Source organism: Labeo rohita, chromosome 4, assembly GCF_022985175.1.
Source record: "Labeo rohita strain BAU-BD-2019 chromosome 4, IGBB_LRoh.1.0, whole genome shotgun sequence".
NCBI lineage: Eukaryota > Metazoa > Chordata > Actinopteri > Cypriniformes > Cyprinidae > Labeo > Labeo rohita.
This window is the reverse complement of record NC_066872.1, coordinates 46,052,155-46,162,726: the sequence shown is the minus strand read 5'-3', so window position 1 is coordinate 46,162,726 and position 110,572 is coordinate 46,052,155. Positions and strand designations below refer to the sequence as shown.

Below are 110,572 nucleotides of genomic sequence, written 5' to 3'. Positions count from 1 at the left end.
TTTAAATGCATTTGCTCTTTAAAGCACTTATAAACAACGTTTAAAAGAGTTTTACAACATCAAAAAACAAAGATCGTTTTGAACGTTCTCAAAATGTTTTTTAAAAGTTACATAAATGTTAGGACAGAACGTTCCTAAAGTAATGTTCTCAAAACCTTATTCATAATTAATATAGGCCTACATTCTTACAATGTTGAGTAAAAACATTCTTAGAATAACATTCTCAGAATTCTTCTGATGTTATTTGTACGTGATGAAGGTTCTAAGAAACATTTTCCGTAACCTTTAAATAACGTTCTACTCACAACAAGAAAACTGGACATTTAAATGTTCTTAGGATATTACAAATAAGCACTCAATGTTATTTTGGGTTATATTAATAAAGTTCTTTGTTGTGAGAAACATTGTCGCAACCTTTAAATAACATTATAACCATGACATTACAAACATGTTAAAACAATGTTTCCACAACGTTTTTATCCTACCGTACATTTTGTTACCTGCAACCAGTGGGTGGTTTTCTAAAGAACTGCAGTTGAAAGCGTAAATCAAAACCTGCAAAACGCTTGTGGTTCCAGTGGAAAAGTTTTTATATCCTAAGGATAATAATCAAGATATTTAGACCAAACCCATGGATGCATCAGTTCTCCTCATCCATTATTAAAACAAAAGCCGAAAGACTCACAGCCGGTCTTCAGAGCTGAAAGAATCTGCTCACCGGAATGAATCATATCAGATGGATCTGATGCTGAAGTTCTCGCGGTTAAGAAAAAGAAAGCTCAAACGTCTGCGCTAATTATTTACCTGAACGTCACGCCCACACCTTTAACGCTCAAGCACAGACCTGTTCAGACGAATTTACACTCTACAAACCCATTCTGACCAGTCAAGTGTGTAAACAATGAGAAACGTGCCAGCTTACCATGATCCAGCGGGTCAGGACCTCAGCACAAGAGCCTCAGCCGATCCTGAAGAACATTATGGAGACAGGAGAGACAGAATATCTATAAAACACCTCTAAAGAAATCTCACCTAATTTACATGTTGAGAAACCAGAAGTTGAAATCATGTCACCTGTGTGAGTCCATTTTTCGTGCTGTTAGAGGAACAGGTGGATCAGTCTGAGGCCAGAGAACACGACAGGTATGACGACTGTTGTGCAACAGCTGCGGTCTGACACACAAACACACACACACACACACTACATTATTAATGCATGCAAGGTCTCCACACCCACAGTTAGACTTTGGCGTCGACAGCACAAAGTGCTTCAATGAGCAAATGAAAAGAATCTCACAGCGTTCACACGCGTCTGTGGGAACATGATTTGACTTGATGTGTTTATAGACTGACAGACGGGTTAATGTTCAATAGAGTTATGGAGGTTTTTGGGTCATCATACTCTCCAATGGCTGCTTTCAATTCACCTACAAGAGGAATGTATTAAACAAGCAAACCAATGAAAGAAAAGTTGGTCCAACAAATGTACTTGCAACAACACTACCAACACAGCCTGGTCCTAGTCAGGAAATGGAGTTTTGCAGAGGTTAATGAGTCAGTATCTGAGGACTGATAATGAGATGTGTTATACATTTTTGACCATATTTTTGATTGTATTTTATCTTGTGTGTGTCTTTGTGTTTGTTATGTTGGCCATTTCACGTGTATTATGCTGTTACTTGTTTCTGCTGGGCCGTATAAATGCGTCTCAGCGAAACAGATGTAAATGTGCGTTTATGTTTGCATATTCCAGCGCTATATGTAAATAAGTCCTTTCCCGTTATGATTCTAAAACTGTCTGAATATTTCCGATAATAAATGCCATTTTCACCAGTGTTTGAGTTTCGCGGTTGTTCATCCACTGCTTCACCTGTAAACTGCGCGCAAGGTTGCCAGGTTTAACAAACAAAACAAAAACGCCATTCCGGGGGGTACAATACACGTCTTTTGGAAGGGTTCCCACTGTAGAATTCGCATTCCAGGCGCTAAATATCACATTTTTAAGGTCGCTTTAACCCGCGGACATGAAAAACAATCCAGTTTTAAAGTAGCCCAATTCCGCGGGAAAACCGCGGACTTGGCAACACTGACCGCACGGCTCCCAAATTTCCGTTTCAGTGACAAGTGTAATACAAAACAAAGAACGCCAATACATTGTACAACAGTCTAGATATATACACCTTTATATAACAGTATTAATTGTAGAAAGTTATCAAAACATTTTTAACGTTTTGAGAACAGAAAAGCGAACGCAGGTGGATGAACGTTTGCTGCTGCTATGGCGACTGTATGATTTAAATCTGTTGCCGTCTGTGACGTCACTCTTGTGTCTGGTTTACAGCAGAGCTGGGAAATGTACATTTAACCCTTTCCTCGACACATCGCATTCAAGAGGGGAAAAATCTAATGACTTGTTTCCGTGGTTTGACTCAGCTGTGTTTCCCGCGCGTTTGCGGCCGCACTGTCGCGCTCAGCATTCTGGGAGCGTTTCGTAACGCCTGTCGTGACTCACTTTAACCGCACATATTCGGTTCCTGCTGTCTGAAATGCGATCCAGATGGCAGGGCAGAGTCTCCGTGTGCCACGGGCACCAGCACACACAAACTCTGGGCCGCTTTCACAGGCAGATCGTCTCACTCGGCCTAATGTGAGCTGAAGTTCGTTTAAGTGAAGCGTTTGTTCACATTCGAGCAATCAGATGAAACGCGTTCTGTGTCCTGTCAGAGCAGCACTAGTTCAGCCGCCACATTTAGCTTCTAGTAAAACTGTGGTTTTATGCTTGGCTGTGTGCTGAGTCACTGATGTTTCCAGAGTTTCTGGGCTTCACATCACACACACACACACACACAGAGCTGTAGTTCACTGGAAACTGCAGCTTTAGACGCGCGAGCGCCACCTGCTGGCGGAAGAACCGCATCACGGTCCCTCGTTAAAAAACAGGTTCCGGGGGATAAAATACATGGTTTTTTTTGTCGGGGTTCTCCTAGTAAATTCATATTGCAGGTACTAAATATGACGTTATTGGGGTCGTTTCAACCTGCGGCTGTTAATACAGTGTTAAAGTAGCTCAATTCCACAGGAAAACCGCGGACTTGGCAACGCCGATGGTAATCAGCAAGAAATGTTTTCATTCTTAATTGTAACACATTTGAAGATAAACACTGCCTTATATTTTAAACATATCTGCATGGCAAACAGTGTCTTTCTGCTGCAAATGTGGGTGCAGTTTCTCATGGTGCTTGTCAAAATTAAAATGGACATATTACATTAAAAACTCTATTTATAACAAAAACATGAGTTGTCATGGTTTTGGAAAAAAACGTATATATTAACTGAAACCATGACTATTTCATGTTTTTTAATTAATTTAAAGTAAACAACTCAACCCTGTCACAAATTTACAACTCTGTAACAATGAAATATATATATATATATTTGTGACAGGGTTCAGGTTTTTCACTCAAAACGTAAACCATATATGGCAGCAATAAAATAAGTACACTGTATACGGATTAAAATAAAATGTTTTTTCCAATTTCCACCTTTATGTGACTGAGTTGAGCTGTTAAGCTTGACAATACACTCCCTGACAATAATACGGCTCAAAAATATGAATAAAAAATATGATACTACTAACCATTTTTGCACCGTGATTAAAGAAGGGCTCAGAATGGTTAGTGTGACAGGGTTGAGTTCAGACTGAGGGACATAACTTTGAAGTTATAACAAGTAAATGCTCACATCATTGCCAAAAATCTTGGAAACTCTGCACATTTTGTAAATATTTTTGTAAGTACGCACTTGACAAAATGCTTGGTATAAGATAAATATAAGACGTTATTTTATGCTAAAAAAATCAAAATGCATTAATTATTTTTATTCATCATAATGGGCATACCAGTATAAAAGCTTCTAACAATTCATTTTGGTGAAGCACCACTTTAGAAACTCTGGGGGACTGAAATATTACCGAATCCCAGGAATGTCCAGTGTGTGTGTGTGTGTGTTTATGGGATGTAACCTTTCAATCCAGCAGTCCCTCACTATCCTGCTCTGTTTCCATAGTAACACAGTACAGTTATCAGTACAGTAATGCACACTATTAGTCGACCGTAGACGTGTGTGTTTTATTCTGAAGATGATGTTCATTGTTTAATAAATGCGTAGTGATCATGAACTTTCTCTGAGCCTCACGACTCCTTATTCAGAGCTGAACTTAACAAGCTCCATCATTTTTTCTCCGTCTGTTTTTCTGGGCTGCTTTTATTTCCATCACAAAGAAAACCTGAAGCGAAATCTTAAAGCTTGAGCTGCAATATTTTTGAGGCGCACACACACACTCTCTCCCACACACAATTAAACCGGCTTCAAGAGCGATTTGAATGTTCTTTTCTGTTATAACACATTATTCTCATCTCCATGGAAACAACCTTTCCCCTCTTTCCTCGGCTATGAGTGACGTGTCCTCGCCGCCTGTGTCATTACGCTCAAATCGGCTTCATTATAGACCTGTGAGAGCCGCGGGACGCCGCAATGAATCTCTCATTTGGTCTCTTAACTCTGGAAAGCTCTTCGCTTCGCTTACCCAGAATGCTCTGCGCTAACGCCTGTGTGTTTGTGGGTCACTAGAGGCGTTAATCGCGGTGTTTACTCCTTCTGATGAAAAACAAGACGTCTCTCATCTCTGAGGGAACAGCGTCCGTCAGCAACATGCTGATGTGTTCAGCCTCTCTTTGCTTGGTTTAGAGTTCAAATACACGCTTTTAGTGAAAAAAAAAAAACACAAAAAAATTGGCATTTAAACCGCTGTTACTGATTTATGCACATGCAAAATTTAAAAATAATGACTTTCCAAACACTCGCTGTACTGTCTAAAATATTGTCCATATTACAAAGGTTGCATTGGCTATAAAATAACAAGGGGTCGTTCACACACAACGCGTTTTTTCATCCCAACATGCTACTTTTCTATGTAAACACGCAGTAGAACAACCTGTTTGACCACCGACAATGGCAGTTCCAAAACAGTGGACCAATCAGAAGAGGCTGGAGGCGGGGCAAACGTTGCAAGCTTTTGTTTACAGTAGAGAGTTGGCATGGCAACCGTTTTATTTGACATCAATAAGTTCTTCGCTGTCTGGTTTGCGCGACCATGCGTCACATACATTTTTGACTAGAGTTTTCAACTTATTTTTCAACTAGTGCGGAAGACTATTAGCATCAACTTTGTATGTAATTAATTGTATATAAATAATTCGCTTTTAGTGTGCATACACCTTTACACTAATAAACTAATAAACCTTTCTGAATAAAAACAAATAAATAAATAGTAGGATGTGTGTTTATATATGTTGCTTATAAAAGCTTTTTATTCTGTCTGAAAAAAAGTAAAAACATTCTGTGACATTTTGTGACTTTAATGATTGTTAACTGAAATATATTAATTAAAAAAAAAAAAACTTTGGATTCTCATCTTTCCTCATGAGGAGCAGCATCTGTCAGCAACTTACTGATGTTTTCAGGCTCCGTTTGCTTGGTTTAGAGTTCAAATACACGCTTTTAGCAAGCATTGACTAAATATTTGTGCAAAAATACAGCACTGTGGCATTTAAACTGTTGTTAGTGATTTATGCACATGCAAAATGCAAAAATAATGACTTTCCAAACACTGTCCTGTCTAAAATAGTGTCCATATTACAAAGGCTGCACCAGCTATGAAATAACAAAGGGCCTTTCACACAGAATGTTTTTTTTTCATCCCAATGTGCTAATTTTCCATTGCTTTTCTACTTAAACACATGCTAGAACAACCTGTTTGACCGTTGTGTTCGCGGGTTAACATGAGCACCGCATTTTTAAAACAAGTTAAAGTTAAAAGTGTCAAGTTAAAGGAACTTCAGCTTTTACAGGCAGCGCTGCTCATCAATGTCAGTTCCAAAACAGTGAACCAATCAGAAGAGGCTGGAGGCGGGGCAAACACTGCCAGCTTTTGTTTACAGTAGTGAGTTGGCTTGGCATGGCGCTGTGCTTTTTTTGCACTGTGTCTTGCGTTTTAAACGCAAAGTGTGTGAACGCCTCCTTAGTGTGACTTATCTCACAGTTCTGACTTTAGTTCTCACAATTCAAAATATTTCAGAGTTAATATCTTGCGTTTCTGAGTTGTTGTTAGAACTGCGAGAACAAAAATGAATTGTGAGAAAGTCACAATTAAACAAGCTTCCTCACACTAGTAAACACCTCGCTGAATCAAACAAATCAATAGTAGGTTCTGTGTATGTTGTCTACAAAATATTTTTATTCTGTCCAAAAAAAAAGTGACAAAAAACTAAAGTGACATTTTTGTTATTTAAAATGATTGTTAACTGAAATATTTTAAAAACTTTAGATGTCAAGAAAACATTTGATGTTTTCATTTAGATCAAATGATGTACTAAAATGACTAAAACTATAACTGAAATAAAATTAACAAAAATATATAAACATTTTTAAAAATACAAAAAAAGACAATTGTTAAAAATGTAACAAAATGAAAAAATATACACTCATTCAAATTATTAATAAAAACTATATTATTTCAATAATATTATAATACTTGTAAACACACACAGATACGCTAATAAATCAAAGAAACCTGTTCTGAAATAAATAAAACCATAATAAATAAGTCCATAATACCATATAGTAAAAGATTGTTTACGTACACTAATGTGATCACTAATGTAATCTACTGTACATAATTAAACAGTTTATTGAAATATTATAGGCACATATAAATAAGAGCTATACATCTTCATTAATTTGCATTTCTTGAAAATCGGTAGCTCGTTAAAAGTCAGTCACTGTCCATGTAAAAAACGAGTCCGTGTGTTAGTGTCTGATGACATCATAGGAAGGGTGGGCGGGATCTAAGCTCTTCAGCGTAGCCGATTGGCTGTCTGCGATGATCGGCGGCTCACACAGCAGAAAGTCGTCGTTGCCGACGCTGGAGTTCTGCTCGGAGCTCACGAAGTTCGGAATGTTGAAGTCGGACAGGAAGTGCTCGTCTTCGTCTCCTCTCTCATCCTCTGCCGCCCCCTGGAGGCGGAGCCCGGAGGACCGCCCACAACGCCTCCCTTGGCCAATCGCAGCGTCTCTGACAGCCTCCTCGCGGATGTAGAAGTGAAATAGGGAACGCGATTCGTCCGGCAGCGGCGGGAGAGAAAACGCCTGAGAGTCGCTGACCTCCAGCACACAGTCACCTAGACCATGATGCTTTTCACTGGGATCAGGGATCCTGCGGACAAACACAGACAGACTGAGGCTTTGTGCTCGTCTACATGACAAACTATTAAACAATCTCACTGCATTTTCATACATTTTACTTTTATTTCTACTATATTTAAAAGTAAAATGTATGTTTTAACAAAAAATAAATAAAAAATAAAAAAATACTAAAACGTAAATGCAAAATAAAAAAAAAGACAAACACTTGATTAAATAAACATTTTCTAATTTTTATATGTTATATGATTGAATGTAATAATTTATATAAAAAAAATTATATATGGGAAATATTACTTTATCTGTAAGTCTGTATCAAAACTTGATTTCCAACTAACTTCCTGAGTGACTGATTTATGCCATTTTGGCATTAAATTTAAATTTTTATTTAATTTAAATTAAAATCTATATTTTAATTTATGTTCTTTAATGTAAATCTATATTAATAAATGCAATATGGTAATATTTAAAATATCACAAAATACATTTTCATATTTTTTAAACTAATTTTACTCTTATATACACTGTAAAAAGTTTTTGAAGTTAAAACAAATTACAGTATGTCTTACAAAAAAATACTATTTCAAAATATAATATATCAATTTTTGTAAATTTTAAATGAGCAATTTTTATGAGTAAATATTGTTTTTACACCATATTTCTTTCAGTGTATTAGATGATGTATTCCTTTATAAATAATCGTCCTATGTGCCTGATCTGTCGGTGAACAGCACATTTGAATAAGTAATTAAATCAAGGCTGATTTGCTGTAATTTATGCAGCAGCTGAAGTGTTTCTGCTCATTTGAATATGTGATTAGATTCACTCTAATCAGCCGTGGACTCGTCGAGACTCCCTGTTGCTATGGAGACGCACGTGAACATTAATCTACAATAACAAATCTGAACAAAGCAGCATGTTGTGTGTTATTCAGTGTGTGTGTGTGTGTGTGTGTGTGTGTGTATTATGGACGGTCTGTGAGTGCGGTGTAATAACTGCTCCAGTATTGTGTGGGATTTTATTTTTAGTCCCAAAAGACTGACACTCTCTGACTGATGAGATCACTTTAATATCTCATAATGCTTTCAATATCTGTACTAATTTCACATCAATTTATGAAACCATTGTATGAAATTTATAAGAACATACAATGTAAGCATTAACAGAATTAACCTCAATTCCTTTGAATTGCTCAAAATCAGTCCAGATGAATGAAGGGTACATATTTATTTTTAGCAAAACAACATCAATGTTACTCTGAAAAGCTTTCAAAGCCACAAACCTTTACTTTCAGATGAGAAGTGATCAGTTTTTCATGCTGCGGTGGTTCACCAGTAGGTGACATTCATTTTCATCAACAAAATTCAGTTCCAAAAGTGTGTGAGATATGAGGAAAATGTGAAATATATTTAAAAAAACATTTTTGACACTAATATAACTTGACACAGATAAATTAACAAAAAGTAATTTTTCATACTAATGATGCTCCATACATAGCTGTGTCAACATGATATAACCATTTACAATGTTCAGATCTTTTAAAAAACAACTGTGTATATTGAGGCTCTTAAAGCATTTGTAAAGTTTGTTCCCTTACCAAAAACTATTTTGAGACATTTTTATGCATCTGTTCCAGGTCAAAACAGACATGAATGTGTTCTGAGGGTTAAAATCTCATGTAAAAGTTTCAGAAAAGATGTGAACAGTCAAAAAGTCAGAGATCTCGACAGTGCTCAAAATCAAAATCCAACAATGCTATCCCCATATAATTCAAATGTGTGTGTTTTTTACTCACTCTGGATGTGGAGCTCCTGTTTTTGTCAGCAGCGTCAAAACGAAGAACATAAAGATGACGAACACGGCCAGTCCGACCCAGAAACCAATCACGATTGAGTCTGACAAAACAAAACCAGCGTTTAGAACACAATCACACACACACACACATCTGTGTCTGAACAGTAAATGAATGATACTCACATCGGTTTGCTTTCAGTCCCTCAAAGGACACGGGCTCCTCATCATCATAATACTCATAATGCCATTCGTAATCGCTGCGGGACTGACTCCGGTTTGAATATTCACTCATGTTTTTCACAAGTGTGTTTCACGAGTCCGAACGCATGATGATGAGTGAGCGGATCACGCAAAACGCAGCGTTAAACAGAGACTCCAGTAAGAATGAAGCTGAGGAGCAGCCTGGAGCGTCTTCACCGCACGCACTCGCTTTGTGTCTCTTTCTGTTCGTACGGCACGTAATTCATGAAATCATAAACACCCACCTTCAGTGAGAGAGAGAGAGAGAACTGTCATGACCACAGCAAGAGATGAGAGAACAGACTTTTGCTTTTTAGTGTTTTCTTTAATAAAATGAAATGGCAAAGACCTGTAATTTATATAGAAATAATACATTAATTAATTAATTAATAAATTAATTAATCTAAATATTTAAAATGTGAAGTTTTACTGATTAGATAAAGTATATTAAAAAGTATATTTAAAAGAAAATACTATTTTATTTAGGTTTTTCTTTCTGCATTTAAACAATATTTAAAAAATAAAATTACATAAAATCATATATTATTTATTTACTATAAGATATACAATAATACATAATTAATAAATAATAAATGTAATTAAAATAATTAAATATATATATATATATATATATATATATATATATATATATTTTTTTTTTTTTTTTGTATGGTGCAATTGTTTGTATGGTGCAGTTAAAATAGTAGCAGTATAATGTCGTTATTGGTTGATTTTTATGTGAACCAGATGATCAGAAAAGTTTTCATTTTGAATTGCAACACTGTAAAAACAAACAACAACAACAACAACAACATTAATTTACAAGTTAAACTTGGTCTTAATAAACTAATAAGCTATCATATCTATGTTTTTTGAATGTGCTTTTTGTGTGGAGAAGGTAAGCAAAAGCACCATGAGACGGCGTCCTCCTGCCCGTCCAGACAGAGCAGATCCACACGCGGCTCTTTGATCTGGGTTTAATGCTCATCTAATGTGCTGAATGGAGATATTTTGCAGATTATTCACGTTGCTCTCATCATGCAGTGAAAACACTGAGCCGTGCAGCTCCCAGAAGGTCAAAGTGCACCATCTAAATGCGTCTTCTGAAGACAAAGTGTGTGATGTGAGGAACGGCCCTAATGCAATGCTTTCACCGAAAGGAAAAGAGCATCAGAGAACTGCAGAAGGACATGAAATGAGGTCCAGCAGAACGATGCATCTTCCTTCATAAATACATTAGATTTAATATCCTGAGTCACAGAGAATATGAGGCTTCAGCAGGAGGATTGTTATAGAAGAGAAACTCTTCATGACTCATCTTCAATCTGTGACCTTGATTTAGGCTCCTCTCGCTCCGAGCACAGAAACAAACCGCTGATGGAAAATACAGAGAAGATTCTCTGAAGGAATCAAATATAGAGACGGTTCAAGGTACAGGAGCACAATGTGAAACCAGCACTGCCTTCAGTCTTATGAGTGTGTGTGTGTCCTTGAAGAGACAGTTCACACAAAAACAACAATTCTATCATCATCTAATGTTCCTGTATGAAGAATAGCCATTGACTACAGTAGTTTTTTTCCATACTATGGCAGCGGTCAACTGCTCAGTTACAAACATTCTTCAAAATGTGTTCAGCTGAAGAAAGAAACTTGAGGTGAGTAAATGATGACAAAACTTCTGGGTGAATCATTACTTTAAACCACACACACATACACACACACACACACACACACACACACACACACACACGTTTGATAAGAACTGAACATATAATATCCAGTGCAGATGTTTCCACAGAAACACCATTTGCATGTTCAAAATGTCCCAGCTTTAGTTAGGAAAATGTTATTTTTGTATGATGTCAGGTTTTTTTTAAACATTTAAAAACCTTTTTGTTCTTGGTTACATTTTATCATTTTGAAACATTTTGGGAATGTTACTTTTGAATGTTCTCTGAACATTCTGAAACAAGTAACATTTAAAAAACGGTAGATGAAAGTCCAAATAAAACATTTCAGAAAAGTTCCATAAACAATGTATAGATCATGTTTTGTGTTAATGTTTTATGCAACACACAAGTCTGATTGCTGACTCAAAATGAAATGCTGTGAATGTGTTAATTTACTGACTGTAGATGTTTCAAAATATTTATGGCACTAAATAACACTGATGTTCTATGCTGCCATCATGTGTGTGTGTGTTAGGCTGTGATTTTGTCCTGTAGAATAAGAGATTCCGAACATGCACACTTATTTCAGTGTCTGAGTGTCCTCTAGTGGACTGAAAGCATATTTCTATATATTTATTTATTTATTGACTTGATGAGTGAATGTAATGTGACGAATTATGGCCAACTAAAAGTGTAAAAATAAGTTTTTCTGCGTGGATTTTAAACGAATAACCGGACTGACTCGAATCTGCGTTTGTTAAAAAATCAGTTGCATCTAAAATAACAACAAATCATTAACGTATGGGTTAATTCAGGAAGAAATGTCTTTTAAGGTAACAATCGCTGGTTTTCACAGTGCAGGTGAAAGCAAACACGCCTCATCATCTCCGCAGTCACGTCGCTTTTGTTCTCTTGTAGCTTAAAGTGTATAAACGTTTAGTTTCTGTCCTTTCTGTCCTCACAGAGGTGTGTGTGTGTGTGTGTGTGTGTGTGTGTGTGGAGCTGATCTCTGCTCTATAATGTGCCTCAGTAAATCACTCTCACCTGCTGCACGCGTCACGGGCAGAGCCAAGCGTCTTGTATCTGTAAGAGTTTATTTTGGTCGTTTGTCTCCAGCTGAAAATAAAGTTCATGAACTCGCGCCCTCATGCGCACGCGTCACAGCGGGAGCGCGCGCCACAAATCGGCACGCGTCATGTTTGCGTCTGAGAGCAAATGGTCTGGATTTCGCTTTACACCTCTAGATCACACCTGATTCAATCAGCCCATCTAATTATCACCAACCGAAATGAATCAACACTACCTTGACCTGAGATGGGATATGACACTGTCGTCATTTTTAAAGCGCTGCTTGCCATCTCTGCTAACATTTATTAAAAGTTATGAAAATGTCATTTCTGGATATGCATTTCCTGGTTACGGCAAAGTTAAGAGAACGTTCCACTTGGTTATTTTTCAAACATTATGGGAATGTTACTTTTGGACGTTCTCTGAAACGTTAGGTGAACGTTCAACAAACATCAAACATAACATTAAATAAACACGTAGGCCTATTCCCTTACTAATTAAACTCTGTTTATGAATACGTGCTTAATATAAATGCTTCTCAAAGTTTTTTTTTATTATTATTGAACATACACAGGCCTAAAGATAAATACACACACTTACAGCTTAAAACAGATTATAACAACTATATATATATATTTATATGTATGTATTAACAATATACAAAAATCCTAAAAATAACCAAAAATAAAACATTAAGCCAGGGGTAACATATAAATTAAAAAAAAAAAAGAAAAGATAAATAAATAAATAAAAAATAAATTAACATTATTGTGAGAGTTATAAAAACCAAACAAGACATCCTCAAACACCAAAGAAAAATGGTCTAAAATAGAAACACGTACAAATATACAGAATTTCTTCCAAAAGGTAGCTACATGGACACAAAAAAGATGATTTTTTTCACACAAAAAGGAGCAGAGGGGATCTGTCTCAGGAAACATTTTTATGCTTCTCCGTTACTGTAACAATACGTTACTGCACGCAGTGACGCAATGACGTACGATTATATTTGACTGTTTAAACTGTAAAAATATAGAGTCTGATGTGTGGCATAACAAAAAAAACCGTAAAAGTATAGAGTACTTATTATTTATTAATTATATTTAGTAAATAACGTATAAATACAAAGAACCGTCCCTTTGCAAAGATATATTTCACACTTTACAAATAAACAAGTAAATGAATAAATAAGAAAGAACCATATGAATTAAAGAATTCTGGTATAAACACACATGTAATGGAATTTATGTCAAATTACATGTGCTAATAACTCGTGTTTGTCTAGTGTTGAATAGAAGCAGCATTAGTTAATCAGAACACAAAATAATGTGACTTCTGTCAGTGCTGCGTGACTTTTCAGTGCGTAAATAAAACAGATAAACGCGTACGTGGAATGAGAGCTGAGCACAAAGCAAGTTTTAATTGTGTTTTTTTCACCAAATGTGTGAACTGTCCATGTGTTCGCGGGAGTGTGAGCTCACACCTCCTCGGTCGCGCGTGTCAGACGCGAGGCGCGAACGCACCGTTTGGCACGAGCGCGCACGCGGGTATATAAAGGCTCCAGAGTCGAATCTGAGCATCATTCCGATCGGAAATACCAGCACGGACATACTCTTCAGCTTCTCTTTGCACGGACACTATGGACAAACTCAGTTTCACGCACGGATTAAACTCTGAGACAAACGCGACGCGACACTGGAGACCCTGGATCCATAAAAGCGCTCACGGGCGCAAAACCAACGCTTTTAAGGTACTTTAATGATCTCTGTGAAATCTTATTGAGGTATAACTCTGAGCAAAACAAATGATATTAAATGATTCTCTCTGTACTCAACAGCCTTATGAAAGACCGTCAGCTGAGGAGCAACACTTGAAAGTCCCTGTGATCACACACCCTGTCAAGTAAGTCAACACCAATGTGTTCTAAAACGTTTTTTTCTTGGTTATATGAACGTTGAGGGAACATTCCATTCAATCATTTTGCGTACTTTATTGGAATGTTACTTTTGAATGTTCTCTGAATGTTCTGAAACAAGTGGTAACATTTAGAGTCCACCTGAAACATTCTGTTAACAATGTTACGAATGTTGCATTTCAAGAACATCTAGATAACACTGAATAAATGTTCTATTAATGTTACAGGAAGAACGTTTGTTCATAACTTTGAGAGAATGTTTCTGTGATCTCTCAACTCACACTGTTCCTCTTTGTTTCTGCAGGTTGTTCTGGCCCAAATCTCGCTGTTTCGATTATCTGTACCAGGACGCCGAGATCCTCCTGCGCAATTATCCGGTTCAGGCCACGATCTGCCTGTACGAGGACTCGGACGGCGACGACGATGATGACGAAGACAGTGACGAAGAGCCTGAGAAAGAGCTCAACTGAAGACCTTCATCACTTTATTTATAGACTCTGAATTCTGATTCACTTTATTTAGTCACTGCATGTAAATAGTTGTGAATATGTATATAAAACTGGAAGTTTGAATGTAAATCTATTTTATTTTTTAGTATTTATGATAAATTATTCTACACGCCGACTGTAACTTATTTCCTATAAATAAATATTTGAACATTTTTAAATTCTGGTTTTGCTCTTTCTTTGAATCATGAGGTTGTGGAAATGAAGCAACGTACCAAGTTTGAGTGTTCATAGAAAGTAATATTGTAAAACATGTAAACAGTATTACAGATGTGAGTGTCTAACTTTTCCCAGCTGTTCTCTGAATGTTCAAAATGTGAAGGGAACATTCCATTTTAAAATTCTGAAACGCAGTGTTCAAATCCTAACATTTAAAAAATAGATGAATGTCCAACTAAAACACTGCTGGAAAAAAAAGTTCCATTAGTGTTTCTGTGCTAACATTAACAGAATGTTATTAAAGAGCAGATAACATTAGATGAACAGTCTAAAAATGTTATTGGAAGAATGTCTGTCCATAGATTTGTTCTGAGAATGTTTCCTGTGAGCTGCACCTGTGCTTTTTAATATTTCAGTATGTTAAAAACCAACAAATCTTATCAGTATTTTCTAACTGGACTCTAATGGCTGAAGTTTTCTATCGTTCATATAAAGACCGCACTGGATGAAAATGAGGCTGTGAGGAATTGACAATCACAACTTTCAGAACATTTGTCATGTTGTTAATCAACAGTGAACACACTGTAATTCAGCCTCATTTGACGCCTGTCTGAAATTATAAGCGTGCTGCCCAACATGATTGGGGTGTGTTAACACACACAGGATGTCCTGAAGAGTGTGTGTGTGTTTGGGTTTAGTGGGTCGTGACCTGTACAGGCGTCAGATGGAGTGTTAATGTCTGAACGTGTCACTGTTTTACTGCTGCTTTCCCAGACACACCGACTCCTCTCACACACTCACATCAGAACAAAATATAACGTGCATTATGGCAAAAATATAACTTTGCATTTCTATGTGCATACGTTCCAAGGTCTCGTATCGATACTCTGTGTGAAAATCTGTTCAAATGTAATTGATTGCTGTGATCAAAGTGTAATTTTCAGCAAGTCTTCAGTGTCACATGATCCTTCAGAAATCATTCTAACATGCTGATTTGCTGCTTTAAGAAACACCAGCTGTGCTGCACAATATTTTTGTGATACATTTTATTTTCCAGGATTCACAGATGAATAGAAAGTTCAAAAGAACAGCATTTATTTCAAATAGAAATCTTTAGTAACATTATAAATGTCTTAACTGGCACTTCTGATCAATTAAATGCAGCCCTGGTGAATAAAAGCATTCATTTCTTTCTAAAAACAAATCCTACTGCTGGGGTCAGTAAGATTTGTTTTTAGAAAGAAATGAATACTTTTATTCATCAGTATGGTCTTTATATGAACGACAGAAAACTTCAGCCATATTTGAACAGTAGTGAATATAGTGTACAGTTAAACACACATTCAATTATGAAAATATTACAACAGCATTGTGATTCCTGCAGTTTTTGTTATTTGTAAATATTTATGATCATGGGAAAGCAGGACGTGTGAAGTGTGTGTGTGCGCTGAAGTGTCATAATGGGAATATGTTGGAGTGTGTGTGAGAGAGAGAGAGTGTGTATTGAGGTGTTGTGTTGGGAATATGTTGGAGTGTGTGAAGGTGTTAATTCAGGCTGTTATTGTGTCCATTAAGGATGTGTGTAGATTGACACCGTGACTGAGGTTTGACCGGGTCGAGCTGCTCATCTCATTCTGCTGTCTTATATGTCTGTTTTATAGAGCCTATAACAATTGATATCGTTTTTTGGAACTAATTAAGTTAAACATCAGACTGAGTGAGTCGCCGTGTTCTTCTGGATGAAGGCCGTACATCTGATCTCAGATGTGAGAATATTATTCAACAGGTTTTGAAATGATAAAGTGTTCAGTGTTATTTATATAGTATTACAGTTTTGTTGATATTCTTAAATTAATTTTATATATACATATATATTTTTTGAGTTTTCTTTTTCATTTCTGTTTTTTCAATTTTAATTTTATGAATTTTGTTTAATTTACATGTTGTTATTTTTAAATATCACTGTTTCAGTAATATCACTCATTTATTTGTAGTTTTATTCCATTTTCAGTTGTTAGTCATTTTAATGTTTTCTTTTAGCTTTTTGTCTAATATTTATATATATTTTTAAATTTATTTTTTGTTGTCAACAAAGATTATTGTAGTACATTTTACATGTATTAATTGCCATTTCTGTCGTTTTTTTTAAAAAAATTATTTCCAGTGTATGATTCACGTCTTAATAAATATTATCAATGTAATACGCAGCTGTGAGTTTTAGAGTGAAAATTTAGAAAATAATTAGAATATAATGTTTTTGCTGACTGTTGTGAATCTGTGTGTTTATGAACTTTTGACCAGCCCTTGTTCAGACTCTGAAGGTGAGGGTGTGAGGAGTGTGTGTGTGTGTTTGGAGAGTGTGTGATTTAACACTATTAGTGATATAGTGTGACTGTGGGAACTCGAGAGTCATGAGTTTGTGATCGGTTATGAGCTCTATTTCATTATGCTCAGATCCAGAGGACGGTCGCTCACATGATCTGTGTGTAATAACTGATAAACCTCAGATCTGTGTGTCGGTCGCAGGTCGTGTGAGAGTGTGTGAGCTCCTCAGAGGTGTGATGATGTGAAGATGAGAGACGAGTGAACGCCAGTGAAACCTGACTGACCGCGTTCCCACAGCAGAGTGTGATGTGTGTGTGTGTGTGTGTGTGTGTGTGTGTGTAGACTGAACCTGTATGCAGTGTGTGATCTGCCACTAGAGGGAACATTTGCATGAAAATGTGCAATATGATTCTAGTATTTGGTAAATTTATATATTTATATAGAATTTTTATTCATCAGATCACAGCCGTTTTTTTGTAACTTATTTGTAAATATATACTATAAAAATGATACGTAATTTAATAATGATTTAAGATTTTAATTTTGTTATATTATATTATATTTTAATAATATGCTTATTTTATCATTTTGAGTCTAATTTGAGGATGATTTTTGTTCACATTCAGCATTATTCCTCCAGTCTTCAGTGTCGTATGATCCTTCAGAAATCATTCTAATATTAGATTCTGATTATTGTCAGTGTTAATAACAGCTTATGTTTTTAGACCCAGTGATAGTTGTTGTTGTGGGCAGCAGAGGGCGCTGTTTCACCGCGGCTGTGATTTGTTTGTCATGGAAAAATTCAGTCAGATTCATTTTCATGCAATAATTCCCTCCACACTTAAGGATGTTCCATATTGATCGCAGCATTAGTAATTCTGTTTTAATCCGTCATATTTAAATAAACAAAAGGCACACATTCCTTCTCGTCACGTGTGTTTGTTTGTTTGTTTACAGGCGCGTCTGTTGCGCTCCAGCAGGATCAACACACATCAGCAGAGGATCTTCATAACGACTAATAATTCCTCTGTAATTGTGCTTATGCTAATGAAGACGTGAATGTGATGTAGAAGCGTCAAGTTATGCAAATAGTTTAATTTCTGATTGGTTTTCTCATGTTTGCAGTCGGATTCAGCGCCATGTAAATGTAAATCACACACTGTAGATTTCTGTTGTTTTTACTACAGACTAAACCATATTCAAACATCTGCTAAAATATTATCCATTTAGAATCATTTTAACCATTGAGGAAGTGACTTTGTCATATTTAGCTACACTTCTGAGGACTGTTTTGTCCTGCCAGCTATCTGAAGCATTTAAATATATACAAACGTACATAAAAAACAACAACAAAAAAACCTTCTTAAGAATGGCGCGATCTGTAACGCTGACGTGCGAGACTCCCGGTGTCAATCACGGTTACCTGCCAAAAAAAAAAAAAAAAAAAAAAAAAAAGCTCAAATAATTTCACAGTTTACCGCACTTTGGTATTCTTAGTTATTTACCGAGGCAAATGAACCGGAAGTCTCGCACATTCACAGTAAACAACTAACCTCTGCGTTGCAAAATAAGGTGGATGCTTAAAATCAAACATTAAAATGGATTAATATACATAAACAACTGTGATTAGATCATATTAATGTCTTTAGTATTTTATTTTATTTTACTTTTTATAAGTTGATAATGCCATTTATTTTTCCACACTACTAACTAGCACTATTACCCAGCTAGCAGGGTCAAGTTTCTGGCAAGGTTCTCTCTTTTTTTTTAAGTTATCTGGTCTTTAATAATTTTATCACAACTTTAACACAAAAACCTCATTGATACACATACATGTTTTTTTTTTTCATGAAATATTTTAGTTGGATGTTCATCTAACATTTTTTAAACATTACTGCTTGTTTCAGAAAACATTCAAAAGTAAAGTTCACTTAACCTTTGCATAACCAAAATAAATGTCTCAAATGTTTAAAATTCTTCAGGGAACATTCAGAAATAATGTTTTTATGTTAATAAAACACTCTTAGAATATTTTGTTAAGTGGCTATATGGTTAATTGTATTTTTAATTAAATTAATACATATATATTTTCCCATCAGTCTAAAGTAAAGCTGCATAAACGCACGAGATCTGCGTGAGTGGATCACACATCAGTCTTTCTGTCTGACGGCTGAACTTTCACAGGGCTGCGGAGGGTTAATGGTCTGTTTCAAAACGGCCACTTAACGAGGAATCAGAAACGCCCATCAGCAGCTCCCCCACAACACTACAGCATGACAAGCTAATCTGTGTGTGTGTGTGTGTGTGTGTGTGTGTGTGTGTGTGTTCGGTTCCTCACCATCTGAACTGCAGCTGTAGGTTGAAGCTTCCAGAAAACTCAAAAAGCTCATAAATCAAACAGGCCAGGGGGGCAGCAACACACACACACACACACACACTGGATTATCTGTTAAGGTGAGGATAAAGCATGAGGTTGGTGTTCACAGACACACAGGCATGGAGATGAAGTTAATGTTCATCAGATGCATCGTTCTGCTCCGCGCTCATGGAATGTCTCAATTAGATATTGAGCAGTTGGATTCACAAACATCACTTCCTGACACACACACACACACACACACGTCTGGTTTATTATCTTTGTGGGGACTCTCCATAGGTGGTCCCCACAATGTCAAAAATTTCAGGTTTTACTATCCTTGTGGGGACCAAATGTAGCAAAAACAAGTACACACACACACTTCTGCATCACTGTGTGTGTGACAAGAGACAAACCTGTTTCAAAAGAAATAACAAATAAAGTCAGAGAACTTTTCATGAATATATACAGAACAAAAACCACACTGACTCTGATGTTTAATAATACTAACATTTGTTTGACCCGTGTGCATCAATAAAAAAAAGTTACACATAGGTTCATAGTGGACAAAAATGTCTGTGTCAAAAACCTGTCATAAAAATTTGGAACTTTGGAGCACAGACTTAAGTTCAGACTTAAGGTCTCATTTTAAAGAAGACCCATGGCAGATTATTGTTGAAGTAGAAAAGGTTTAAAAAGTGAAACCAAAAAAAAAAAAATAGAGGTTTAAGTTGATGAAAATGCTTTATGAACAATATTTTTTATACAATACATATTTAATGAAACATACTTGCTAGAAAATCAAAGCCATAAATTGAAACAAGTCGTGTTCCAATTTTGAGGTTGATATCTCAAAAGATAAGCTTTCAGGATTTTGTTAGGGCGCAGTACCACATTTTCCCCATTAGGTGGCAGCAAAACTCCACTGGTGCACACACTGGTTGGATTTGTGATTTGCAGTTTTTCTCTCTGAAATATTACAAGCACACACACACTTTTTTTGTGACACACATACAAACCACACTCTGACATCCATAACAACACACCCACACTATTATAGCTGCATTATTTATCCAGTTGACTCTATAATATGCAGAAACAAAAAACAGGAATAAAGCGAGTATTTGCTTTATTAGCCAAAAATGGCAAAATAAAAAAAAAAAAAAAAGGTAAAAAGGTTTAATTTTGAAGCCTTGCCAACAGAATGAGAGTCTAGTAACAAAAATTGCATCATTTTACAGTTAAATGGCACTTGTGATTAAAAATGTATTTTAATGGGTAGATTTTTGTCATTAAGGTCCTAAGAGGAACTATTTTTTTGTTCCTAGTGCAAAATAGATTTATTAAAGGGAATGGGGGTAAACAGTAGAATTCCAATAAAAATACACACATGTGCCAAAATGTATGCAGCCGGCAATAACACAGGCACAATGATCAAACAAAACAAAACAAAACAAAACTGAAAAGGACAAAAATGTTCAAGGTTAATTGTATTTCATTGTACTGTATAATTGTATTAGGAGAAAATCACAGGCTTTGGTGTTTATATGTTCTGACTGTGGTGGATCTTGTTGAAGACTAGTTTATTAAACTTGTCGTGTTATGTTCTAATATGTGACCCTGGATCACAAAACCAGATTTGTACATCATATGAAAGCTGAATAAATAAGCTTTCCATTGATGTATGGTTTGTTAGTATAGGGCAATATTTGGCCGAGATACAACTATTTAAATATCAGGAATCTGGGGGTGCAAAAAAATCAAAATATTGAGAAAATGGCCTTTAAAGTTCTTCAAATAATGTTCTTAACAATGTACATGACTAATCAAAAATTAAGTTTTCATACATTTACAGTAGGAATTTTACAAAATATCTTCTTGGAACATGATCTTTATTAAATTTCCTGATGCTTTTTCCCATAAAAGAAAAATCAATAATTTTGACCCATACAATGTATTTTTGGCTATTGCTACAAATAAACCCCAGCGACTTAAGACTGGTTTTGTGGTCCAGGGTCGCATATTAATATTTATATTAAACAACACAATATATAACTCTAATTTATATAACTATCTTATTTATTAGAATTTAAGGCAAATTGGAGGTTATTTTTACTGTAAGAATCTTTTTTTTTTTTTTTGTACAAACATTCTTTTCACAAAACCAAATTGTCCTTAAGTTTTATCTTCAGAACAAAAGAAAAAGAACATATTTGGAAGAACAAAATATTCTCACAAACATTCTTTAGTTAGAAAATGACATTTTTCTTAAAGGGACAGTTCACCCCAAAATGAAAAATTTTTAATTATTCACTTACCCTCATGCTGAGTTTCTTTCTTCTGCTGAACATGAAAGATATTTTGAAGAATGTTGGAAGTAAACAGTAGCCACTGTCTTCTGTAGTATGAAAAAAACACTATGAAAGTCAACGGCTACCGTTACTAATATTCTTCAAATCATCTTTGTGTGTTCGGGATACTAAATGATGACAGAAATGTCATTTTTGACTGAACTGTCCCCTTTGTTTTGTATATACAGCCCTGCGTTGCAGCAGCACTATTACATCTGTGTGTGTGTGTGTGTGTGTGTGTGTACTTGTTTTTGCTACATTGTGGGGACCAAATGTCCCCACAAGGATAGTAAAACCTGAAATTTTTGACATTGTGGGGACCGGCCTGCGGTCCCCACAATGTTAAAAAATTATTAAAAATAGTAAATGATGTTTGTCTGAAAGTGTAACGATGTAAACATGTTTTCTGTGAGGGCTAGGTTTAGGGTTAGGGTTGGGTTAGGGGTTAGACAATATCGTTTGGTCAGTATAAAATCTATAGAAGTCTATGGAAAGTCCCCACAATTCACAAAAACAAACATGTGTGTGTGTGTGTGTGTGTGAGTGTGTGTCGTGCATCTGTTGCTCACAGCGCTGCAGCGTTTAATGCAGAATCCTGCACATGGTGAAACATCTCAGATGGGACTCATGAATTCATGAGAGTTTAAGAAGCCACGACTGACTACACACACACACACACACACACGCTTTCTCTCTGTGTCTCTCACACACACACACACAGGAGGCCCATCTGCTTGAGTGACCTGTAGTAATTAGTTATTAATCTTCCCATGAGACGGAGCTGAGCTGGAATACATTAGCACGCTTACTGACACACAACAACACACGCGGCGAGATGGGAACACACCGGGGGTTATGGGTAGACAGACAGCGACAAAGTAGCAGGACATGTCATGGACGGAGCGAGCCGATTGGATACTGACTGTGATGATGTAATGTAGAAAGTCTTTACTAAATACGTGAGGTTTGACAATACAAAACACATGGCCATGTTGCTAGGGTGTTGCTGTGTAGTTGCTGGGTGACTGTTGCTGAGTATCACTGTTAGGGTGGGGTTAGTGGTTGCTAGGGTGTTGCTATGCAGTTAACAAAGCGTTGTGATTTGTTTACTGTCCTTTTAAGAAATCAGACTATGAATTGACTGTGTGTGTGTGTGTGTGTGTGTGGAGGTTTGGATCTGTAATGCATGTCAACGCCTCAGAGGCCCAAACACACACACACACACACAGTCAATCATTCTCCAATATGTTTAACATCTGGATGTGACGTCAGATGACTGTAATTTCTGACACTCACCTCACATGATCGCTGACAGAAACGCCATCATGACTTTATCCTGGAGAACTAGCACATCCTTCAGTTGAAAATACACATTTTATGCATGTAAAAATGCAACTGGTCACATCTGCACACATGCAAAAATCTAAGCACAGACCTTTTCATATAAAATGTTATACAAGACAATCAATCACATCCAAAGCTCTTCTCAGACCAAAATGACTTCAAATACTTCTAAACACTCCCAAATACGTTTTTGCATTTATTAAATCGATTGAATACAAAATTTCTTTTCCGTTTCAGTCGACGGCATTGATCATTTCATGGATGATGAAAAGTATTTACCTCAAATGGCAAGAAATTATATTCTGCACAAAGAAAATGAAGCTGATTATTTAAATCAAATTCTCATTATTGTTATTCAACTGGATATTTTCTTTCAGTTTTTTCAACCAATGCAACTATTATGCAAAACATAATTGCATCAAAATAATGAGATTCAATAGTCAATAAAACCAAATAAAACCAAAATCGATTTTACATCAAAATAATGAGAACTGGGTTGAATTGACATGAAAATAATGTCATGCACTAATGCAAACAAAAAAAACCTTCATTTTCTACATGCATTCATATTTTAGCTCTTTTTTTTTCCTGATTACTGTAAACAATAGATTTTTTAAAATTAAAGTCAGTACAACCAATGCAACTTAAAAAGTCTTATTAATTAACATAATATACAGACAGAATTATCCTCATGCATTCTTCAGTATTCTCTCTGAAATACTATTTTTTTCAATTTAAAAGCAACAAATTAAAGATGTTACAACTAATGTAATTATGATGTAAATACTGCAAAATATAAATGATTTTGCATTCAAATAATGAAAACTGGGGTGAAGTGGCATGAAAATGTCACAGTGCCACAAAAAACTTCATTTTCTTCATGCATTCTTCATTTTTCCTTTTTCAAGATCTTGTTTTTGTAAGTAAATAATAGATTTTATTTCAATATGTAAATCTGTAAATAATGCAAAATCGTATTGATTTTTAAAACTTGCATTAAAATAATGAGAACTGGGGTGAAGTGACATGATAATAATGCCACAGTGCAAACCAAAAAGTGTCTTCATGCATTCTTCATTTTTCTTCTACTGTAAATCACATTTTCTTTTCAATTCAAATCCACAAATTAAAAGCAGTACAACTAATGCTGTACAAAAACCTCAAAATTTGCATCAAAGTAAAGGTTGTTAAATAATGCCACGGTCTCTTCTTCATGCAAAATATAATTTCTTCCCCTGTTGATGTTGTGATCTGACCTACACGTGTTGTTGATCACGTCTGTATAAACAACGTTGTCATTTTTCTTCTCGTTTCCATGTTTGCATGATTTTTTCCATCTTTACAGACTCATAAAGCAGCGGGTGTTTTTCCGGTCAGCTGCCGTTGGTGATAATGACCGATGTGCCGTTGTGCGCGGCGCTGGTCTGAAAGTGCACGTGTGCGCTCACGTCATAATGAGCGGGAAACCCGCGCAGGTTTTCGGGGCCGTTAAGCGGCTCCAGGCTGCATCCGGCGAGGGGGCGCAGCGAGCGCGTGTGCCCGTCCGCAGCCTCTCTGTCCGGGGTGGAGAACAGCAGCGGGCTGCCCTGAGCCTGGAGGTGCGGAGAGACAGACGGCGGCCGACAGGACAGTCTGTCCGACCCGGGACTGCTCAGACCAGAAAGTGAGGCCGGACTCCCATCCTTGTCGTCCCGGCGCAGGACGAGGCGGTCCGAGGCGACGCGGGTCCCTGGCGGCCCGCGGCAGACGGAGGAGAAGTAATCGCTCATGCGGCCGTCCTCCACTTTGATCGGCTCCTGTCTGGCTCCCATCAGGCTTTCGGACTCCCGCGGGCTCGTGTGAAACGCCCTGTTGTCATGGCTACTGTCTCCCGAATCGCCCGACGAGCCAGGAGAGCCGTCCGCGCGCTCGTCCTCCCAATGAGCTGCCAATGAGATTTAATTTAACAGCGTTACGCGTGTGCTCAAACTCCCTCAGGACTCATTATGAACTTCTTTGTTTGTGTGTATCTTCAGATGTTTATTTACAGATGTTTTTTATTCTATTACGTCAGATTTTAAAGGTGTGTTCAGTAATTGTTTACAATCAAAGAATAGTACTTTGACGTTTTTACTGACTTCATCTAGCGATTAACCTCTGACCTACATGACATCAGCCACAAAACAATTAAAAAAAATTAATTTTAAAAAGAAAGTAAGTTGTTTTGAAGAAAGACTACGATTTTCACAACAAGAATGTATTAAAGTGCACTAGTAAAATTTGTTGTTGTTGTTTTTTAAAGAAATGAATACTTTTACTCATTAATATCTATTAAAATGATCAAAAGAATGATCCAGCAAGTTAATTATATATACAATTAATAAAAACTGACAAAAGCTGCTTAACTTCAACTAAAATTAAAAATAGAAAATAGAAAAAGAACTGGTTAAAAATATTAGTAAAAACAAACAAAAATCAGTATATTAGAATGATTTCTGAAGGATCATGTGACACTGAAGACTGGAGTAATGATGCTGAAAATTCAGCTGCGCATCACAGAAATAAATTACATTTAAACAGATGTTCAGATAGAAAATAGCTGTTTTAAATTCTAATAATATTTAACAATTTTTACTGTATTTTTGATCAAATAAATGCAGCCTTGCTGAGCAGAAGCAACTCTTTCAGAAGCATTAACAAATCTTAATAATTCCAAATTTATGAATGGTTGTGTATCACAGTCAAATCAGAATATTGGCATGATTCCTGACGTATCACGTGACTCACCGTGAGTGTGATGGTACGTTCTGCCGTCAAATTCACCTCCGTTGTGCTGAGTTGCTTTAGTGAGCGGCGGGACGGGTCGCGTGGCGTCCCACCACCCCTCTCTCCCGCTGACGCCCAGGACGTAGCGGCCGCTCTGATCGCACAGAGCCGCGCGTGTGTGTGTTTGAGCACACGTGTGCATCACGTCACCCTGAGAGAGAGCGTAACACAGCGAGCCGCACGCCGCTTCAGACGCGTCACTGTGATCCAGGCGCTGTGGGGAGGCGGAGTCTGTCAGAGGGCTGCCGCCCCATTGGCTGTCACGGTCGGAATCTGAGCGCTCGGGCTGGAAGGACGAGAACTGCTGAAAAAAAAGAAAAGAAAAAACAGAACAGGAAGTGAGGAGAGAAACCCTCAAAAACACACTCAAGAAAAATACAGCAGATTCTACATAGATAATTTATTTTTTATTATTATTATTTTTTTGTCTTGTCTTTTTTTTTTTAGTTGATTCTAAAAATTAAAGATGAAGACGTTCGTGGAATTTCATTCCTCGTTATTTTTTTTCTGTAATATTTGTTTATTTATTTTAATTATTTGTCTGGACTCCAAAATCACACATTTTGTCTATAAAAAAAAAAAATAAATAAAGTGATTTATCAGAGTTGTTGTAACTTTTAGGGAGTTTCAGTAACACATGTTATACTGTAAACGTGCATTGAAAAAACATAGTAATAATATTGCAAAACTTATTTTATTTAAAGTCAGCATTTCTTATTTTCATTTAGTTTACCTTAATGTAACTAAAAGAATAACTAAAACTAACTATAACAACAAAATAACAAAATTGACATTAAAGCAGAAATTATACAATTAATATTTTTTTTTATTTTATTTAAAATATTAACAAAAAGTAATAGTATCTCAATGATACTATTTTTTTTAAACAAAATTAATACTTCTATTCAGCAAAGACACATTTGATGAAGTGGCAGTAACTACACTAGTTCACATGAACTAACTATGAAAAACATCTAATGAATTCATTAATCTCAATTAAAATTCATTTCACCGTTTACTAATACATGAATTCAAATCAAATGTTGCATCTGTTAATGTATGTAAAGGACTTGAAATCAAGCTGAACAAACAGTTCGCTTTGATCGCAGGAATAAATTACATTTTAACGTTTACTACAAAACAAATGTAATAATATTTCATAATATCAATGTTTTTACTGTATTTTTAGGCAAATAACTGCAGCCTTGGTGAGCATAATTGGAATGATATAGTGTGTATAATTATTAATTAATTAATTAATTAATAATGAACCAGTAAAGACAATGTGGTGAGTGAAAACTGTGAAAGTAATATATAATATGTACTGCAGTGATCTGAGAGCAGTGGTGTGAGCAGAAGCGTCTGTGAGTGATTCAGGTGCAGGTGTGTGCGTCACCTGTGAATACGGAGAAACCAGGATCTTCCTCCTGCTGTTTGACGCTGGGGTTTTGTCGTCCGGCTCGTGGTGGTTTGCGTACGGGAACGCAGGTTTGATGGGGTTCAGCTGGTCCAGAGACAACGCCATGCCTTTATACTCCGTGTCCCTACACACACACACACATCATCATTATTACAGTAAATATGTTGTATGAGCACCACATTCACTGCTGTAGCAGATCGTCATAAATCATTATGCAGCACATACACACGTCTAGAAAATCCATAGTGTTTAGTGGAGGAAAAAAAACTTGGTGTATGGATTAGGATGATCAACATACACATCACATATTTTTTGTGTTTACACATGATATATCATGCTGATTTTTAGCTTGGTTTGATAAAGCAAATCTACTGATCTACTATTTAAACTGCTGCTACGGTATCTCCTCCTACAGTGTTAAAGACACCACACTTGGGTCAGACCTTCAGACTGCTCTCACTCAGGTTGCTGTATCTTTTCTAACTTGTAATTTACAGTTTTCAATCAAAACTATGAAAAGTCCCACAGACTTTCATTGAGGGGGTCAATTACTTCTGTAAATACATTTAGCCATTTTCTCACACACACTTTTGGGACTGAATTCTGTTGTTAAATCTGAATATGCACCTACAGACAGACAAAAGATGCAAGTGAGAAGTGTTTATGTCAGTTTGATGTTGTTTTGTTAGAAATATGTAGGTTTCTTAAATGTGCAATGATTTTGATCAATCACGAGTTATAAACTCAAATTAATTGTATTAAATTCTGTTCTTTCCATACTGGACATTATCCATTTAAATGTTCTTATAAGTTTTGCATAATTTTCTACTGAAATAAAATTTAGTAAAAAAAAACCCAAAATGTTCACATCCCACTGGTTTTGCAGGATTTCATGTAAAATGTGAAACATCAAAGACTTTCTTAATTTTTTTTAAATTAATGAAAAGGGGTAAATTGTTTATCTAGAAAAAAAAAACACACATTTAAAACATTTTTGCACACTCACTCGAGTTACTGATCAGATACAGTGTGGTTTTAGTTGACAGATATGAAGTTGTGACCCGTGAGTGCGTAAGGTGTGTTTTAATGCGACAGGAGTGTTAATCAGTTTGTACAGCGCTCGCCGCCGTTAAACCCGAGTCGTGTGACACAAAGGAAAGCTTGTGAAATGTGTCTGTGTGATTTCACAGCTGTGGTTTCGTGTTCGTCTCCTCCGACCCGCAGACGTCTGTCCTCCGTCTGAACTACTGAACTCACCGAGACACAGCGCAAACAGCCTTTATCCTGCTCTTATCATGAAAATCACACCTGAAACGCCCGAACGCTGTACGCCTAGTGTTATGAGCCGCAGGTATTCATCATTTCTGACAGCGGTGAGATTGTGCTGAATATTTACTGTGTTTCAGACGACCTCAGTTTGACACAGCACTGTAAACCAAAGACTTCAAACAAACATAACAGTAAAGACTTGTCTGGAAATTCAGCTTTGCATCAAAGGTATATATTACATTTTAAAATAGATTTAAATAAAAACAGCTATTTTAAGTTGTAAATATATTTTAAAATTTTACTGTATTTTTGATTAAATGTAGGCTTGATGAGCAGAAGAATTAAAATAATGTAAAAAATCTTATGACCCAAACTTTTGAGTGCACATACTCTGGAAATTCAGCTACACATCACAGAAATAAATTACATTTTGCAATGTATTTAAATAAAAAACAGCTATTTTAAATTGTAAATATAATTTACAATTTTTTACAGTATTTTTGATTAAATTAATGTAGGCGTAATGAGCAGAAGAATAAAAATAATTGTAAAAAAACCTTACAACCCAAACTTTCAGTGTATGTATATATAGCCTGAAAATGCCGCTTTACATCTCAGGAATAAATTACATTTTAAAATATATTAATATCCAAACAGTTTTTTTAAACTGTAATAATATTTAATGTTTTTATTGTCTGTTGCTGTTTCATCTCTGAACATCTCTGTTCTTTATTCCCCGGTGTGTGTGCGTGAGAGCCGACGCTGGTGCGACTCACGTGAGGACGTAGTTGACGCTGACGATGCAGTGCGGACGAGACGAGCGGCTGTTGTGAACGATGGTGGCGTAACTCTGCACCCAAACCCAGCCGCCGTGTTTGGACAGGAAGCGGTAATATTTAGTGGTCACCTGACCTTTGACCAACACTGCAGAGACACACACACACATATTAACCATCAAACTGATTTTAATGGACTCACATTAGATATATATAACATTTGTAAAAGTCAGAAAAGGTGGAACATTAAAAACATAACTTATGACTTTTTGTGGCACAAAGAAAGTTGAATTATTGAGAACATCTGGACTCACGCAGGTGATGAGCGCAGCGCAGGTGAAAACTGTCACAGCTGTGCACATGGTGATACAGGGTCTTCTCAATCAGGTCCTGTGGTTCATATCCTGTCAGCTCTGAAACCCTTAGAGGCACAGAACAGGCCGAATCAGTGAAACTCACAATAACAGAAGTCATTAATCCGTTATGTATCTGTATATTATATACCTGGAGTCGAGGAAGATGAGCTTCATATCCAGACTGGCTCTGAACATGAACATGTTGCTGTGCAGCTTGATCTCGGTGACGGCGCTGGGCGGTAACGTGTGTCCCACCGCCACCAGACCCACGTTCTGATAGCAGCCGTCCAGCGGAGACGCCTCCAGACTCAGCGGCCGGATCTTCAGATAGCCGCTGCAGTGGATGACCTGCGGGGTCAAAGGTCACGCTCCGTTAGTGTCTGTGTGTGTGTGTGTGTGTGTGTCAGCTGACGCGGCGTCAGTCTGTGTGTCCGTACCTTATATCCTCCGCTCGTCAGTCCGGCGTTACGCTTGGCCAAAACACACTTCATTCTCAAGAAGAACGAGCGCTCCACTTCATACTCTGCAAAATACAACATCGCATTCATACGCATGATATTAATGTTAATTTAGTCACATTCTTGCCATATTAACCTGGTGTTTCGCTTCTCATACACTGAAAAAAAGACAAAATTTGCTAGTAAATTTCACAAATAATCAGAAAGAAAAGTGAAATTTTGAAACAGAAAAACTAAAATAATTCCTGTAAAGACAAAAAATAGTTTATGTAAAAGATATTTCAATTATATAATTTTATTCTTTACACGTATGAATTTTAAATCTTAATTTAAGATTTTTTTGTGCCTAAAACAGTTCTAGTTGTGTTTTTACTCTATAATAATATACATAATTCTTGTACAACTACTTCAAAATAATATTTGTATCTATAAAATCTCTTTAATAATCTTTAATATTATATTGTATAATAGTTCAAAATGTAATTTAAGACTTTTTGTACCCATTTTAATTGAAAATTTCTCTTACAATGTACAACTAAATTGAAAATACTTAGTGTAAAAAAATGTGTATATTTTGTATCTTTGTAAGATTTTACACTTTGACTTGGAAAAACAAAAAAAAAATTACTCCAATAAAAAACAACAAAATTTTTTACTGTGTGTGTGTGTTTGTATTTTGTGTCATAATTCTTAATTTAAGTTATTTAAATTAGATGGTTGATTTATTTACATTTTAATTTATTTTTATTTTTATTTATGTTTTTTGTTGCCAAAACAATCCTAATTACATTTTTAATGTTGCACCCTTTTAATTTACAACTTGTAAAAATTATTTTTTCAGTGTGTGTTTGTTGTTGTTTTTGTGTGTTGTATATATATATTATAATTATACAATATATTATAATTTTATTCTTTATATTTATATATTTTCCATCTTAATTTAAGATTTTTTTAAGACAGTCCTAATTACGTTTTTACTGTATAATAATATACATAATTCTTGTACAACATACTTCAAAATAATCTCTGTATCTATAAAAACTCTTTATAATCTTTCATATTATATTGTATGTAAAAAAATATATTTTATACATATATTTTTTTATCTTTGTAAGACTTTACACTTTGACTTGGAAAAAAAACAACAAAAAAACAAACAGTTTTACTGTGTGTTTGTGTGTATATGTGCAGTAATTTAATTTTTATTTTATTTAAATTTAGATAGTTGACTTATTTACATTTTAATTTATTTAATTTCATTTTTAATTTGCACCCCTTAATTTACAACTTGTAAAAATCATTTTTTTCAGTCTACATTAGAAATGCATGTGCGTGTGTGTTTGTTGTTGGCGTTCAGACGTCTCACCGTGGATGAAGTGCGAGTGGTACGAGGGTTGAGGCGTCAGAACGGCAGCCATCTCGTCGTGATCGGCCGGATGCACGTACTCATAAATACTGTTCCCGGTCAATTCTACCTGTGTGAAAGCACGTCTGTGACTCCACTGGAGCAGAAGAGCACAGAAAGCACATGAGAAGTTAGTTAGTTCTTCACCTGTGAAAGGCCCAGATGAACCGACGCCGTCTCCGAAATGTACATGATCTTCCCGTCGGCCGCCACCACGAATATAAAGCCGTCTAACGTCTGCAGATCAGAGAATATCAGACGGATCACGACAGACACCGGCGAAAGACAAGAACATCTGGAAAGAAACTTTGTTAAACATGTTCAAATGACATAAAAAAGCACATGTGTGGAAATGAGACATTATCTGTAGTATTTCTGAATGAGTACAAGCCAATAATGAGAATAATAAAGTCTTCATATTACCTGGAGCATCTTGCTGATTATTACCTGCAGTAAATGAGATCCGAGCTCATGGTTTGTGTTTTCTATCGATCGACTTCGACCCCAAACCTCACCCAAACCTACAGCAACACACACACACAGTTATAAAACAGCCTTTTATTGAATGGCTAACACTTCATTACTTCAAGGTTCATTAGTTAACATGAACTAAGAACGAACAATACTTCTACAGCATTTATTAATGTTAATTTCAGCATTTACTAATGCATTATTAAAATCACAAGTTGTGTTTGTTAACATTAGTTAATACATTGTGAACTAATATGAACAATTCTATTTTTATGAACTAACATGAGTAAAGATTAGTGAATAGCGTAATGTATTGTTCATTCTTGTTACATTCACTAAAGTTAACAAATGACATCTTATTGTAAAGTGTTCCCATCAAATGTTTATTTTTGGTTACATTATTTAACTACAGTGTAATTATATATTTAGGTACTGAGTAATATTAGTTAACTACATGTACTTGCTAGGGTTGCAATTAGGCTTTGGCTTAGGGTTACTTGCATGTAATTATGCATAATTTATTGTTATCATAATAGTAAGTACATGTAACGTGTAACAAGGACACCTTAAAATATATTGTTACCATATTTTTTTCTAAAATAGAATTATAATAATAGTACTAATCATTATAATAAATAATAATAATGTTTTGTGTTTTATATTATATACAACTTGTACACACTTGTATAATATAATAATCTAAAATACAATAATAAAATAGGATAAAATTGATATCTCTTTATTATTATTATTATTATTGTTTATAATAGCATAGTATGATTGTTTTTACTATAAACTATAATTGTATATTGTGTATATATACATTGATAAGCATTATTATAATTTTAACATTCACTTAGTGTGGACCTTTCTCACATTTCCGGGTTTCTCGTAGCGGAAGTCGTCATAGTTGGGTAAAATCCGAGAGCAGTGAATGGGAGAAGACCACAAATACAAAAAACATTTTTTTTGCATTCCCATTTGCTTAAATAGCAAAAGGAAAAACTCCACGTAGCGTTAACTATTTTTTTGTAACTTGATGAAAAGGTGAGATAATACAAAGTATAGTGTTATAAATGTACATATATTTTTTAAAAAATCAAAACACGAAAAACTTTCAAGGATTTATGATTATGACCGCTGAAACGCGTCATCACAGCCTTGTGAAAAGGGTCCATTGTCAATGTTGATTTATCACGTATTGACTTGTGTGTGTGTGTGTGTGTGTGTGTGTGTGAGAGAGAGAGAGAGAGAGAGAGCTCGTATCGAGTCATCATATCGATGTAGTGAGTGAATCTAAGCTCGTGAACAAACAGTTCGGTCCGGAAAGCAAATCACGGACATCCACCACAAACACACGTGATCTGCGTGACTGACATCAGAACATGCACGCGCTTCACAAGCGCTGCGACATTCTTACATCTCACACAAACACACGGGCTTGAAAAAACATTTCTTACATTTTTATAAAACAGTCGAATGAAAGGCACTGTTCAATTTATAAGCCGAATAAACAGACCCTGGAGGCTATATATCCCACATACAGGCCTACACACACACACACACACACACACAGCTGGACTCTCGCCCGGGATCTGAATTGATCCATTAGTGAAATTGTTCGCACATTGAGGTGATTCGATTCATATGGCGACTGTAACGACCGAATGTAAACAATTCTTTTGTTTGGTTTTAATTTGCATTAAACATGCGAAATATACAAAGTTATAATATTTTATATAATCCTTCTAGAATTATTAGCTAGAGTATAATACCTTATTAGCCTACTGTATATTATTTTGCTACTACTGATAGTTATTATTATTAGGCATATTAGAAAAATATTATTATAGTGATACAATGCATTTTTCTGCTTTAGTGGATTTGTTTTTTTCTTATGAATAAATGATAAATATGAAAGCTAGGTGAAAAGGCAACGTTTAAATATTGTTTTAATTAAGCACAAAATAAATAATATGCAGGCAGGAAACAAAATGAAGTGTGATTTTATTTATACGAGTCGTCAAAGGTTATTTCATTTAAATATTCTTCTTATTAACCTATCTGACTTTCTCTGATCAAACGCGTATTCTCCACAGGTTTGGGCAAATGTAAACATTATGGTATGATGAACACCGATTTCTGCTAAAAAAACCCACAATTTTTGTTCATCACAATATTTCACGTTCACACTTTCCTCGGCATCGCTGTAACTAAAGGCTTAATTAATGAAAATCATGTTTCTCGCAGACTGTTCAGCCCGTTCAAAGAAGAGGAAGAACAGCAGCCGCTCGAGCAGCAATTAGAAATTCATCTGATCTTAAGTGCCTCGCGCTCGCGGTGCCCAGACAGCCGGTCTGCACGCGCTCCCGGTGTAATGAGCGCGGCGGGTGCGCAGTCACGCGCGTGACCGGGAGAGAGCGACCCTCAGAGCAACTCGATCCCGCAGCACGTTCCTCTCACAAAAAAATACAGAGCTACTGCCTTCTCTATCTGTCTATCTATATATCTATCATCTATCTGTCTGTCTCTATCTGTATTTAGGCCTTGAATCTCACACTCTTAAAAATAATGATTCAATTAGATTCCAAACCGTGATTCAGAGTCAAATGTCATATGAGAATCTCTTTAGGATGTGTGTGTTTTTTTCTCTGGCTTTAAACAGCCCCAAGAAAATCAATATACTGAAGCGGTGTCAGAAATTACGATTAAAGGAAGCCTTAATTTGTTTTTTATTCTAACCATCTAAAACACGCTGCATTTTCTCCATGTAGGCCAATGTCAAACAATTCAAGGGAATCATCTAGAATCTGAACAATTATTTGAATTGTTAGCTGTAAAAAAATATAAATGCAAAATCCCGTAACAATCAAGAACAGAATGTGAAATATAATTGTTCTGTCGCGTTCAGTGTTTTTAAGTCACGCTGATTTGCAGCGCTGTTTTTATAATATATATCGTTTAAATGCAGCTTTAGATTTAAATACGATTTATCAGACAGAAAATGTATAATTGCGTGGTAGGCTATAAATCATTTTTGTTTCTCAGTAAATGCAGACCTGCAGGTCAGTAGCCTATTAAGCACATAAATATACTAGAATACAATATAACGTTTAGAAAACTCACTGTCTGTGACCCTGGAGCACAAAACCAGTCTTCAGTAGCACGGGTGTATTTGTAGCAATAGCCAAAATACATTGTATTGGTAAAAACGATCGATTTATCTTTTAGCATATGCCAAAAATCATTAGAATATTAAATAAAGATCATGTTCCATGACCGTAAATATATCAAACTAGTAATATGCATTGCTAAGAACTTCGTTTGGACAACTTTAAAGGTGATTTTCTCAATATTTTGATTATTTTTTTGCACCCTCAGATTCCAGATTTTCAAATAGTTGTATCTCAGACAAAAATTGCCCTATCCTGACAAACCACACATCATACATTTATTGAGCTTTCACATGATGTTTAAATTTCAATTTCCAAAAATTGACCCGGATGGCTTTCCCTTTGTATGTCGGTCAATGATAGACCCAAATATTACTACGGCTCAACTGCGGCGAAAAATGGTTCCTTTAGAACCTAAAGCCCATCAGAAACTTATTACTATTACACTATAACACTGTTTTTGCAACTTTTGTTCTCTTAAAAGGCTATTCCAACCCGATTTAGCCCATAAAAAATAGTTTGCTGGTATTCATGTATTTAGTTTGATCGACTGAAGTTTTAGAGCCAGTTTATTTTCATGTTCCCATTTTTATCATTAAGCGTGACGCATCAGCAAGCCTGTTTAAAAAGTGCCAGAGTGTTAATAGAAGCATCTGACCTTGCGGGAACACCAGTCGCATCTTCAGGTAGCTGCTGGTCAGCCGGATGATGGACGCTTTGTCCAGTTGAGACGTGATGGCGGACGGTAACGGCAACATTTTGGCGAGCTCGTAAAACTCGCTGTTCTCCTTCTCCCGTCGCGTCCTCGCCGCCGTCTTTGATTTCTCCTTCATCGTGCCGTTAATCGAGTTCAAATCCCTTTAGAGTCTCAATAAATCCAGCGAGAGAGAAGCGGAGCTCACCGGACAGGTGTAGAAGAGACGCGTGGACGCGCATCTGACCCGCGCAGGCCGCAGACAGCAGGACGCTGCCAATCAAAATACAGCAAAACTTCATCAATCTGCGCTTCACCTGCTCTAAAAAATTCAATAGCACTCTTAATTCGTTTATTATTAGTCTACTTAAAAATACATAGCGACGCGGCACATGTGTTACTGTGCCAAAACTAACATTTAGGCTACTTCACATGTCCTAGATTTCTATTATGAAAATTAAAAATTAAATTTATTTTTAAAATTAAATTATAACATAAAAAATTAAACATTAAATTATACTCACCACGTTTTGTTCAGGATCAGCAGTTCCAGAATATTCGTACGCCAAACATTATTCTATTCTATTCTATTCTATTCTATTCTATTCTATTCTATTCTATTCTACTCTGCTGGCTGGAATCACACGTGAGCACATCATCAGGTAGCGGGTGTGTGTGTGTGTGTGTGTGTGTGTGTGTCTGAAACGGTCCCGTGTTGTCCGGTCTTTCCGTCACTCCCGCGCTCATTGGTCAGAGAGTCTCGTGGAAACCGGGGCTCATTGGGAGGATCTGAGCTCCTGAAGGGGTGTGTGTGTGTGTGTGTGTGTGGAGAGGATCTGCACAAAGGAAACTTCCTGTAACAAGTTAATGTAAATGTCCGTTGGCAACAAATTAAAGCCTTTAACACACCAATTCATCATCGCATCCACTTTATTTTGAAACACGGAAGGTATTTTCTTTGAATGTGGGAGACTTCCGTTTCATTAGCCGCTATCCGTAAATAACTAAGAATAACAAACTGCTTGCCCTACAAACTAGTGTGTTTATGATTACGACAGTAAATTTGAATTATATGATAGCAAATATCAGTTTGCAAGACTGTTTTGTAATGGGCTGTTTTGCACAGGTATAAAAATTGGGAGAGCACTACACCGGAAGTCTCGCACATCCAAGTTACTCAATGTGTATAAATAGCATTTAAAAAAATGTAATAGACTTTTTAATAAACCATAAATATTTCATATACATATGATGTTTATGTATATACTACAGTTTCTCAGTTTAGATACAGATAGCAACATTTATTACTACTTTATTTTTTCTAGCGTAATGAAAAGGACATCAGCCCCAAGATATAAATATTCGATATTCACAGAGCATCGTGTGCACTTTTACTAGTTTTTCATATATTGTTCTGATTTGAGCGCAGAATGCAACCTGTACAATACAATCAGAATAAATAATTCACAACTTATAATCAGGAGAAGAAAGGGTTTCTTAAAATAAGGAAAATATAAAAGGAGATTGTGGACTTAACACGCTGTTTTTTGTTTAAGGCTGGAGAAATGAATCCTGAGAGAGAGAGAGAGAAATCACCCGCAGCAGCTCCTGATCACGCGCGCGCTGACACACTTTAACCTCGCAGGAACTATTTATCACCAACAAAAGCCTTTCACTTTCACATGAAAACATCAGGCTTTTCTATCATTTTCTCCCCCCTTTTTTGGACGTGCATGACAAAATTCCTCTCAGAGCTGTTTTCACATGCTGGAAATGATTGGGATATTTTTGGAAAGTATGATCTGACAAACACCTGGACGTGAAGAAATAATAAATAAATAAAAATGAAATAAACAGACATGTATTAACAACTGCACTTGTAGCATTTATAAATACTACGCTACTTTTATTATCATTACTAATTGTCATAATTGCTATAATTGTTTTATGTAGGCATATAAAACTAACTATAGTTAATTCAAATGACCGCTTGATGATAAATTATAGTCTATTAATAAGTATAATAACTGTGAAAGTGTGTAGGTAATGTATGGTTCTGTAAAACGTTCTTATATAAAATCCGACAATGCAATGATTTTGTAATAATAATAATTGGCGGTAATTGTAGCTAAATGTTTGTTGTGGCTGTGGTTCGTTTATTAGAGGTGTTTGGCACACATTACGTTCGTGTTCGAAAAGAGAGATTTTGAAGATGTGGAAACAGCTCATAATCTGTCGATCATATTAATCATCACATTAATCTGTGTGTGTTTGATGGGAGCGCGGTCGCGCATACGCTCGTGTCATTAGCAGGCCGAGAACGCGCACCCCCCAGAACGCGCCCCACACACAGCGGTTAATACAGAAACATGTGCGTCCGTTCATTTAAAGGTACATATGATCCATTCAGGAGCATTTCTGCTGATTTCAGAGCAGTGATTAAGAGTGAACTCATAGAAAGTCGATCGGAGATGTTTTCGATATGTGTGTGATTAAGCCACAGCAAAACTGTGAAACGTGGCTAGCACAGAGTTCCCATCTATCCTGGTTTTTGGGCAGCTGCGAAATCTCCTTTACTCTGATGGTCAGTCTATCCACTTTATTCGGCAACGCGATAGTATTTTCTGTGAGTGTGCAAGACTTCCGCTTATTCATAAATAAAAATAAGTAGCCTATAGTGCCGTGAAAGGTAAAACAGTTCACAATACAAACCAGTTTGTTTATAATTCCGACAACACATTAAAGTAATATAAGAAATACCAGTTTACAAGCAGCATAATGAGCTGTATTATTTTAATCGCTAAACGTAAACCGATGACACCGGAAGTCTCGCACATTCAAGTTACAAACGGCCGCGCCCAATTTTACTTGTAAAAATAATATGTGACCGGGGCTAGTTGTCACATGAGGATGTTTTCTCAAAGTCTGTGTCTCAGTGAACGTCAGGTTTTCAGTCAAAAGTCCAATTACACAGATGCGTTTTCTCAAACAAAGTTTGTATGTATTTCTATAATCCTTGTAAATTAAAATATTTTTGTAAGATTGTCCAACCTAAAATCTTAACATCAATTGTGTAGTATTTTGTCTATTTGTAACACTACTTATACATTGTTCATTGACATTTTTAAATGTTTTAGTTAGACGTTTCTATTATGGTTTTTAAATTACTTGTTTCAGAATGTTCATGTAACACCTTAAAAGTAACGTTCCCTTAATATTTGCCTAATAAAATAGGCCATTCCCTTAATGTTTTCTCTAATGTTTACATAAACAAGAAAAAAAAAAATAACATTTTAGATGTTGAGAATGTTAAATGTTACCAAAATGCTCTTAGAACATATTTTTGTGGTAAATAATCAATACTATGCTCTGCACTTGTAGACTCCCATTGTGACAATTTACTCTGTGTATTGTGACAACTTGCCCCACCTCAGTGAAGTAAAAAATCAGTCCAATTTTCTCTCTTTTATCTGTGACATTAGTTTCTATCTGTAGTGACCTTCAAATTTAAACTTTTTACTGCTCGAAAAAAAGAAAAAAAAAAAAGAAAAAGTGTGACAATTAGCCCCGGTCTCCTGACAGCATCACAGGCAGGAACTGTGATGTTCAAAATGAAGTCGCTCAGGCTGCAGATCTCACCGTAACCATGGTAACACACACTGACCATTAATGTGCTCGTCGCTGACCGGACCCCGAACCACAGACGGATCCAGAGAGAGAGAGAGAGAGAGAGATTTATACAAAAATAAGAGGCAATGAAACGAGCGTCCCGTTTCCCGTGAGCTGGATTTCAGAGGCTCCGAGAGTGAAACGAGAGCCGCGCACACGATTAAAGAGAAACTCGACATCAAGGCCGATCTGGCAGACAGAAAGCGAACGTGAAACGTTACTGATATGAAAAGCTGGATTTGGTCTCTCCAAAGATCTGAAGGAGCACAGTTTTTCAGGAGTTCCTCCAGGATAAAATCAGTTTCATTTGAGAGCTATAGATTTATAGCTGTAAAACTACTGAATGTGTTTAATGCAATATACATTTACAAATGATTCCTACAGTGTTGGCTTCTCTTCACGGTTTGTTTCATTGTGATGAGAATCTGCTGTCGAGACGTACGGCTCAGATTCAGTGTTAGAAAGCATGAAGGATCTCAGGCTCACTGGTGACTCTGGTTTTTGTTATTTATTCATCGTTGAGTGTTGAGAGATGTTATGTTGTGTAAGTTAAGTGTGTTTGAATTGGCAGCTGTTAATGTGTTTATGATCTCTGGAGTTTGTGATTGGTTCATTTCAGAATCTGGAGGTGCTGTCAATCACAGCACTGGGGTTGTGTGATTGGATGTTTGGAGAATGTGGGTGGAGTTCCGGGTGTTTTCTGGAGTGTTTGTGGCACGGGTCCATCATACTTGTGTTCATGAGGTTTTTTTTTTTTTTTTTAGAGTATATGTTCCTAAATTGCATGAGGTTTTTCTTCCAACTAGACATTCATTTGCATTCCTAGCCACCATGACAAAATCCAGACTGTTTTTAAACATGAATGGCATACAGTCTTGTTTTAAAAATCACAAAATGAAAAAATAATTAAATAAATAAATAATTTAACATTATATATATTAGCAACAATTTATAAGAGATTTTTTTTATAATTGGAAGGAATAAAAAGAAGGTAGAAAAAAAAATAGAATAGATAGAGAAAGTCTTTTTGATGTTGATCAAAAATCCAGTAATATGGCGATTATTAGCATTTAAAATGATGGTTTTCAATTTTTAATATACTTTAAAATATAATTTATTCCTGTGATTAAAGCTAAATTTGGAAATACTGAAAAATATAAATATTTTGTAAGAATATACATTTTTTAAACTTTTTTTTAAGCAATTTTTAACCTTTTTTTAACAAAGAATTCTGAAAAATAAAACATATATGTATGACACTTCCCACAAAAATATTGTGCAGCACAACTGTTTTTAACACTGATAATTATAAATGTTTGCTAAGCAAATATTAGAATGATTTCTGAAGGATCATGTGACACTGAAGACTGGAGTAATGATGCTGAAAATTCAGCTTTGATCACAGAAACAAATTACATTTGAACATAGATTCACATAGAAAAGAGCTATTTTAAATTGCAATATTTTTTCACTGTTTTTACTGTATTTTTTATCAAATAAATGCAGCTTCGGTGACCAGAAGAGACGTCTTTCACAAACATTTAAACTCTTACTGATCCCGAAATTTTGAATGACAGAGTATGTGATTTAGTGATGGACTTCATGAAGACTAACAGCTCATTTTCTCTTTTCCCCTACTGTGTTTTTCTGGATGTTTGTTTTAGCTGTAAATGATGCAGATGATCTTAGAAGACGCTCTGGGTTATTTTCAGTATAACGTCTATCAATCTGTGCAGTGCTGTTCATTATTACTGAAGGTAATTTTGACTCTCAATGTGTACAAATCTGTTCGGCCAATTAAATCACGGTCAACCGCACTATTCTAAATTGTATTATTAACATTACATGAATCTCAATCAAAGTGGAATGTAAAACACATTTATGGATTATAGCATGATTATCACGAGCTGAAGTTTGTGAGAGAAGCGTCTGCAGGCCTCCAGAATGTAGAGTCTGTTCCTCAGGTGTGTGTGTGTGTGTGTGTGTGTGTGTCTCTCCATTAGAGAGTCTGAGGGTGTGAATTGAAATCATCCTGAGCGCGTTTATCAGGAGGTCATCACAGGGCATGCGCCGCAGGAAGTCACAGCACACAGCCATTTCCTGTTTGAGCCCCAGATGATTGGTGATGCGGAGCGAGCGGCCCGGCATAGAGGAGACTCATTAACAGAGAGACGAGATGATGCTGGCAGCACAGACTGAAAAAAACACCCCCAAAAAACGAGAATTTCCTCCCTCAAAAGACACATAAGAGACAGATAAAGCCTGCTCATGAGAACAAAGGCCAGCAGAGACAGAAATATTCACAGATCAGTGATTATAACTCAATCTCAGACGTTTCTGATGTTCAGTGCTTGTGAATAATGATGATGATGATGATGATAAGTGTGAATTATAGAGCAGCGGCGCCCTCTAGCGACAGCACAAATCTCATTTGTTATTATATAGAAACGAAAAAAAAAAAAAATATATATATATATATATTTTTTTTTTTTAATTGTTAAATGATTTATATACTATTGCTAAAATGAATAATTATTGCAAATATTGAGTCTGATTATTAGGATTTTTGGTCTGTTTTTAATACAGTTCACCAAAAAACACTATGAAAGCAGTTAATGACCAATGTAAACCGCAAGCGATTCAAAGCAACATTATATATATTATAACAAAACTATGACTTTACAAAAACACATTACAAAAATAAAATAAATATGAGAAGACCTAATAAATAAAACGGCATAATTCTAATTTAACAGTATTTAATATTTTATTTTTCACAAACTGATTACACTGTATACAGCAATTACAACATTTTAACACTTTAACTTGTAACAAATATTTTGTTACATTTGTACTTGTGCTACTTTGTCCTACTCTTCCTGTGCTTGATTAGGCTCATTATTTAGCTCATTTTAAGCACAAAGTATGTGTTTTCTGCAAACATAACTTATGTTTTTCGTAAGTTTTCATAAGGCCCTCAGTGTTGGGTAAAGTTACTTTTAAAAGTAATTCATTACAATATTGTGTTACTCCCTAAAAAAGTAACAAGTTATGTGACTTAGTTACTTTTTATGGAAAGCAATGTGTTGTGTTACTTTTGCGTTACTTTTTAAATCTGGGCAGGACCTGCTTGTTTGTTTTGAATATAAAAGTGATATTTTTGGCAAACATAACATCCCTTTCAGACCAAAAGTAAAATGAATAAGCAAATTAAAGTAAATTCACATCTGTACAGTACGTACAGCACTCTTCAGCAATAAAAAAACAATGAAGCACAAATGTTAGTATATCTAAAGTTAAGTGCATTTGACTCACGTTTCAATTCATTTTGATGAATACCGAATCTGTTTTTGTGCGAATGTGATGAATTAATCCAGTCTAGAACTACAGTAACATCATGTTCACACAACACCTCAGCGCTTACTCCCGATTTCTCTCAACATGGCAACACAAGAGCTGTCAGTCAATACATGGGAAAACCAACCACACTTGTGGTCACAAACGTCTTGTAATTCATCTGTAGATCCACCAGAGGGAGCCACAAGCACTTCTTTATTCATTCTAATAATCTTTGCACTGCTGCTGTGTGTTTGAGACAGACACAGATGAAGACAGAGGCTCTTCTGGTTAGTTATAGTCTAATTAAAAGCTCATTATTTCCTGATGACTATGCTGCAGTTTCACGCATTCGTGTGCGATCTTCAGCTGTAGTTTGTGGTTTTTTTCATGTTCAGCCACATGATGTGCCAATGTGTGTTTTGGGCAAACAGGAGGAGACCGGAGCCGGAGCCAGAGCCGTTGCTCGGTCGCAGTGTCTGTCAGCGGTAACGGATGAGTTCTGAGCTCATTACGCCGCTGTCTGCCGCGCTACACGCTCCGAGAGCCGGCCGGAGATGAGAGCGGCCATCGCGACAGAAACACATCCATCAACATCACACGTGTCCATTTATAACTGACACACACAACACTGACGGAGCAATACTGACACACACACACACAGTTTAACCCTTGCAGATGCTGACCTTCTTCTACACACTTTATTTCATGAGCATGACAGTGCAACAAACCATAACAAAATTTTGGTTTGATTAATGGTCAAATAATTGCATAGTTATGAATATTAATGCATTAAAATACAATAATTACATTTTTTTTGCATTAATTGAGTCATGTATGGAAGCTTATTTTTTTTAAAAATAAAATAAAATAAATCAAAATAAAATTTAACATTTTATCCCACATTTCTGACTTTCCCCTCAAAATTCTGTTTTTATATCACAATTCTGAGGGGGGAAAAAATGGACAAAAAAATGTATTTTGGGGTGGTAAAAAAAAACCCACAACTGTCTGAAGAAACTGAATTCTGCAAGAAACTTTAATTTGGAAGAAAACTGAATTGCAGACTTGCAATTGTGAGAAAAATGCTCAGAATTGTGAGTTAAAAAGTTACAACTTCATTTTTTTTTTTTTTTTATTCCATGCCGGAAACAAACTTCCATAGTTCCGATGGCTTCTAATGAAATTTCTCATGAAAACAAACTTCATATTTGTAGCATAAGCACAAATCTTTTAGTTGATTACTTAAAAATACAAAAATGATTGTAACAAAAACTGTATACTCTTCTAAAACATGTTATTAATTTACTTTTTATATACTTTATTATGTCTTTCAATTAAAAAACACATTTAATACAATTATTCGAGTGAATTTTCCCTTTGAAGACATGAGGTTATTCCTAACTTTTCCATCTACTTTCTCTTCCATTCACCACTGACACATTAACAAAAATAAATAAATAAATAATAAAAAATAACAATAAAAATTACATACGTAGACACTTTTACATATGAAAAATAGGGATTTTTTTTTTTTTAATAAATACAGAACACAGTCACATTTTTATCAAATCTCTTATGATCCTTAATTCCTAGTAATTCACTTTTAAGATTGTTTTATGGTGCATTTATGACACTTTTTGGTTCTTTCAGATGTTGACAGCCTCTGGTTTTGTCTATTCGACGAAAGGAAAAGAGCAGCATGAACATTCAGCTAAACATCTTCTTTTGTGCTCCACAGATGAAAGTAATAATGTATTTCTGTTTAGTGGTGGACTATTCCTTAAATACATGTACAACAGTAGGACTGAGCTGTGAGCGTCACCGGAGAGAAGCTGTTTGAGATAAAAGCATCTGCTCATCTGTGGTACTCCAGGCCGTCACGAGAGGCGTCAGACAGTCCGGCGAGGGACTGAGAAACGGCAAACAGAAGAACGGATCTCCGGAGAGCGCGGCAGACATGAAGACCTGCGAAATCTCATTATCTGAGCATCACCGACACACCTTGAACTAAACGCCTGAAGAGCACCTTCACGATCAGAGCGGCGGCGCTCGGGGATTCCTCGCCTTCGTTAAGGCCGAAACCGCAGGAGTGAATTTAAATCAATGAGCGCGGCGCCCGGGGACGATTCGAACAGAGCCGAGAGCGCGCGCTTCCGCCGAGAAAACGCTTCTGGTAATTAGGCTGCGAGCGTCTCTGCGGGAAAGCTGTCATTAGAATGACAACGAGGAAAATACTTCATCTAATTATAGGATCCAGAGCAGAGGCTGCCCGCTGTCACCAAACCCCATCCGGCATCACAACCACTGTTTACAGCACTTCTGTCCATTGCTTCAGACCGACTGCTTTAGGAATCACTCAGATCACATTCTCTCGTCGTTCACTCACTCCAGTGCTGTCAAACACGTAGCAGCTCAAAGGAGATGTTTAGCAGGATGTTCCAGCAGCACTTTTACATCTAATGAGCCTCAAAAGATCAAAAACACCAGCTAACAAGGAACGTTCTGGCAAGGTTCTCTCAAAGTTATGAACAAACGTTCTTCCAGTAACATTAACAGGTCTTTAATAATGTAAGCACGATAATGTCGTACATCGTTCATAGGACGTTTCTCTGAAACTGTTTACTTGAAGATTCGTAAAAGAAAACCATAATGTTTGCCAAATAATCAAATGGAACTTAACGTTTTCTTCAATGTTCACAAAGCATTTAAAAAACTTAACATTTTTATAACTTAAGCTGAATGTTTTTACAACGTTTTTGTTAGCAGAGTTGAACATTTAATAATGTCCTCAAAATGTCGTACAAAAAACGTTATTTGTATACAGTGTTGGGGGTAACGCAAGTTACGTAATCAGATTACTTTTTTCAAGTAACTTGTAAAGTAATGCATTACTTTTTAATTAAGTTACTTATTCAAATTAGTAACGCCAAATGTTTTACGCCAGTTACTTTGTTTTGTTTTACTAACGTTTTTGCTGCTGACCTTTGTTGATCCAATTCAATCATACTAATATGTAAAAATTACTTTTCATCAACTTATAAATTTGTGCTACTTTTTTTTTTTTTTTTTTGCTAAGGAGTGTTGAACTTTCTTCTGCTGTGTTGTACTGTACAGATGTAAATTTACTTTTCCTTCAGCCTGAGGCTGAGGCTTTTACACTTGCTAAAACAGATGTTTTTTTTATATTAAAACCCTGCCCAGATTTTAAAAGTAACGCAAAAGTAATGTAACGCATTACTTTCCATAAAAAGTATCCAAGTAACGCAAGTAGTTCGTTTTTTAGGGAGTAATGTAATATTGTAATGTATTACTTTTAAAGGTAACGTTCCCCAACACTGTACATTGTTCATGAAACATTCTTTCCTGAAATGTTTCAGTTGGTTGTTCATGTAACATTTTTTAAATGTTACTACTTGTTTCAGAATGTTCAGAGAACATACAAATGTAACATTCACAGAATGTTTCAAAGTGATAAAATGGAATGTTCCCCATAATGCTGTCTTTAAAGTTCTCATAATAAAATTATTTCTAATCATTTTAAAAACTGGAATGCTTAGAGAACATTCAGAAATAACGTTTTCAGAGATATTTCAAGATATTTTTTGTTTGTTGGATGTTTGTCTTTTAAATGTTTCGGGAGCATTCGAAGAACATTTAAATGTAACACTCCTGTAATGTTTACAAAATGATCAAATAGAATGTTCCCTTAATGTTTACATAATCAACAAAAACGTTTTTCAAACATTTAAAACCCAGACATTCAGAACATTTACATAACTTAATGAAAACAGCAAAACCCTTCTTGGAACTTTACTGCTGCTGGACAGTAGATTATATGACTTGTGCACTACATACTGACGTCATAACAGACGGGATTTCAGTCATTATTCACTGATTTCTCTGTCATTGAATCATTAGGGTTCAAGAATAGCGAGTCGACCTGTTGCGTGGGGTTTTAAATCATTTGCCATCACGTCTTTATTTCAGCCTGACGTTTGTGGTCACTATAAAGTCACGCGGGTTTGAATCACGAGCGCGAGTAAATGACAGGATTTCGTGTATTTATGTGAATTACTGATGTGCCGTAAGACGCCGCAGCAAACAAACAGGCGATCGGCGGCGGAGGAAGCCGCAGCGTTCGCTCTCCTGCGTACAGATCATTGTTTTCTGGCTCTGATTGGGTGTCGCGCTGCCGGGGTTTCCGTGGTAACAGCTGTCCATTTGTGGAGTCTCGTCACAGGGTTCCGGCGGCCAGATTTGATTGATTGCTTGTCAAGATGTGAAATGGATGTTGAGTGGAGGAACACCTGCAAAAATCACCAACTGTCTCTCTGTCTCTGTCTGTCTGTCGCAATGATTCGGAAACACGGCATGTTTGTGTAGGCCAGAGAGAGAGATGCTCACTATAATAGATCACATAAACCGTAAAAGCAGCACTCAATTAAACACAGTATTTGCTTTAATATGCAAGTGAGTTGATCTATTTCAGAGCTTCTGGCAATCTCTCAATTGCAATTCCATTTTAACACTGAATATAATTAGAAATGAATTCAGAATTGATTGATCATCTGTCAGTGTTGTTTTGACCGATTATTTGGTCAGACATGAGAAAGACAATATTTATGTTGATTATTCATATTTGTATGCACAGGAGAACTTTGTTTGAAAATTTCAAACAAACACGAACACGAACAAACAGACGTGAACTTGTTCCTAACTTCGTTCTAATGTTAATAAACCTGGAGTACTCAAAGCTGATGTAAACACAGAATTCTGATCCTAACCCTGCCATATAAACCCATACTTTTGCAATTCAAACAGAACTTTGCAATATACACTCATCATTTTGCAATAGAAATTTAGAATTTTTCTGCTATAAACAATTTTGCAATATAAATGTAGAATTTTGCGATGTAAACTCATAAGTTTGCAATATAAACTTAAAATTTTGTGATATAACCTCAGAATTGAATTGAAAAGATATAAACTTTTTTTTTCATTCCATGGTGCAAACTGGCTTCCATGGATCCTAAATTGTTTTGTGAATCAATATATTTTGAATATTTGAATTTCAATAAATTTTGAATAAAGTTAGAAATGAATTGTTTGTGAACACATTCATATGCAGATTCCTACACAGATCAGATCCAGAGTTATACAACGCTGTACTGCAAATGCAAAATATTTCCATATTTCCTGAAAGATAAGCAGACGCTGCTCATCAATGCGTATTGTTGCACACTGCAGCACATACTACTTCCAAAAAAATCTAAATGTACAGAATGTACTTGAGAATATGTCGTAAGCGCCGCACTAATGTTCCATTCAGTGTGGACAGTGAGTCATCTGACCTTTGACCTCTGGTTAGAGGTCAGCAGATGAGATTTCCGTGCAGTATGCATCGGTTTTGCGTGTCTTAATCTGCACTGTGTGTGTGAGATCATGCGTGTGTGTGTGTGGAGAAAAATAGCACATATAGAGCTGAATATTCAAAGTCAGCAGCTTTACAGAGAGAGAGAGATACAGATAAACGAATAGAGCGCAGGATGATGAATGACTGTAGGTCTGCTTGTCATCTCTGTCCTGAAGTCAAGGGCTGAGCGAGTGTGTGTGTGTGTGTGTGTGATATATCAGCTCCGCTGTGGGCACAGGCACATTTTAACACTAATGAATGACAGCACAGGGCCATCGCTGCCAATGAAATGGAGTCACGCTCTTCAAGGGCCAAATAATTAGAGGCTGTGCCATCAGCGGCGCCGCGTCCTTCTATCATATACACTGCATTCACCCAACGATTCAGACTCACACATTCACCACCAGCAACTGAAAACACTGCTGCTGCAATCAGCTGCTGAAATACAGACACGCAACATGAATGTAACACAAACTCAATTACATTACCACTGGATGCATACTTAGTGCACATCAGGGTTATTAGAGCTAACTAAAACCAAAGCTATTAAAAAAGGCCATGTTAGGGTTAGGGTTAAACTTGGAAAATTATTTTAATTTAACATTTCACATTTAGTTTTACTTGGATTAAAATAACTACAAAAAACTATACAGACATATTTTTGTAAAAAAATAAAAACTAATAAAAACGACAAAAAACAACCAAATTTTAAATAAAACTTAAGACAGATAATATAAAAAAAAATCTCAATATTTTGAGAAGTGTAATTGAAATTTGAGATAAATACACTAAAAAATACAAACTGTAAAGTCAGGATTGTGAGACCAAAAATTTAAATTCTTACTTTTCTCACAGTTCTGAATGTTCTTACAATTTACACTTGTGAGCTAAAAATAAAGCTGTTAGAATGATGTAAAGAAATATTTGTAACCTTTAATAAATGTTATAATCACAACAAGAAAAATGTAACATTTTTAAGTCCTTAGAATATTAGAAATAAAAGTTTAAACAATGTTATATTTTGGGTGAAAATAAATGTAGAACGTTGTCAGAAACATTTCTGTAACCTTTAAATAATATTCTAATCATGATAAAAAAACTGGACATTTTAAAATTTTAGAAACAATGTTCGCACAACATTTTTATAATGTTTATAATGTCACCTGGGATGCATTACAACAATATCGATTATTAGTATGCATGAGCTCATTACGATGCATGCTTCATTTGTGCGTCCAATAAAATGTGTTATTTTGAATTTTTATTTCAGATTTGTGTAAAATATTGTAATTACGACACGCAGCTCATGTATCAGACTGTACGTGCAAGGTCAGGTGGAGTTCATTGCATTGTGGGACACAGTGTGCTCTGTTCAAACAGATGATTTGCATACTCTGTGCACTACATACTGCACACTTGTATTTGAGATGCAGCAGAACCGGAGTCTCTCACTCAGCCGGTTTAATTCACAGCGACTTGTTCTTCTGTTCTCGTCTTATCGACGACTTACACAATCGCAGCACGAGCGTCTTTATATTCAGATATTCTCTCTCTCGCAGTAATGAATTATACGCTGGTGTCAGTATGAATTGCGAGCGCTTACAGCGAGAGGCTGATAGTGTTGTTCTGTGTTAAGCAGGTCATCGTGAGACGCTGTTTCTTCCCCCTGCTGTGTTCTGAGCTCCTCTTCCTGAGTTATTATCTCATGCTCTGCATTCATACACACTCCTCACACACATATGCGGTCATACAGCACACGTGTGCCCTTGAGCCGTCCGTAGCGCAGAGAAATGAGAAATGTGTTCCTTGTGAAGGTGGAACTGTTAAATTGACCAGAAAATCATGAGGAAGAAACCATGTTTGTAGTCTTTGTTTTATACCATACTGAATACTAGAGACAGCAGACTGCAAATGAGATCTCACAGTCAACTACATTTGAAACAATTAAAAAAACAAACAAACAAATAAATACATAATGCATATAAACAACAAATAAAACAAATTCATAGAAGGTTCAAAAAAACCTAAATTCATAACTTTATAATATAAAAACTAGTTTATTATTTAAATGAAAAAAAAAAATATATATATATATATATATGCATAGATTGTTGTGATATAAACAGAATTTTGCAATATAAACTTAAAATTTTCTGATACAAACATTATTTTGTAATATAAACAGAACTATATATAATATATTGTTATATATATATGTGTGTGTTTATAAACTTAAAGATTTAATTATTTAAAAAAATATTCACCAGAAAAAAATAAACAGACACGCAGAGTTTGTAATCTTTATAGCCTTAAATTCATAACTTTATAAAATATATTTAAACTCAATATATTCTTTTTCTTTCATTTTAGAAAAACTAAAATAAAAACGTAAAGTAAATCCACACTCACTACATTAAAACTTAAACTCATATATTTATTATATAAAACATATCATTAATCGAAAACAGGAAACAACAATCTTGACGATAAAAAAATTCCAGCTGGTTAAACGTAATGAAAGTTCACCTGTTGCCTTCAAAATGTGAGTAAACTCAACTAAACATAAGTTAACTCAACTCGAAGATAACTTTTGTTTCAACTCACAAATAGTCAAGACAATGGATTACTTCACTCTAACAAATGCTGGGTTAATAACTGTTTAACTCAACCTTCTGGGTAGTTTTATTTAATTCAACTATTGTTTAAAAATTACTATATGACTAAACCTATATCTTAAAATGAACCCAAAATAGGTTGTACATTTTTTTGATTATTTATTCAACTTATTATTTATATCAACACATTAACAAATCTTGAATAAAATAATAAACCTATTTTGGGTTGATTTTAAGCAAGAAATACAGTATTTAAGCAACAGCTGAGTTAAATAAAACTACCCAGAAGGTTGGGTTAAACAGAAGGTTGTTTTTAATGCAGCATTTTTAGTGTAAGTTTAATTTTTAAAAACATATTAAACTTGAGTTCAAAGCACAAAACTTGTCCAGACAACTTGAGTTAAAGAGAAGAAATAAGTTCAAATAACATAATGGTGCTGTTTTACAGCGATACATATTCAATAAATATAGTGTTTAAATCACTGTAGATAAGACTGCCATCCATTAGGCCCACATTACATTACATTACATTACATTACATTACACGTGTGAAATGGTCACTAGCAAGGTTGCTTTCTAAAAACAAGTTTGTTGTTTTGTGTGCATGTTGGTCATGTTTGTCAGTGAATGAATCATCTGTCAAATCAATAAACACAAATGAGAATCTAATAAGAGAGCACAGGCCGCTCGTTTCCTAGATCACCGTTTTGTTCCAGTCAGCGCCGCAAACCGCCATTTCTTCCAGATTTCTCAGAGCTCGTCAAACGTCTTTGAAATTTCCCCGAGTGAATGAAGGTACTCACTTGTGATAATTAATCCTCGCGCGGAACCGCAGCGAAATTCTCCTCCATTTTGGGCCTCAGATACAATGCGGAGAGCTTTCCTCTCACAAAAGGGTTTATGAAAATCGTAATTACTGCAATAAGCCCTCGGGGAGCTCGGCGGGCTCTTTTCTCTGTGGTTTTGAGCGTGTGAGTACGGCAGATATGGCATTTTCATTAAGTCGTGTAACACGAGAGCGGGAAGAAGCGTGAATGTGCACTTTACATTGAGAGTTTTGATTGTTCTAGCGCGTTTATTATTACGCGCCTTTATTGCGGCCTGTTCGCCGACGCTCAGAAACCAGCTTGTAAACACATTCTGCGAGTGAGAAACACAGAAAGAGACCGAATACAGAGGGTTGTGAAGCGCCTCGGTCTCGCTCGCTGCCAACTCGCTTTGCTAACAAGCTGTTAGCGGTTTGCCGTCCAAGCTGTTGTGATCGTTCTCACTCTCGGCATGGTGCCTCCCGCAGGAACGCTTCATTGCTCAGAGCTTGCTCTTTCGGAGATCACACAGATCTCAGGTACAGATCTGAATGAATAAATCGCTCGCGTGTTTCCACCGAGGGCCCGTAGCTCATCTGCGCTAGGCCGCGAGTTCAGTTTAGTTGCTGCGTTGCTCGGCAACATCGAAGTTAATGAAGCGCTTTCGGCCGAAGAACTGTTTACTCTGATTACCGTTATTAATAATGTACCTATTTGTTGAACTGTTTGTTCCTGTTGCCACGGGAGAAAGAAAAGAGATTTTAAATAGAGCAGTGAATGTTTTCGGCACTTTGATGTTTTCTCATCTGTACGATATTCAAGTTTTATGACCACTGATCTGACTGAATTAAGTGTGGATCAAAACAAGAGTTTTTCTAACACTGGTGCTGATGAGTAAGTTGCAGAAAGCGGACAATAACTAAGAAAATGAAGAGCTATGAAAGAAAAGCCTTCTTGTTGGGGACAATGATATTAGAAGCCTGCTGAAAAACAAACAACAGGAACCTCTACAGCACTTGTAATGGCTATAATGGGAATTGTAATGGTCCTTTGTGGGTCTCTATTGGTAATTTGTTGCCTTCTATTGGTATAACCACTAAATCCTAATGGAATATGGATAGTGAAACACACTACTGGGCAGGGTTGCCAGGTCTATGTAACAAAACCAGTCTAATCACCAATCAGAAAACAGACCAAAACGGGCCCAATGACTCTATCCAAATATTAAAATCAACATAAACCACCTCCCACATGTTGTACAATCAATGTTATACACACTATGTCACATCTTTTAAGGAGCCTAATTCTTAATATCAAGATATTAAAGAGATCTGTGATTTTTTGTTGCCACTTTGAAGTTTTATGACTACTGATCTGATCGAATTAAATGTGGATCAAAACAAGAGTTTTTCTAACACTGGTGTTGATGAGTAAGATACAGAAAGCCAACTATAACTAAGAAATTGAGAGCTATGAAAGAAAAACTTTTTTGTTGGGGACAATGATATTAATGAAGCCCGCTGAAAAACAAACAACAGGAACCTCTATAGCATTTGTAATGGCTATAATGGGAACTGTAATGGTCCCTTGTGGGTCTCTACTGATAATTTGTTGCCTTCTATTAGCATACATGCTAAAACCACTAAATCCTAATGGGATAATACGGCCTGAAACACACTAGTGGACAGGGTTGCCAGGTCTATATAACAAAACCAGTCCAAAAGCAAATCAAAAACAAGCCCAATGACCCTGTCCAAATATCAAAACCTCAAACCTAAATCACATATTTTACAGTCACTGCTACAGGACAGTGTGACCATACTACTGCGTGCGACTATGAAAAAATATTTCGGAGCATCAGTTCGACTGATCCCATCAGCATATCTGTGTTTGCACTGAGGCTTCAACGTGTTTTTGCAATGTTGAGTAATGAATCACAGACATCTCTCACCAATCCTTTCATAAACAAAGTGTAGAGAGAGTGTAAATAAGAGATTGATTGCGCAGTGTAGAGAGCTTCGTTCATTTGTAATGAAACTTTGTGAGATGAGTGACAGCTTTGAATGATATTTAAGGGAGTTTATAAATGTGATACTGATTTAAAACAACAGTTAAATAAACAAGCAGTTAATATTAAGTACTTACATCGTCTGACTATAACACTATTGCCTGATTTTGCTCTATTTCGTCATCAAAAGAGTTTGAAACAAGTTACAACTGAGCTGCAATGCATCTCCATTCAAACACAGCACTGTTTCCTTTATAAATGTACATGCCTTTTTAAAACGAATCTAGTGAGTCAATGATTCAATTTCCCATTCATAAAGAGTCACTTGCTTTATTCCTGAATGAATCAGCCGTTCGAACGAATCAAATGAATGAATGATTCAGTAATTAAATGGCAGATTTAGTTTCATTTTTAAAATGTGTCTTTTCAGTTATTTAAATCATTTAATATTGCTGTATTAAAAATGTTATACTTAAAACATTAATCTCAACATGAATTTATGAATTTGATTGCACGCATGCCACCTCTGAGCCTCATTAAACATATGAAAATACACCTACAAGACACTTTTGTGTTGTCCTGTGCCACCTCTGTAGAACTAATTAATTTTGTTGATACTGATTTCATTTGTTTGGTTACTTATTCTTATTCTACTTGTTCTTCTTCTGTTGTTTTTAACAGGAATTTTAAAAAGCTTATAAAATATCTTTATTTTTTTAAAGATAACACGCTTTTAATGAAGTTAGAAAAATGTCATTACAAAGGTAAAAGCAAATTCCCCTGTAAATCACTTCAAGAAGTCAAATATCACCTCGTAATAGGAAGGATAATTTTTGATCAGACTTTTAGATTATTGACTAGAAGGTGCTCCTGAAATTTTGACTGTGCTCCTAAATTTTTTAAGTTAGGAGCACACGTGCTTCTAAAAAGAAAAGTAAGTGTATATTTTACATTTTTTAACCTTGAGGGAGAATAATCAACCTGTAGCAACAGTTTACAAGGAGCCTAATTCTGCAGGATAACTGTGAACTTGGCAACACTGCTACTGGAAACCATTTGGTAATTGCTTTAATGGTTAACAGTTGAAGTTTTTTAATGTTTGTAATGGTGTTTGTAATGAAAATTTCTAATGGTTTTGATCTAAACTGGTAATTGCAACTTTTTATCTCACAACTCCTACCTTGCAACTGCGAGTTTACATCTGAGTTTATTATTGTTTGTTCCTGTTGCCACAGAAGAAACAATCAAGATATTAAAGAGATCTGTGATTTTTTTTTTGCCACTTCGATGTCGACTTCCTTGATGTATTTTTCTCAACTGTACAATCTTCTCACAGCTTCATGACCACCGCTAGACAAACTTGTTTTGATCCATATTTAATTCAGTCGGATCCGAGTCGTTTGATGCTAAAAGCAGAACTGAAGCTCTTAATTGGTGAATTATGGCCATTGGCTCAAAGGGAAGCAGCTGAAACCTGTCTGTTTTCTCGTCGTACGCTCGCTCTGGGTGGCGCAGGTGTGCGATCGCAGCTCCGTGGCTGTTTTTTTGCTGTTAAATGAATCATTTCCTCCAGAGAACAGAAGTCTTAGATGTCCACACATGAGATGTTCACATCTGTTGGTGCACTCAAGTGTCTGATACTAGATCTGCGCCAAAACCACCTAGACAGCATTTTAAGGCATCATAGTTACACTCGTGATTACTGAAAGCTGTTATGATTTGGTTAAATCCAAGCGTGCATCATATATATCCTTCTTGGAGAAGGCAATGCACCAGAAAGCTGAGTGAAATGCTGATACTTCAACGTTAACAAACTGATTACTTCACCCAATATGTGTGTCATTTTCTGTGTATTAGAGTATTGTCTGGTGGTATGTGGTGTACGGCGTCTGCAGGTTTTATGTCGTGTTTGCTCCTGTTACAGTATGTAAATGGCTGTTTGAGCAGGATGCTAACGAGAGCTTCGTTAAAGGACGGACGCGCTGAGAATGGTGTTTGTGTGTCATTCTCTCGCTCGCACCGCATTAGTGTCCTGTTACCATGGTATCCGCATCACTGTCATCACACTGAGAAACACAGAGAACAAGAGCAGGACAGTGAAGAAGTCGAGTGAAATCCCGCGGGAACGCAAATCACACCACAGACCTCTTTAATCTCAGTTACTTCTTCAAGATGGCAATGTGATTGCAAATGAATCAAATGGAGACCACTGCTGAAGTCTCCTTTCAAAGGCAAAAAGTCAGATCTCAATATGAACTCAAACATTTCAGATTAAATTTTGCTCCAAGCAAATAATCTGCAATAATTCTTAGCTCTATACTGGTGCTGTATAACAACTATTGACTCACCTATTTCTTCTCATATATCAGCTGAGATAAAGTGGATGCTTAAATGAACCCTAATATAGAAATCGAGATGACTGAGCTATTAAAGCAAAACTTTTTGTATAGTGACATTAGAGACTGAACAAGTGACTGACTGAATGTGTGAACAAAACAGTGAAATGAATAATTCAACGACGCATTCATAAAGAGAGTCATTTGTATCGTTCCCAAATGAATCAGTGTAGCTTAATGAATCAGCTAAATGAATGATTTAAAAACTCATCCATAAAGAAAGTAATTTGCATCACTGCCAAATGTATTAGTGTAGCTGAGTGAATCGGTTGATTTAATAATTCAATGATTCATTCATAAAGACAGTAATTTATATCATTTCTAAATGAATAAATTTAGCTAAATTAATCAGTTGAATGGATGATTCAATAACTCCAGAAAGAAAGTAATTTGTAACATTCCAAAATGAATCAGTGTAGCTTAATGAATCAGTTGAGTGAATGATTCAAGGACTCATCCATAAAAAAAAAGTCATTCGTATTGTTCCAAAATGAATCAGTGTAGCTGAATTAATTGATTGTTTGAATGATTCTATGACTAATTCATAAAGACTGTCACCTGAATGGATCCAGAATGAATCAGTGCAGCTAAATGAATCAGTTGAATGCATGATTCAATCACTCATTTATAAACAAAGTCATTTCTATCATGAATTGATGCAGCTAAATGAATCAGCTGAATGAATTCTGTGAGTCACTCATAAAGGTTTGTTGTCAGCTACTGTTGTAATGATGTAACCTGCAGAAAGAGTCACTGCAAAATCCTTCTACTCATGTTTTATACATATATGGTGGTGTGTGTGTCTGTGTATGTGTGTGTGTGTTATCCCGTTCAGTCGGTCCATAACACCCTCTCTGCCTATTTCCATAATTATGCTAATGCCACAGATGGCGTGCGTCTGAGACAGTCAATTTCTCTGTTTACAGCAGCATTCGTGTGTGTGTGTGTGTGTGTGTTTGCAGTTATGTGAGTGACAAACTTCATCATCTGCATCTTCACACTGTCAATCCCTCAGGGACCTCCTGTAGATCAGTGTGTGTATGCGTGTGTGTGTGTGTGTGTGTTTGAGCCCCTTTTGACACAGATCATTTTAGCTTTACCTCAGTCTCACTCACTATATCCAGAACCCTGGAGAAACCTGTCCTTCTGTGTGTGTGTGTCTCACAAGCGCTCTGTTGATCTCAGCGTGTCTCTCAGTGAATCAAAAGCCTCTTTCAGTGTCTCTGTCTCCAGCTCTGAGTGTAAAACGCCCAACACGTCCTCATCACGCTGCCGAGGGACAAACCTTGAGATGATTTAGTCTAGTGAACTGCTGAATCTCATGTGGAAATGTCTAGGTCATGTTTCACTTCAAAATCCACAGAGAAAATCAGGAAATTATATTTTCCCTAAAAAAAAATGACGTCTTTTTTATTGCTTAAACATCAAATGAAAGACATTCCTGTCTGAAAAACTGACACAGAAATTATAGATCATTTTTTTACAGTTACATTACATTACATTACATTACAGTAATGACAATGAGATTGCAAAATATATTCATGGTCCTAAAATGTATTCTTATCATGCCAAATATATTTTTATTATGTAATTAATTAATATAATAATTAATAAAAATAATATATTATTTACAAATTTAATTAAATCTTGTATGTATGTAATTATCAAAAATGATTTTTCAGTTCTAAATAAAAAAAAATATTACTGAAGTATGTTTTACAAAAAATAGTAAAAAAATAGTCTACTTCAAATTTTCACGTTTCATTCAATGTGCCATGTCTTTGTAATTACATGTGAAATTTACTAGCAATTTCTGAGTGAAATTTGTTTCCACACCCATTTGTTCAGTGTATAATTACTTTTTAAAAATAATTTTCATTTTAATATTTTTTTATCATTTTAATAATTAATAATGAATTAAAATATATTAAATAATAATATTGTTTGAAAATATAAAAATGCCTGAACCCGTAAACATTACATTACAATAATGACAACAAGATTGAAAAATATTTTCATTATGCAAAATATACTTTTTTTTCTATAATTAATTAATACAATAATTAATAAATATAATAAATGATATTAATTTTTTTTTTTATACAATTATAAAAAAAAAGTTCCAAAGTTAAAAAAATTTACTGGAGTACGTTTTACAAAAAAAAAAAAAAAGGTATTTCAGTCATTCTACTTTTTTTTCTGCTTTATTCAATGTGCCATGTCTTTGTAATTAATTGTGAAATTTACGAACAATTTCTCAGTGAGATTTATATCTAAACCCACTTGTTCACTGTAGAATGAATAATGAATTAAAAATAATAATATTAATCTTACTTTAAATTATAAAAATATAATTTCTAAGCAAAAGCTCTTTACTCCTGTTTTTTTTCCAGGAGGACTGAACCTGTATGAGTTCATGGCGTCATTCTAGTGACTGACATGACATGAAAAAATCATGAACAATAGATGGCTGAGGTCATGCGATGATAAATAAATAAAGCTGAAGCCGAGTCCGATGGAGCGGTGTGTCTCTGTCCGTGGTGCTGAACGGCAGCTGCGACCCGCGCTCAGTTCACATCTCATTCACTCGCTGTTTTCGAACGGAATCTGCTCTGTATTACCATGGTACACGTCCAAACAAATCGTCCAAACAGTCCTGAGACTACTTGTTGGCACTTTTGTTGAGTGCAGCGATATTCTGGGTCAGTCTGACGCGTTCGATCAGGTGCGTGACGCGCTCGTCTGAATGAACGCGCCCCCTCCCGCCCGCCCGCCCGCCCGCGCGCAGACTCCCAGTCTCCGTGAGATGCCCGTTAGATTCGGTGCGGCAGTGCAGTATCGCGCTCGCGCTCGCTGATGGTATCGCGGCTCCGGTTCGACCCCACTCATGCGCGGATTTCCCGCTCGTCTCCACGCGCACACACACGGACCCGTGAACCGGAGAGTCGCGCGCGGACCGCGGACGGTCATGCCGTGATGGTGTCACGCGCACGGACGCGTCAGCCGTGTTTGTGAAGCCGGAGATGAGGATGATGATGAGGATGATGATGATGGTGGTGGTGGTGAGGAGCGGAGCTCTCCTCCGGTTACCGGGGCTCGTGATCAGACTGACGGTGCTGATGTTCGTCGCCGGTTCGAGCGGGATGCCGCACGTGCTCAGATTCGGTGAGAGCTGATCGATTATTTATTGAGTCACCGCGACTGATTCATTGACTGATTCATTCATGTGTGTGTGTGTGTGTGTGTGTGTGTGTGTGTGAGAGAGAGAGAGATATCACAGCATCTGACATCAGGCCTCGCCGAATCACATCTGTGTGTGAAGATCGATAATCACCCGGTCTGATGTTGTCAAACACGTCAGACTGGGGTTATGATCTCAAAAGAGTCAAATACTCTACAAAATTACCATAAATATTAAGCACGGACTGATCTATTGTGCATTTTGAGATCATTAGCACTTTATTTAACGCCAGACACTTCACAATCCAGATTTGTTGTGCTTTCTTTAGTGACTTTTGTCTACATAAATATTGTCGGAAAATACAAAGTCATACCACAGTATTTTGATTACGACTTTTTTAAAAAGAAAATACAGTAATAATTCATACAATAACACAGTAATAATATATACAACAATAACTTAAAAGAAAATTATATTAAGTATAATTGATTATATAAAAAATAATGAATTACAATAAATAATAAGAAGAAATTAAATGGGTTTAAAATTGCATTTAGAACAAATTAAAAAAGCATTATATTAGAAGTTTGTTCAATAATACAGTAATATTTATACAATAATAATCTTAAAATAAATATTTAAAAAATTAAATGTAATAATACTTAGAAATTAATTATGCATGTAAATAAAAAATACAAAATAAATAAGAATTTAAATAATAAAGGTAAGATTTAAATCTATAACAAATGTATTAAGTAAAGCAAATTAGTGTTTAATACAAGAACAGTAATTTATACAACATCAACTTATCAGAAATTAAATTTGCATATAAGTGTAATAATAGAACTAGAAATCTGCATTTAAATACATTAAAAATAAATGAAAGGAACGCATTTAATTAATAATAAATGTAAAATTTAAATAAACGTAAATGTAATACGTTTAAAAAAATGAATTCAGTTGGCATTTGAAAATTAATAGAAATTCATTTTGCAACTTAGATGGAAACTAGCTAATGAAAAAAATTGTTTTATAATGCCATTTCTGTAAGGACAAAAGAATATTTCAATGCAAAATACAGTTTCATGGCATGTTATATACAGACAGAAATAGTTTGTAATGGTAAAGACAGCACATTTAGGCTCTTTACAGTGACATATGAACAAATATGCATGCATTGAGTTTATTTAATGAAAAATGTGGGAAAACAGACCTTGATTATTCGAAACTAGATTATGACCGTGTTTTCATTCTTGCATAAGCAGTGTGAATCTATCGGACATGTGCACGACAAAACCACCCCAAATTGCTGTGTTATGATATCTGTGCAATATGTCCAGAAGTAAACACAGTGAAAGTGTGTGACGCCTGAAACGCAGTGTTTGGTTAGCGAAGGCCTTCACGGGTCAGTCTCACGTGATGAACGGCTGTGTTTATGAAGTCTGCGTGATCTCAGTGGTTCTGTGATCCTCATAAACGACTCGCTGGCTCGTCTTCATCAGTCTTCGGTGTCACAGGCCTTCATTAACGTGTGTGTGTTGCTGAAGCCACAGGCGGACGGTCAGACTCGCACACATGCGGCCTGTGTGTGTGTGTGTTTAAGAGTCGGCGCGCGTCCGCTCTGCTATGAGCCTCTGCGTGTGTGAAGAGCATCTTTGTTCATCCGCGAGCCTCATACACACATCAGACGGACGCTCGCTTACTGTCACATCCTCGTTTACTCAATCTGACACACGTCAGCACGTGTGAACGTTACTCATTACTCTCTTAACTGATGCTGTTATCATGGAGTTTATTACAAATGAAGCAGTTGGAGGAGTGAGTTAGTGCTTTACATAAAGATTCAGCTCAAGGATGTGATTCAATCTTAACAAGTGGCTTTAAGGAGTTAATGAATCACACCTGCACTGTGTTCATATCTGAGAAGGGTTTGTGATCACACAGCTAGTAGACGTTTGTCTGAAAGAATCATGACACTTCTCAAACTGTCCTTATGTGTTCAGAAAAAAAAGATTCATTTCCTCTGTTATGACTCTGATTCATTTTACTCTGTTATGACTCAGCGATTCATTTACTGTTATGACTCAGCGATTCATTTACTCTGTTATGATTCAGCAATTAATTTACTCTCTTGCAATTCAGCAATTTATTTACTCTGTTATGATTCAGTGATTTATTGACTCTTTATATGTTGTGACTCAGAAATATTCACTAATGGCATTTTAATGGCATTTATCTTGTTGGACAGTTCTGCTTTTTATGCAAGTAGACCAGTGATATTTTACTGTTTAAATAACAATATAATGTAATTACATAGTAAAGTTTTTTTTTTAGATTTTGAAATTTGCTTTTGTTTTTATATTTTATGTTTTTTAGTTACATTTTTAGTAATTTTAATTACGTAGTTTTATTATTTTTATTAGTCTATTAGTTAATTTTTTTATATTACTATTTACAGGTTTAATTTATTTCAATTTTATTTTTAATTCAGTTTTAGTTTTAGTTATTTCCACTGTCGTGCTTCAGCTTTCGAACTGTATTTTCTCAATCTAACATTTATATTTTATTTCAGCTTTATTTCAATGAACTAAAATGTTTTAAGTAGTTTTAGTTAACAACATTAGCTGTGATGCAGATGATGATTTTATTCAGAACAATTTTTTAAGGATTTGTTTAATGAGACCTTACCAGAAAAAGCGTTAGGATTTTAAACACCATTTGTAACTTTGTGTTATTTTATATATATATATATATATATATATTTTATTTTTTATTTTATTGTATTTTTATTTTTATTTTTTTTATTGCATCTTAGAGCAAATATATGAATATCCATCAATCACCACTTACCCAGTGTGGGAAAAATATGATGACTTATGAACACTGAGTCACGATTCATTATGATTCATTTGTTCTGAAGGAACTGTGACTTCTGTTTTACTTATCGCTATGACGATAGGCTGTTGTCAGGGTGTTACTATGCAGTTGCTAAGGTGTTCTGAGTCATGCTCATTGTTCTGTGGTTGCTAGGATGCTGTGAGCGGTTGCTATAGTGTCTCATGACTCATTAATCAGTGGTAATGAAGCTCAGCTCATTATTGATTCAGCTCTTTGAGTGTTTCTTTATTCATAACATCTGATGCAAGATTTGTGAAATGTAGTTTATGTGCCATTCAGAGTTTGCTGTGATTTTGGTCACGATTATTAATTAATCGTCTGATCACAGTTATTTGTTCTGATTGCAATTACATAAGATAGTCGTAATAATTATGCTGTTTCAATTACAATCATATTTTTAAATGCTGACAGGGAGAGATGAATTAATTAATAATAATAAAAAAAGTGCACACACTTGTAAAGTGCACTAAGATCCAAATTTATTTTATTTGATAAATAATTATTATATATTTTATTTATTTATTTATTAATTATATTATTAGGATTCCAAGTAAAAATAATGCACTCAAAGTAGGTCAAAATTAAGTTATTTAATTTTATTTTTAGAATAATTCCAAGTAAAATAAATAATAAATAATGCATTTATAATTAGTCAAATTTAAGGTTTGTGGGTATCATTGGACCATATTATATTATATTATATTATATTATATTTACAGCAATAAAGCATCATTAATATTAATATATATATATATATATATATATATTAATAATGCATTCAAAATTGGTCAAAACTAAGGTTTGTGAGTTTGATCAGCTTGCATTATACTATATTATATTATAAATAATTAAATAATTAAATATTTAATCAGTAATCATATTAATATTTAATTAGTAATTCTCAATTCTGGGTCTATTTTCCATAATTTTAATTATTTTATTATATACAATTAAAGTAAAACAAATACAGCCCTATGCTGACACTTGAATGACATCATTAATGGCAGTGATGTGTATGACACTGCAGGTTCTTAGCGCTGGTCTGATGTGGTTTTACTGAGGTGTTGCTTTTTGCCGTTTATTGCTTGTACGTGTCAAATCAAGTCAGTTTTATGTGAGCATCACGTTTCACAATGGATGACGATGCTGTAAAACAAGCAGAATCTCCTGCTGATCATCAGGTGTATTGATGAAGGATTCACACGTCGTCCTGTGAGATCCTGAGCTTTCGGGACCACAACGTGCATTAAACCGCACTTAAACGAGAACCAAACGACTCAAAGCTCCGTGTCAGACAGCAGAAATGGCACGACTATTTTCTCCGGCAGCAAATTGCACCTTTCACGGTTTAAAAATACAAGCAGAGCTTTCAAGAACAAAGCAGAAATCCATTAGCTATTAGCATGCGCGGCACACACCAGTCAGAGAGAGAGAGACGAGCGATCCGGCGCAGGAAGATGGATTGATTCACTGTTTCCAGCGGCCACAGCTTCAGCACAACACACACATCCTCACACAAACACCAGCACATTCATGTGTTCAACATCAACTGCAATAAAATGCATTTTATGCACACTACATTTTTTAAATCTGAAATATTTTAAATGTCAAATTATATATATATATATATATATATATATATATATATATATATTTCTTTCATTTAAATTATAAATATTTTACATTTTAAAACAATACATTTTATATTAAATATTTTATTTAAATTATTTAAAAATAAATTTAAATATAATTTATATATAAATTCTACAATACTAATAATCATGTAATTTTTCAATTATAAAATAAAATTTCACAAATTAGATGTTATATAAATTTGATCAATTAAATTATATTAAATATCTTTTTTAAATTAAATGATAATTTATTTGTAAACTATATAATACTAATAATGATGTAATTTTTTTCTAATAAAAATAAAAAATAATTTAATAATATACAAGTTATATAAAATAGATATTGTATAAATTAGAAATAAATTACATTAAATAATATAACAATAATAATTAAAAAATACATTAATTATATTTTACATACAGATTACATAATACAAATCATAATGAAAAATATAATTGAAAAATTATACATATATATATATATATATATATATATATATATATATATATATATATACATAAAATATCATATATATATAGAATATACAATATCATATATACAAAATATATTACATAAATTAGTTAAAAAATGAAAATTAATGAATTCATATTTAATATACTTTATTTTTTATTTATATTTACTCTTGTTTTCATAAATGATTTATGTCCAGGGTAAATCAAGTGCACATATATGTTAAACGTTAAGTTTGACTGTCAGTAATAATGACATGATTTCTGCTCACAAGGACAATTTAGTTCAGATCAGAGTTGATCATGCGAGATTGAGGCCTGATTTATGAACGCAGCTCTTCATTCACGTGAGTGATTCTGCTCACTTTACTCACAAACCCTGCAGAGATTTCGGCTCTTTCAGCTTCTGATGTTGAAAACAGCCGGCAGGTTTGGAGTCGATAACGACAGAGTGTTTGCTTTTCCTGTAAAATATTCCTGTAACAGAACGGCAGTTCAGAGAGAGTTTGAAGGATTGTCTTCACATCCTCACAAACATCAAAACGAACCCTGGGAGATGCAGGTCAGAGGTCAAATGAGAGAGAAAGAAAGAGAGAGGGCGAGAGAGGTTTGTCTGTAGATGATGTGAGTCAGTGATGGTTGCGTGTCTCGTCTGAGACGCTCCAAAGGTCATGAATGAAACAGCACTACGTTTCATGTGCTGCTGTTCACATTCACACACACACACACACACACACACACACACGCATGCATACGCATGGAATCATTCACACACACACATGGTTTGGACTCATCCGTGCTTTGTGTGTTCATGCTTCTGGGTCAGTTCCTGTTGATTTTGGCTCCACTGGAAGGAAATGCTGCTCCGCACAAAAGTCACTTCACTGTTTATAATTATGCAATTATAAGTGTGTATTATATTATATTTTCATGTTTGCTTGGTTTTGCCATACACAATCAAACAGCATGTGAAAAAAACACTAAAATTTATTTTATTTTGTTTTAGGTTTGAGAGATCAACAGCATACTGCAATGTTTTTTTTAAATATTTTGTTTTATTTATTATTATTATTTACTATTTATTTATTTATTTATTTATATTATTGTAGGAGGCTCAACAGTACATTCATTAAAGACCTAAAATATTTATTGCAAATTGCAATATTTGATGGAATACTTCTAACTTATTTTATACATTTTATTTATGCATTATTTTATATATTATTATTTTCTACGTATTATTTAATTTACCTTATTTTACTTTTTTATTTTAGAATGTCATTAAAATTCATTAAAGACCTAAATGATTGAATCCAAATTGCAATATCTGATTGAATTTTGTTATTTAACTGTTTTCTTTTAATAACTCTTTTGTTTACATTATTTTATTTTTATGCATTATTATTTCTAATTTTCTAAATTATTATTTCTATGTCTCTTTTTATTTATTTTAATTTAATTTGACAATACATTCATTACATAAAAGAGGGCTGAAGTATTCCTGCAGGAGCCGGTTTTCTCAATTCTAACCACTGATCAAAATTAGCATTTGATCAATAGCTAATTTTTTAATTGACTTTGATCATGAAGCGCAGGCACAGCTCAACAGCTGAGAATGTAATAAGTTTGTGCGTCTGAAGGAAACGTCATCCATCAGGCCAGAGGAGACTGAAGACGTTTCCTGTGTGTTTGTGAGCGTCGTCTGTTCAACAGATGTGATCTTCACACTGAAGCTGAGAATGACAGTCAGGAGACCTTCAGAAACTAATCGATATCTGCAGAGACTCGTGTGTGTGTGTGTGTGTGTGTGTGTGCTGTACAAATCCTTAACACAGATCTCTATCTGGACTGACAAAGAAATACAAGAGCAGGTGAGAGAGGATCATGACGGCAGCCGTACGATTACAGGTGAACCTTTACACACAAAAAAATATTCAGAATATTTACAAACCAATTATTTATAGTTAAGATTCATATATTTAAACTCTATATAAAAAGTTTTTGTGAATATTCACAAAATTTACATTAAATATGTAAGTTTTGTGTATTAAAATTTGTTTGAATTGCATCTAAAGTACAAAAATTAGAATATTGACAAAGTAATTATTTTCATTAAATATTTACAAAATATTATGCTAATTTTTTTTTACAGTAATATGTGACCCTGGAGCACAGGTATATTTGTAGCAATAGCCAAAAATACATTGTTTGGGTCAAAATGATCAATTTTTATTTTATGGCAAAAATCATTAGGATATTAAGTAAAGATCATGTTCCATTAAGATATTTTGTAAATTTCATACCGTAAATATATCAAAACCTAATTTTTGATTAGTAATATGCATTGCTAAGAACTTCATTTGAACAACTTTAAAGGCCATTTTCTCAATATTTTGATTTTTTTGCATCCTCAGATTCATACATCAATGAAAAGCTTATTTATTCTTTCAGATGCATAAATCTCAATTTTGAAAAATTAAAACACACATACACAATTTACAGCTATATTTAGAATGTTAAGATTTATGCATTTGAATTGCATATAAAATATTAAAAAACAGAATATTTGGAAAGTATTTACATTAAATACACTAAATACTTAATATATATTAAATATTAATAACTTTAAATAATTATACTTATATATATATATATATTCACAAATTTTGTTAATATTTACAATAATATTTAGAACGTTACATTAAGTTTCATGAATTTAAATTTTGTATAAAATTAAAAATATATATATTTACAACCTAATTATTTACGTTTGCAAAGATCTAATACACAAATGTAAATATAAAAATAAAAATTCACAGCTGTATTTAGAATGTTAAGATTTATGCACTGAATTGCATATAAAATATTTAAAAAAACAATATTTGGAAAGTATTTACAGTAAATACTTATTATAATAATAAAATATCTGCAAGCAACAATACAGGCCCAAGCACAACAATTACTGCAAGCTGAACAAGTACAGCAATAATGTTACGTGCCATGCAGGGTTCAAACCCACAACCTACAAGGTACAGGGCCTGTGGCTTAACAGAGTGCGCCACTGCTGAGAAGAGATTTCAGTGTGAGAATGAGCACACTATGCATGCTAAACTAACTTAAGCAAGGTGAAAGAATGGAAAGAATGGCAACCAGCTAACCAAGTCCTTCTAACCGATTAGTGCGTACATCAAATTCTGAAAAGTATTTCTCGGGAACGGCTCTACTACAAACACTCCACACATATGCACCACTTCTTTCTGTTTACAGACGTGATGTAACCACACAAGATGAACTGTATATAATGTATTTACAAACTAATTATTTACATTAAACATTTACCAAAAAATCCACCTAAGTTATTAAGTTATGATTTATGTAATGGAATTGCATAGAAAAAATAACAATGTGATTCATATTTGTCAGTCACACAGAATTAAAACAGGTCATATTTCAGCACTCAAAAAATCGTGGCACAATTTATTATCACTATTTGCATCTATTTTAATATATTTAAATAATCAAGCTTTTAAAAAGCATTTATTCAAATAGCTTAGAATCAGCATAAATCTCTTCACCGTAAAAACTATTATATTTTCCAGTTCAAAAGTATGAATATTGTTAAAATATGACTAACTGTGGCACAAACAATATCCAATGTTCAAAACGCATGAGATTGAAGTAAAAAACATCTCAAACATCTCAGCTGTTTCTCCTCGACAGTCTTGAGATGAAAGATGTTCTCGGCTCTTTCTGGAGTTTGATTGCGCGTCTGCGTTCGGCTGATCTGAGGAGTAAGTGCAGATGAGACGCGACTGTAATATCCTCTGAAAACTGATCTGAGAGCTGCTGCTCTGTGCCGAATAAAAGCGCTTCCCCCGAGCAAAGGCTTGACATTTTACCTTTGCAGGCGGATAAAATCTCCAGGCTCACCGCACGACAGAGGCTGTTTTTAGCAGCACAAAGACTGAAGTAGGATAACAGCTTTATCATAATTACACAGATAGAGAAGAGCGAGAGAGACACTAAATTCAGCTGGAAAATTCCTGAAAGTCCGTCCGTACAGTAGATAGCGTTTGTGCAGCGAGTTTATCCTCCTGAGAAATAAAGTTTGGAGAAGCCTCTTCTGCTCATCAAAGCTGCGTTTATTTGCTTAAAAACACAATAAAACCGTTAAAAATGTTAAACATTATTGCAATTTAAAACAGCTGTTTATAGTGCACTGTAAATGATAGCTGTGATCAAAGCTGAATTTTCAGCATCATTACTCCAGTCTTCAGTACTTTTATTCATAAAGGATGCACTAAACTGATGAAAAGTGACAGTAAAGACATTTACATTTACAATGTTCCAAAAGATTTCTATTCCAAATAAATGCTGTTCTTTCGAACTTTCTATTCATCTGTGAATCCTGAAAAATTAAATGTATGATGGTTTCCACAAAAATATTGTGCAGCACAACTGTTTTCAACATTGATAATAATCAGAAATGTTTGTTGAGCAGCAAATCAACATATTAGAATGATTTCTGATGATCATGTGACACTGAAGACTGGAGTAATGATCACAGCAATCAATTACAGTTTAACAGATATTCACATAGAAAACAGCAATTTTAAATGGTAATATATATATGTTTTTTTTTACTGTATTTTGGATCAAATAAATGCAGCATTAGTGAGCAGACTTCATTCAGAAACATTAAAATACTGTCTTGTAGTGTTTTAGGAGTTTCAGCTTGCTGTTGTTCTGACTGTAGGGTGTGTTTGTGCATCTTTGTTTTTAATCAGTGAACCTTGATTTGATATTTTGTGACTTAATTAAGGAAATTCAGACATTTATACGTGTAAAAGTACTTTCTGCTATTGCAGCATGACTACATTTATTTCAGATTGACACTCACGCAGGTATACAAGTGCGTTCACGTAGCTTGATTAAGAGGTTTTTCAGTGTGAACAGCAGAAGCGGGTCACCATCTGTTTCCTGCTGGTGTCACTTTCAGTCACACAGAGACGTAATGAGAGAGAGAAACGCTGCAGTTGAGCCGCTGACACTGAAAACCAGTCGATGATCATACATGACATCTTCAAACGCTTTCTTCGGGTCACTGGATCTCCTGTGTGCTTGTTCCAGTACAGCTTTCTATTTGAGGGAGTCACTGATTCATCAGTTCAAAACCACTGATCCATTCAGAACTGAATCAAATCAAAGGTCCCAGTATGAGTTTAAACGTTCTCAGTGATCTGAGCTCATTTCACAGCTCTGTTCTCTCACCGCATGACAACTAGCCAGTCTTTTGGGTCTTTTTGTGTCTCCGAAGAAATTTTAGAAGCAACATCTGAGACAAAGTTGATATTTAAATGAACCATCTTCTAATTAGTCTCGTGAGCTGCGAAGGAGCGAAATCTGAGAGACGGGACTGTCCTCTGGGAGAAAAGAACGAAATGAGAGAATCAGAGAGAGTCGCCTAGAGCTGCATGAAAACCTCACACACACACACACACACACACAGTTTCTGTGTCTAAGAGCAGTGATTGCAAGGTAAAAGTGTCTTATCCGAGTCTAATCGCGTGTGTGTCTGTAATGTGTCATTAGCACATTCACACGGATCTGTTTGCCGTCTCACGTTCACACATTAACACCTCAAATTCAACAGGAAGATATAATGATCCACTTTGTGTCACACTCATCCTCGTGCTCTTCATTATGAATTTGTGTGAGTTAATGCAGAAGCTCCAGACGGATAGCAGGTATTCCCATGATGGCCAATCTCCGTAACTCACTTGCATAATTCATTCCCTCAATAATTCACATCCTCGTGGATGATCCAAGTCCATTATCCATAGGCACATGGTCAGATGCGACGCTGAGAATGGGATGTTTTATGCGGTTTATTTAATTTGTTTAATGCTTTATTTTGCATCAATTTTGCTTTTATCCGAAGTGGGATAAAATGATCATTAATTAATAAAACTGTAAATATTTGTAAATAAAAAATTAGTTACAAGCAGTGATGACAGGCCCAAGCCCCGGCTGCACCGCCACCCTAGTGGCATCAGGCAAACGGTGCATAGTGGGCACAAGCATTTAACCTTCTGACAGTCTGGTTGCAGCAATGGAAGGGTTACTCTAGCAGCAGGGTTGCCAGGTTTTCACAACAAAACCCGCCCAATTGCTACTCAAAACCAGCCCAATCGCATTTCGAGGGTGGTCCTCCGTTAAAAAAAAACGTGCTTTGGGGGATAAAACACATGTTTTTTTTGATGGGGTTCCCCTGGTAAATTCGTATTTCAGGGGCTAAAAATGACGTTATTGTGGTTGCTTCAACCCATGGACATCAAAAAACCGTGGGTATTAGCTTTGAAGCGCTGTCGAGGCAACATCATTTAAGATATCAAGAATCCCTTTGCAGTTTTACCTCAGCCATGTTTTGACATTATTCTGATGAACTTTGAAGCACATTGGGTAAAAATAAGAGGCTGATTTTAAAGCATTTTGTAATTGACACACTTCCTGCTGCCATTTGGTGCCGCTGTAGCATCTTATGTGATCGGCCTCATAGAATGAACAACCCACCTTTTTTCAACATAAATTTATCGCATCGTCATGGACAAACCATTCGAGACGTCAAAACTCCCTTCGCAAAGTGGCATCCTTAATGTCTTAAGATCATGCTGATTGAGTTTGGTGGCAATCAGATGAAAACCCTAGGAGGAGTATCACAAATTCCACATTGTTTGCTTTTCACAAAACCCTGAATGGCCGACTTCCTGTTGGGTGGATGTAATGTGAAAGTTGTTCAGGCTGATGAGATCTATGTGTGTATGAATTTTGTTGACCGGAGGTCAAACGGCGTGCGCTACAGAGCCCCTCGAAAACAGCCTTATACCATGGCACGGTCAACCCCCACGAGAAGCACTGCAATGCAATACTTCTTGAAGTGATCAGAAACAGAACAAAAGAATGAGCAGCTGCAGAGATGAAAGAGAAGAATGAAAGAACGGCTGAGGATGGTTCTTCTCTCCTCACTTGCCCTGCTGTATCTCTCACTCCTCTGTGTGTGCGTGTATGTATGTGTGTGAGCCAGTGTGTGCCTCATGTCTCTTTAGCTCCTGTCAGCTCTTCTGCAGTGGTTTCCTCAGGCTGCAGTAAGTGAGACTCTTGAGCTCCTGCTGCAGACTCCAGACGCTGGAAGTTTAAGTCCTGAGCAACTACTGTATGAATGTTTTTAAAATGCATGCAGACATTTTTGGAAAAAAAAAAAAAACATTTAGATAATGCATTTTGTGAATGTAAAATAAAAATGTATTAAGATTTGTTTTCATTTTAAAGTTTTAGTAATTTTGCAGTATTTTTTTGTAATTTTTTAAAAATTCTATAGAGTTTATTTTTTTATCAGTTTTAGAAGTAGTTGTTTTAGTATCAGCTGATGTAAAGTTTTCTCTCTTTTATTTCATTTATTTTATTGTCTTATGGTTTCAGTTGTAGTTTTAGTTCTCTCTAATAACAGTGATGATGTGACTCGTGTGAGATGCTGTGGAATATATTCGCGTCAGTGAAACTTGAATCCTGCTCCAGATGCTGCGTCGCACTGGGAGTTTCCTTGTTAATTTGATGTTTTGGTATCCAGATGCTGCGTTCGCCGTCTGACGTCAGTGTGTGTGAGCGTGAAGATGAAGCTCAATCCCTTCTGTCTCTCTGTCTGTCCGCAGGTGGGATTTTTGAGTCGATAGAGAGCGGCCCGTCCGGACCAGAAGAACTGGCCTTTAAGTTTGCGCTGAACACCATCAACAGGAACCGAACGCTTCTGCCAAACACCACGCTCACCTACGACATTCAGAGAATCAACGTCTTCGACAGCTTCGAGGCCTCCAGGAAAGGTGAGAACCTCAAACACGTTTAAACCTTCATGATTTCATTTTTTTCTTTAATGTAACCACTGCTTAAAAACGTACATACAAACCAAGAAGCCAAATATTTGTAAATGACAGCCAAAATTGTATATAAAACAAAAAAGTAAACATTTATAAATGAACACCAATATGCAAATATTTGTAAATAAAAATCAAAAATGCATAAACCCATAAACTGTAAATATTTGTAAATACAAAAAAATCCAAACATTTAAATGTGTAAATACAAACGAAAAAGAGTTATCTGTAACTATTTGTAAATAAAATTTAACAATATCTGTAGGCCAGTGAACACGAGCGTTTTCAGTCAAACACGTTTAAAGGCTGATGCACTTTCGTGAAAATCGTCTCTTTTTTTCTTTCCCACGCTGCCCTATTTTTCTGCGCTTTGTCATTTCAAGCCCAAAGCTTCAGCAGCGTCCTCATTTGTAATTTTAATGACCCTTTTTTCTCTGGCTGCTTTCAGACGCGACGGTTACGCTGGAATGGAAAGTGAAATTGGGCTCAATTTAGAGAAATCGCATGCGAGGTGCTTCTGCTGTCAGAGAACATCCTGTTAAACACAGACCGAGATTTGATGGACAAACAGACACGATTTCAATGTGTGCATTAGTGACCTCCACTGCTGCATGGAGAAAACGTTTAAACCAGAAGTCACATGGAAAGAGAGGGAGAAACGTGGCTTTTCTGTGTCTGCAATTATCATTCAGACAGTACGCCGGAATAAATTATGCCATCATGTTGATCCGAAGCCAAACACAACACAAGAAGATGGTGATTCATACTGTCGAGCTACAAAACGCACGAAAGAATCAGCTCAAAAGTGTTTTCTGGAGTCTTACTGTAATGTTGCTTTGTGTGAGAAATGACCCAAATTTAAAAGAAGTTTTGGTTTCAATACATCTCCAGATCAACAGCATATGTGTGGACAGTAATCAAGAATATAAATATTTGTAAATAAACGTCAAGAATGTAAATGTTCGAGAGTGTAACTATTTTCTGGGGAGCAGCGCTTGATTGTGTTGTTTTCTGCCGTCCAATCACCAGCCTGCGAGCAGCTCTCCCTGGGCGTGGCAGCGATCTTTGGCCCCTCCCACAGCTCATCAGCCAATGCGGTGCAGTCGATCTCGAACGCTCTGGGCGTGCCGCACATTCAGACGCGCTGGAAGCACCAGGTGTCGGATAACAGGGACTCGTATTACGTCAGTCTGTATCCGGATTTCTCCTCGCTCAGCCGGGCCATACTGGACCTCGTGCACTTCTTCAGGTGGAGGACGGTCACGGTGGTCTACGACGACAGCACTGGTGAGTCCGTCAGCCGATCACACTCACAGATAGACGACAACCACACGAGAGAACACTAGCGTACACACTGCGACCTGCATACTGCTCTTCAATAACAGTATGCGGCGATAAACACTTTAAATAGCGCTATTATAATATTTGATATAATATAGTAGTTGTAAATAAAAACAGGAATGCAAATACTTGTAAAAAAAAAAAAAAAATCTAAATCTAAGTGTGTAAATTAAAAACAAGAATTTTAATACTTGTATGAGTGTAAATATTTGTATAAATAAAACAAAAATCTAAATACTTGTATAAATAGAACAAAAAATATATATTTGCAAACAGGCAAAAACAACTATTTGTAAATAAAAAAAAAAAAGTAAATGTTTGTATGAATAAAAACAAAATGCATATTGAAAAATATAACGTAACTATTTGTAAAGAATGTAAATTTTTGTAAATCATCAAAATCAAGAAATGCTAATGTAAATAAATCGTAAATATTTGTATAAATAAGAGCAAAACATGCACATATTTGCAAATAAGCAAAAATGTAACTATTTGTAAATAAAAATTAAGAATGTATATTCTTATATATATATTTGTATATAAAAAAAAAAAAAAAAAAATAAATAAATAGTTGTATAAATTTTAAAAATGCATATTTGGAAATAGGCAAAAATGTAACTATTTGTAATAAAAAGTAAATATTTGTAAATAAAAATCAAGAATGTAAATGTTTGTAAATAAAATACAAAATGTAAATATTTGTAAATAAAATGTTACAAAATATATTGTTAAATAAAAAAAAGAATGTAAATATTTGTATCAATAAAAACAAAACATGCACATATTTGCAAATAAGCAAAAATGTAACTATTTGTAAATAAACAAAAATGTAAAGTCTTACCAATATTTACATTGTTAGTTACATTTATACAAAAATGAAACTAAAAATGTAAATATTTGTAAGATTATTTAAAATAAACTAGTGAGGAAACAATGCTACAGGACTTAAGATACACAGGTTCCCTTACACATATGCAAATTTTACCCTAAAATTGTCATGTTAAATAAATAAAAAGAAAACAGTTCACAGACATGTCCATTTGTCAACAACCTAGTAGGTCATGTGGGTGTTTTATGCATATAGTAAACGATCATAATGTGCTGGAGAGAGCAATTCATTAGCCTGATTAAAGCGTTTGACTAGTAGGTGTTGGTGGCTTTATTTGGGGCACATTGAGACTGATTTTGATCATGATAATAATACAGACTGAACAGTGGAGTCAGATCTCACTCACTCTCACCAAACGCCTCATGAATCTCGCCGCAGCGCTTTCCTCATTAGTCTTTTCTAATTAATAGAAGCGATTTTATTACCTTCTCTGAGCGTTTTGCCTGTAATCACACAAATTGAATCAAACCGGGAGCTGGAATCGTTTGTTTTAATTAGGTATTCAGCGGCGGCTCCCGCTGTTGGCACATCAGAAGGGCCCGACGTCGGTAAACACGCTCCGCGGCCGCCGTGACGCGCGCATTCACACGCCATTCAGTGTTTATTAGTGACCCAAGGCGGAGAACTCGTATTTTTAGAAAGCGCTGCCATGATGTGTGAAAGGAGATCAGCTCTCCTCGTGCGCCGCCACGCTCACAAATACACACGGCGTGGGCTGAAGAACACTTCTACACGGAGATTCAGACCAACATTCAGACACAGTCCTGACAGTCAGTATTTCAGCTCACTATAAACACTGCATTTACTGTAAACTATTTCCAGATTTATGGTTATTGCAAGGAAAAAAAATTAAATAATAATGAAATAAAATAATGTCAAAAGCATATAGCAAAACGACTAAAAATGAAACTAAAATGAACAAAAATATAACATTAAAATATCAAAATGTTGATAAAAACAATAATTTAAAGCAATGCAATTACTAACTGTAAATAAATAAAAATTTAAACTGAAATAAAAATGAGTCGCATCTAAATAGAAATATTAAATAAAAATGAATAAAATGGCAAAAGCACATAGGAAAATTATTACAAATTAAATGAAAATGAACGATTAAATGCACTGAAAATGACTAACTGGAAATAAATAAACAGTAAAAGTAAACTGAAACTGAAAAAAAAATTACTCTAAATAGAAATATTTGTAAACATTTAAAACTAATAAATAAATAAACTAAAGCACAATAACAAAAGTTTAACTAAAAAAAAATACATTAAAAAGTGTTTTCTGTATCTAGACGTTTCTGTGTGATATATATTGTTTTTTTACTGCATCTTTTCCTAATGTCCTCAATCTCACCTAGAATAGCAGAGGAGGCGGTTGCCAGGCGACCATTAGTTACCCGTTGTTAAGGTCACATGAAGCGCTGCAGCCCCTCCCTCTGAGCATCCCAGGATGCTCTGCTGCAGTGAGACGTTCCCAGCGGAGCGACATGTGCACACATGTGATCAGGTCACTTTAGACCCGCTCAAGACGCTCACCGAGACACTGAGCCACATGTGTGTGTGTGTGCGTGTGTGTGTGAGAGATGCAGAACCACATGTCTGACAGACTGTGAAGACGAATCGCACAGGATCAAATATTCACAAGTAAATCCTTAAGCTGACATCACATTTCACCACAGAAGTGAAAGAAACTGGATGTTACTTATGAATATTTTAGGACAACATTATTTTCAGGGGATTTAAGATCATTTCCATCAATTTGTCATTACTGTAATGTTTCCAGATGTTTTACATTTTCAGTTTGCTTGTAATTCTCATGTTTCTCATTAGATTCTTGTTACTATAAAGCGATAAAGCTTTTACAGTATTACAGTAAGAAAAATTTTACAATGATTTTATTATAAGAACAAGAAATTACTGTGATTTGAAAAAAAATAATGTAAATATATAAAATATTCAATTTATTTATTCATATGAAGTTAATTTGATAAATATTATATATTCACATTCCCAAAATTATGTTTTTTATTATGGATTCATGTTTTTATTGTGTTTTATTGTGTTAGTTAGATGTATTTTTTTGTAATTTTTACTTTATCAAAATAACCCAACTACAGTTTGATTGAGATTGATCGCAATGACTGGTTTTGTGCTCCACGGTCACAAATGTGCTGTATTAAAAAAAAAAAAAAAACACTGCATTATGCAAAATATAATTTCACATTTTTGTTCTGTACATTGAGAGATTGAGAGTGAGATGTGAACTGGAGATGTTTTGGTGTGATTCACCCACACAGCCGCACCTAGAAGAGCCATCGCAAAACACCTACATCTGACAGCCCGTCTGTGTGTCTTCCCCTACACACACACACACACACGTCTGAACGAGTCGTCTCATTCACAGCTTTCAAAGCTCTCGTCTCATCAGGTCAGTTTGTGGGCGCTCTGATGTTAATGAGCTCTGATGATTTCGCAATCGCCATCGCCAAACTTCTTGGATTCAAATCCGTTTTGCATCATTTGATCCCTTAAACAAGCGTGAATTTCTTTCTTCAAAGTGCTGTAATTGTGAGAGTCTGTAGGTTGTTGAGCTGTACTGTGTGTTTGCGGGACGTGCTGTCAGATACGGATCTGCTTTCGTGTCCCACAGGTCTCATCCGCCTGCAGGAGCTCATTAAAGCTCCGTCCAGATACAACATCCGCCTGAAGATCCGACAGCTCGCCGCCGACACCAAGGACGCCAAACCGCTGCTCAAAGAGATGAAGAAAGCCAAGGAGTTCCACGTCATCTTCGACTGCAGTCACGAGATGGCTGCATGGATCCTCAAGCAGGTGAGCATCCGTCTAGCATCTCCAGTTTCTTACGAATTTCAGAGATCTACTCAGAAAATACAGTGAGCGTCAGCAGATCTCACAAGATCTCTTTAAAGAAGCTGACTCCTGCTTCTTTAAAAATAAACAAATTCTTAAAAATGAACGTTTTCTCATTTTCTAACTCTAAGTTAAGAATATTTAGTATTTCCACAAATTTTTCTTGAGTGTTCTTTTCTCAGGATTGTTCTAAAGACGAAACTTTGAGAATTTGAGAATGATGTGCACTTCTGAAAAAGTTCCTGAAGAAATTTTTTAATTTCTTTTTCAGAAATAAAAATGTGATGCACTTAAGAACATTGAGCATGTTGTAAGAATTTGTCAAGAATTTCACTTCTTACAAAACATTCTGAAAAAAATAAATAAATAAAAATTACAAACTACTTAGGAAAAAAAAAATTAAAAATCACATTTTCTTAAAATATAAAGATGTACTTAAAAACATTTTTAAGAACTATTTGAGAACTGCACTTCTTGCAAACCTTAAATTATCTTCTTAAGAAATAAATTATGATGTACTTCTCTGAGAGCATCTTAAGAATTTTTCAAGAATTGCATTTCTTACAAAACATTTTTAAAAATTTTTACATTTTCTTCTTAAACTTAAATGGGACCTACTTAAGGACTTTTTTTTTTTTTTTTCAAGAATTACACTTTTTAAAAATACTTAGAAAACTTCAGAAATAAACGTGATGCACTTAAGAACATTTTTGAGACTTGTTAGAACTGTTTGAGAACCGCACTTCTTGCAAATTTGGAAAAATCTTAAACCATCTTCTTAAGAAATAAAATATGATGTACTTAAGAACATCTCTGAGGGCATACTGCATATATGAACTTCTAAGAGAAATCTTACATTTTCTTACAAAAACAATGTATTTTAGAACTTTTTTTTGAGAAGATATTAGGAATTGTTCAAGAATTGCACTTCTTACAAATGTCTTATAGAGAAATTTTAAATGCTCGAGTAATAAAAATATGATCTTGAGAATGTAAGTTTTTTCAAGAATTGCACTTCCTACAAACTTTTTATAGAAATCCTAAATTTTCTTCTTAAGAAATAAAAATGTGATGTACATCAGAAAATTTGAGTAATATTCCAAGATTTACACTTTTTATGAACATCTTAGAAAATCTTTACTTTTGTTAAGAAATAAATGTGATGTACTTAAAAACATTTTTAAGAACTGTTCAAGAAATGCGCTTCTCTCAAATTTAGAAAAATCAAATTATATTAAGAAATAAAAATATTTATTTAAGAAATTCTTATTAAAAAATATTACATTCTTTCTTAAAACATACTTAAGAACATTTTTGATTAGATATAAATTGTTTAAGAATTGCACTTTTTACAAACGCCACAGAAATCTTACATTTTCTTCTTGAGAAATAAAATGATGTACTTAACATTACTGAGAAAGACTTTTTCGAGAGTTGCTCTTCTTGTGAACTTAGAGAAACTTTAGTTTTCTTAAGAAATAAAACTTAAAATTTGTTTTTAAAGAATAAAAATGATGCACTGAAGAACATTTTTGAGAACATCTTAAGAACTGTTGGACTTCTTCTAAACTTGTAATGTTCCTAATGGTGTAAAGGTCTCCATCTGATCTCCCGTAACTGCACTGCTCTCCAGGAGAAACAACTCATGAACTAATGAGATCTGGTTTAATGATGTTTGATGCGTAAGATCGGAAACGTCTCGTCTCTTTCTCGCCGTGAGTGATTCTTTCAGGCCGGATCATTTCTCTCATTTTCAGAGTCGTTTAATTCACGTCTGCGGTATGAGCGATGATTGTTCGTCTCCTCCAATCATATTTCACATCTTAAATCTCAGTGTTAGAAATTCTATTAGCGTGACATTATTACAAAGGCCTCAAACCAAAATGGGAACATAATTAAACGAGGCGTTTTGGCCGCAGGGCTTAAAGATCTCTGATTAAAGATGCAGCGATGCTGATGAAGCGACTCACACTTATTAAAAACGCAAATCTTTCTGAGGAGCCCGTCATCTGCGCTCGCTATGTGTGGGTGAATCTCACAAAACCTGTCAGAAAACATGTTTGGGACATTAGGTTAAAAGCAAAATAAAATAAATAAATATTATATTTATTATATATAATTATAATAAAAAAATAATAAATATATAATATTTTATATATTTATTTAAATATATATTGTTTTATACATAGAAAATATAACTTATTTTAAAACCATTAGGATTTGTAAGACAATGAAACAAATTTTCCACCCAAATGCTTTATTTACTTTTGTTATGGGAGAAAATCAGTTATGTAATATTGCAATATATTATACAAATAGCATGATGTTCAGGACCATTAAGATTTTTTTGACAATAAGGCACATTTGTGACCCTGGAGCACAAAACCAGTCTAAAGTATCACAGGTATATTTGTAGCAATAGCCAAAAATACACTGTATGGGTCAAAATATTAAGTAAAGATCATGTTCCATGAAAATATTTTGTACATTTCCTACTTTAAATATATCAAAACTTAATTGTTGATTAGTAATATGCATTGCTAAGAACTTCAATCGGACAACTTTAAAGGTGATTTTATCAATATTTTATCAATATTTTTTTGCACCGACAGACTGTAGATTTTCAAATATTGTTCTATCCTAACAAACCATACATCAGTGGAAAGCTTATTTATTCAGTTTCCAGATGATGCATAAATCTCAATTAAAAAAAAAAAAAAAAAAAAGAACCTTATGACTGGTTTTGTGGTCCAAGGTCACATTTTTAAATGTGAGAATATAAAGAATTTTTTTTTTAGAAATCACAGTATTTCAAGTACTACATTTCATTTATGGTGATTTTATTATTAATGATTAATCATAATGTTGCAGTTATAAGAAAAACTGCAAAAATCATTATTGGGAATAATGGGAATTACAAAAAAACAAAAAAACAAAAAAAGTAAAACTGGTTAATAAGAGCTTTTTGTGGGAAAGCTGCTTGATTCTCGTGATTCCCATAAAAATCTGTAAAATGTGATATTTTGTTTTGTAATCTTTGTTCAAATATGACCAATTAAAGTGTGTTTTATGTTATTTTGTTTCAATTTATTTTTGCAGCCTTTTCAGGAGATAATATTTACTTACTGAAAATACTGAAATACTGGGTTTTATGTGTGTTGTGTAAATATGTGTGTAGTATTTGTTGTACTTTATTGAATTATTGTCCTGCAGTTAATGAGAATATAAGGAGAATCATTATTTGGAATAATGAGCATTTCAAAAAAACTCAAAAGGTAATCAGTTTACTTTTTTGTGGGAAATGTGCTTGATTTTCATGAAAATAATGCCAGAAAAAAAAAAAACTTCATTTTGTGTGTGTGCGTTTAGTGAAATATGTTCCATTCATGTTGTTATTTTATTTTCCACAGGCTCTTTCAATGGGAATGGTGACAGAATACTATCATTACATCTTTACAACTCTGGTGAGAAACACACACATACACACACACACACACACACACAGAGTGCATTATTAATAAAAGAGAATATTGAATTTTCCATTTCTGAGTCTGACTCAAAGCTCCATTTTCTAGTAAATCACTCTCATTTAGATTCTTGTTCATCTTGTAGACATAATTCTTGTTATTTTGAATCGTGGCTGCATCTGTGAGAATCTGATGGAGCGTAAAAGCGAGTCTTGAGAGTTTTAAAAGAGGAGCTCTGAACAGTCTTGGATTCGTCCGGCCCGTCAGAATAACTCACGAGTTCAGATTCGCCCGATTCGTTCAGGGTGACTCGTGAAACTCATCTGAATCGCTTTGATTCACTGACTGACGAGAGAAATGTCTTCTTACTCAGTGTTTTCGCTCCGTGAGGTTTTATGCTTAAGAATAAGAAAAACTAATTGCCAACAGGGTGGAATTCAAATGGGAAAAAAGATTTGTTTTTTGTTCTCAGCCTCCGGCGATATGCTTACTGTTGTTTTAAACAGAAACCTCTCCATTTCTTGTTTTGCTTCTCAAGTAAACTGTTCTCGTTTTAGGGATGTTTAGATATTTAACAACACAAAAACACTGAGCCTGAAAGATTTCTGCAGCATATTCTCAAGGGATTCATACGTTTGTGTTGTTAATGCAAACCTTCCCCAACATATTAAACACACAGCACTCCTAAACCATATCTGTGTGTAATGCAAAAGAAAACTTCAAATAAAACATTCATATTATTCCACACTTCCAACTTTAAATATAATTTGACCTTTGATATCATATTCAATCAAGTTTTCATCAGAATTTAATTATATTTACACATTTAACTCACAGTGACCTGTATTTGGCAAAAGCGCAGCAGTATTGACTGTAAATAGTGTGATATGATGATATTCGCTTGCACAGACTGTTATGCAACTTTTCAGTATAACGGGTTCGAATCGCACCTTTTCCAAAGATTATATTTACTTACTGGCCTTTATATGTGATGTGTATATTTATATTTAAATATTTATGTTATATAAATGTTTGTTGAGCAGCAAATCAGCATATTAGAATGATTTCTGAAGGATCATGTGACACTGAAGACTGGAGTAATGATGCTGAAAATTCAGCTGCACATCACAGAAATAAATTATATTTTAACAGATATTCACATAGAAAACAGCGGTTTTAAATGCTAATATTATTTCACAATTTTTACTGTATTTTTGATCAAATAAAAGCAGACTTGCTGAGCAGAAGAGACGTTCAAAAACATTTAAACATCTTTATGTTTTTACACCGTTTTCGTGTCGTTTCATTCATTGTAAGCGTGTGTTTGTCCACAGGACCTGTTTGCTCTGGATATGGAGCCGTATCGCTTCAGCGGAGTGAATATGACCGGTTTCCGCATCCTGAACACGGAGAGCGCGCAGGTGTCGTCCATCATTGAGAAATGGTCAATGGAGCGACTGCAGGCGCCGCCCAAACCCGACTCAGGCCTGCTGGACGGATTCATGACGGTGTGTGTGTTTGTTCTGCTATTATACAGCCGTTTGCGTCTCAATCCTAGAGCCCTGCTCCTCAAGTGCGGCTGAGCTTCTCGTTTGAAAGGTCTTTATCCGTCTTTGTGCTTTCTTTTGCTTTTGGTCTGTTCTTCTCCCTCAGACAGACAGAAATGCGTGTGTGTGAGAGAGAGAAGCTTTCATCACTCAGATCGTGAACAAACAGACGCTCGACACACAGCTCAGGAAAACACTCAGGCAGAAGCTCTTTTATGAATCCTAGACAGCATCATCATCATCTATGCGATTCAGTTGTGGCTCTAAACACAGACAGCAGCCGCCTGAGACGCATCAAACTCTAAGACAGCATCACATGCATCTCTCAAGAAGGAGGAAATTTCAGCTTTATGTATTTTCTTGCAGGACTGTGAGCGCCACACGGTGCGTGGGGTCGCTGTTGAAATCAGCCGCGTCATGGTGTTAGACGATGTTCACATCACACGAGCGCTTCATGTTGACGTCTGTCTAGTCTGATCAGCTTCAGATGAGTGACAGAGGACTGTGTGTCAAAATCGAAGAGACTGATTGACATTTTTTCTTTAACTTTTACTATACCTCTGCAAATTACAAAGTGCCATCATTAAACACACTCACAATAAATATAACAATATATGATTCACTTGTCACATATAACAATAATCATGAAAATGGTAATTTCAGAATTGTACTTACACACATATATATTCATATAAGTACAATTCTAAAATTACCATTTTCATGATTATTAAATATTGTTAAATATTGTCTTGAAAAACTTTTATCCACTTGTCATATATAACCAAATATAATGAATATATGAAATTCTAAATTATTTTTAAATTATTGAATATTATTGTTAAATATATTTTTAAAAACCTTTATTAAACTATTAATATCATTAAACACATTACAATAAATTAACGCAATGTACAATAAAATAAATAAATAAAATTTGTATAATATAGTAAATATATATATTTTTTAGTATTCATTTTTATTATTATTATTAAACATTACATGATTACAATTTATTTAAACATTTATTAAAACTTTTTCAATTACAAACAAACAAACAATAAATAAATAAATAAATATGCATAAGTACACCCACTGCCATTCAAAAGTTTGGGATCAGTAAGACTTTTAATGTTTTTAAATAAGTTTCTTTTGCTCTTGCTCATCAAGGCTGTATTTATTTGATCAAAAATACATTAAAAAAACAGTAATATTGCAAAATATTATTGCAATTTAAAATTACAGTCTATTATACAGTCTATCTAGTCTTAATATACGCTAAAACAGAATTTATTGCCGTGATTAAAGCTGAATTTTCAGCATCATTAATTATTTTAATATGCTGATTTACTAATAATGTTGGAAACAGTTGGTCATCTTTTTTTTTTTTTTTTTTTTTTTTTTGGGAACCTGCAATACTTTTTTCCATAAATTTTTGATGAATAAAAAGTTAAAAAGAACCACATTTATTCCAATTAAAAATATTTTATAATGATTTACACTATGTCTTTTTATAAATTAATATTTTTATTCGCCAAGGATGTGCTTAATTGCTAAAAAAAGTGATAGTGAAGACTTATATTACTAGAAAAGATCATACGTTCAAAAAATTCAAATAATTTTCAAACGTCGCAACACACTAATAAATCCGCATTTGTGTAAAAACACTCAACTATGTGATATTCAGAAGTAGCTATTACTTCATTTGTACCCAACAACTCATAACCACATAACTTGACAATATTACAACTGTAGAAAAGACATTCAATATCATCTTTGACAACCTACAAAAATATAACAATCTGAACTGAGTTTGATCAGTAGTTAGTTGCATTATATTGTGGATTTTGTTGCAACTCACCAGACGTGTGAGTGAATGTGTGTCAGCAGTTTCACATAAAATCAATCTGTGATTCAGAGAAACACATACATCCTATTCTCCTGGAAAAGCCCGCAGACGTGCGGATATCGAGTGAATCTCCCACGATCCTCCGCAGAGAAACGTGCTCTGAAATCGGCGGTAAATCATCTCGCCGTTGAACGATTATTAATATCGGAAGATAAAGGGCTGGGCTAAATAATAAATAAGCGACGTGAGGGTGGAGACGTGAGCCGATGAAGCGTTTCATTAGAGTTACGGATGTTTATGACTTTCAATCGTCGTCTGGCCTCATTTGCATGAGTAAAGCTGCTCTTCAGATGTAATCAGACGGACGGATAATGGAATTCATTAGCAGCACAACTATTACTTATCCTTCAGGATGAGCACAGTGTGTTCGCTCCAAGTTCATTTGCAGTTTGTTGCTTGTCATTTGAAAACAAAGAGATGAAATAGCGGATGATATCAGACCATCAAATGCCGTAACACACACACACACACAGCACATCATAGTTGATACATTTCAAGTGTCTACATGAACAAAATGTTCTTTAAAAACGCCTTCTGTCATCCAATTGATACTTTATCAAGTAAAAGCTCTTTTAGTGTAACTGTACAAACATCCACCTTTAGCTGGTGTTTCACGTGTCTTTTTGCTGTCAAATCCTGACTGATTTTTATCAAGTAAATGTCAGAATAACTAGTAATAATATTTCCAGATGAACTTGATTCTCCATGAATCACTTTTTAGAAAAATTCTGTGAGTCTCAAATCTGATCATCAGGATCTTTTGAGGAACGTTTGTTTCCAGAAGCTTCACATTCACTGTTCCTCAGTGGAGGAATGATCTTCACAAGCCTCCAAAACTTCTCACATCTTTTGAGGAACATTTATTTGTTCATCTCTCAATCATCATTGGATTGAATTGCAATAATGATTGGATCATTTCAATCTCATCTTACTAAGACTATATACTAAGATATTTACATCATTTTATATCAGTATCTGCTTTACTGTTATAAAGATCTCATTGATTTACATTACAAGAATCAGAATTTCATTATATAAAATCAGCATCTGCAATGAATAAAACTTAGCTGTTATTTTTTTCCATATTCCATATCAGACTATACTTGAATTTCAAAACATCAGATTTTTGGGCCATTATGTCATGTGTCAGGCTTTCCAGGGTTAAATGATGACATTTGCTGTGTTTCACTGCTGTACTGTACCATTCTGATCCTGATGCTGGAGTGTTCCACTGTTGCCATGGTGACACTCTTCAGCCGAACACGGCGTCTGTTTGTGAGTGCCTGTTTGGCGCCAAGTGAAAAAACACAATCTGGCAACTCGCAGTGCAACTTCGGGAAACATTGTGGAGACGCTCCTTATCAGATATGTTAATGAGTTCAGACTGATTTGAATATTCATTTACATTTTGTTTTGAATTCTTAACTTTAATTAGTTGTCTAAAGTCCTGTAATCCACATGCCTGTGTGTGTACCTGGTATTTATCACGTTATGGGGACTAAATGTCCCCACAAGGATAGTAATACCAGTAAATTTTGACCTTGTGGGGACATTTTTTAGGTCCCCATGAGGAAACAGGCTTCTAAAACATGCAGAATCAGTTTTTTTGAGTAAGTAAAAGTGTGCACAGTCTCCTGTGAGAGCTAGGTTTAGGTGTAGGGCAACAGAAAATACAGTTTGTACAGTATAAAAACCATTACGCCTATGGAATAACAGTCCTACCACTGAATCAACTTTATAAGAAAAATGAGTCTCCAGATTTACACACAAAGATCAAGTTCAAACAATCAAAAGCTCAGTGACTCAATCCAAACTGTTCAAATTATCAGTATTCCAATTCTAACAGTTCAAATCGTCAATGATTCAATCCAACAGTTCAAGCGCACAATGATTCAATCCAAATAGTTCAAAGACTCAGTGATTCAATCCAAACAGTTCAATTCAACAGTTCAAACGCACAATGATTCAGTCCAAACAGTTCAAACACTCAATGATTCAATCCAAATAGTTCAAACACTCAGTGATTCAATCCAAACAGTTCAATTCTACAGTTCAAATGCTCAATGATTCAATCCAAACAGTTCAAACACACAATGATTCAATCCAACAGTTCAAATGCTCAGTGATTCAATCCAAACAGTTCAGTCAAAACAGTTCAAATGCTCAATGATTCAATCCAAACAGTTCAAATGCTCAATGAGTCAATCCAAACAGGTCAATCCAAACAGTTCAATCCAACAGTTCAAACGCTCAATGATATAATCTGAACAGTAAAATGCTCAGTGATTGAATCCAAAGTTGAAACACTCAATTATTAAAACCAAACAGTTTAAACTATCATTATTTCAATTCTAACAATTCAAACATTCAATAATTCAATCCAAATGGTTCAAACGCCACATAATTCAATTCAATCACTTACTGATTCAATCCAAACAGTTCAAACATTTCAATTCCAACAGTTTAAATGCTCACTGATTCAATCTAAATAGTTCAAACATGCACTGACTCATCACTGTTCAAGGATTCAGTGATTCAGCTTTCTGTCAGTTCAATTCATCATTTAGGAATGTAATAAGCAGCTACTCAAAAGAAAAAATAAACAGCAAAATACTTGTTCATCCCGTCACGTCTCTCATGAAGCTTCAGCCGTCGTTGTGAATCTGGAAGTTCAGTGCCATCTCTCATTTTAACCTATAAAATGATTAAAAAAAAAAAAAAAAAACACTTTTAAAAATCAAGCAACTTTACGGTTGACAACTGGCCTGGAGACCAGCTAAAACCTGCTAAAACCAGCAAACCAGCTTAGGATGGTTTAACGGCTTTTTTTTTTTCAGCTGCACCCGTATAAAAGTGCCTTTTTTTGCATATTATTCCAGTTATAACGTCACATCTGTTGAGCCTCAGTGTGTGCGTGTGTTTATACAGTAAATATATTTTAATATTTGATACAATACAGCTGAGAGAGAGACACACACAGACTGCACTCTCTTTCCTGCTGTCTCTCTCTCTATCATCTTGACAACCGTTGCCGCCAGTGAAGCAGAGTTGCCGTGGAAACAGTTGCCCGTGTGGTGAATCTCTGTTGCTAGCGTGCAGCAGGAGGCCTGTGACGGGTTGCCACGGCGATTTAGGCCGTTTTGCAGTATGTGAGGTGTGATTTAAGACTGTCTTTCCGCACAGAGAGATTCGTTATAATTAAACATTGTAGTGATGAAGAGCTCATGATCAGCATCAGACATTAACATCCAAGCAAACACACTCTTACACGCACAATTTTTGCACCACACATTATAATATAAAATAATATTTACAATTTATATTTAATAAATGTTATGCTTTTTTTGTTTTTACTATATACTTTTTCATATAATTTATTGCTTTAATTATTTAGTTATATTTATGTATTCGTTTATTTAATATTTATTTAAATATGGAAAATGCTGTTTATTAAAAACATTGTCATGTCCAAAGACAAAAACATTGTTCCAAGCAGCACAAGATGACATTTAGCTTTAGTTAAAACAGCAGTTACTGTGTGACTGTGAGTGTGAAAATGTGAGTGAGTTTGAGCCCAAGGACATGTTGATAATAGATACAGACTATACATTCAGTTCATCAGGACTGCGGTGTCTAACAGGTGTATGTGTGTGTGTGTTTGCAGACGGACGCGGCGCTCATGTATGACGCGGTTCACGTGGTGGCGGTGGCCGTCCAGCAGTCGCCGCAGATCACCGTCAGCTCACTGCAGTGCAACCGACACAAACCCTGGCGCTTTGGAGGACGATTCATCAGCCTCATTAAAGAGGTACGGGCACATACAGTTATTATTAATTAAAACATACATGACTATTTTATGGTTAAAATAAAATAAACCTGCATTTTTCAGAGAGAAACAAAAGAGAAATCACATAGGCCTATAACGTTACATTCAAAAATAGACCTGATGCTGATGCAAAATGTTTACAAACACTATAAACATAGTTTAGCCTAGCATATGTTTCAATTTAACAGTATTCAGAAAAGAACAAGAATGAAAAACATAAGAAGCTAGGCAATATAAACGACAAGCCAAAGTTAATTCATTTAGGTGTTTCATTAAGTGAAACTGAAACTAACGTTGGGTCTCTCATACGACACAAATCCAAATGTTTCCATATTCGAGATGTATTTGAATGCCAAAATATTATTTATTATGTAAACCACGGTTTTGTACTTCACTTGCGTTCCAATATCCACATAAAAAAACAAATTGTTTGGCATAATATCACAGCAGAATGTTGATAATGATTAAGCAGTGTGATTTTTCTGTATGTTTTGCTGCCTGTATTTTATTATGATGATGGAAAGGCTGCATTGTCAAGTTTGAAATCCCTAACTGTGTGTGACTCATAGTCATACAGATAATCGAAACTGTAAACATTCACAATAAAAACAAATCTTTGTGCTTTTGTAAAATAAAGAAAAACAGGATGCTGCTTTCAGCTGTCTTCATTTCACGCAGCACGAAAATGAACCAAAGCTCTGCATACTAGCTACTTGTTGCACAGTTTTTTCTTTCATTTTGTTAATTAGGTAAAAATATTTATTGTATAGACCTATTCATTCATGATAAATAGCCTAGTTTTATTACGTTTTTCTCCGTTTGCAGAAGCGCTGCAGGTACGTGATGTGATGTGTCAAATTCATCCCTGGAAAACAAATTATGGTATTTTTAACGGGTCACAGACACTTATCCTTTCTAATTTAATTAAAAATTCTAATTTAAAATAATTTTGTTGTTTAACGGTTAACAAGCGGTTAAAGGGAACACTCCACTTTTTTTGAAAATAGCCTCGTTGTCCAACTCCCCTAGAGTTAAACAGTTGAGTTTTACTGTTTTCAAATCCATTCACCGATCTCCGGGTCTGGCGGTAGCACTTTTAGCATAGCTTAGCATAGATCATTGAATCTGATTAGACCGTTAGCATGTCGCTCAAAAATGACGATATATAATGACGATATTTTTCCTATTTAAAACTTGACTCTTCTGTAGATACATTGTGTACTAAGACTGACGGAAAATGAAAAGTTGCAATTTTGTAGGCCGATATGGCTAGGAACTATACTCTCATTCCGGCGTAATAATCAAGGAACTTTGCAGCCGTACAGTGCAGCAGGCGCAATAATATCAGAATCAGTGCACGGAACGAGGTTCAGAACTTTCACTATTAGATTCAAATTAATCACTTCTTCCCTCAAAACTCAATAGTCTGTTCAGTGTAAATCAAGAGCTCAAGTTTCAATGAGTTGATTCAGTTACCCTGAATACATGAATCAAATGATTCAGTTCAAAGAACGGTTGATTCTTTTAGAATAGTTTGAGTTCAAAGTTTAGGTCTCTGACTGAGAATTCAGAGGAAAACAGAAAAATTAACATCTCAATGAGTTCATCTTACCAAATAAGCCAGGTTTATTTCAGTTAGTCTGACTTATTTTAAGCCAAATCAAGTGACAATAAGTCAGACCAGCTGAAATAATTCTGTTTTATTTGGTAAACTTGTTTTATGAAACAGCCCCTAGGTCCTGTCTGTCCAAAAGCACAAGAAGAAAGGAAACAAAAGAATCCTCCTACCGGTTTAATGACACAGTTCATCCGTGGGTGAAACTTCATCTCATGAGTGAATCAGGAAACTTCTCACAGATGAAGAAAAACCCCAGCCTTGCAGAAATACAAGACAGAACAATAATTAGTCTTTATTTCAAACACTCTCCTCAACAAATCACACAAATAACACATTAACTCAGCACTTTAACACTTACTGAACACACTGGCGCTAAACACAACAGTCAATGACGCTTCGTTAGCTCGTCAACACTTTCACAGTCCGTTAGCTTTAGCCCGCGCGCTAGCAACTTCAGGCCTATGTAAACACACCTCGCATCATAAGTTTGCGGCACTTTTCTCGCTTAAAATCACAATCACGTTAATGTTTGAAATGTAACTCACCAAAGCAGGATACTGATATGTATATTCACACGAGAAAGTTGTTTTGGGGCGCTCCGGTGCTCTGTGAATCTGCATCGGCCTTTAACTTACCTCACGAGTCCCCGCTTCATCCGCTTCTCACTCCGGCGACAGCATCAGCTCAGAAACCAGTTCTTTCTGTTGTATTTCACTGCTTTTCTCTCTAAGTTGATTATTTAAGCCGAAGGGTTTGTGAAAATCGCCTCATCTCTCGGAAGGGAGAGGCTTTCTCGCACGCACTCAGAAAGCAGCGCGTGGGCGGGACTTAATCTGGTTTGCTGCTGCTATTGGCTCCTAAAAGAGTCCATCAAATAATTAACGATTCGATAACTTCTTTTATTTTTGTTAACACTTATCTTCTTTTTTCTTGCCATTTCTTATCCTTTAACCTCTTCACTGCTAGTCTGGTTTGCACTATTGTTTTGTTTAATTTTCTTAGATTATAATATACATAACTGTTGAACATGAGTGTGTATTTGCACTGAATTTATTACATTTGGTACCAAAATATATCAGTCAAAATTAAAGAGTACAAAATAATTTTTGAAGTTACAAAAGTAAAAAAAACTATTAGAGTATGTTTTACTCTAGTGGAGAGTGTTTCAATCCTTCACGCGTCCTCAGTAGACAGTCTCAGCTGTTGTTCTGCAGGTGTGTTTGTTTGGATGTGTTTGGATGGGTAGGGTCCTCCGTGTGTCTCGCGTCAGATGTTTGCTCTCATCACGGGTAATTTGTGAAAATGACACGTTGTACCTGCAGAAACGTTGTTTCAGTCTCCTGTCTCTCCTCTCTGTCTGTGCTTTGAAGTCAAACTTCAGAAACACGAGAACAATGAGCTTCTCTCAGAGACAGAGACACGCTTCACTCGTTCTGACGGCAAAAAAACACTGTAACATGAGACACTGAGACAGATTGTGTCAAATATAATACTGTCAAATCCTCTACTGTAAATGTGAGATTTCAGTTAAACTAGTTAACAGAATTCAATAAACAAAACTAAAATGATTCATACATCTCTAAAACTAGATCTAAAGTAAACGTAAATCATAATTTATTATGCCAAATTCAATTTTTAAATCATTGGAATTTTAAGCAAAACTTAAGGTATTTTTGTTAATTTAATATGTTTTAATTTATTACTTAGCTTTTAAACATTTTAATACCAATAATATTAATAATATAAGTATTCATATAGAAAATTATTAATTAGTAATAAATCAATTTTTTGGAGAAATGTCAGATATTTTCTGGGTTTGTCCTTTCACAAGATAGTGAAAATGATTCCTAAACAAATTTTCATCATTTATTTTATGCACTTTAATTTATTAATTAGCTTTTAAATATTGTTATTTAATCATATTGTTTATTTAATATCAACATTAGTTCTTATTATTGTTTATTTAAATACATATTAAATATTATTAATTTATTTAGTATATTTTACAAATGCAGTTTTCTTTCCTGTGTTGTCATATTTCATATATAAATATATATAAAAAAAGTAAATAAAATAAAACAGGCAGCCTGTTGTTTAGATAAAAGTTATTTAAATGCATATTTGCTAAAGGTTTATTTGATCACGTTTTAGGAGAATGCTAGAATAGAAAAGGTCTCACAACTACAGAATAAAAGTCACAGGAACTCTCTGATGTATTTGCAGAATTACATTTACTGGTGTTTGCAGTTCATATTTTCACTGAATCATTTCAAATGAGTTATTTCTGTCTGATCATCAGTAACACTGTGGAGAATAAAAAGGAATCGCGTGTCAGTGTCACGTGTGTGAACGTGTGGTGTGTTTGTGTCTGCAGGCATCATGGGACGGACTGACGGGTCGAATCCTCTTCAACAAAACCAACGGCTTGAGGACAGACTTTGACCTGGACGTGATCAGTCTCAAAGAGAATGGACTTGAAAAGGTGTGTGTTTGTGTGATTCAGGCATGATTGTGAGTGTGTGTGTGTATTCATGCATCATATGTGTGTTTTCTGCACAGATCGGGACGTGGGATCCTCCCCGTGGACTCAACATGAGTGAGAATCACAAGAGTAAAATCACCAACATCACAGACTCACTGTCCAACAAATCACTGCGCGTCTCCACCATACTGGTAAACACACACACACACACACAGTAACATGTCTTAGGTAACAGAGAGACTGCACTTTTAGAGTATAAAAAAAATAACTCACTCACTAAAAAATATATTATTTTAGACATTTTGGATGAATTTTTTAAATTAATTTTAGTTTAATTTTTAGCAATTTTTTCTTAGGTGTTTTTGTCATTTTAATTTGTATTACTATTTTTGATCTTAAGAATAATTCACCCAAAAATGACTTAATTTTAGTGAACTTAATTTATTAATTCTATTTTAAATTACATTTTTATTTAGTAATTTTAGTGCTTTTTTAAAAAGTATTTTAAAGAAAATAATAAATTACCCCAAAATTTAAATTATGTCATTACAAACTTTTGTAGATTAATTAATATTTACTTCAATTTCAACTTCTGCAGATCTACTGACTAATATAAAACAATGACATATGAAATGGTCAGTTTTGCAACATTTGAGATCTTTTCTCTGTCTCGGTCTGTCTCAGGAGGAGCCGTACGTTATGTTTAAGAAGTCTGATAAACCGCTGTATGGGAACGACCGGTTCGAGGGATTCTGCGTGGATCTGCTGCGGGAGCTTTCGGGAATCCTGGGCTTCCGTTACGAGATCCGGTTAGTGGAGGACGGCAAATACGGGGCGTTTGAGGAGAGCACGGGCCAGTGGAACGGCATGGTGCGCGAACTCATGGACCATGTGAGTACTGTGACACTTTACTGCATTTAATTTATATTTTATATTAGCTTTTATTTTTATATTTTCAGTCTTCATTTTATCTTTTGTTTAATTTATTTAAATTTGTATTTATTTCCAGTTTGTAATTTCAGTGTTTCAATTTATTTTTTACCTGCCATTTTTAAATTTCAGTCATTTTTTATCTATTAGCTTTAATTTTAGTTTATTATAACAACCCAGATTTTAATAATTTTTTAATGTACTGTTATATTTTCAAAAATATGTTGAATTAGCTTTTATTTTATATTTTTTGTTTTTTACTTTAACTCTAATTTAATCTTAATCTTTTTTTGTTGTTATTGTTTATTTATTTTTATTTTTAGTTCAGTTTTAGTTATTTCTTTATTTGAATATGTATGTAATTTAGCAAAAGATGTAACATTTTCTGTTTTTCACCCATCTTAGTCTTATAAGCACGAATTGCTTTTTTTTTTGGATGTGTGTTTGATTTTAATACATTTTCATTTCAAGTTCATCTATTTCAGCTTAACTTCAATTAAAAATGAATTTGATGGTTTTAGTTCACGATAATAACCCACGGGAGCGTTTGCCGTGTTTGGCTGGAAACATGGTGGCGTGAGCAAATCTGGTGTCACTCCTCTGAACTGCACTGGTCTGATAGAAACGCTGAAGTGGTTTTGTCTGGATTCTGGAGATTCGGTAACGGCCGCGAGTCTCCGGAGGTCTTATTAACGAACGCTGTATCTGAGCTTGTTCGTGTGTAAGAACTCGACCCGACGCGCGCGACATGAATTAATGATCAGATTCTTAGGGGCGCGCGACACGAATCGTCTACATTCGGATTGATCTCACGCGCCGCTGCTAAACTCACTGCTCTTTACCCTCATGATCCACATCTCAAACCTGCTGCTGAAACACAGAAATATATTCAAGTAAGCTGAACAATTCTACATAATGTCAGAACATTTTAACTAACTTGTTTAGTTTACAGTCAAGAGGAGTGTCACAAATGATTCAGAGTTAACTGATTCAGTCGAATCTTTTCGTTCGTTATACAGCTCTTCTAGAGCTGTCCATTTAACACATTAACTTGGTGTGATTATTTATGGGGAAAAAAAAGTGTTAAAATTATTAATGCATGAAATAGCCTTTTAAATGAATCGAGTCAATGATTCAGTGAGTCATTCAGAAAGACAGCCACTTGTTTAGTTTCTGAATGAATCTGTGGTTTTGAGAGAATCGAGTGAGTGAACGATAAAGTGACTCACTCATAAAGACCATCAGTTGCTTCTTTTGAATGAATCTGCTGTTTAAACAAAACAGTTGAATGGATGATTCAGTGACTCACTCATTAAGCCGGTGATTCACCGCCATCTACTGGTGCTTTTACTTTCATATTTAAAATATCATTTTATTTAAAAAATCGTTTTATAAGTCAGTGTTCATTTAAAAAATAAATACAAATGTATTATCATTTATGCATTGTTGAAACAAAATATTTTTTTCTAAAGCTACAAATGTCTATCATTAGTTTCTCATCTAACACTATACAGACTTTAAATGATCTTTTGTGGGGTAACTTCTCAGCCCAAATTGATGTGTGAATACAGATTAATTAATCAGCACATTATGTAATTAATTAGGTTAGACATTTTATTAATGGCTTGACAGCCCTAATGTGAATCAACATGTCAACGTTCCAAATAACTTGTTCAGTTTAAAATCTAGAGGAGTGTCACAAATGATTCAGTTGACAAACTGATTCATTTGAATCTTTTGCTCAGTTATGCAGCATGACCTGACGGATCTTTCTGTGCTGATCGGTCTGTTGTGTTGGTGCTTGACAGAAAGCAGACCTGGCCGTGGCGCCGCTGACCATCACGTACGTGCGAGAGAAGGTGATTGACTTCTCCAAACCCTTCATGACCCTGGGCATCAGCATCCTGTACCGCAAACCCAACGGCACCAACCCCGGCGTCTTCTCCTTCCTCAACCCTCTGTCCCCTGATATCTGGATGTATATTCTGCTGGCTTGCTTGGGTGTCAGTTGTGTGCTGTTTGTCATAGCCAGGTAACATGTGACCCTCGCGCTTGTGTTCGACCACACGTCCGTCTCTTCATCCTCACTCATCCTCGCTCTCAGGAAACGGGGCCATTTGTGCCTGAAAATCTCTGCAATTTATTAATAAAAAAAATAAAATAAAAAAAAAGTAACAACCCATAACATTTCCCTAACCATATTATAAAATAAATACACATATTATTGCGCTAAATATTTTTGTATTTAGTTGTGAGAAAATAAAAATAATAATAATGTAAATGACAATAATGTAAAATATAAATATAATTGCACCACACCACCTTGTTTACATTTATGCGTTTATCAGATGCTTTTATCCAAAGCAATTTATAATAGTAGTGTGTGTGTAAAAAAACAAGAAACAACCACCGTGTCTTTAAAAATGATGATAATAAATGATGATATATTTTTGTATTTAGTAGCAAAAAAATTGTAAAATATAAATATAATTGCCACACACCTCGTTATTTACAGTCAATATTGTTATATTTGGAAAAATTAATATTTATAAAATATAAATACAATTGCACCATACCTCATTATTTAGAATCAATAGTTTTACATTTAGTGGCAAAAAATTATATATTAATAAAATATGAATAAAACGGCACCATACCTCATTATTTACAGTCAATATTTTTATATTTGGTAGCAAGAAAATTAAATGTATATAAAATTTAAATATAATTGCACTACTTCACATTATCTACAGTCAGTTTTTTTATTTAGTGGCAAGAAAAAAATCTGTGATTATCACTTTTTCCTTCCAAAGTGTAAGTTAAGCTTGAAACATTGAGCTTGAGTGAAAATATAATAAAATACAAATTAAAAATGTACAAGAAACTTCAGTTTGCACCATGTTGTCAAAAAGCCTCAAAAATGATTTTAGAAAAATGTCACAGTATTTTAAAGGCCAGGACGAAGACAAAAACATGATATTTATTTCCAATAAAAGCAAAAACGTACTGTGCATTAAAATGCAGTGATGTTTGACAACATGCAATAGGCTAATATTGTAAGGAAAGTGATAAAATGTTTAATTTTTGCAATTAAAAGCGAGTAACTGACGTGATTAGGTCGAGTTTGCTGTTAATTCTCCAGAACGGAGAGCCGAATGGCAGCGTTTCCTGATCGTGTGTCTCTGTGGTCTGATGGTGATGTTCTGTTAAAGCCCTCTGGATATTCCATAATTACTTTCTCAGTGACTTTCCCCTTCATCCTCTCTAATATCTGTCTCACTGTAATATCTCTCTGTCCTGCTTTAATATCTCTCTCAGCGTTTATGGCCACGTCTCACAGGAGTCTCCAGACTCAGCTTATTAATTGGAAATCCTCTGAAAATTTTCAGAGGAAATCAATCAGGCTCTGTTTACGGAGCAGGAATCGCTGCGAATCGGACAAACGAGTGCTGATGTAAAGCGTTTGTTAAAGCTCAGCGTCGACGTTTAATGTTACCGGCGACATGATACCAAATAAAAGCCACGACTGTCACCTAAGTTAGATTGGAATATGCACAGTGAGTGTGAGGTATTCTGGGTAAGTGTTGTGGTTCTGGAATGATATCGGCGTAATCACGTGATGTTGAACTAACGCTCGCCGGGTTTCCGCTCACGGTGTGTTATTCTGCTCTATAATTGGAATATTGACTTTTCAGCTGCTGTATTGATTAGAAAAGCCCCAATTTACCTCTAAACACACAGAAGAGTTTTTACGAGTCCCAGAACGCTCATAGAGATGTTCCTCAAGCTTTACACAAACACACACATGCAATCGGTTTTATTTAGCATCAACAATCAGTCACACACTTGATTAGCCACACAGGAATAATGCACATATGTCATATTCATTTAATGGCATTGGTGCCTACATGAAGAACCTTTAACATCTATTGAACTTTTTCTTTCACAAAAGGTTCTTTATAGTAGAAAACTATTTTTAACAAATATATATATATATATATATATTGCACCACACCACATTTTTAACAGTCAACAATTTTATATTTGGTGGCAAGAAAACATTATGTGTGCAGGAGGCATTCAGACCGAAGCTGAATACTTTTATCCACCTGTACTGCTGTTCACATTCAGTACAAACACACACACGCACACACACACACACACACAGAGGCTGTTTTATTATTCTGAACATGAGCTCTTGTGTGATGATAGTTCTGCTGTGACCTTACCTGCCAGATACAGTCTGGGAACTGGAATTACACACACAAAGACACACACACAAAAACCAGGTTTCAGATCAGATGCATGATTTGTTCGACTAAAAACAGCATCAGTGGATCAGAAAATACGGAGTTATTGTGTATCTGTGGCCGAGTTAATCGGAGAACAATGTCAATTTGTCTGTTTATCAGCTAATGTAGCCAGAATTCAAGCAGAATGCATTAATACTTGACTCTGGATATAAATGACCTACTGAGATGAAAAAGTGCCACAAATACTGCACAGTCAATCTTCTGTGTTTAAGGCAAGACACTACAGGTGAACACGGTCAAAATATGTAACTAACAAATGCCACTGCTTACCCAGTTGATTAATCACAGTACTTTAAAATAATTCTTTTATATTACAAAGTTATATTTGAACATGCAAATGAGACATTAATATAATATGTACTAATTTGCATACATTTCCAAAGCTTAAACTGAACATTGGATGAAGCCAGTTTCATTCAATTCGTGTTGGATTTTGTTGGAGTATTAGGGTTACAGGTTTTCCAGAGAGGATTTTTTATTCCTCTTTTTATAACACTGCCAACTGACAGAAAAGAAACCCGTTTTCACCATGTTTTTGGGAATAAATTGTTGTATAAATCAGTGTAAATGACATATGAACAAACCCCACAGAAAAAAACTCCAGAATATAGAGGTGAATAAAACTGTAAGTTTTGCCTGCAGTGTCTTAAGGTTTGGTCTCAGTGTTGATCAGTGTGTTTATGTGAGAGATATTGTGTGAGTGTGTGTGTGTGTGTGTGTGGGCTGTGGCAGTAAATGCGTCAGTCTGTGCTCTCGTTGTGCGCTCAGGTTCAGTCCCTACGAGTGGTACAACCCTCACCCCTGTAACCCTGACTCAGACGTGGTGGAGAATAACTTCACGCTGCTCAACAGCTTCTGGTTTGGTGTCGGTGCTCTCATGCGGCAAGGTGAGTCTGTCAGCGCCTCAGCGCCTCCTGCTGGAGCACAGCTGCTACTGATCACACTTACAGCAATGCAATAACTGCAAGAGACATGAGAAGCCAAATTATTGATAAATGATCATTTAGGCCAGGGGTTCATGAGTTGATGAAATGATAATAATTATTTAAATCAAATGTAACATTAAAATAAATAAGTGCATACTAATTGAAATGTATGCTATGGTATAGTAAATGATGCAAACTGCATCTCTGCTTATGCTGTGAGTTTCACATATAATTCACATATTGCATAATATCCAACATCTGCCTGGACAGAATTATACAGCATTTCAGCAATATTCTGCCAAAATAAAAGATTAAATTCGAGACGTTAAAAGCTTGAAGTTTTGAAAATGTGAAAGTGAGGAAATTAAGACCTAAATATTAGTATTATAAGTTTTAGTGCAAAATAAAAAATGTATTATAATTTCCCATATTCATTAAAAAAATATATTATTATTATTATAAAAAAAATTCTTACAATTATTTAAAAATCATTTTAAAAATCATTGTGTTCCTAAAAACACTGGTGTGACAGTATTACAACTAAAAAGAGGTTTGAGTCCACTTTAAAGTTTGACTGTTTATCATATCAAATTGAAATATTTGACAAAATAATTGCAATATATATTTTTTGTCCAAGTAAGGCCTTTCAGTGTTATATATATATATATATATATATATATATATATATATATCACACACAAACTTAAAAAATAATATCAAATCAAAACGATGTTTCATGTGTTTACCAGCCTTTCACATTAATCAATGTCAGAGAAGCATGAACTTCCATCTCTGGACTGCTCTTGTTGTTATTTTATATTATGTGAAAGCAAAGATGAAACAAAAAAGCAATATTCTAACAAATGTACAAATTAGTAGTCATTTCTATTTAAAATGTTCTTCACAAATAAATAGAAATGTAATAAATAGAAATTAAATGATGAAAAAGTGTCACTTAACTTGGTCCAGAAGGTGTTCAGCTGATTCAGGGCATTTATTTCTTCTCTCATCCGTGCTCAGGGTCGGAGCTGATGCCGAAAGCTCTGTCCACCAGGATCGTGGGAGGAATCTGGTGGTTCTTCACCCTCATCATCATCTCGTCCTACACCGCGAACCTGGCCGCCTTCCTGACGGTGGAGCGCATGGAGTCGCCCATCGACTCGGCCGACGATCTGGCCAAACAAACCAAGATCCTGTACGGCGTGGTGGAGGACGGCGCCACCATGACCTTCTTTAAGGTACTGCAGGTCCATGAACATGTGCTCTCAATTCTCAATTCTGCAGTGCTTCTTACTACAAATCAGCTTTAATGTTGTAAAATTCCTTTTTGAAGGAGAAGTCCACTTCCAGAACAAAAATTCACAGATAATGTACTCACCCCCTTGTCATCCAAGATGTTCATGTCTTTCTTTCTTCAGTCGTGAAGAAATTATGTTTTTTATTACATTTCAGCATGTTTCTCCATATAATGGACTGATATGGTGCCCCGATTTTGAACTTCCAAAATGCAGTTGTAAACAATCCCAGCTGAGGAAGAAGAGTCTTATCTAGTGAAACGATTGGTTATTTTCATAAAAATAATACAATTTCTATACTTTTTAATGTCAAACGCTCGTCTTGTCTTACTCTGTCTGGACTGTTTTTGTTCCGGTTCATGTCAGTTAGTGAATGTGCAAAAACTCCCATCTCATGTTCTCCCTCAACTTCAAAATCGTCCTGTATCACTGTTTTACCTTTTTTGTTGAGGGTGTTTGATCTTCTTTGTAAACACTGTGTCTGTTCTTCTGCAGCGATGTAGGATGATTTTGAAATGATTTTTGAAGTTGAGGGAGAAAATACGATGGAGTTTTTCGACAAACCCGAACTGTCTTGAGCCAGAATACACAGAGTTCAGGGAGAGAAACACAAGACGAGCGTCTGACATTAAAAAGTATAGAAATTGTATTTTTTAAAATGAAAATAACGGATAGTTTCGCTAGATAAGACCCTTCTTCCTCTGCTAGGATTGTTTACAGCCGCATTTGTGATCTTCTGAAGCTGCATTTAAACTGCATTTTGTACGTTCAAAATCGGGGCACCGTATCAGTCCATTATATGGAGAAAAATCCTGAAATGTTTTCTCAAAAAACAGTTTCTTTACGACTGAAGAAAGAAAGACAGGAGCATGAATGTTTGTTCTGGAAGTGGACTTCTCCTTTAAGCTGTAAATCAGCTTTCATCAATTCTGAAACTGATTCAGTTTCAGCTGTAAAGCAGCTTCCTTTTTGTTCTCACCTGATAGTATCGGTGCAGTCAAATGGATCTTTGTGAATATTAATACACCAAACCAGTGCTGGAATGGAAATCCTCTCTGTCTCCACTGCAGAAAACCAAGATCTCGACGTACGATAAGATGTGGGAGTTCATGAACAGTCGGCGTCAGTCGGTGATGGTGAAGAGCGTGGAGGAGGGCATCCATCGCGTGCTGACGTCCGACTACGCCTTCCTGATGGAGTCCACCGCCATCGAGTTCGTCACGCAGCGCAACTGCAACCTGACGCAGGTCGGCGGCCTGATCGACTCCAAGGCGTACGGCGTGGGGACGCCCATGGGTAAAACGCACCTCACTACTGTCACTACACAAACATGCGCACTCATTCCTGCACATCAGCATCATTATAAACCTGTCAGCATGGTGATGAGTGATGACTGTCAAACTACTTTCATTTCCCACGAGTCTCTTCTGAATCTGCGCACTTTATATAAACATTCGAATCTGAGAGCAGTTCTGCGGGGGAAGAGCGAATGAAAAGGGAGATATTTATCCATCTTTATCTGCACAAATCCTCTGTGTTTCTGCCTCCCATCTGTGTAATCCTGTTAAGCGCGCACACGCGCGTCAGACGCGTCGTTCAGAATAACGCTAACAGGCGTTCAATCGCGTCTCCGGTGACTGTTTGCGATTCTCGCGCGCCTTTGATCATTTGCGCTGTTCTGGGACGAGGCTTTACGAGTGACTCATTCTGCGGGATGCTGCAGATCCACCGGAGGACTAAACACATACTCCTGGAATAACATCAGTGCTTCATGTAATGATGTGTAGAGCGGAGACACTGAGTGTGAATGCAGACCGAAGATATTAAAGGATGTTCCGGATTCAGATTGAGCTAAGCTCCATCAGCGGCGTCTGCGGTGATTAGCACAGAATATCATTTATTTAGATATTTGCTTGCATTTATTTAGATATTTGATTATTTGCCTGCTTTTATTTCTATGCTTGCATTTATTTATTTAGTGGTTATAGAAAGGAACTGACAAATGAATTCACAGGATTATAGTTAAATAAAATTAAATTTAAAAAACAAACAAAAAAAACTTTTTATTTCAGCTAGTTGCCGTCATCTCCCTAAAATAACTAAAACTAATGCTAAATAACAATTAAAAAAAACTATACAGACATGAATTACTAAAAAATAAAATGCACAATAAAATGACTAAAATGGTAATTCAAATAAAAATGAAAAAATATATATATAAAAATGAAAAGCATTAAAATCTAAAAGCATGAAATAAAAATTCATAAATTCTATAAACATTAAACTATACAAAAAATTACAAAAGCACAAAAAATGACCAATTAATAGTAAGTTATAATTAATTATAACATTAGTTAATTAAGTTAAAACAAAAGGAAATATTAAAAAAACAAACAAACATTTAAAATAGCTTTAAAAAAATGGAAAAAGTTAAAATTCAAGTTCAAATGCATTTGTTTTTCTCTGCTTTTAACATGTAGTTTTATTTTGTTTTTGTCCCAAACTAGTTGTTGGTCATTTCTGTTTACCTGTTTTTTAATTATTGTACAACACTTTGGTTGGCCCATGGCCATTAGTAAATGTCCTTTAGAAATAAACGTACTTGAACTTGAAAAATTCAAAAAAAAAAAAAAAGCCTTGCTGTTTTCCCATTTGTATCCGTCCCGCGGTTCTCACGAGGCTCATCTCCCTCCCGCAGGCTCGCCGTATCGGGACAAGATCACCATCGCCATCCTGCAGCTGCAGGAGGAGGGGAAGCTGCACATGATGAAGGAGAAGTGGTGGAGGGGGAACGGCTGTCCGGAGGAGGAGAGCAAGGAGGCCAGCGCCCTCGGCGTGCAGAACATCGGCGGCATCTTCATCGTCCTCGCCGCCGGCCTGGTGCTGTCCGTGTTCGTGGCCGTCGGCGAGGTGCTGTACAAATCCAAACAGAACGCGCAGATCGAGAAGGTACTGCTCTTTCACATCAGACAGATACTACAGTATATTAGCTCTTAAAGTGACAGTAGCATAATAAACCTGAACTGAAACGAAATCAACACGTGTGTGTCGTTTGCTCTTCTGTGCGCAGCGTTCGTTCTGCAGCGCGATGGTGGAGGAGCTCAGGGTGTCTCTGAAATGCCAGCGGCGGCGGAAACAGAAAGCCCAGCCGCCCGCCATCGTCAAAACGGAGGAGGTGATTAACATGCATACCTTTAACGACAGGAGGCTCCCAGGCAAAGAGACCATGGCGTGACGCCGAGGCCGGGACGCCTCTCCTGTGACTCTCGTCCAAATGACGGACACGAAGATGTTTCCTGTGGAAATCCGGATTCGTGAGCGCTTCAGAACCACGTCCCTCACAGATGAGACGTCCGCCGATCACTTCTGTTCTCATTTCACGTTGCTTTTCTCTGTGAAAATAGGTCAGTGTTTCAAACACGTCAGTTTTTCTCATGTGCTGCCTTTATTGCTGCCTTCAAGAGCACCTGCTAAACAATACTCGTCATACGTGCGCACGGTTTACTTTTTCTCATTCATTTTCTCCACATTCACAAACCAAACCAGCCAGCAAACTCCAATTTGAAAATCTAACAATAGATTTAACATCTTTTGATGCTTCATTTTTTCATCCCATCACATCTTCTCAATAAAATATAAAAATAATTCCATTAATTAAGAAGTTCTGGGAACATCAGTTTTTGGCTCTAAAAACTAGACATGACCATTATAGAACGTCCTGTATTACTTTATCGAACAGAAAACTCCCTGCAATGTTCTGAGAACATGTGTTACACAAAATTGAATCAAAAACTCACCCCAAAAACAACAAAACACGAACCAGTATAAATCTTATGACTACATCTATGGAGAAGATATGTCCTAGCTAACAATTCTTGGTTTCTAGAACATTCTGAGAATGTTAGTTTTTGGTTATTAAAACTAAAATAAACATTAAAGAATGTTCTGTGTAAGCTTTTATTGGTTTTGTGATATTAAAATCTCCCTGCATTGTTCTGAGAACAAAATAGAAACGTAAAAGTATAAAAAAAACAAAACAAAGGGAGCCGGTATGAAACTAATGTTGACTTCTGTTGTCCCGGGTAACAACTTTTGGTTCCCAGAATTAAAAAGAACTAAAAAAAAAAAAAAAGAACTAAAAATAACTTTTAGAGAACAATCTTTTGAGGTTGTTCTTAGTTTTTAGTCACAAAAATCTGTTACACAAAACAGAATCACGTCTTTGCATCTAGAAACGTAAGACGCAGCACTCAAGAATGATTTTTAAAAAAAAGCGCAGCACTGAACCTCCTCTGTCATGTTGACGTCAAATTAAATTTGTCATGACAACTTGCTATTGTAAACAAAAGCTGGCAACGCTTGCCCCGCCTCCGGGATCTTCTGATTGGTCCACCGTTTTGGAACTGACATTGATGAGTGCTGCTGGGTGTAAAAGTTGAGATTCTTTTAACTTGACAATTGACAAGGCATCTTAAAAATGCGGCGCTTGTGTGTGAGACGCTGCAAAAGATGCAAGACATACACGTCCCTCTAGCACATTTACATTAACAAAATAATAATAATAAAAAAGTAGTACACTGGAATGGAAAAACGCATTCTGTGTGAACGGCCCGTAACGGAATGTTTCTAAAAAATCATAAAGTAACGTTAAAGAAATGTTCTTTGTTTGCTGGTCCTGGGATTTTATATGTATTGCCTATGTAAAAAATAATCACACTGACATTCCTTCTGTGGAAGCAAATATCATATGAACTTACTCACAGTCTGTCTTTCTACATTAGTGCTAAAAATAATTTCCTTGATAAAAAAAAAAAAAATGAGCTGAATTGGATTTGTGCATCTGGAGCCTGACTTCTGCTCTCAAATAATTATGTCAGAAATCATAATTATGTGTGAATAAATTGAGCTCTTTGTGCAATGTCATATTGCTGTCTCTAAAAGAAAGTATAAAACTATTGATTATTGACACATTATGCCCCAGCTAACAAATTTTGGTTCCCAGAATGTTCTGGCAACGTTAGATTTTGGTTATAAAAACTATAACTGTCAGAATGTTGTGGCAAGGTTCTCTCAATGTTATGAACAAACGTTCTTCCAGTAAGTGAAAAAGTGTTTCAAAGTTATTTGGTCTTCAATAATGTTCTCAAAACATACTATTTATACACATTGTTCATGGAACATTTTTTCTTGGACGCTCATCTAATGTTTTTTAAATGTTTCAGAACGTTCAAAGAATATTCAAAAGTAATGTTTAAAAATGATGAAATGTTTCATTTGTAACATTTTTATAATCATGCATATTTTTTAAAACCGGACTTTTTGGCCAATGAGAACATTCAGAAACAACATTCATAATTTAACAGGAACACTTTAGAACATATTTTTGTTAGCTGAGAAACAGCCATTAGCAAACATTACGTTTTATTAGTTTTGTCACAGAAAAACCAGCTAGGCTAAATCTGGAAAGGCGTAAGTCAGAGCTTGAAAAAAGTAATTCGTCTCATGACTTTTGACTTGAAGGCAGCAATAAACTGATGATGTCCGTCGGTTGTTCGTCACGCTCCGTCCTGATCAACGACTCAAGCCAAAGTTCTGTCGTTTAGATAAACTTCAACTTTTCTAGAAACCTTTCTACTAGCATCCATTCTGTCTGTCACAGGCAACTCGACTTTGTTTGTCATTCAACAGAGATTTATAACAAGAAAAAAAAAAAGAAAAAGAGAAACGCAGTTTTTGTACAGACAAATTTTTGTAGTAAATCTTTCTATGGGTGTGTCTGATGCTAATGTAGGTCCAACAGACACACGTTTATGCACGTCCGTCCATCGAGAGCAAGCAGCGTCTCCAAAAACCACCTCTATTGTTTTCCGAGCATATGTTCTGTTTCCGTGTGCTGATGTTTGTGTTTTACCTGAAGGCGAGTTTCTGTATAATACTGTACTGAGCAAACGCTAGGATTTCTCCAAACCGGCTTCAATCTACAGGGACCTTTGGAAAAGAAACCACGTGCAAACAGCAGCGGGTGGAGAACTGTTCAAGCTCATCTTGTAATAAAAAAAAGAGATTATACCGTGTACAACGTGTGCTGGTGCCTTATTTGTGCATGTTCTTCGGTGTTTATGGCAGGCTGTAAGTGCTTTGATTGTCATTCAAGTTATTCAAGTTAAGTTAGATTGTCTGTTTCCTGAAGTCAGTGTGAAACAGCAGTCTAGCCCAGTTTTTTAGCACTGCTGTGATCCCATGAATTATGTTCATGAGTTCATTACTACTGAGTCAGCGTCTATGGTTTTTACTTGATCTCAGATTAGTTTTACCAATCTGTAAAGTTTTTAAATGAGACATTTGTGTAATTAAAAGTGTAAGTAGTATTTAATAGTCTATAATTGGCCTCTCCAGAAAACAAACAAAACAAGTTTTAATAGGAATTATAAAAAAAAAAAAAAAAAAAAAACACGTGTTTTTTTTTTAACATACTTTCAAGAAACCATGTGCAATGGGTTTGTAAAAGCTGTGTTATGCATGTTTTGGCCCAAGTTTTTGTTGCATTTACAGTTTTGACCAGCAGGCGTCACCAGCGTGCGGCGTTTCGAGCGATTCGAAACGAGAGGGGGTTCAATCTTCAACTGGCTGGCGGGAGCCGTCACTGCCAGTGGCTGGTGGCAGCTGCCAGTCTGATTTTGGGCGGGCTGACTGGCAGCTGCCAGCTGGCAGTATGCCTCAACAAGTTTCAGCAACAACAGATTTTCGGCAGATTTTGTGTTTTGTGCTTAATTTCTTATTGTGAACCTGTTCAGTTCTTTATTTTTAGCGCGATTAAAGTGTTTAAATGGCGGTGATTCCGACTGGTTGGTTAATGCCGCTTCTACTGGTCGCTCAGTCAGCCAGCCGCGAGAGCGCTCCGAGTTCAACGCGTTCTCTACCACTCCTACTACAAGGAAGTATATTATTTCATGATTATTAATATCTTCTTATGGATCTTGTCTTTCAATTTGCCGAAGTTTTATGGAGTTTTATTATGAATAAAGTGTTTAAATGGCCGTGGTTTCAACTGGCAGCTTATTGTCGCTTCCACTGGCAGTTCAGTCAGTCAGCCGCGAGAGCGCTCGGAGGTAACGCGTTCTCTGCCACTCTTGCTACAAGGAAATATATTATTTTATGATCGTTAATATATTCTTATGGGTCTAGTCTGTTAATTTATCAACATTTCATGGAGTTTTATTATGAATAAAGTGTTTAAATGGCCGTGGTTTCAACTGGCAGCTTATTGTCGCTTCCACTGGCAGTTCAGTCAGTCAGCCGCGAGAGCTCTCGGAGGTAACGCGTTTTCTACCACTCTTGCTACAAGGAAATATATTATTTCACGATCATTAATATCTTCTTATGGGTCTAGTCTTTTAATTTGTCGACATTTTATGAGGTTTATTATGAATAAAGTGTTCAAATGGCCGTGTTCTCAACTGGCAGCTTATTGTAGCTTCCACTGGCAGCTCAGTCAGCCGCGAGAGCGCTCCGAGTTTAGGCGAAGCGTCAGTAAGCAACCAGTCGTGATCACGTTCGTTTGACCGCTTTAGTTGTGGAAAAAAACTAAAACGTCAATCATACTAAAGAACAGAGTCATAAGAATACATTCATAACAATAAAATAGTGTATTTCCTTGCAGCGAGAGTGACAGAGAACGCCTTATACTCACAGATCTAAAGCGGTTGAGACTGCCAGCCAGCCACCAGGTCACGTGACCACTGGCAGGTCACGTGACCTGCCAGAATCAGACTGGCAGCTGCCACCAGCCACTGACAGGTCACGTGACCTGTCAGTGGCAGCTCCTGCCAGCCAGTTGAAGATCGAACCCCTACTGTTCGAAACAGTGAATCGTTTAGCGAAGCAGTTGGTTCAACTGATTCGAAGCTTCGAAAAGGTTCGTTTCTCCCATCAATGCTTTTAAAGTTTCACCAGTGTTGGACGAACTACACAAATAAAGTGCTTGAGTAAAAGAACAGATACCCTTAATAAAATATTACTCCAGTAATAGTATTATGAGTTATGAGAAATTGAGAATTAAAATTTTTTTTGGTCTCAAATAGAATTGCTGTAGTCTGTTTAAAAATGTATAATTAATTTTAATTATTCAACATTTTTTTAAAAAAATATGCATTTAAAATATAATAGATTTAATACACCCATTTTTAATATTACAATTATGATTAATAATGAATAAATGATTCAATGACTCACACGTGAATCAGCGTTTTTGAACGACTCTCTTGAATAAATGATTCATTCAATGACAAATACATTTTTAACAGTCACTTTTTGCCACCTAGTGGCGGAACAATGCAATCGACAAAGTAAAAACTTTGATTAATGAATTAATGATTAATTTTGTTACACTTTTGTTTTTTTAACGGGACAGTTTTATAATTTAGGTTCAGTTTTAATGTAACGAGAGTGAGGTATCTACCCCTACATTTGCAACTACAAAGCAATTAAAACACACACACACACACACACACACATAATTTATACATACACTTGGTTTTTAAAGGTATTTAATGATTTAATGAAAACGTTTGCAACTGGTTATTAGACATGCTTGTGTTGTGTCCCCACTGCAATTAGATCAATTGACCAGCAGGTGTCGATGTTACGAGTTTGGAAAAGCAGCTTTTCGCCCATCGCTATACAACAGGTAAGAGTCTATCAGGGTTACACGGATGTAAATAAAATTCCTGTTTGAAAGGAATTTGATAGATCACGTTTTGGTGAAAACATTCCGTGTTGTGATCTCGTTGCATTTACATAGTTTGACCAGCACGTGTCGCCTTTTGACCGATTGGTATGGGGTTCCATTTGTGCCAAAAAAAGAGGCGACTGCTTTGTGCTGTGTACTACACATTTGTCTTTGTCCACAGTTATTGCCTAATTATTCAGGTAAATCAGTATATGTTGACGTGCATGTTGTCTGTTGACGTCGTCTTTTTCTCAGTTTTTTTTTTTACTGTTGTCCTAACAGCGGTTAAAATTGAAATGTGCTAGAAAACAGGGAAAAAGTATTTACAAAACGTATATATATATATTGTTCATTATAGAAGATACACTTATATTACTTTACATTATACTGTAAAGTTTTCTGAAAAAATAAAGTTTGTTAAAATACATTCTAACACTGAATGTTTGCTCCTTATTTCTACATGCATTATTACAATTTCTTATTAAAAGTTTCTTATTACTGTCTTAAAAAACTTTACAGTATAATGTATTCGAAAGTAATATAATTGTATCTTCTATAATGAACAATATATATATATACGTTTTGTAAATACTTTTTCCCTGTTTTCTAGCACATTTAAATTTTAACCGCTGAAATATCCATGTTCGTCAGCTTTTTGGCCGCTTCTTGTCTCCGTACTGTAGTTCCACTAATAGACGTGCAGCAGTTCCAGATGGCGGCTCACTTGACCGCGGTGAACAGGACGACAGTCAGGATGACAGAACAGGTCGACAGAACAAGACGACAGTTAGGACAACAGTAAAAAAAAAACAGAGAAAAAGACGACAGGACGACAGATTAAGACGACCTCAACAGACAACATGCACGTCAACATATACTGATTTACCTGAATAATTAGGCAATAACTGTGGACAAAGACAAATGTGTAGTACAAAGCACAAAGCAGTCGCCTCTTTTTTGGCACAAATGGAACCCCATAGATTGGCGCGCTTTTCGAAGTGAATCGGTTTTCGAAGCAATTGATTCAAATGATTCGGAGTTCCGAAAAGCTTCGTTTCTCCCATTACTGTAAAATGGATGTTTTATCGAGGCTACAAGGTCTGCTTTATGCAAATAATAAAATGCCTACGAGAAAACAAGACAAGGAAAAAGTGCCACATATTAATGCAGGCTCGAACACTAGTTTTGCTTATATCATCAAACTGACAAAATCTAGACTATGTCTCTCAGTACTGAGTTTGATTAACTAGCAGAATCGTAATCACTATTACTTTTCAGATTCAAATTAGACCAATCTATGTTTTTATGTAACCTGTTTAAAAAAGTTATGACCCAGTCTTGCTGAGAGACAGAGAAGGGAAAACTAGATTGCTTTAATTACTAGTCTAAGCAATTCATCAAGTTTTACAAACGCTCGACTCTTTTTCTGTATGCGGAAGTTGCTGAGCCTGTGGCTGCGGTCAGCTGATGCTGCATCACATGACACGAATGCGGTCACATGACCAGCTGCTTCAAACAACACACACATTCATCCAAACACACACACACACACAGAGAGAAAAGCTGTGGCAGCAGCAGAACCGAGCCGCTCCGCTCCGGACAGCAGTCACAACTGATTCACAGTGAGGCAAGATCCAACATCCGGATCCGGTGAGTGACGCGCGAACACAATAGAACACAAAACACACACACGCCGGAGGATTCAGTTGAACTCGAGGTTCTGATTCATGGAATTCTGTAGAATAGCGACGCACAGCGAGATTTAAGCAATTCTACATTTGTGTATCATTTATGTGATGCATATAAACATCCCTGTCGTGGATTCTAACAGGAAGTGTCGAACAGGAAGTAAAAGTCAGTCATACTCATTTGTGCTGTTGCGTTATTAAATACATATAAAAAATAAAGATACACATGTGTGTTATTAAATGATACATGTGATATTGTGTGTGCTGTGTAAGGATGTTTGTCGCTGTGTGTGTGTGTGAGTCACGTGTGTCAGCTGACAGATAGTCAGGTGTGTCCAGGTGTTTTTCTCATGAGTTTTATATCGGCTATCAAACTCACTGCTGAGCTCAAAACATTTATTAATTCAAAATATTAATATTGACACAAACAAAAATGGTGCAATTATTGCATTTTCTGTCAAAAATGTCACATTAAGGTCGTTTAGACTGATTCAACTATGAATTTAAAGTTGTCATGTTTTGTTTCTTTAGTTATTTTAGGTGTACATGCGTCAGAAAAACTGGATG

The 110,572-nt window shown here is 35.5% G+C and overlaps 5 protein-coding genes and 1 long non-coding RNA gene across 6 annotated transcripts in view; 3 read left to right on the top strand and 3 right to left on the bottom strand.

Annotated features, from left to right (window-relative positions):
- Positions 1-6,371: 6,371 nt before the first annotated feature.
- On the bottom strand, positions 6,372-12,178 carry mrap2b (melanocortin 2 receptor accessory protein 2b). Its single transcript, XM_051107115.1, has 4 exons — positions 12,009-12,178; positions 9,238-9,539; positions 9,056-9,155; positions 6,372-7,273 (listed from the first exon to the last, which is right to left on the bottom strand). The coding sequence occupies exons 2-4, from the start codon at positions 9,344-9,346 to the stop codon at positions 6,868-6,870; spliced, it is 615 nt and encodes a 204-aa protein (XP_050963072.1). The 5' UTR covers positions 9,347-9,539; positions 12,009-12,178; the 3' UTR covers positions 6,372-6,867.
- A 1,425-nt stretch (positions 12,179-13,603) lies between these two features.
- On the top strand, positions 13,604-14,560 carry ripply2 (ripply transcriptional repressor 2). Its single transcript, XM_051108543.1, has 3 exons — positions 13,604-13,782; positions 13,870-13,934; positions 14,252-14,560. The coding sequence occupies exons 1-3, from the start codon at positions 13,672-13,674 to the stop codon at positions 14,415-14,417; spliced, it is 342 nt and encodes a 113-aa protein (XP_050964500.1). The 5' UTR covers positions 13,604-13,671; the 3' UTR covers positions 14,418-14,560.
- Positions 14,561-23,182: 8,622 nt separating this feature from the next.
- sim1b (SIM bHLH transcription factor 1b) lies at positions 23,183-36,461 on the bottom strand. The gene is made up of 12 exons (XM_051108114.1): positions 36,340-36,461; positions 35,780-36,088; positions 31,901-31,998; positions 31,625-31,714; positions 31,439-31,547; positions 30,052-30,137; positions 29,763-29,962; positions 29,573-29,679; positions 29,259-29,406; positions 27,190-27,337; positions 25,755-26,097; positions 23,183-24,912 (listed from the first exon to the last, which is right to left on the bottom strand). Exons 2-12 carry the CDS (start codon positions 35,952-35,954, stop codon positions 24,362-24,364), a joined length of 2,055 nt encoding a protein of 684 aa, XP_050964071.1. The 5' UTR covers positions 35,955-36,088; positions 36,340-36,461; the 3' UTR covers positions 23,183-24,361.
- A 22,407-nt stretch (positions 36,462-58,868) lies between these two features.
- Positions 58,869-104,151, top strand: LOC127164066 (glutamate receptor ionotropic, kainate 2). Its single transcript, XM_051107723.1, has 16 exons — positions 58,869-59,226; positions 71,955-72,122; positions 73,203-73,460; positions 77,059-77,240; positions 80,690-80,743; positions 82,081-82,254; positions 87,864-88,007; positions 92,018-92,125; positions 92,203-92,316; positions 92,810-93,016; positions 94,864-95,087; positions 98,137-98,255; positions 99,315-99,532; positions 100,660-100,885; positions 102,288-102,538; positions 102,660-104,151. Exons 1-16 carry the CDS (start codon positions 59,085-59,087, stop codon positions 102,822-102,824), a joined length of 2,754 nt encoding a protein of 917 aa, XP_050963680.1. The 5' UTR covers positions 58,869-59,084; the 3' UTR covers positions 102,825-104,151.
- LOC127164074 (uncharacterized) lies at positions 86,244-90,455 on the bottom strand. Its single transcript, XR_007827588.1, has 4 exons — positions 90,189-90,455; positions 90,002-90,102; positions 89,814-89,900; positions 86,244-86,893 (listed from the first exon to the last, which is right to left on the bottom strand). It is a non-coding gene; the product is annotated as an uncharacterized LOC127164074 (long non-coding RNA).
- A 5,647-nt stretch (positions 104,152-109,798) lies between the features above and the next one.
- naga (N-acetylgalactosaminidase, alpha) overlaps positions 109,799-110,572 on the top strand; it is a 4,418-nt gene continuing 3,644 nt past the window's right edge. Inside the window, exon 1 of the mRNA XM_051107726.1 lies at positions 109,799-109,967. The gene's annotated coding sequence lies outside the window, so the exon portion shown is untranslated. The remainder of the gene's footprint in view (positions 109,968-110,572) is intronic.

Bases quoted from the DNA above. Each gene is read 5' to 3' on its own strand.
- ripply2 (XM_051108543.1), top strand. From the start codon at position 13,672: ATGGACAAACTCAGTTTCACGCACGGATTAAACTCTGAGACAAACGCG. The intron at 13,783-13,869 runs GTACTTTAATGA...TGTACTCAACAG, and splicing joins GCAAAACCAACGCTTTTAAG to CCTTATGAAAGACCGTCAGC. The intron at 13,935-14,251 runs GTAAGTCAACAC...TTGTTTCTGCAG, and splicing joins GTGATCACACACCCTGTCAA to GTTGTTCTGGCCCAAATCTC.
- LOC127164066 (XM_051107723.1), top strand. From the start codon at position 59,085: ATGAGGATGATGATGAGGATGATGATGATGGTGGTGGTGGTGAGGAGC. The intron at 92,317-92,809 runs GTAAACACACAC...GGTCTGTCTCAG, and splicing joins TGCGCGTCTCCACCATACTG to GAGGAGCCGTACGTTATGTT. The intron at 99,533-100,659 runs GTACTGCAGGTC...TCTCCACTGCAG, and splicing joins CCACCATGACCTTCTTTAAG to AAAACCAAGATCTCGACGTA.
- mrap2b (XM_051107115.1), bottom strand. From the start codon at position 9,346: ATGAGTGAATATTCAAACCGGAGTCAGTCCCGCAGCGATTACGAATGG. The intron at 9,156-9,237 runs GTGAGTATCATT...TTGTTTTGTCAG, and splicing joins GGGACTGAAAGCAAACCGAT to ACTCAATCGTGATTGGTTTC. The intron at 7,274-9,055 runs GTGAGTAAAAAA...GTTTGTCCGCAG, and splicing joins ACAGGAGCTCCACATCCAGA to GATCCCTGATCCCAGTGAAA.
- sim1b (XM_051108114.1), bottom strand. From the start codon at position 35,954: ATGAAGGAGAAATCAAAGACGGCGGCGAGGACGCGACGGGAGAAGGAG. The intron at 30,138-31,438 runs GTGAGACGTCTG...TGTATTTTGCAG, and splicing joins CCACTCGCACTTCATCCACG to AGTATGAAGTGGAGCGCTCG. The intron at 29,963-30,051 runs GTACGGACACAC...TTGACCCCGCAG, and splicing joins TGACGAGCGGAGGATATAAG to GTCATCCACTGCAGCGGCTA.